The 144,179-nt window shown below is 37.7% G+C and overlaps 8 protein-coding genes across 24 annotated transcripts; 5 read left to right on the plus strand and 3 right to left on the minus strand.

The window, feature by feature from the left end:
* Positions 1-1,074: 1,074 nt before the first annotated feature.
* Positions 1,075-13,306, plus strand: LOC308693761 (sialic acid-binding Ig-like lectin 10; the record flags this gene model as incomplete). The annotated part of the gene is made up of 6 exons (XM_081370858.1): positions 1,075-1,129; positions 1,655-1,987; positions 2,090-2,380; positions 2,479-2,757; positions 13,079-13,138; positions 13,182-13,306. 6 exons carry the CDS (start codon positions 1,075-1,077, stop codon positions 13,304-13,306), a joined length of 1,143 nt encoding a protein of 380 aa, XP_081226984.1.
* An 856-nt stretch (positions 13,307-14,162) lies between these two features.
* On the minus strand, positions 14,163-36,255 carry mag (myelin associated glycoprotein). 2 transcript variants are annotated; one of them, XM_081369754.1, is made up of 12 exons: positions 36,217-36,255; positions 26,853-26,957; positions 25,360-25,507; positions 22,731-22,803; positions 22,152-22,520; positions 21,115-21,411; positions 20,754-21,011; positions 20,305-20,565; positions 19,602-19,910; positions 19,418-19,517; positions 17,795-17,897; positions 14,163-16,447 (listed from the first exon to the last, which is right to left on the minus strand). In XM_081369754.1, exons 4-12 carry the CDS (start codon positions 22,771-22,773, stop codon positions 16,286-16,288), a joined length of 1,902 nt encoding a protein of 633 aa, XP_081225880.1. In that variant the 5' UTR covers positions 22,774-22,803; positions 25,360-25,507; positions 26,853-26,957; positions 36,217-36,255; the 3' UTR covers positions 14,163-16,285. The 2 variants fall into 2 exon arrangements, with proteins under 2 accessions (XP_081225880.1, XP_081225881.1); XM_081369755.1 differs by lacking the exons at positions 17,795-17,897; positions 26,853-26,957; positions 36,217-36,255 and having other exon boundaries at positions 16,240-16,447; positions 25,360-25,500.
* A 245-nt stretch (positions 36,256-36,500) lies between these two features.
* On the minus strand, positions 36,501-63,430 carry lsr (lipolysis stimulated lipoprotein receptor). Of its 4 annotated transcripts, XM_081370998.1 has the most exons (12): positions 63,054-63,300; positions 52,049-52,375; positions 50,944-51,063; positions 50,242-50,298; positions 49,123-49,269; positions 47,111-47,308; positions 46,960-47,010; positions 46,412-46,540; positions 45,027-45,309; positions 44,494-44,950; positions 37,928-37,982; positions 36,501-36,873 (listed from the first exon to the last, which is right to left on the minus strand). In XM_081370998.1, exons 1-11 carry the CDS (start codon positions 63,091-63,093, stop codon positions 37,947-37,949), a joined length of 1,845 nt encoding a protein of 614 aa, XP_081227124.1. In that variant the 5' UTR covers positions 63,094-63,300; the 3' UTR covers positions 36,501-36,873; positions 37,928-37,946. The 4 variants fall into 4 exon arrangements, with proteins under 4 accessions (XP_081227124.1, XP_081227126.1, XP_081227123.1 ...); XM_081371000.1 differs by lacking the exon at positions 50,242-50,298 and having other exon boundaries at positions 63,054-63,430; XM_081370997.1 differs by lacking the exon at positions 36,501-36,873 and having other exon boundaries at positions 37,241-37,982.
* A 2,888-nt stretch (positions 63,431-66,318) lies between these two features.
* Positions 66,319-72,469, plus strand: tmem106ba (transmembrane protein 106Ba). The gene is made up of 8 exons (XM_081371001.1): positions 66,319-66,453; positions 67,171-67,363; positions 67,558-67,621; positions 67,995-68,154; positions 68,310-68,450; positions 68,945-68,994; positions 69,080-69,133; positions 70,670-72,469. The coding sequence occupies exons 2-8, from the start codon at positions 67,183-67,185 to the stop codon at positions 70,788-70,790; spliced, it is 771 nt and encodes a 256-aa protein (XP_081227127.1). The 5' UTR covers positions 66,319-66,453; positions 67,171-67,182; the 3' UTR covers positions 70,791-72,469.
* A 1,287-nt stretch (positions 72,470-73,756) lies between these two features.
* Positions 73,757-80,962, plus strand: seraf (Schwann cell-specific EGF-like repeat autocrine factor). Of its 2 annotated transcripts, XM_081371002.1 has the most exons (5): positions 73,757-74,037; positions 74,159-74,254; positions 74,389-74,493; positions 80,356-80,451; positions 80,628-80,962. In XM_081371002.1, exons 1-5 carry the CDS (start codon positions 73,809-73,811, stop codon positions 80,738-80,740), a joined length of 639 nt encoding a protein of 212 aa, XP_081227128.1. In that variant the 5' UTR covers positions 73,757-73,808; the 3' UTR covers positions 80,741-80,962. The 2 variants fall into 2 exon arrangements, with proteins under 2 accessions (XP_081227128.1, XP_081227129.1); XM_081371003.1 differs by lacking the exon at positions 74,389-74,493 and having other exon boundaries at positions 80,628-80,876.
* Positions 80,963-81,469: 507 nt separating this feature from the next.
* vwde (von Willebrand factor D and EGF domains) lies at positions 81,470-103,707 on the minus strand. 4 transcript variants are annotated; one of them, XM_081369966.1, is made up of 32 exons: positions 103,451-103,707; positions 102,699-102,889; positions 102,378-102,609; positions 102,142-102,207; positions 100,083-100,315; positions 99,916-100,005; positions 99,693-99,822; positions 99,057-99,280; positions 98,714-98,787; positions 97,799-98,075; positions 97,493-97,689; positions 95,171-96,048; positions 93,385-93,521; positions 93,151-93,297; positions 92,939-93,043; positions 90,755-90,869; positions 90,132-90,382; positions 89,164-89,383; positions 88,922-89,059; positions 87,703-87,795; positions 87,479-87,622; positions 87,003-87,347; positions 85,272-85,367; positions 85,048-85,143; positions 84,740-84,835; positions 84,567-84,662; positions 84,051-84,146; positions 83,848-83,943; positions 83,655-83,750; positions 83,056-83,151; positions 82,345-82,442; positions 81,470-82,224 (listed from the first exon to the last, which is right to left on the minus strand). In XM_081369966.1, the coding sequence occupies exons 1-32, from the start codon at positions 103,527-103,529 to the stop codon at positions 82,216-82,218; spliced, it is 5,241 nt and encodes a 1,746-aa protein (XP_081226092.1). In that variant the 5' UTR covers positions 103,530-103,707; the 3' UTR covers positions 81,470-82,215. The 4 variants fall into 4 exon arrangements, with proteins under 4 accessions (XP_081226092.1, XP_081226091.1, XP_081226090.1 ...); XM_081369965.1 differs by having other exon boundaries at positions 87,479-87,625; XM_081369964.1 differs by lacking the exon at positions 81,470-82,224 and having other exon boundaries at positions 82,233-82,442.
* A 3,383-nt stretch (positions 103,708-107,090) lies between these two features.
* cUnh7orf78 (chromosome Un C7orf78 homolog) lies at positions 107,091-108,257 on the plus strand (the record flags this gene model as incomplete). Its single annotated transcript, XM_081370806.1, has 4 exons — positions 107,091-107,516; positions 107,629-107,713; positions 107,952-108,085; positions 108,177-108,257. 4 exons carry the CDS (start codon positions 107,091-107,093, stop codon positions 108,255-108,257), a joined length of 726 nt encoding a protein of 241 aa, XP_081226932.1.
* Positions 108,258-108,610: 353 nt separating this feature from the next.
* On the plus strand, positions 108,611-122,280 carry arl4aa (ADP-ribosylation factor-like 4aa). Of its 9 annotated transcripts, none has more exons than XR_014030488.1 (7): positions 108,650-108,749; positions 111,767-111,920; positions 112,016-112,239; positions 115,546-115,616; positions 115,885-115,929; positions 116,047-116,194; positions 119,701-122,021. XR_014030488.1 is itself a non-coding variant. In XM_081370649.1 (2 exons), exon 2 carries the CDS (start codon positions 110,280-110,282, stop codon positions 110,886-110,888), a length of 609 nt encoding a protein of 202 aa, XP_081226775.1. In that variant the 5' UTR covers positions 108,611-108,749; positions 110,198-110,279; the 3' UTR covers positions 110,889-111,920. The 9 variants fall into 9 exon arrangements, 2 of the variants coding, with proteins under 2 accessions (XP_081226775.1, XP_081226776.1); XR_014030490.1 differs by having other exon boundaries at positions 115,589-115,616; positions 119,701-122,010; XR_014030492.1 differs by having other exon boundaries at positions 108,675-108,749; positions 111,767-111,800; positions 115,589-115,616; positions 119,701-122,010.
* The last annotated feature ends 21,899 nt before the right edge of the window (positions 122,281-144,179 follow it).

A 144,179-nucleotide genomic window follows, 5' to 3' on the forward strand; every position in this document is an offset into this window, starting at 1 on the left:
TTACAATTACACAGCAAAAGTTCAGTGACATTTTTATTTGTGCATGGTAGAAAGCAAATACTGATACTGACATAATGACATACAATAAATGTGGAAAATTGAACTGCACGATTCAGGGAGCAGGCTACACAGGGAACTCCGAGAAAACGCTATTTAAGCTTTCATCGACCCTCTCTGTCTCTGGTCCTGGGCTGTGCTCACTCACTGTGAAGTGTGAGAGAGGGAGTGGCCAGCGGCTAGAGCGGCAAAAGCCAGTGTGTGCTTCTTTTACCGATATATATTTAACGATATATTTTGCATTTCTAATCCAAACAATGTCAAATTTGGCACTGCACTTACTCATGCCCGTAGCAAGACACCTGTCAAGTTTGAAATCCAGCGGAATAACGGTTCAAGACATATGCGAATAACACACACACACACACACAGACAGAAAGATGTTCCCGTAATTTATAGATAGATATAATATACAGAAGTAAACAGTGTAGGTGACTTACAGATTCAGTTAACATCCACAAATGAATAAGCGCGACGATTCAGGGAGCAGGCAACAGATATTTCTGTAATTTATAGATAGAAATAAAAAAGATGATCCCAAGTTACTTGGTTCTAGTCTTAAAACATGAAGTGATGGTTTATATATATATATATATATATATATATATATATATATATATATATATATATATATATATATATATATATATATATATATATATATATATATAAAAATGGAATCCTCATAATTCATTATACAGAAATGAACAAATAATAAGGTATAAAAAATTATCAGTTTTTTAGAAAGTAATTTCATCATCATGGGAGGGGTATCAAGTACACACATCTCTGGTAATGATAAATCAGTCAGACCAAGTAAAAAGCACAAACAGATCTGAAGAAAAACTGCTGTCACATCAGCTCTTCAAATATTAGGTATGCGACCAACAGTTTTGAAAATAAAGGTGCTGTTGTTGTGTCTTTTTTGTAACTAATAATGTCAAATATGACTGTATTTTTATTATTGTACTTTAAACAGACATGATTTCCGTATTTCTCTCGTTATATTAGTCTGAGATGCTGCAAACATTGCTGTTCATCTTAACGGTCATTCAAATGACAGACTGTTTTGGTGAGTGTTAACTTGTGTATTGTAATTTCATCATGGTTTTATTACTCGATTTATAGAGAACAAGTATATTTTCTTATGACTTTTTAGTCATGAAAATATTTCAGATATTTAATGTTTTGACTATATTATTTTACACAGTTTTCTGAACTTGTCAAGTGTCTGAAAATCCCATCATCTGCTGCACTTCTATGACTTTTACAGATATTTATTTATGACTTGTTCTGTTTTTCCAGTTTATATAACTGTGTAATAAGTGAAAAACAAAATAATCAATTAATAATGTCAATAGTTTAAAAATTATGTTTGTCCCTTTGATATGAGCCACTGATTTTAATACCATGTTGTAAAAAAAAAAATGAAAATACACTTGAAAATATTAAATTTGATAAAACTACTAGCCTGGGTTTCCCCATACTGCCTTGCTCGCAGTGCGATTTTATCTCAAATGAGACTTGGTCTGACGTTAGCCAGGCTATAAAACTACAGTATTGCGAAAGTTTTTTTTATTTTGGTTTTTCATTTCAGACCCTGATGAACCGACTAACTTATCCATTAGCATAGAAGACAACTTCACTGGAGAGGCTGGTTTGTGCATCAATGCATTCTGTTTTTTCACTGTCCCTCAAAGTGTCCCAGAACCCATTAGAAGAACCTGGTTCAAAGGAGATCCACAAAACCCAACTGTTGAAGTTCCTTGTTTTAACATTATTAGACCATGGTATGGCACTGAGAGAGAGTGCAGCTTTATGCTAAAAAACTTGGTTCAGGGTGAATCTGATGGTGAATACAGATTGAAACTGGAATGGGAACAAGGGAAAGTGTATATCTTTCCTCAAACAGTAAAAATTACTGTAAAAGGTTGGTTGTGTGTTTGTATGCATGCAGTTTTAACACAGAAAGTTGCACACACATCCAGATTAATTTATAGCATTTCTGACTCCAGTAAATCATTGTTTTTAGAGCTCAACCAGAAACCAACAATAAACGTCCCACAACTCACAGCGGGAGAGAAGGCAGAGATATCCTGCAAAGTTCCAGGAGATTGCATGAATCCCTTAGTAGATATTGTTTGGACAGGGATTGAGCCTGATGAAATTAGACCTAGAGCTTCTGGAGTTATTGGCAGTGAAAAGCACTATTCAGTATTGACTTTTCATCCTGAGCCTGAACATCACAATACTAAGCTCACCTGCACAGTCATTTTTCAAAAAAGCATACAGACCGAAAGTACTGTGATCCTTAAAGTAAGACGTATGTATCATTTCACTTATAACACATCATAATTTCAAATTTTAAGTAAGGTGATGAATACCATTTTTTTTAATAAACTTGTTATAATTTTTCTTCAGATGCCCCTAAAATCCTGAATAGCTCCTGTAGTTTGGTGGAGGGTGATGAATTGATCTGCATGTGTGTCAGCAGTGGTGTGCCATTACCCCAGATACACTGGACGATTCTGGACGGTGAATATTACAGTTCTGCTACAGCAACGAACACCAGCAGCAGCATCACCGTCTCCATTGCTAGTTTCAGGAACCTCAAAGCTACCACTGAATGTGTCAGTAAGAATCTCATTGGTATGGCAGAAGTGGAAATCCAGGTGCACTATCATTCTGAGAAACCCAAAGGTAGGCAGGACAAAATCATGCGTTTTAAGCATTTGACAATTTCTGCCATAGTGACAAACATCTGTATGAATTAACTATCATTCTGAAGTTGGCTACTTGTATGAAATTTCCTTTATTCTTCTCTCATTTTTCTCATGTTTTAGCAAGTTGGAGTTTGTCCACCCCTTGGATATTTTTTACCCTTTCAGTTGTTGTAAATGTCATCTTCATTTCCTGTTTGACTGTCATCCTACGGTAAGAACTTTATAAACTCAAGAAAATTATGTTGGCTGGCCATTTAGTGTTAAATGTTTGTATTAGTCTCTAATGCCACACATTCTACCATTACCATTTTGACAGAAGGAGAGAAAAACATAAGGAACCAAATGATGACAACCATGTCTACATGACTTCAATGAAGAGAGAGGAATCTGTGTATGAGACTGTTAAAATGTCTTCAGAGAGATCTTAGTGGTTTGATAAATACATTACAGCATTTATACACCAAGTGGCTTTTCTTACACAGGATAAAATATTACAGTTAGCATGCATATTAGCATGTGCTAATGTCTTAAAACTCCAGATTTAATGGCATTTATTTGTGTCACTTATGCCAGCAAAATGCTTTTGGAAAAGCAGTTTCACAATCTGTGTCTCATTATCAGTGTTTTAGAAGAGTTTTTTAATCCTTATTTTAAGATATTTTGATAAATAAAAACTGTGATTGTTGTTAAATGTCTTTCATTTTCTTTCGATTGTTTCAATACAGCATAAAATTATCTTTAAGATAAAAAGTTTGATAAAACTCAAACTGTAAAAGTATTTTGGCTGATTCTCTCAGGTCTACTTTGAAATTTCCTCTTTGAATCTGTTTGTCAGTTCGCTTTTCGCAATGTTAGACAGTAATATTAAGATGTCCCATGATCTTAATCGAAAGGGTGCCTTTCAATATGTGAGATAAATGCAAATGTTAAGAACAAACCAATTTCATTTTTAGATCCTATTCATGTTTAAATACTTTCTCCAGTCTCATCATAATATGCAGAGCCAACGTTTTCAGCATAAAATTAAGAAAGCTTATTTTATTTCATTTTGACAATATTTTTTCTATTTTTTTTAATGCATGTTTTTGAAAATTTTAGTTTAAATTTTGAGCATGTTTAGGTTTTTCTATGTGTACTGAAGCATTCCTCGCATTCCATTCATTCCTATGGGGGTCAAATTGACCAGCGAGGGAAGGAGTTGTTACTTTTTTTAATTTCTACCACAAAACCTCAATTTTTTTTGTGTATTCGTGGTTCAAGTGCGACACAAGTCCTAGGGTCATGGACCCCTCCGATGAACACTACATTTTTAAAACATTTTCAAACTAAATTTCCAGGACAAAATGACCCGAGGCAAAGATGAGGGTTAAAGTTTATTGATCAGAAACACAGTTTATATACTCTCCTTGTTATGCATATTCATTTATTATAGAACAAAGACTTTCAATACTGATTGAATATACAAATTAGCATTCCTCTTACTTCATTTTATTATACATGTAGATTTCTTTTTACCTCTTTTTAAGGTATCAACTCAAATGTTAGATAAACAAGTGAAGATGAACACAACAATTCACTATTGTGCACACAGTATTCTACCATGAGTGTGATGAGGCCAGGCCAGGATACCTAACCAAATTCATCCATGGGCGTTATTTACTGGGCATAATCTGGGGGACCTTAGTGAATTTAGATATAGCTTTTTTAGCAAAATTATTTATTTGACTTGGTGTCTTCAAATACAAACACTTAAAGGGATACTTCAGGATTTAGCATTAAGCTTTGTATTAGTAGAAAACCTGTAGTATTTTCGAATTACCGTGCTTTCCACCCTCATATCCCCCTGAGACAAGAGATTTGTGTATTTTTTGTCTGGAAAAAATCCTCCGATGACGCAAAAATCATCGGAGGATTTTCTGGCCAGAGGCTAAAGACTACAGCCAGTAGAAGGAGCTGTTCCGCATGTGTTCAGCCCGCCCATAGAGGGTGGGATCTCACTCACAGAATGTACACAGTATCAGCCGTCTTTCTTTGGAAACTAAGCTAGCAGGCTCTTGTTCTGTGGAGAAAGCTGAATAGTAGGAGAAAGCTGAGTAAGTAGGGGTTACCATCCTCCTTTTCCCCGACTTGTCCGGCCGTCGAGATCGTTCAAAATGTCCGGGATTCAGCTTTTGCGTTCTGCGGTCGCCATTCATTGTTTACATGCACACCTCTTGTTTCAGTCTAACTGAATTCATTCCGATTGGTGAATCTGAATGTAGTGTTTACATGAACGCTAAACAAGTGATCGGTTGATGTGCGTTTTAACATTGCTAAGAAAATACCCGCTCCACCGTGAGAGATGCGAGACCCGGCGCGTCTCAGTAATGACGCCACCGGCCTCGCGCAGTTCTCCCGCGGCCGTCAGCCTCGTCCTGCTCGCCACAGTAAACATGATGAATGGCGACTGTAGAACGCAAAAGCCGAATCCCGGACATTTTGGGCGATCTCTAAATCCCTGGCAAACTCATCACGTAGGCTAGCCTTGTTGTTTGTTTTCAACTGCGCTCCCTTACCGGTAGGCGTGGCCTCCTAAGGCAGCGAAGCAAGTGCATTCTGGGAGTTGTTGTCTTTCATCCACATAAGCCAAAAATACATTTTCTGGGTTTTCTCAGTCTAGAAAGCTCCAAATTAAAAAAATTCTTCTACTTAAATGACCTATTTTAAATACACATTCATCTTCCCAGAGGTGAAGTATCCCTTTAATTTCTTATAGATATATACATATGTATGGTTAGACTGGTGCCTATCGAAAGAATGTAGATTTGTTAGCATTGTTAGTCTAACAAAATACAAAAGAACTGTGCAGGTTAATATTGCAAATCAACAAAATTTACAATAGTCTGTGTGATTATTGAATATGCAGTACCTGAACATGAAGAAAGAGATGGACGTCTCCTTGCTTATATCATCAGTCAGCCAAACATGTTTGACTATGTTAATCTCTCCACCCATTGCATTGGCATGGCATCTGTGATGGCATTTAAGGATCTAGGCATAAGAGTTTGACTCAGGGTGCAATTGTCTCTTTGTCTCTCATGGCAGCTTGCTTTCTTTATCATCTCTGCATTAACTCAAGTCTTTCTCCATGCCGGCCTCAGAAGTGTCAACTTCCACCTTTGTGGGTGAGCTGAAGGCACATCAACCAATGCCTCTTCTTTGCATCTCTCTCCCTCACCTGTTGCACGTTGAGGCAGCCATTCAAAAAGCCATCTGGTCTCATCTAGAAATTGAACACTCAGAGAACTGCATGAATCACTGCTCTGCATTTCAATCATCTCTTTGCAGAATGGAGGAAACAGCAGTAAACTACTCTTAATTTTCTGGGTATATTACAATGATAATCCTCACAAATACATCAGCATGACGTATGGTAAAATTCAGACTTCATTCATAATCTACTTCTATATTCACATATAGGGTTCAAAATAATCTAATGGATATCTTAGTCTTAGTTACTAAGATATCATGGTTCCTGTAAAATGTCTTTTATATGTCTGTTCAAAACTTCTGTTTAACCTATAGTCAACCAATCTTGTTAATCAGCACAATGCACAAGTTATTTTATTTACCAAAATATAGAACAGAGCAATATCTTTGTTGAAATGCAGTTCATATTTTACTTTCTATTTAATTATCTGTGAACTCTCACTCCTCAAGTTTGTGTACAGAAAATAAATCAAATCTCAAGAAATTCTGTTCAGCCAAATAATCTAAATACAATTGCACATGTCAGCGTGATTCATCGTCATATATCTAATCAACAGGGTTTTGCCCTAGTTTTGGCTTAGTTGGTGTCTGATGTCTGAACACAATGCTTTTAAAAACAGCAGCGCGCCTGATCTAATATGGCAGGGACAGAACAGAGCAGGAGTGGATTTGTTTCTTCACAATATTAAAATGAGGAAAATGGAGGAAAATAGTGGCAACAATTTCAATTGAATCCACATGCTCTGGATTGTGAAACTAGCACAACAGTTGTAACCCTATACAGTATGGGATGCACCCTTCAATAGTAATACTTAATAATTTCTTCAGTTTGACTGAGAAACACCACAATCCTGGAGGGACCTATATAACATCTTCACTATTTTCTTAGCCTATATTGGGGAAAACCACATGACAGACAGGTAGAAAAAATAATTTCAATTCACTCTAATCTGTTGTGGATCCCACTAATGACACCATAGATATGAAAAATCTAAAAAAAACATATCTCTGTTGTTCCGTCCGTGCTGCTTTAGATAATATTCAGGCAGGCCCAAATGGGAAGAATGAGACTCACAGACGTTGCATCAAAACTATATGCAAAAAATAGTACGCAAAGAGTAGTATGTCTGAATATAGGCCCTGTCCCAAATGGCACACCTCATATGCACTTTCGGTCATGTGGACTGCCTCGTGCGCGTGTCCGTTAAGTCCGTGAGACCGTAGGGTGTCCCGTTTGTCATTTTAGGCCTCAGAAGGTTGCTTGCGAGCGCCCCCTTTGCGGTCGATATGCGCCCTCGATGCGCACTTTTGCCGAGCCCGCGCAGCAGACTTCTTCCCAACAGTCAAAGCGGCATTACATCACGTAAGTGCGGACTCAGAGGAAGACCACGAGTGCTTAGGGTGCCATTTTGGACAGGGCCATAGTATTCAAAAAACAATAGAAGAAAGAGCAAAAGTACCACTTCCGGTGAGATTCTGAAGTGTGCGATTGACACTGTGAACATCCACCTGGAAATTGTGTACTGTATTCCACCCTTCAGTCCACATATTCTTCCAGTCACCCTCCTTTCGCTGCAAGTAAACGTTCCATTCAACCTCAGAAGTCAGGAGTTCCACCCTCTAACAATGCTATGTCTGTAACAATTCCCTCAAAGACATCATCCAAGTTTGAAACATTTACATCCACTGCCTCCAACAAGTTTGTTCCCATACCTCAACAGTTATTTGTTTGCATTAATATTGGAGCCTGGAAAGGAAAGGCCTTCGTAAATACGGGAGCAAGTTATACTCAGTCCCCATGACAACCTCCATCCCTGGACACTTCACAACAAAGTCTTTTCCATACGTGCTGTCATCCTCACCTCCAAATTCCTGGCATACTCTTTAGTCTTAGGTTTGGACTTCATTTTTTTTCCAGTGGACTGCAGATAAATGTAGCTGACAGGAAATATTAATTCAAGTCAACTCCCAATGAAGAGTATCCTTTCCCACTAGGACAAGCCAGTTGCAGTTGGAAAACCCCATCATATGAAAAAGAGACCACACATCAAAAGTTCAAACCAGACACTTTCTCTAGATACTGATCACTATGTACCGTGGATAACCAAACCTTGATAGCTGCTGCAGTATTGAAGGCACACTTAGCACTGATAGGAAAACAACAGTTATTGCACCTTCTATCATCCTATACAAAAGTTTGTCCTCACCAGGCCAGCTTGGAAGGACGACTGTTCTTCAGCATCGTCTCTACACCACTCATCCTGTACCCCATTAAACAAAGGAGAAAAACGTGTAACACCTGAAAAACAAGCTGTTGTCAGAGAACAGTTTAAAGAAATGTTGGAAAAGGGCATTGTGTAACCATCACATTCTGCCTGGGCATCACCTGTTGTGCTGGTCCCCAAAAAAGATGGGAGCTTAAGATTTTGCGTCTATTACCGTAAGGTTAATGCCATCACAGAGAGGGATGCATATTACCGAACATCACAGAAATCCTGGAGTCCCTCCCAGGTGCAGCCATATTCTCCACCATTGATTTAAATAGTGGTGACTGGCAGGTAATGATGGACCCAAAGAGCAAGTTGAAAACGGCCTTCATCACTTCCTCAGGTCTGTATGAGTTTAATGTTATGCCTTTTGGATTAAAGAAATATTCCTGCAACGTTCCAGAGGCTGATGGAGACTGTCTTGGGAGAGTTAAGAGGAAAGATGTGCTTCTTATATATTGACGATATCATTATATACTCAACCTCTCTTACTCAGCACTTCCATGATCTTCGAATCATCCTTTCCCATCTACAGTCAGCAGGGTTTATCATCAACCTGAAAAAGAGCAAATTCTGTCTTCATTAACCTTTCTTAGACATGTGGTGAGCCTTAAAAGTATTTCAGCAGATCCCAGGAAAGTGGAAGCTATCAGATTGTATCATGTGCCTAAGAATCTGAAGGAGGTTCAACATTGTTCCTCATTTGTCTCAAATTGCTGAACCCATCAATGCCCTGAAGAAAAAAGGACACAAGTTTGAGTAGACCTCACAGTGCCATCAAGCTTTCAATCAGTTAAAAGCCTGTCTGATTTCTCCACCCATCCTGGGTCATCTTAAACACCCATTTGTGGTATATACAGATGACAGTGACAGTGGTCAAGACTTGAACAAAGCTGAAACTAATTATTCCACCACTGAAAAAGAATGCCTTGGTGGTCTGGTCTTTAGAACGGTGGCAACACTATCTGGAACCGAAATTGTTCACCATTGTTACAGACGATTCAGCATTGCAGTGGGTGATTAATTTCCACCAGCACAACCAGCCGTCTAATCCGTTAGGCTCTTCTCCTACACAAATTTGATTTCGTCGTTGAAAAATTTTCTGTATTGAAAAAGACAAACTTAATGTTGCACCTAATGCCTTATCTTTGATGTATGTCAAACCGGAGTGTTGTGAAGGAGTGGATTCTGGAATCCACTGCTGCTTCAATGTATATCTAATGAGTGATCAGTGTATTAATCAATAATGTTGAATGACTTATGGCTTATGAGATTTTACTTTGTTATAGAAGTTACCAGTGTTATTACTGAAATGTTCTTTTCATGTATTCTCTAATGTCTGTATTTGATGCACATGCCAGGAATGCAGTAACAGTGCTTGCTCATTTAGCCCGGCTTCCAGAAAGAAAATATGGACTCGTTTTGTGTTTGAGAAAGGTCTTCAACATGTGTCAATACATACATCTGTTTTTCTAGGGTACCCTGACAACTAGGTCACATGGGTCATTGGAACCAATAGTTTAATTGACCATTTCTTAGCTAAAGTCTTTACTTTACTGTTAGATTAAAGTGTCCTCTCATTGAGAGAAAGAACATTATCTTGATGTTTTGAGAAGAGTTTCCTGTTTATTGTTAGAGCCTGGCCATATCCAACCTTGAAGAAGCTGTGTGTCTGTGTATGTGTTAGTATTCTTGGTTACAGGTTAAGGAACAAGTGGCATTATTGGAGATTGACTAACTTGTTTTCTTCAACATGTTGGCGCCCAGCAACCCAGAACCTGGAAGGTCACGACGGCACCTAAATTCAGATCCAAGTGTTAGCTGCATAATCGATGGAGATATGATTCAGTCTATCTCTTTTATCTATTTCTTAGCCAATCAGAATCATTCAACCTGAAGTAATGACGTAGCTTAGGGTGAAGGGTATAATAGCTGTGATCTTTGTAAGTTGTAACTGTAAGAGGGCGGCCTACAAACTCCTTGTGAGTCTTGAAGCTGACTTCTGCCTGATGAAACTGCAAACTATCATTGCCAGCAGCCATATCATCCTCTAGCCCAAGACTGGTTGCCCACTGAAGCTAAGCAGGGCTGAGCCTGGTTAGTACCTGGATGGGAGACCTCCTGAGAAAACTAGGTTGCTGCTGGAAGAGGTGTTAGTGAGGCCAGCAGGGGGTGCTCACCCTGTGGCCTGTGTGGGTCCTAACCATAGACTGTAAAAAAATATGGACGACTCCCCTTCGCTCTCTTCCATTGGTGAGAACTGAAGCCGCCAGAGTCCCGATATGGCGCTGACATCTTGGAACTTGAGTCTGCGCAGTAGCGATTTCGGGACCAGACCTGCGCAGTAGTGAGCAGGAAGTAAAGCCGCGAAATCAACGCTCCACCAGAGCTCCACCCTCACTCTCGCAGGGAAAGTGCATTCTGCACACTTTTTAAAAAAATTGATTGCAGTACGACAAGAGGTTTGTTAAAATAAAGTAAATACAATCTCCTCAGTCCTCCGAAGATCCCGAAAAAAATGTCCGTTGGTGCTTCAGTGACTACTTCGCTCGGAGAACCTGTCAATCACAGCTGTCAATCATGACGTTACACCACCGCATCACGTAACTAACTAAAAACCAACTTATTTTGGAAACAGATACTAGAACTTACATCAGCGTGATAAAAACGACAGCAAATGAAAGAAACCACCTTTGGAAAAAAGATATTTGAAGTGTAATTTAATTGTTTAGTTGGTCTCGCGTCCCGTTGAATAACATGGGGAGGCGGGGCTTATGACCTATACTAGGACCAGTCACCGGGGGGCGATCGAGACGTTTTGGCTTCACTTTTCAGGGCTTGTGCGGCACGCTTGGTCCTAACACCCCAATATAGTGATGGGGAGACTATACTGTCGAAGAGCACCGTCTTTCGGATGAGACGTTAAACAGAGGTCCTGACTCTCTGTGGTCGTTAAAAATCCCATGGCACTTCTCGTAAAGAGTTGGGGTGTAACCCCAGTGTCCTGGCCACATTCCCTCCAATGGCCCTTGCCAATCATGACCTCCTAATAATTCCATTGACCATTGGCTAATACTCTCTCTCACATTATCCAAGTGGATGCTGCACACTGGTGGTGGTTGAGGAAAGATCCCGACATGATTGTAAAGCGCTTTGGGTGTACAGTAGTACATATGAAAAGCTCTATATAAATTCCTCATTCATCTTCAGTAAAAATTGTCTTTAATTTATTATAATTCTGACTCTTGTCTTAAATTAACTGCACTTCTAACCCCTGGTCTTAATTAATCATATCTGGTCCTTGGGTCTTTAACTGTAAATCCCCTAACAGTTGCCTGTACTCAACCCGCAAGCATGATCTGTCTTTGCTACAGTGTGTTGCAACTGCTAGCTTGCCTGTTGGTCTATCTATCTGATCCTCAACAAACTGTTGTGTGCAGTGTGAATTTTGGTTTGGGGTTGATAAGTGGCTGTCAATCTCATTTCCTTTTTGTAAATTTTGTAGTGATGGGAAAATGAGGCTTTCTGGAGCGTTTGAGGCTTTCATCAAATTGTGCCGAAAAACGAAGCTTTTAACACAATTTATGTTAGGAAAGTATAGTGTTAAATCATTTAAATATATAATGCCTCCTAGATAATTATTTCCCTTTTTATGCATGAGGTGGGGTCGTGAAGCGCCAACTTTTTCAAATCAGCTGTTCCAGCCTTCCGATACTGCATGACGTTCGAAGCTTGAAACGTCATCAATCACGTGGTATTGTCATTTCGATACAAGCATCGGTACAGTGTGTGATACAATAGTGCTTTGAAAACTGTGTTGGAGCATCGGAGCCCAGGTATTTTGATAGGGAATTTAGTTTTTCTGTTAGGAGTTTGTTTGGTGTTTGTTTGTTGTTTTGGCTTTTGTTCACCCCTGAAGTTGTGCTTTCGCCTGTGGTTCTGTAAAAAAAAAAAAGTGTACAAAGCATCTTTGGTTGCCAATTCCAGTTTATGTTGCGGCCTCACCCTAGACGAGGTCGTTACATGCCATAGTGCCCATATGTCAAACATCTGTATGAATTCTGAAGTTGGCTTCTTATATGAAATTTCAATGAAGAAAGAGGAATCTGTGTATGAGACAGTTAAAATGTCTTCAGAGAGATCTTAGTAGTTTGATAAACACTTTATAGTTGAAATAAAGCTTTTTGTTCAGTTTATATATCAAGTGGCCCTTCTTACACATTAGCATAATGTGAAACAGCATGTATTTTAGCACGTGCTAATGTCCTAAAATCGCAAATTTAACATGTTTTAGGCTATGTCCTTTTTACTTCATGCCAGCAAAATGTTTTAGAAAAGATTTGTAATCTTTGTTAAGACTTTAATTTTAATTAAAAGTTGTGATTGTATTCAAAGGTCTTGTGTTTCAATACATTTCATGCCGTTAAAAACTGTGTTCGTTTAGTGTTTTACTGTTAAGGATAGACGGTGTAACGCAAGTATTGTGCAACAATAGACATCACCGCTGCTGAAACTGGAGACATATCAAGATCAAGAAAAACAGCACCAATCTGATCGCAATTAATACTGCTGTCACATCAGGTTTTATGAGCTTTTCAAATATTGGGTAAGTGATCATTGATTTCGACATCATTTTAACAGTTCTAGAAATCATTTTTTTGTCTATTTTCTTTGCTATGATGCTTTTCACTGATACATTTAAAGACAATGTAGAAGACAATTATTAAACTTAAGTCCACAGTCTGCCTGATCTCTTGCTTTGATTTTGTTTTTTCATTTCAGACCCTGATGAACCGACTAACTTCTCCATTAGCATAGAAGACAACTTCACTGGAGAGGCTGGTTTGTGCATCAATGCATTCTGTTTTTTCACTGTCCCTCAAAGTGTCCCAGAACCCATTAGAAGAACCTGGTTCAAAGGAGATCCACAAAACCCAACTGTTGAAGTTCCTTTTAGGGTCAGTTCTGCTGGACGCTTTCGTGGCGAGAGAGAGTGCAGCTTTATGCTGAAAAACTTGGTTCAGGGTGAATCTGATGGTGAATACAGATTGAAAGGAAATGGGAACAAGGTAAAGTGTATATCTTTCCTCAGACAGTAAAAAAATACTGTAAAAGATTGGTTGTGTGTTTGTATTTCTGCATTTTTAACAGAGAAAGTTGCACACACATCCAGATTAATTTATAGCATTTCTGACTCCAACCAACCAGAAACCAACTATAAACGTCCCACAACTCACAGCGGGAGAGAAGGCAGAGATATCCTGCAAAGTTCCAGGAGATTGCATGAATCCCTTAGCAGATATTGTTTGGACAGGGATTGAGCCTGATGAAATTAGACCTAGAGCTTCTGGAGTTTCTGGCAGTGAAAAGCACTATTCAGTATCCTGAGCCTGAACATCACTATACTAAGCTCACCTGCACAGTCACTTTCCAAAAAAACACACAGACCGAAATGGATTACTGTCGTGTTTGTTTTGCGTGGTTTTGGAAGCATCAACTTTCAGGGATCTATCCACTTGAACTGCATCCGAAATGGCATACTTCCCTACTATATAGTAGGTGAAAAACAGGATGTGACAGGAGTAGTATGTCTGAATTCACAGTACCCATAAAAGAGTAGACAAAAGGTACCCGGATGACCTACTTCTTCCGGTGAGATTCTTAAGTGTGCATATGATGAACACTTTACTATCCCATGAGGGATACACCGCCTTGGACTCACTGATGGATTATTTAAAAATAAAAATTCTTGATGCCAGCAAAATGCTTTCAGAAAAGGAGTTTCTCCAAGTATTGGCGAACATTCAAATAAAGCGAATAAGCCAGTTTGAATTTTTTTCACTTTTAAAGAAGATTGGCAACATTTGTGGCTGGAGACTTTTATTAAATAAAAAGAACGCAAGCAAAGAACATCATGTAAATTATTATTTAAATAACGATTGGAGATTTTCTGTTCTGCATTATTATGTCAATTAGGAAACAACATTACTTTGTTCATTATTATTGCCATCACACAGTCAGATACATACAAATATTCTTTACAACACTCAAAAGTGAAATGCGCCCCCAAATCTTTTTGCTTACAAATAAATATCTGCGTATATATCTTCAAACATGGACTGTCTGTTACTAATTGTATATGCACATATAATGTCAATTTGTTGTGTGTGATTTTCTGCAAAATATACACCATTGTTGCACAATGTATGTTCTTGTTGTGCAGTCAAAGCTTCACAACACAGAACTATATATCATGCAGAGTATTTACAGACATTGGTATCCTACCAAGGTGCATTGAATGCTTTATGAATGTAAGATGCAATTAATTTAACATCATAATGACTCATTAATATGTTAGTCAAAATGCATTTCAAGGGCTAATTGCATATACTGACCATTTAACAAACATCTATTGGACACAACCTTACCAGAGGATTACATGATAACATAAAACATTACATTTATTTCAAGCACCTTAGGTAAAGTGATACCTTCCTATATGTTCCAAATGGTGGTTATTTCTTATTCAGTTTCAAAGGATGAGCTTCAATCATCCATTATTAAATATGACTTTCTATTGGTATGAAATGTCAGCTTGACCCTGTTGGATTGCAGTGTGTACCGGGGCAGGGATGGCCATCAGGCATGATCATATACTACTTCCTACCAGATTGGCTGGATAATTAAAAGGGTGATTTTGCTCCTCAATTTATTTGGAACATATTTGAAATAAATATATATCTGAATAAAAGGGCACAAAGTAGTTGGGGCAAACAAAATCCAGCAACCATTCAATAAACCAGTTTTGAATTCAGTTACTGGCCTGTTTTCATTTACAAATACAAATAATTAAGATGCAGTACAAACTGAAATGAAAAAACAGTACAAATGTAAGCCAAAATTAAGGAATACTTCACCCAAATCTGAAAATTGTGGGACTTACTCACCCCCATTTTGTTCCAAATTCACTTCAAAGTATATAAAGAATCTTTATGCAGCTATTCCATACAATAGTTCAGCCATCACAAACTCCACAAATGGATGAAAAAACATCATAAAAGACTCAATTTTCCACATTTTATTTCACGTTGAGTCGTGAAAATGGCATCACATTCTTAAGTTTTGGCATAACTGATGTCAATAATGGCTTCAAAAGACTTGGAATATAGCAAACAATGGTACTTTTATTACGTTTTTTTGCCTTTTTAATGTTTGACAGATGTAGTTACTATGAACTGTTGTTGTATGGAAATAACTGAATGGAGATTCTTGCAATATGCAGTTGGAATGAAATGAGGGTGAGCGAATTTTCATTTTTTTGGCCGAATTATCCCTTTAACAATCACTTCTGGGTATGTGATAAAAGTATCAATGTACACATAGTCTGGCTATATTTGAGAGTATTAGTCTCTCTGGACAAACCCAGAGTTGGGGATAGTGCTTATTCTATATGTCGAGGCGCACAGAGCACCTCGTTCCCTGATGCTTTGACTTACAGCGGACACAGTGAAAAGGACCACTAGTGACTGAGTCTCTACCGAAACCATACCGATTCCCTTAAGCTTGCTTCAAACTTTGAGAAAGGCTCTACTGTAACTCTTGGGGAAAAGAACCTTCTTTTTGGAAAGTCTTGTCTTTTAAACCAAGAGAATCCTAAAACCTCTTATTTCTAATTGAGAGACAAATATCTGGTATGGTTACAAACAAGAATGGGTATAAATAACCAAAAACTAATAAATATGTAAAGAAACTCTATTGTATATTTTACAGGTAAGGGAAAGTGTCATTCCCAGAACCTCAGAGAGCTCAAAAACCTCGTACTCTCACAAAAATAATTGCACATTGTCCGCTAGCTGTTTAAGACCGTTTTCCCCTCAAAAGGCCACATTTAATATGGGTGAAATTGAAAATTTGTGGGGCATGGGGAATGATTGGGCCCTAGTGGCCACCGTGTCCCGTTTGGCCGAGGCATCAGGGAAGAATCGCGGTTCATTTGGCCTTAATTTCAGTATAGTCGCTGCCGTCACCATCAGCCCTCCTGAAGCCTCCCTCCCGGTGTCGTCCATGGAGAAACTCTAGAGCGGCGTAATTCAGCTCTTGCCTTTCCATGCCTGCCATTGGGCCCACAGATTGGTAATCACTGTCGTCTCCCTGTGAAGTAAAGTAGGAAAGATATTTAAGCCCAATTTTTTGGGGAAGAGCAGGAAAACGTTGGTAATGTCAAAATAAAAGTTCCCAACAAGACACTCAAAAGCACTGTTAGCAATTCGATGCTAAACATAATGAGTTAGCACAGCGCATGAACTATTAGCTTCCAGGCAGCAGTGTTAAAAACAGAAATAAATCAGAATTATTTATTGTCGGAATTTGATTTTTTTTTTTCTAAAAAAATATTCCATATTATGCTTTTATTGTTGTCTAGTGCCAGTTCATTTCACCTCCACCCATTTGTTTACATGCTCATCTTAAATTTCAGCCTTACCGTGCCTTCCTCTAGGATGGAGTTAAACTTTGAGCCCAGGAGCTCAGTCTTAAGCTATGTTAGGGGAAGAAAAAGAGACAGAGTGCAGAGAAGCAATGAAAGAGGAGAGAATTGAGGTCAGGAAATGCTCTAAGCATAGGCCACACTGGGACTCTCAGTTGTGACGCGCCATCCACACTTGGCTTTTGTAACAGTGGCTATATTCGGAATAGTATACTAGCATACTACCGTTTCTGCACAATGTATACTGTGCACAGTATGCCACTTTTTCTATACACTGACTATGCAGATGATCTACTATAGTTCATTTGCCAAAATATGCAACACTGTATCCCACAATGTAATGCCTTTCACTTGAACGTCCATTTCTAGCGTGATTATTAAACTGGAGGTAATTTCAGCCATCTCTTTCTTAATTCAATTTTTGATTGGACTTACAAAAGTTAAGACATTTTATACAAAATTGGATTACAAATGAAACTATTTATTTACAAGATGATATCTGCATGCATGCAACATAAGGTCATGTGACAATATGTGTTAGCATACGTCTGCTTGAAAAGTCTACTGTTCCATTTGCTATTTTTTTAATAGTAGTATCATGTGTATACTGTGTAGTAGTATTTAAGTAGTTTTCTAGCATACCGTTCTGAACATAGCAGATGATTTTGTCAGGTCTGTGTAACAGTATATAGCAAAACTGCACTTTACCCCTCTTCAAATCATTCTTTAAATACTTAGTACTGGGTATGTAGCAATCAGCAAAAATGAGTAATTATTTTTAATACGTAATTCCTGATTGTTTTAAATGTTAATGCTAAGTGTGGAAAGCTAATTACAACTAGAGAAGAGCCAGTATATAATATCATTTGCCACATGTATGCATGGAAAAGACTATAGAATGTTGATTATTTTATTGTATTTTTATTGTGTTCGCTTTAATTTCGTATTATCACTGTGTGTGCAAGTACTGTATATGCTGTGTAGGTGATTTATTTATCATTGTGATATCTCACCACTTTTTTCCTGAGACTCTGTTTGTCCTTCTTGACTGCGCTGTAGAACATTGAGGGATTCTCCACTTTAGATCCCACGTCCTGCCCAGGGTTACCATTCTCTCTGGGGGAGGGGGGGTGGAGTCAGAGAATCAGACTCTGTCTCACACTCAACCACACTGTAAACTAATTGGCTAGTGGCAACACTTTAAAAGGATAGTTGAGCCAAAAAACTAAACTTCTATCATAGTTTACTCAACCTCATGAAAAACCTGTATGACTTTCTTTCTTCAGTGGAACACAAACCAAGACATTTTGCACAATGTCTAAGCTGCTTTTTTCAATAAAATTGAAATGGATGGAGACTGGGGTTGAGCTTCATTAATGATATGCCACAATTGATGTCAGTGATCATCAGTCATTTCATGAGGTCACACTGTCCGGTGGTCACACAGAGCTCAGAATGTGGCCCGAACCCAGAGTACTCCCCCATATCCCTGGCTGGGAAAGGAACTAGCCGAGTCGGGGTGGCGGAGGGATGCAGAAAAGACTGTCGAGGAACAAAGACGAGTCAGCGATATATATAGGCCTCTGATCATAGGCCGTAGATCATTTGAACGTGCTCCTCCCGAATGTTTTCAATAAAACATGTGTCATGATTCCCCAGTGTCTTTGTTCATGAACTTTTATTTTGATATTAATTTGTCTCGTATAGCCTGTGTTCAGTTCCTGTGTGTTTAGTGCTTGTTTCCTTGGTTGCCATAGTTATTTTTTTGTTTCATTGATTAGTGTCTCACCTGTTCCTCATCATCCGGTGTATTTATACCCTCAGTTATTTTCTGTTCTTGGACTTGTGTTACTGTTTCATGCTGGTGTTTCTATGAATGGTTCCTGATATTTATAAAATGTGATTTCATAGTCAAGCCTTTTTGAATCTGGATTATCAAGGCAAGCCAGTACGTGACATTGCCTATAGGAAACTTGCAATATAATGCACAAAATCATATAGAACATTTTATGGAATATCTTGTTGTCACTTTCGGAAGTTGACAGATCTTTTCCATACAATGAAAAAGAATGAGGACTGTTTAGACACTCACACTTTTTTTTTCTTTTTTTTTTTGTTCCTCTGAAGAAAGAAAACCATACAGTGAGTTAAAGACAATTGTAATTTTTAGGTCAACTATTCCTTTAAGCCTGGGCATCCATTTTAACACAAGGGGATCATTGCAGCCCCTAAATAAAAATGGCATTTTGCCACAGTGTCAAGTTTGGGATCATTTCATTTTGATATCCAATAGGACATTTTATTTTTTCTTGCAAAAAGAGATAGGAGCAGGATGTTTGCTGCAGAGCTCAGCGGTTTTGAGGCTGAAAAGCAATGGCATGGGGCAATTGAGCCTGCAATAGTTTTGTTAGTCTGCAGTTTCATGCACAATGTGGCATGTTTACCATCTTACCAAGCAATCAAATTGGATAATCTGTGAGTGGGTTATGGCTTGAAAACCAAATGCCAAAAAAAACAAAACAAAACTGAACATGGATGACTAGGCTTGGGTGTTTTGATACCTACAAACCCCGGTCCCAACCCACAAACCCCACCAAAATGTTCTTCTCCAAGTCTTTCTTGTGAGGGATACTCACTTTTTATTGTTATGACCCACGTATCTCACAGCTGCGATGATGAAGGCGATGACCGCCACACCTCCGATAGTCCCCACTATGACGGCCATCATGTACTTTTCTGAAAGAGTGTGTAGAGTTAATTGATGATACCTCAAAATCACATTAATGATTGGACATGTGGTTTCAGTGAAAGTCTACTTACTCTCCTGCTGCAGTTCCAAGCGGATGGTCTCGGTGCCGTATATGTTGCTGATACTGCAGTGCACATGGACAGCGGTATCACCATTGTTTCCCCTTTCACCCTTGTCCTGGAGCTTGATGATGCCCGTGGACGTGTACCCATCTGAGTGCGTGTAGTAGTTGAAACGGTTGTTGGAGTTGTTGATGGTGATGTTGAGGTCAGGTAGGTGGAATTCGATCACAGGCTCAGGGTTTCCTGAGGCAATGCACACACACTGAACGCCCTCACGGACTATAGTGCACTTAGAGTCGTCAAGGAGGACAGGAGCAACTAGGAAAATTGAGAAGAAATTATCAAAAAACACATCTTTCAGTGTTGTATGACTCCAAGTTCGGTCTTGTCCGAACTGAAGTACGAGTCCAAGACCATAGTTTCAGTTTTCATTTGAATTCGGCCTGGATTCTGACTTGAATGATCTGGTCTCGACTAGTCATAGCAAATGCGGTCTTGGACTTGATATGGACTTGTCCAGACTCGAATACTACAACACTGACAACTATCCTTTACTTGCTCTAAGTTTATCTATGCTCATCTTGCCATCTTAAGGCTTGACCCAAGCTGAACGCAAACCAAAACCAACTTTATAAACTGTGCCTGAGCATATTTACAGTCTACTGGCTCAATGTCTTTACTTAAAACTGGTCAAACTTTAACAGTGACTTACATTCTACTGTAATGTTAAGTGAGCTGCTGGCCCGTCCGTGTTCGTTCTCGGCTAGACAGCGGTAGACTCCATCGGCCTGCGGTGTGATCTCGTGCAGCTCAAGCACAGACCCTTCCTCAGCTGTGATGGTGCCCACCAGCACCCCATCCTTCAGCCAGGTCAACGTGGGCATTGGATTACCCCTGCTGGTGCACTGTAGAGAAACTGAAGATCCCTCTAACGCTGTCAGAGATTCATTGATCCATGGCTCCCGTGGAGGAACTTCCAGTTTGAGAGAAAAGAAAGAAGAAAACCAGATTTCCTGATTAATGTTCGGATGGATAATGGAATGCTAGCATACGGCTTATACTGCCATATGACTTATCTGTATCTAAAATCACAATTGCTTACAGCAACTTTAAGAGATTTATTTTTCAAACCACAGGAGGAGTGCCTGAACTTTTACTTACAATTTACTGCCAGATACATGGATGTGTTCATGCTGCCGTAGCCATTGTCACCAACGCAGGTGTAGACACCTTCCTCCTCCGGGGTCAGGTTGTCCAGGTGCAGTGAAGAGTTTGAGGCGGTTTCCGACATCAGCTCTTTGTCTCCAAAATACCAAGTTATCGTGGGGACTGGATTACTGTCCACATCACAGTGCAGGACCACCGAGCTTCCCTCCATTACCTCTTGAGACACGTTCACCCACACGGTTCGAGGGGCGTCTACAGATTACAGGATAAATCGGAAGATATTGTCTGAGAAAATGATGCATCGGTTTTGATGAAAGTTAAGCAGCTAAACGTTAAATAAAATGGTGGAACTTACACTTGATGTCTAGAGAAATGAGGCGTTCATAGACGAAGGTGGTGTTTGGGTAGTGGACCCGGCAACCCAGCAGCTGGCCGTTGTGCATGGGTTTGGGTGTGAAGGTGAGGGTGCTGGACAGTACAGCAGTGTTGCTCTCCTCAACAGTGTCAGGGGTGAAAACAGGGTCGGGCAGGTAGTCCGTGTACATCCAGTGGATCTCTGGACTCATGTCTGGACAATTGTCTGGGACATAACAGGTCAAGTCCAGGCTTAAGTCACTAACAATCTCCTCTGGAACATCGATGTTGGGCTGATCTAGAGCAGGGAGAGACATACAAGTCAATATGAAATCAAAATAGACCTGTTTACTTGATACTTTAATCAAGCCAAATAATCATTTATGTATGGAATTAGCAAACCTGCATTTAGGTCTGGTTCCATTCTTCTATACAACACCCACTTTTAACAGTACAAAGTCTCGCCCTACATTTTTACTCATTAAATATGCTGTTTGATCCAGAAATACATCTTATTACAAAAGTAAAATTGGTTGTGGCTGAAAATGCTGTTTCATGTCGACTTCAAATGCTAGAACAACAATGTTTCAGTAACCACACTGAAAAAAACGTGTATCTTAGTGTAACTTTTCAGTAAAATATCTAAAAACCCTTCAAATGAATTTAATAAAATTAAGAAGCAAAAAGTGAAAAAGTCTTACAGTGTAGTAAGACAAAATACACTTATGTTCAATATACCATTTATGAAAACAAGAGATGTCAAAGTCGTCCAAAACAACATTGGACAAAAACATTTTTTCAGAAACATTTTTCAAAACATCCTCTTTGGAATTACATGAGGGTGTGTAAATGATCACAAATGTTAAACTTTTGGTTGAACAATTCCTTTAATCTTAATCTTATGCAGTGTTGCTTCTCAAGTAAATTTGCATTGTTTTAGGAAATTTGGGGATACTATTACTGGAAGACATAACCTTACATAAAAAGGAATAATTAAATAATGTTTTTTTTTCTTCATACTCTGGCTTGCATACTTACTCAACACCTGTAGATTTGTGAAGTCAGGAAAAGTGTAGATGTTCGCTCCGCCCAGGTCTGCACGGAAGTAATACCTCCCAGAAAGTTCCTCGCCGACGTTATTTAACAGCAGTGTGCAGTTTTTTTGTGTCAGGTCGCCCAGTAGCCTGCTCCGTCCCTTATAACTCTCGTGAACAATATCTGTGCGTGACTTATACACCACTGGGGGGAAAAGCTGGGGGTAGGGGTGGCCAAAATACCAGATCCCGTGGACCCCCCTGTAAGGCCTGATACCAGTGGGGTATGTGAATGAACAAGGTATAACCACACAGGAGTTTGTCATGGCTGAAATGTCTCTGGGCATCCACACATTCCACTGAGCACTAACATCTGTCCAGAGAAAGAGAGAAGAGTGCAAGAAATGTAGCTAAAATAATCTAATCTTTTAACACTAATAAAAAAGTATTATTGTATTATTATATCTTTTTTGGGGGGGATGTGATAGCATGTTTTTGGACATGCACCATAGTATCTTAACATTAACAGAACGTACCACAGTCATAGCATGTTTGATTCAGAACATTCAGAACGAGTTCTTACCTTTTAGAAAAAGCAGCAACAGCAGCAGCTCCAAGCCCTTCATGGTCTCAGTTTAAATCTGGACCATAAACCTCTGTTACAAAACCAGCACATGCATCAGCAAGACAAACAGACATCTACTAATACAACTGAGCTTGTAGCGCTCTCATTTTTGTAGTTTCACTCTAAAAAAAATATTCTGGAGAAAATATGCTGTTTAAATCACAAATTTAGGTTGTGTAAGAGTTTTATTTATTTATCTGTTTGGATTTTTATCATTCATAAAACAGAACAGATGGGGATAAAAGCGGTGAAGATTCAGGATGACAGAGCCTTCGCGTAAAAAAAATTATATAGAAAAATGTGTTGTCTGTATGTTTTATAGAACACAGTTCACAAGTTTAACTTGTTGTTTTGGCCATATTTCACCCCACAATCAAGAGGGGGGTAAAATAATTTTAGAGAAAATTTCATCCCATTTTTTTATTTTTTATTTTACTGTTATATGTCAGTTTATTTCTTTCTATATTAATTATTATAGTAATAACAATCGCCTTCAAGAATAATCAAAATATGTAGATACAAATATGCAGAATTAGCCTACATGGAATTTGAAGAATATGGAAAAATATGAAAAAGCAAAAAAGTAATGGTCCAACAACTAGGCTTTGTTTTCTTTATGCAAAATATAATATTTGTTTCCTTTCTTAAATTTATATAAGGGTGAAATGTGACCAGGGATTCGCCCTATAAAAAGGATAGGGCCTATATTCGGTAGGCTAGGCCTACATCTTTCTTCGAACAGTAGCCCATTAACCCATTAGTATCTAGCTCTGTCTTTTGTTACTTTCGATAAGAAACAAAGTCTCATGTCTCAAATTTTGTCAATTTTTTCACGAAATTCAAACAATAAATGATGTTTTGACGCTCTTTGATGTGGCGTGACAGATCACTATCAGTGTTGCCAACTTGGCAATTTTGTTGCTAGATGTAGCAACTTTTCAGACTACCCTAGCAACTTTTTATTCAAAAAGCACCTAGCAACAAATTTAGCAATTTTTTAAATTTATTTGGCAACTTTTAGCAACTTTTGGAAAGTGATTCTAATCCAAACAACACACGTACAAGCTAGCTAAATAGACAGAGCGGTCGCTGTGGAAATGTGGAAATCACTGTGAAAACCGGAAAACAAAAGACAACTAGCGCAGGGGCGGGGCTACAGGTCTTATAGCCAGGCACAGAGGCTGCGGGCGGCAGCAGTAACACGCATTTCACATTTTTGGCAAAATAATTTAAACACATTTCATGTTTCACTGGTTGATAAGAAAATAGACTACGTTAAATGTAATTGTAAAGTGTTTAACTGTACAATATCAATGTTGTATTTAAAAATGAAAAAATCTGATCATGAAAAAGTGTTGTTTGTATTACTTTTACAAATACTGTAGCCTATGTATGTATGTATGTATAGCTACATATATATATATATTTATTTTTTATTTTTTTACAAACAAATCTAAATTAGCATTTCAAATAATATCTACGTATTACATAATGGCGTAGTGTTGCGTCCCGATTACGTAATGACGTCATAGCACAACGTCAACACATTTTTAGCAACACATTGACCTGCCTTTAGCAACTTCCCCTGAAAATTAGTTGGCAACACTGATCACTATAGACGCCTCAGTTCAAGCGGCAGCGCGGTGAGTGAGTGAACGCGATCATCCCTTCCTGTTTAACACTACAGAATAAACATGAATGAACATCTGAAGGTATGTTGAAAGATACAGTAAAACTCACTGAAACGTATTATATCTAGTGTAATCGTGTTTCAACGGCGGAAAGACATAAGTAAAACAACTTGTAAACAACGTAACATTTACCTCAGGCAAGTCATTCAGTGTCCACAGCTTGTTGATCAGCAAGAGAAATGAACTCTTTTACTAAATAGATGCACTATATTAGCCTATATAGCCTTGATTATTTAATGTATATGTGTAATGTATGTTTTAATAAATCTGTCATGAAAAAGGTAATGACAGTCAATGAGTAAATTATTATATTTTAACAACGAATTGGAGTAGAAACATAATTTTATAAATAGATTAAGAAGTTGCAAAATCTGCCTTACATACAATTTACATGTTTGCATAAAATTTTTATGTGAGTATCATTAAAAAATAAATAGCAACTGAATTTAATAGTTATGGACTAAAAAATGGGCTCTGTTGTTAATTGCATTAAATTAATGTGTAAATAAGGGCTCCCTTTACTATTATTTTGCAGCGTATGCAGAGATTGAACATTTTAATTATAATTGAATTTATTTAAAGACAGAGACACAATTTGTTCAGTAAACTATTTTGTTTAGTTTTCTCCCTCCTTGCTGTACCGAACCGTGACTTCAAAACCGAGGTACATACCGAACTGTCATTTTTGTGTACCTTACACCCCTAATATATATATATGTGTGTGTGTGTGTGTGGATAGATAGATAGATAGATAGATAGATAGATAGATAGATAGATAGATAGATAGATAGAGCCTAGATACACATATATAAAATATTGCTTATTTCTATTTCGTTCACTTAGCCTATATGTAATAACTATTTGTGTTTGTTTTCAGGCAACCTTTCGGGCAATACCTTGAACTGCTGGCAGAGTGTGCTGAACCCGCGACCAACTTTAATTCCCCTCTCCAACGGTGTATCCTACTAGCCGCTGCTGTTCTTCCCTCACAAACAAGGGGGCGTTCTCTCACAGCACATCAACTCAGCTTCCCTTCTGATTTGTCTTAAAACAACAACAAAAAATGACATCAGTATCAAGAAGCAGCATTATCTCTGCTCTTAACCCACACAGACACACACTCTCACTCACGCACACCGTACAGGGCCCGCAGTGTGTGGGAGAGGAGAATTGCTCATTATGAGTGTACGACGTCAGCCCTTACGTGTTTGGCAGGCATACAGACATCACTGTTCATGATATGACACATCATCCATAGCACATTCATCCACGCTTACACAGCGTCACCCAGCTGCCCTTCTTAACTTTATTCACGCACACCACTTGCGTGTAGCGTTGTGTTTACACACGTGCGTACATCTCCTCAAGACTTTAGGGCAGATGGAGAGTACAGATGGTGGCTGATAAAAAGGATTGTTCTTGAAATCTCGAAGATTATTATGAACAGAAGATTCCCCTGATAGCTCACGAGTTTGACGCAGTTATTGAACGAATAAACTTTGCGAGAAGACAGAGGCTCTTAATATGTAAAAACAGTCAAGAATGTTGACAAATGCCCCAAATACAGCCTACATTTACAGTATATTCCTAGCAACTAGTTGCCATCCCTTCACAGTAATTTTTTCAGTAGTAGTTTATTTCAATTAATAGAATAATACAAATAAATACTTTTAAGTAAATATTTGATTAAACGATTAATAGCTGTGGGCTGCCACTTAATTCCAACCTGGCAAGACTTGTTCATGTGAAACATAAATAACCATGTCCCTACCGTGTTTTGGACCCCATTGACTTTCAGTGCATGGACAAAAACAGACGATTGAATATTCTTTAAAATGACTTATTTTGTGTTCCACAGAAGAAAGATAGACATACAGGTTTGGAATGACATGAGGGTGAGTAAATCATGATATAATTGTCATATTTTTGGAGTGAACTATCCCTTTAAGGCCTGGCTTTTAAAATTACATATTTTACAAAACTTATAAAAAAAAAAAATTTGTCTTATATAGCCTACCCAGAAATATTGTAAAAACAACAAAAACAGTATTTTATTGTAATGAATGTTGAATCTTGTCAATCCTGGCAATATTTTACTGAACATATTGTAACAATTGAAACCCTACAGAAATGTCTCATTAAACAAACATCCCTAGCAGCCTTTTTATTCTTGTTAATCATAACGAATAATTACAGTGACACCAGCTGTTCCAGAAAAACAGAACTAATTTATATGCCCATCACACAAGATCTAAGAGGCAGCAAACTGCTGTTGCTTGGAGCTGAAACCCCTGGTAGCACGCGTTAGAAAGCATGAAGCAATTCCCAAGCCAAACAAACAGACCATTCATACTCCACAAACAAGCCTTGCACCATCCAGGACACTTGCCTCATTCCAGATCCAGATTCCACTCTTGGGCTCTCCTGAAGGGGAAGAACTGGTCTCTCTGCTCCTGGTTCTGGTTCTTCAAAGTCCTCCTGCTCTTTGTCCTTCCTCAGAGGTGCAGGAATGGTGGGAATAGACAAAGAGGGAGGGCAATAGAGATAGACAGATAGGGGAGAGGAGAGGATAGAGACTTTTAGCTATAAGCTGGGCAAATGTGTGCCGTGGGCAGCCTTGAATATGCAGACATTTCCCTCAGTGCATTCTTCTTTTCTAGCCCACATCGTACATTCCTCTCCATGACATCTCTCCTTTCTACCCTGGTCAACCCCTCTTGTTCCAGCCTGTCTGGGTAACACTGTTCCTCGTGGTTTTCAAGTATACTTCTGCTAAGGGTCATGAGTTGGAGGACCCACTATATCCTGTAAATCTGCTGAAATTCATCTTTGATGCATGACTCACCTCATTAACTTAATCTGTGAAATATGTTTGCCTTGATTGTGGTTAATTTTAACTAAATATGAAATCATAATGGACCCTATTTCATTTTTAATGCGCATTCCTTGTCTTATTATGAATGATTCATCAGTGCATGTTATTCCAAAAAAAAAAACGTCTTTGGAATCTTTCATTAAAATGTAATGGCTTACTCTTCCTCTGAATCAACATCACTTACACACGTTGTTTTAGGAAACTTATATTTAGTTTTTTTTTTTTTTTTGAAAGAAATTTTTTTCTTTGAAAGAAATTAAAGTGACCAAACATTTTTCAATTTTTTTTCAAATAAATTGTTCTTTTGAACTTTCTATTTATCAAAGGATCCTGAACAAAATGTATCACAATTTCCACAAAAATATTAAGCAGTACTGTTTCCACCATTGATAATAATAATAATAAATGTTTTTTGAGCAGCAAATCAGCATATTAGAATGATTTCTGAAGAATCGTGTGACACTGAAAACTGGAGTAATGATGCTGAAAATTCAGCTTTGACATCACAGGAATAAATATCATTTTAAAATCTATTTCTAGTTGGTTTCTAGTTAGTTTCTAGGTGTTAAATTACAGGTCAAAGTTAAAGGAGCCCACCTCCGACTTCTCTATAGCATTCTGGACTCTATTTGTTGCATGGGATTCTTCAACAGTGGATGTCTGGGATTTTTTGGTCATAGAATTTGTTAGCTAAATTTTGTTTGTCAATACTGTAAATCAAAATACTATTTATGATGGACAGTTGCCATAGGGACTCCCATAGTTAATGGAAGGGGGTGTGTGGAATAAATACACAACAGGGAGCCTGTGTGAAATCAAGACGTACGACATGCCACAGCACCCCACACACATGCTATGACACGCGCACCGTAACGCACCACCTTCCCACCAACACACACAAATGAATAGTGTGGCACATGCCAGCACACTCACATCGCGATGTGTGCATTACATCATTAAAGCTGCTAAATGACCTTTCTATTTTTCTTCATCCTTCACTCAATGTAAAGTTTGTGTTTGAGTGTCTTTGTGTAAGCGAGTGAGCAATCCATCTAATAGTAAAGAGCAGTATTTATCCAAAAACAATGTGATACTGGAACCATGCTGTACTGTCTCGTACTTCTAAGTGGGTGTCGGAAACGGCTATCAGCCAGTGCAGCTTAGACAAAAAAGAAGGAAATCCTGTATTTTTCCTCATTCAGAATGACTATACACAACAATATTAATAATAATAATAATGTGTTCCTTGATAACCAATCACATTACAGCCTTGAAGTAATTGAATTTCGTTGTGCGACAGTCAATCGCTGTTTGAATGAAAAGTGCCGAAAACGGTATACCTGTCGCGCAATTATCCGTGACTTCCTAGCAAGCAATTTTGCGTTTAAAAGACGTCTAATAGGCGTCCAAACACAGACCTGACACGCCACATGTCTAACATGTGACTAAAACAAGGCAAAATTTGGGCTGTCAGTTCAAATTTAATAGACGTTTAACCATAGCCTAAGAACAGACTACAAGTTAACTGAGACTGAAACGACGGCTATTGTTTGCTGGGATCGCTTATAAAACAGATTTTTTTCGGTGTAAAAAGAGATAAATCTAAAACGAATGTTTACGAGCAAACATGTTGAAGATTAACCAATGGGGTGTCGATTTATTAAATGATAAGCCATTTTTCTCTCAAAAGCAGTTCAGCATAGTGAAGCCTCTCCTTCATTGACATCTATAAAAAAACAGCCTCTTGTCTCCTCCCCTGTGTACCGCACTGTTAGCAGGCTCCTAACCTTGGAGGCTTGTATATAATATACGGAGAAGAAATCCATCTCTGGAACAGTATTCAGTATTGCATTGTGTAATATGAACTGGAAGCTGACACCTAGTGGTGTGGATGTAGCACTGGGCAAAAGCAAATGTTTTTCTGATGCCAGAATGGGTCATTTTTATTATAAACACTTTTGTAATACTGGTTGAAACTCTCTTCACTTTTCTGTTAGCTTCAATCCGAATATGTTGTGCTAACAACATACCTCCACGCACCCGATCTTGCAGACATCACACGTCATCAAGGCTATACAGAGTTGTAGACAGACCTCAGTCACTGAACGCCACAGACAAAAAAAAAAACAGCAGCAGCCTTTTACAGTTCCTCCTGAACCAAAACAATTATGCTGCATTCACGCCACGTCGTAACCATAACTACGAGATGGCAACCCGTGACGTTCTACCCCGAGCTGTTCAGATGTATGCCTTTTTTATGTCAACACTATCAATACTGAAATGAATCTGCAGCAGTCTGTTGATGCAAGTAAGAGCTCTGTAAGTTGTTTACATTCATTATTATTGTAATGTTACGTGCTTTCTCGTCTTGTGACGCTTTGCAGACTCTGCTGTGTGTTCATGTGTTTTGAAGGAGGGCGTGACTTTGGAGACGCTGTGAAGGGAAGGTAGGATCTCATGCTTTCAAATCTAGCTTGCTAACCTCTCTGAAATTGCCTACCCTATAGCTTTAAATTATTCCACAACCAAAAGAGTCCAAAAACAGGGAGGTTACAGAAGTAAAGCAAATATTATTCAGCAGGTCATGTGATCTCAAAATGGCCGCCCCCATGAGGCAACCTACTCCACGTAAAATGAAACTACTGATTTGACTGGAGGCTTTATCAAATCATTTTAAACATTGGTAATGTGTAAACAGTTAATTGAGTGCAATTAATTTATGTTTAAATTAGGGAAAATTACTGACTGCACCTTGAAACATTGCTATGTTAGTGCACATCTTTCAATCGGTTCTGTATAAATGTGCACCTTATGCTATAGATCTCTTCAGAACAGGTCTGTTCACAGCATGCTTTGCTGTCCGCCTGTGACGCGCCCTGCGTCCATACGCCTGGGCACCCTCTAAATTTACCAGAGGAGCAGATGGTGGTAAAAAACACGACTGCTGGCCCTCCCACACTGTTTGCTGTATAAGCGACTAAGACTGAGAGTGTTTATGAATGTGCACTTAGTAGGGCATATTATCCGCAGCTTGTATAATTTTGGTAGGAGGGATTACAAATGGCTGTGACTCAAAATACACAGCATACAAAGATAAAACTATCAGCATCTTCAACATGGAGTAACAACTTTGGGGTGATTAATAAATCCCAAATGTTGGCAAATCTCAGAACAGAACTCACACAGCTTGTAAATTAGCAAGGCGATAATGGATAAGCGGCTAATGTGAGCAGCAATCCATCAATGAGTCAGACTGTAAAAATCGCTCAGATTCAAAATGATCTGATCCGGGCATGTGTAAAGTTTCATGAAGCAGCCCACCCACAACCGGGACCCACAAGAACGCTGCCAGGACCGGGGGATTCTAATTGTCAAAATGTCTAAAGTGTGAAACAATATCCTGTTGCGTTATTAAATTTCTCTGAATCAGTCAGAATTGCTTCAATCCACAGAATATACAAAAATGGGAAGATCCTCTATATTTTAAATTTACTAAAACTATACTATCCTAAACCTAAAAATGTTCTATAAATATATATATATATATACATATATATACACACACACACACACACACATTCTATTAACTAAGTTAATAGAAGAATATATTAAGATATTAAGATGTACTCTTGCACATATGATCATAACAATTATGCTTTCTAGGCTGAAATATTCCACAGCCTGCTACATTCATCATTCCATAGGGGCAGATGGCGATCTCAGTAGTCTACCTTCACTACATAGCAGCTTCCTGTCCACGTTTCAGACTGTGAAGACAGAGGCCCGGGTCCAATTTAGTAAAGCTAGGCCCGTCCCACCCTCTAGGGGGAGAATCCATGCGAATCCACTGAAGATACTCCTCATTTTTAAAACCGTTTTTGATTCCCTGTGCCAAATTACCCAGTACCCAGAAAATCTGTTGGGAACAACTGGATGATAGAGAGGATTTAAAACTATGGAATTGATTATTGAGCTATGAGGCATGAAACTATGCAACAGGCTTTACTCAGAACAATGCCTAATGGGAGCATCTTGAACTGCTTGGTGTTCCCATGATTTCATTATTTGGGGGTCATTGGCATCAAAAAGTTGACCAATAGCTTACTGATGGGCCTCTCCATAAAAATGCCCCATGTTGCAATGACCCTGTTAACAATAACCGCACGCAACACTAACCAAAATTCAGCTCTGCTAAAGTTATCAGCGCCAATGATTACAAACAAATGCTGCTGTTCTATAGCTTAAAAATGTTTATGAGTAATCCGGAACAGATCCAGCATCACGCCACTCTGCTGCTAACCTAAAGTGGGATGTGATGAAGCCCCACAATGTTGTTCCAGTGAGTGATTGAGGAGTTTGGCAGGAGTATGTTGGCACTGCATGACACATATCCATGCATGGCTGAACCACCATTCCCTTTCCCTTCTGTACCTGAACATCTCTCTCTCTCTTTAAATCCTTTTCTTTTTTATGTCATTCTCATGACAATGTCTTTGAAATATTCTCAGTCCAATTCATTTACTGACAACAACAGCATGAAAAACACATTTAGTTACTTAACTAACAACCAACAGCAGCAATGATCAGCCTCGATTTACTTCTCTAGTTTTCGTATGCATCCAATACACTCTTATAAACTTATCTGCGCAGCCAAACACATTTCAAATATATAAAGCCCTAATGTAACCCTTAATGTAATTAATCAATAAACATGGCATTAAAAATGACCTAATCCATATAAAATGCATTAAGACTCACCAGTCACAAGGTTCCAGACCTCCTCGGCTGGAATCAAGCATTAATCAGCAGAGAAAAACCGTAGCATGACAAACACTCACAATGACATGCACACATACGGATGGAGGCCTCTCTTGCCACCTTCTGTACCAGGCGGGGCGGGCAGGAGGAGGAGGTGGGCTCGTTTCTCTCCTCCTTTCAACTCCTCCGTTCTATATGAAAATGTCAGAGGCTCAGAGCAGGGAGCATTGTTCCATCCACTCAGGCCATTCATAAACAGACACCCACTCTACTCAACCCACAATGCACTGCACTGTTCCTCCCGGCCCAGAGCACATGGATGTGGCAGCGCTCAGAACTTAGGTCAATCCAACCAAGAATCAAGATGCCCCCGCACACTAGTATGCATCATTTACACTGGGTGACATGAGAGGAATGCAAGCATTTTCATTAGACAGCTGCATGGAGTGAGAGAACAGAAAAAATAAAACAAAAGAGAGAGAGCGAGAGAATATGCCCTTAAAAATAATAAAGGTTCTTCAGAGGTTATTTTGAAGCGCATTATGTTCAACAAAAAGCTCTATTCTTATCAAGAATCGTTTTTCGCTTTTCATTTAGCATGGACACAGAAAACCGATTTTACAACAAAGTTATAGAAGAACAAAGTTTTTCAGGTTCTTTATTTGCATCTGTTTCCATGAAGATTCTTTATAACATCCACACTCTTAAAATGAAAGATTCTTTAATGGCATCCATGGTTCCATGAAGAACACTGTAAAAAAGTATAAAAAGCTACTGCCTTAAATTTTTAAGTGCAATCAACTTGGATGTTTAAGTAATTCCAACTTAAATTACATTAACTTTAAAAAATGAACTGAATCTTGTATAACTTATAAAAAAAAGTTGAAAAATGCATAACTTATCAAACTTATTTTGATCAGTTAAAGAGACATGTTGTCATAACTTATTGATCATATTAACAGTGAGCCTTTAACATCCATGCAACCTTTCCATTGCACAAGGGGTGCTTCAGATCATTGTTCTCGATAAGAAGTGAAGAACCAACTTTAAAGAGTTCATTGGACGTTCTTGAGGTCATATTTTAAGCTATTCTAATTAACATATTGGCTAATAAGTTATTTAAAGCAACAGTGCATAGATGGTTTTCTAAAGAACTAGAAAATTAAAAGTTCTTTGTGGAATTTCAAAGATTTTTCAATGGAATCTGGCTTTACAAACTTCTTGGTTCTAACAGGAACCTTGATTTTTAAGAGTGTGTGGGGCACAAAGACGTCTCTATGCCAAAACACCAAAAATCTTGAAAAAAAGAAAAGAAATCTAACATAACAGAAACAAACACAACTGAGGTGCCACTAAGGGCTAACTAAAAGACATATAGACCTGTCTAGTTGTCATTTCCTAACAAAGTTATTAATTTAACCGCATTGTCTTGATGAAAACACACTGTTCCACTTATTCCAGTTACAACACTCCGCACCAGAGAAATAAGTCAATCAGCATAGACGTAAATGCTCCAGAGCCTCGACAAACACTACACGGACACACTCCTGCCCCTTGTGCTTCTGTACATAGTGCCTATTGTTTAGGCCGTCCCGGGGAGAGAACAGAACGGCCAGGCTGGAGCCTGACACCACACAACACAACACAGGGAAGTCGATGCGCACAGCTAATTGTCTAAAAAATCACAACAATCACCCATTGACTCTTCCCATTTCACTGCCTTTCTCTCATGGATGTTACAGTCATAATTAAGCACTAATGTATGGGAGGCTGTACTGTACTGTCAGTAGTCACGATTAACAGGCGATTTACTGCATAATCATTTTTAAATATAAGAAATAACATAAAAATATATATTTTATTATTAAATTAAGCAACATCCTCCTGCTAGAACCTCAACAGGGGGTTACTACTAATTTAATTAAAGAATATTACATTAAATGTAATATTAAATTAAGTCAAGCAGCTAAACATTTAATTATTTAATTAATTTATATAAAAAAATATAAATAAAATGGTTACATTAATATAGGCTATACGAGAGAGAGAGAGAGAGAGAGAGAGAGAGAGAGAGAGAGAGAATTATTTAGGCTATCTTAACCAGTGAAATGCATTATTATACTAATAAACATTTTTATATGGTAGATAGATATAGATATCTATTCATTATATACCTGTAACATTATTAATATTAATACGCATTAAAGCGTTGTAGATCCTTCCCACTGACCCTGCCTATACAACCACCGCCTCTCTCTTCTCAACAGGGTGCTCTTATACCCACATGAGTCAGGCTTTTCCCCATTACTGCTGCATCTATGATCATACTCCACTATACCAGTCACACACACACACACACCGGCCTACAGCAGGCCTCTGGTTCGAGCCATGAGGTCAGCGTGCCTGGAGGACTGAGCTCTTGCCCTGCTGTAGATATGGGGTGAGGGCGCTCAGCGCTTGGACAAAAAAGGATCCATTGTCCTCCTTTTGTCTTTGGGAAGACAGACAGTATAGATGGTTTGTGGCACAACGGAAAGGTATGAGGAGAACGGGACACGAGGAGTCATGGAACAGGGTGACTCTGATTAATAATTAATGACTCCTGTCTGAAACAGGGTCAGAATAACAGACCTAAAACCACTGTCCAGCAAAGACAAGGACGGCAGATAAAGATGAGTATTTTTTTTTACTCGGATCAACAGAGAAAAAACACAGCAGGAAATAATGACTATATATACTGTTGAGCAACAGCCAGATTGTCGTAATCTGCATATTTTCAACTGAGAAAAAAACAGTCCGTTGAGAAACCAAGACTGGTCTAAAATGAATAAAAATAGATGCATTTTGTAACATTATTCCATGTAATTATTCACAGTGCTCATTGTGGATAAGCGCAGTGACTCGAAACATATTTAAGCCACACTTAAAAAAAGGTGTCATTGCATGAGATAAAATATACCAAACCAAGTGTCACTTTTAGCCAAAAGGTAAGATTTTAGTGGATTTATGGGCCAAAAGCTGAAAAATGAAAGATGCATTCCAAAGCAGGAAGGCCTGTCCGAATCCAATGTTAGCTTCACTTCCTGTCTCCTGAGATACAAAGTCATTGTCTGATTGGGCAACAAGTCAGCTGCCTAAGTTTTTGGACGCAGCCATGAAGTCAGTTCTCCTCACGTTCACACAGGTGTCCCAACCAGCAGAGTAACCAGGTGTAGAGAATCACATCAATAATGAACACTAATGTTTGACCACCAAGAAGTGTCACAATAATTCCTTTTGAAAAGTAAGATCTTTAATTTGATCATTTAAAACCCTAACAAACTTATTTTTGTTAGATGTTTTTATTGAAAAGTGTGTATGTGCCATCTATCTTTAAAGTAAACGACATTTGGTAAGAAATACTACAACGAAAAGTCTGAGTTTAGCATCAAAATATGTTTTGGGACTACTTTAAAAATGACCAAAGAAGCAAATGCTGTTTAATAAAGTGTAAATTACTGAAGTGCACATACAAATACACTAACTAGAAACTGACAACCAGGCAGCTGGCACTGAATAATAGGTCATACAGTTAATATTGTGCACTTGGACAAGTGCAAATGCCAGATGACAGCACACTTCACATCTCCAAAAACTATAGGACATTCATCCACAGTGGGGTTTGATTCACTGGCACGTAACCAAGAGAGGAACTGGCCAACATAATAATCACTCTAGAGAAAAAAATCATTTTGTTAGGCACTGACTTGAGTTGTATGACCAAAAACAATGCATTTCACTGGTTAGGATGCATGATTATTTCTGCCTTGGCTATCTCTAGTGCCATATGTCTACAGTGCCATCACATTTGATGCTGTGTTATACTATACAGCAACAATAACCAAACAACTGAGAAGCTTAAAAAGTTAAATGATAAAGTAATAATAGGTGTTTATCACTCATTTATCTATACTTGCACACAATGTAAAATAAAAAAAAAGTCTGATAAATATTTATTCATAGAAAAAAAATTAGAAATAAAATCGAAATTTAATTTTCACTCAAAATAAACATTTCTTAACCTCACGTATGTGTCACCTGGCATATCATGCATGGTTGCTGGCTTATAAATCAGCCTTACCTTATCAGACGGTCTTCAGTGTAAACAGGCAGACAGAATGCCGATGAACTCGAGCGATTCCCGTCTCTTTTCCAATTGCATCTCAATCCCTCCCACCCTGCCTCTCTCTCTCTCTCTCTATCTGGTGGCATGTGCTACTGACACATGATTGTTATTGTGGTTTTACATTAGCACTCTGAATAGTAATGCTTTGATTTCACAAACAGAAAAACATCACTCCACCAAACCGAATCTCTACAAATGTTACTGCATTTAAAAAAAAAAAAGAGACTGGACACAAACATACCTCAAGTCCTTGTTGTTTTGTATTTCTCCATACATTTTCAACTGGATTTGATTAGTGTTACACTCAACTCTGCAATGTAATTGTTATAGAAAACCGTACATTACTCGGATTCATTTACCAGCTGTCTGAACTGTGGGGGTCACTTGGCCTTTTGCTGATGCTGTTTCTTCAGATAGAAAGAAGGTAGGTGAGAATTTCCTAAGGAATTGCTGCTTTAAGACACCAGATGGATGAAAGCATTGATGGCTACCTCTCTGCTGTGATCTTGGCAGGCCACCAACGGTGGATTTCAGAAAGTACATCTCACAGAGGCAGTTGTTGGTCCTTCTTCTCTATCTGGGTTAGAAAATATGCGTTGTTTTCTGATAAACCTACCAGGCAGAATACAATAACAGTAAAGGCACATAAAACCAAGCACTCTTTCATATGCATATATCAGCTTCTAGTCTAAGACAGCAATGTACAGGACCAATGACATCAGAACAAACTGCCCAAAACAGGAACTTTAACTTCACAGAAACATTTCTAACATGACATGTATATTTGAATTGCAGACGTACAAGTGAAATACCATGGCTCAATACTAATGCATGTTATTGTCACATGCAAATTAATTCTGTATTCCATTCCCTGCTATTATTGTACATGAATGGTAAACTGCCATCTAGTGGGCACAATTCAGAAACACCAAAGAATATAAAAAAGTATGTCACATTGATCCCTTACAAGACAACAAACCTAAATACAATAGAAAAGCTTTATTGAAAATAGACATTACAAGACTGTACAAAAATAGCTAAAAGACTGTATGACCAAATCTCAGATTAGAGTAAGTATTAAACATATGTATAAAATAAAATCACAACATTAAAAAAAACACACTCAGGGGAATTTCATTGAGGTTCTTGAATTTGTAAATGTGCATAAAAAATGAACAATACATTATATAAATCACCCACTTGCAGAAACCGCATGATGAATCTAACACAATAGAATTTCAGTCCATACAAATATCATTATGTTACATTAATTCAAAATCCATAGCTGAAAAACTAAAAGGCTCCTTTTTCCCGGACACAAATGAACATCTATTAAAAACACATTCAAATACAGAAATAGACATATTTGCACAGTAAAAATAACTGCTGATGCCGGGTGCCAGTTTTTGAGCATTTGCTGTTAGTAAAATGTTCATGGTAGGAACCAAATCATAAAAAAAAAAAATGCTAAGAATCTGCTATTTCATGTTCATAAACGAGCCTACATAACAGTGTAATAATCTAAACTATATGGCTATACAATTATTATCATTAAAAAAAAATCCCATAAAAATACAAAAAAAAATTCTCGCCAATCAACATAAAACTCAAACACACACACATAAGTATTGTGAAAGAGCAGAGGAAACACACACACACTATCCACCTGAGCGTTCACTGCCGCGTCACACCACCAGGCTCTCTCTGCTCACAGCTCCATTCTGGCCAAAGAAAACACAGCAAAACTTTGTATTAGTATTAAAACTATAACATGACTGAATATTAAAGCATTCATAGTGTCGTCTTCTTCTGAGTTTCACTTCACATTGATAAAGAAAAGCCAGAATTTAAAACGGAAAACATTTAGAAAAACAGAACATTTTTACAATGTTACAGCCAAAGGTGGAAGCTAACCACTGTAAAACCACTATGACCACCTAAAGCAAGCATGACCTTTTTTTTTTCTTCCAGGGTAGTCATTGACTGACTTGCTGAACTCTGTAGTCTGTACACAAACTAGTTAACCAAAATACAATTTTGTACATCAGCTGTAAATATCCTTCTCCGTTTTGCCTACTCGTTTATTTCTAGTATCACTGCTCCTCCCTGCTTTTTGAATATCTTATCATTCCATGCCAGGAATATGTCTATTCATTGCATATAGATTACTTCATATGAATAGTGCACAACAATGATTGCACTATACAATATATTTAAATTTAATTAGGTACCAACAAACCAGCATTATTTTAGTATTACTTATATACTACTATAGTATTTTTTTTCTATTTTGAATTAGCTTTAATTTTTTATATTTTTTCATTTTGGTATTAGTTTTAGTCTTTTTGTTATGTACTTTTTTTGTCATTTTTATATTTCTATTTAGCTTTAATCCATTTTTTATTTAAGTTTTAGTCATTTTAGTACTTCGGCTAGTCAAACATTTTTTAGAAAAAGTTTTTCATCTAATATTTATATTTTATTTTATTTCAAAACAATTTTAATATGTTTAGTTTTAGTTAACAATAACAGCATTGCAAGAAACTGGCATTTCAGCTGGTGCTGACCAGCTTGCTTGGTTTTAGCTGGATTTTCAAAAAGCTTTCAGTTTGGAATATCACTGTGAATAAAATAACCTTAAAAAATAGTAATTAAAGAAACAATACATAATTCATACGTTTTAAAGGCACAGTATGTAAGTTTCGCTGCTAGAGGTCGCTTATTCAAAACAATAACAAAGGCGTAGCTCGATGATGCCCGTAAATGAGCGTGGACTCATGGGAGATGTTGTCTTCACCTCTACAGCGATGCAAAGCAATCCGTCGGGACCAGGACAGAAATCATGTTCATGTATGAGCTAATGTATTAAAGTTTTATTAATGTTACTGTGGTATGAAGCAGGGATGAGAGCCTCGAGACCCATGGAGGAGCTCCGGAAGGATGTAAGGAATGACGGCAGTGAAGGGGGAGAGAGGACCAGGCCTGGGACATTTTTCGTTGTTATTTTCATTATGCTTATGCCGTAGTCAGATGTTGATTATGTCTATTACAATTATATCTTTCTTCCCTGAACTTGAACTTTGTTACAGTTACGTTTGTTCCCTTAAATTCACATTATTTTATCTCATTCTGATGAAACAGCCACGAGTGCTGAATTACTACTTATACAGGTCACTTTATTTGACAAATTAAAATTGTGGGGTAATGCAGAACTGTTTTACTTGGTCAAAACAATCCTACTAAAATATCATTAATAAAAGCTAGATTACTTGTGTTTCTAAATGGCATGTGGTTAATTTTAAAGGGCACCTATTATGACTCTTTTCACAAGATGTAAAATAAGTCTCTGATGTCCCCAGAGTGTGTATGTGAAGTTTTAGCTCAAAATACCCAACAGATCATTTTTTACAGCATGTTTAAATTGTAATTTTTTGGGGCTCAGAAAAGCGCACTGTTTTAGTGTGTGCCCTTTAAATGCAAATTAACTGCTGCTGCTGGCACAGGGGGCGGAGCCTCACAAGCTCGCGCTCAGAGCCAGGACAATCTCATCTGATAATATCAGAACAGAAACTCTCAGTTGCGGTGTTCATTTCGACTCGGAGTCGGACAATAATGTCCACAGAGCCAGATAATATATGCTGTATGGACATAGAACAGGTATAGTTTAGTTTAATTATGGTTATAACTTATTTGTCATCTCCTTTTATCCACTAATACAAGCCTGCTGTATGGGATCAAATTCCCGCCAAATATATAGCGGTCACGTATAAAAAAATAATAAGCGTGAATCAAAAATTTAAAAACACATGTAAAAATATATTGCACAAACTGAAAAAAATAATGCAAAATGATCAGAATAGCAAACAACGTGGTCACGGATCAAAATATAATAAGCGTGAATAAAGAAATAACAAGCATGAATAAAAACTTTAAACACATTAAAAGTTATTTTGCACAAAACTTAAACTTATGGTCATGCTTTGTTAAAAAGTATGGTTTTATTACTGTGTACTTTGTGCTTTCTTGCATTTTCTGCTCATATTTTACTCTTTTGTACGCTTGTGATGTTTTTCTCTTCGCTCTTCTTTCTATGTTCTGCGCTTGCTCTTCCAAATGTTGCAGTTCGAGTTTCATGTAAATTAGGGCGGGCTTAAGCGTCACCATTGGTCCACTAGTTCTAGATTGACAGATACTCCTCTAGCCAATCAATCGAAGAGGGGAGTTGACGTCACACTAATGCGACTCGTGGTACAAGCTGTTTATGTTTGTACAATTTCTTCAATCCCATTATAATATACTAAAATGTTATTTTCTAATACTTTTATATACTGTTCAATTTCTTATTTGTGCTTTGATATGTGCATTTATTAAATTAATTATTTTCGCTTGGCATACCAGCGTGATTACGTCACCGCACACTTCAGTGGGTGGTGCGCGCCCGTGAAGCACTTCATTCTGAGTAAATATAACAACAAAGAAGCACTGCTGCACTCTCTTTTGTTTCATTTTTCTTTAATCATTATACTCTTTTTCAGGAGTGCTACACTTACAAGGGAAGACGGCAGTTCAATTTAACTTTACAAAGACTTTCAAGCAGTAAAGCTATCTGAACTCTGGACATAAATAATTAAATTCATTTTTTTTTTAGATACATGAGAATGTTAATGTGCACACAGGTAATTGGTGTTAAACAATATTACTTGGCTCATGATGCCAATATGTTAAGGCTGCTGTTAGCGAAACATCCTGCAATTATGAAACACTACAATTCGTCGCAAAAACTAAGTTAAAAACGGCCATTGTCTGAAGACTTTAGGACTTTGACCTTTCGCCGCTACGCATTGCCTACCTTTTTTTTATTAACCTCGCCAAATTTGACAAGATTATTGAAAATGATTGTGTTACAGAGAAGATATAGAGAAACCAGTTGAATTTAATACAGTGATTTATTACAAACTTACTGTGTTTACTTACATAGCTACATAATTGCATATTACTTTAGAATTAATGTTTTAAATATAGCTTAAAATTTGAATACAGTAACATCTCCATCAGCGATAGGTAACGCTGTTTCTAGAGTGCCGCTGTCCTGCAGAGTTTAGCGTCAACTCCGATTAAAAACCTCACCTGTCTTAAATATCCTAAAGACGATGATTAGCTGGTTCAGGTGTGTTTGATTAGGGTTGAAGGAGCTAAACTCTGCACCCAGGAGTCAGGACCGACATTACACATCCTTGTTATTGATTAAATATGATTTTAAATATGAAAGTAAAACGGCCAGTAGGTGGTGGTGGCTGCTTGGAGAAGATCGACGTTCGCGGTGCCAGGTCCAGTGCATTAGAGGTGAATGATGGATCATCAGACAGGCATAACTGTAACAGGTCGTTGTTAGGATGACGAATTTAACTATACCATATTGCCAGGTATACGTATACCGGCAACAGTTTGAGTTGCAGGCACACATGCAGTTTAAAGGTGTCCTGTTGATGGTCGTCTTCCCCTGTATATCAAGTAAGCATCAGTAGCCACGAGTCGCATTGGTGTGACGTCAACTCCCCTCTTCGATTGATTGGCTAGAGGAGTATCTGTCAATCTAGAACTAGTGGACCAATGGTGACGCTTAAGCCCGCCCTAATTTACATGAAACTCGAACTGCAACATTTGGAAGAGCAAGCGCAGAACATAGAAAGAAGAGCGAAGAGAAAAACATCACAAGCGTACAAAAGAGTAAAATATGAGCAGAAAATGCAAGAAAGCACAAAGTACACAGTAATAAAACCATACTTTTTAACAAAGCATGACCATAAGTTTAAGTTTTGTGCAAAATAACTTTTAATGTGTTTAAAGTTTTTATTCATGCTTGTTATTTCTTTATTCACGCTTATTATATTTTGATCCGTGACCACGTTGTTTGCTATTCTGATCATTTTGCATTCTTTTTTTCAGTTTGTGCAATATATTTTTACATGTGTTTTTAAATTTTTGATTTACGCTTATTATTTTTTTATACGCGACCGCTATATATTTGGCGGGAATTTGATCCCATACTGCTGTAGCAAAACCCGTCCGAATGATGACCAAAATATACTGACGAGTTCAGTGAAGTTTATTGTACATCACACAAAAGATGAGCGTTAGTTTTACTCCAGAGAATCTCTATAAGAGCTGAATAAACATAGTATAAGAAGTGCGCATTAAAGTCTTATCCATAAACTCTCTCTCTGTCTCTCCCTTTCATTATCAACAACATACACAGCGAAGTACACAAAACACTCGTTAGAACTAACAGTAAACAAATATACACACCTTTTCAGTGGGTGCTAAATAAACTGGTAAACCTTATATCCGTAAAATGAGACAGAGACGCATTCGCATTTTCATAAGGGCTGGGTACCATTTTTATTTTTATTTTTTCGCTTTCGCGCAGGTCATGTTTTGAAAGATGTCCTGTAGCTTACTAATGTAAATAAATAAAAATGTATTCAAAAACCTGCTTTGTTTTCAGCAGGGCTGCGGAGCGGCTGTGAGTTGACTCCACACGGTTCTCATGTGCGTTAAAAAGCTTTATGTGGTTTAATGTACCTAAACAATGATTACCAAATTCCCCTCTCATGTTGCTCCTCATAACCACTTAAAATGGTAAAAAAAATCGAACCCAGAGTCCAATTATTATGGACGTTAACTGATATTAAGCGTTTCTGCTTCACATTTTCAGCAGGGCTGCGGAGCGGCTGTGAGTTGACTCCACACGGTTCTCATGTGCGTTAAAAAGCTTTATGTGGTTTAATGTACCTAAACAATGATTACCAAATTCCCCTCTCATGTTGCTCCTCATAACCACTTAAAATGGTAAAAAAAATCGAACCCAGAGTCCAATTATTATGGACGTTAACTGATATTAAGCGTTTCTGCTTCACATTTTCAGCAGGGCTGCGGAGCGGCTGTGAGTTGACTCCACACGGTTCTCATGTGCGTTAAAAAGCTGACTCCACACGGTTCTCATGTGCGTTAAAAAGCTTTACGTTGTTTAATGTACCTAAACAACGATTACCAAATTTCCCTCTCATATTGCTCCTCATAACCACTTAAAATGGTCAAAAAAATCGAACCCAGAGTCCAATTATTATGGACGTTAACTGATATTAAGCGTTTCTGCTTCACATTTTCAGCAGGGCTGCGGAGCGGCTGTGAGTTGACTCCACGCGGTTCTCATGGGCGTGAAAAAGCTTTACGTGGTTTAATGTACCTAAACAACCATCACCAAATTTCTCTCTCATATTGCTCCTCATGTTTATGAAATGTTATGATATATGTGTGATATATATGTGTTTTTTAGCTCTTTTGTTTGAAATGGAAAAAATCTAGCTGCTATATCTAAAAAAAAAAAAAAGAAAAAAAAAAGGTTCGACTATCAGTCGACTACGGCAAAATCTAACGAATCAGATTCGACTATGAAAATCCTTAGTCGAAAACAGCCCTACTCCGTTCGATCGGGCACAGATCAGTATCTGCCTATAATTACATTCTATGACTCGATCGGGAGTCACTAAAATAGGCAGATCTCACCAAACGATTGCAAATTGATGACGTCAGACTTCAGCGCCACAGTCATGTCATCACCAGTGTGGAGTTATAGCACGGTCTCAAGAAACAATGTGTTTTTATGCTATGCGATATGTGAGACAGATCTGAATCTGAGTGCAGTCAGCACTTATCTTACTGGGCTTGCCTTGAACGGTCAAATACACACACTTATGTGTCAAAATGTTTCTTTGTAAACAGTCGTTTGTCTTAAGTGAACGTGTATTTAGCATTGTCCACTTGTAATCTGATAGAACAAAACGCATCTTAATACCAGGTGTAATCAGGACCTAACTGTTTTGAGCAATATAACAAGAATTAGTTTTCTGTCAATAAAGGTATCCAAACAGTTGCTCACCTGTCTAATAAAAAACAATATAATAAAGCATATTTGGTGTTTCCATGGTTTTTACAGAAATAGGACCAGAAATCGAGGATAACGTGTGGATACGACGTCATTGATACATGATGCAATGACACAGGCCATTACACTGGTTAAAATTGCGAATTTCTCTTGATTTAAACATTGTTGGAAACATTTGGGATAATGCAAGTACACAATTGAACAAAATATATAACACTGTCCTAGTGATTTTTGGATATTTTAATGCAAAAATCTTTATTTTTTTTTAATCTATCTTACTATCTTACCTTTTTTAAGTTGCTCTTTTTGGATGATGGCAAACTGTCACTGTCCTCAGTGTAGGGAGGGGGAGGAGGTGGGAAGTTGCTGTGATTGCCACGGCGATCAGGGTTTCCAGAGGGCGGGGCGAGCGGCAGAGGGGGCGGTCCTCCGTGTGGCCCCCTGAAGCGGTCAGACCGATCGCTCTCGCTGTCGAGCCTCTCGCGACTGCGGCCTCTCTGCTGTTCGCCTAACTTCTTCTTTTCCATGGCCTCCTTCAGGAAGCTGTCATCGTACGCGTCCCGGCCTCCGCGGCCACGATCTCGCTCCAGATCCATCAGGTCATCACGACTACGGCTGCGGCGGCCCTGGAAACCGACCCCACGGAACGAGTCTCCACGACGAGGACGATTGTCAGGAGAGTAATCACGACGTCGACGGTCATCGGCGTATCCTCGTCCGCTGCTGCTCCACTCGTCATCCGAACTAGACAGAGTAAAGTCATGTTTTAAGAAGGACTGAACGCATTCATTTACCACGATTGAACAATTAATTCACTAACCCTCTTCTGTCGCCCCTGGCCCCACCATCTCGACGAGTGGGTGGATAGTCATCTCGGTAATTGCGGCCAATATCGTCTAAGTATTCCATGGAGCGGGCGCGTCCTCGATTCTCAGCTCCCTGCCTGTGCTCGTCCCGTCGGATGTGCTGAGACACGCTGCTGATGGTACTCATATTCTCGTCCACATCATCGTACACCGTGGTAAGCTGAGGTGGTCTGGCCCGACCACGATTTCGAGAGTCTGGACCGTCGTGAAGTGAGCTCACCTCGCTCATACCATCCACTGGAGGACAGGTGAGAAAAGCAGAACAAGACCAAAATGTTTTAATAAATAAAACGATTACAAATAAATCATCCCACAACCTTGGAAAAAATGGAGAATCTACAGGAAACAAAGTTGAAACAAATGTGTTTCCTTTAGATTGCCTGTGAACTTTCACACACACAAGTAGGACATGTTTGTGAATCCCTAACCCTGTAAAAAATTGGTTGATTTGAATGTTGTTCATGGACCATCAGAGGATCTTGATCCAGGAACATGTCCTACTTCATTTTAAAGCGGCTATATGCAAGAATTCCCATGTATTAACCCTTTTTTATTGCCATGTGTCAACAGCTTGTAAAGAAACTTTAAAAAAAGAGACTTTCCCCGACTTTCTAGATTGTCTTTGAAAGCCTGTAATCTGATTTTTTTAAGGTTGTTGTTAGGAAAATAAAATTGATGTGACATTTACGCACGTTCCTGAGAGCCTCTCTTCCGTTCTGTAACACATGAAATGAATGCTTATACAATGTTCTGGATGATGCTTAAAGAGCCATTCTGTACTGTAATGTCAATGTGTCATGCAAAGAAAAGAGATTAACAAACTATAGTCTCACATAGCCAGATCTGTATAGACTATACAGGATCAAAGGTACTTTATAATCAAACTATCATAACAGTGTCATTTTAATCACCTCATCTGCCAACATGATGCCGGTTAATTGCAGAGCTTGTGCAAACATATCCACGTCACTGCGATCCGATGCTTTCTTAACTGCTGTTTCTCATCGCTGTCAGTTTTGTTGAGCATTTATTTAGTTATTGAAAGAAGTGCGCAGCAGATATTTACATATTCTAAACGTCGCTCTCAGAAGCGTTGACGACGTCTGGATATTTATTCACAGTATATTACTACAAAAGTATTTCCTAAAACTTCTTTTTACTTCTAAGCAAAGAACGAAAATTAATACTAATCAAATTTGTGTTCACTTTCAGTCTCTTGTACAGCCACCGGTGTTGCTAATAACAAGGGTTTCTGAACTCTACATATAGCCCCTCTAAGCATCACTTTGTTATAACCCAACCCTCAAAGTGAAAGATAGTGCCCATCTCCAGAACTCACGACGACTGTATTTGCCTGGAGTGTTCCCCGGGCGACTGGGGTCAAGGTTGGCCAGTTCTCGCTCCATATAGTAAAGCACCCGTGTTGGGTTTCCATCTTGGTCGGCCTGAACACGGTATCCACTACGGTCTGAAAAACGATACCAACATTAGATTTAAATCAACCAACATTTAGGTTTAAAATCACTTAAAAATAAAGATCAGGGGTGCCCAATCCTATTCCTGGAGATCTACCTTTCTGCAAAGTTCAGCTCTAAACCCTGATCAAACACAAGTGAACCAGCTAATTAAGATCTACAGGAGCACTTCATAACTACAGACAGTTGTGTTGGAGCAGGGCTAGATCTGAACTCTGCAGTAAGGTAAGTCTCCAGGAAAGGGATTGGGCACCCCTGATTTAGATGGATTAATAAATGAGTAGGAAAAAATACTAGATAATAAATATATCGCAAATTAATTACATATGCTCTGCAAAGTATTTTAATAAAAAAAAAGAATATTATATAAAACATAAGTCCAAAACTGATGTAGTAAAGATCTATCGCATACTTCCTCCACCATCGTGGTCTTGCAGCAACGGCACTTGAGATCCTTGGCCAACTGTAGTGGGAAGAACAAATGATCAATTAATTAGATTTATTAATGTAAGAAACTCTTTTGTTAGACTGCAGTTTTTAGGGCAATGAGAAGACGAGCTGACCTGAGCTGGCTCCGTCGTAGTCTCTGCCGTAGCCATTGGAGGGAGGACCAGCGACGCCCATCGGCATAGGGAGCATGGGTAGGCCATGTGCAGCTCCGCCAACTCCATAAGCTGGCTGTCCGTACATGCTTGGGGCATAGAGGGTGGGTGCGTACTGACTGGGGACACCAGACTTAGCCATTTTACCAGCCTCGTATACTGCAAACATTTTTAATTTAGTGCAAGTCATTATTTAGAACAAAAATGCAATAAAATGTGTGTTAAGGTTTAGAGGCTTTTCTCTGCAAATATTCATGCATGCACATTTTTACAATTGTGTAACAGGCTCAGGCTCTGTTGCCATGGTTTTTCGTATTGAGTGTACTACTACTACACACCACCAGAGGCGCTAGGGTACTCTAGTAAAGGGTATATACCCAGGTGGGTAGTAGAGCAAGTTAGATTTGTTGGACAGAGGAAGCATGGCTTACTGCTGTGTTACCAAGCGGCAACCTCCCTGTCTCTCTCTCTTGAAACCAACACGGAAGTGAATTTAACGGCAATTCATCGACTGGCCGCTTGAGGCTGGATGAAGTGAGTCAAATCTGTATCTCCCCATGTTAAAATACCCAACTTTACAGCAGAAAAAAAAACACGTTTACAGCCTGGTGAAAAAAGTGGCTTTGGTCTATATAGCTTATTTTTCCCTTCATGACAACTGTGAGGGGGGTGAATTTTTTATAACTCATCCGTTTACATTATAATAAGCCTTAAAGTTCTGCATAATTAAGAGTGTCTGCTTTTGAGTGACAGGTGGATTCCTGCTGCTGTGGTCATTAGTCATCATTAGCCGTTTGTCTGCTGTTTGTTAGCCGTCACGTTACCTCAGCTAATTGTCTGACTGTAAAAATAAATAAATTCGGGAGTGACGCGCTACCAAGATGGCGACGGTTGGCCACGCCCACTTTAGGCTTCAAAAACGGTCTTCAGAAACCTACGGGTGACGTCACGGACACTACGTCCATATTTTTTTACAGTCTATGTGTGTTACCACAAACCACTTTGAGTCCTGATTGGGAAACTTTGGTTTTAAGCTCAATCAATGCATTTTCTTTTCTTTCATTTATTCCACGTATTTTCTGGTGTGGTTTTTGTATTGGTTTATAATCATTGCACATATAACTTTTTCTGTGTTATTTAAGATTGTTAGTTGACTGGCTTCACTGCTAATGTTAAGTTTATGTCTTCTGTTGTAGAAGGACTCTTTATTGCTACTCACATTTATATGGCTTCTATTCATTGCTTCGAGATCAAAAGAGGATTTTCAATCATGAATTGTGTCTTTATTTCACCCTGTGGATCTCTTGGATCTCTGGCACAAGGATTGTAAACATGTAGCTTGGCTTTTTAGGATTACCTGCAAGTTGGATTTATTTATTTTTGATTGGAATTATTCTATGCCCAAGACCAGCATCTCCATCTTCACCAGACTGTCATTCGCACCCATGGACTATATATAAGGCTTTCAGGTTCATTTCAATTCATGTACTGTTGTTACACCGACTCCATATCAGGCTGTTTTTTCCCCGCTTATGTTTCAAGGACTGTGGGTATTTTAAGCCAAGCCTGCCTACATCTGTGCAGTCTTTCTTTCTTGTATGCTCATTGTTTGTTTTGTTGTCAGTATCCATTGTTGGTTTATTATAGTTTTTGTTTGTCTGTTTATTTAAAATAGCCTGACAGTTTCATGTGATTTATGCCTGGTTTTGTTTATGTCTATGTAAAAAGAAGTTGGTGGTTCCCTTCCTAAAAATCAGACTTAAAGCAGTCTTAAACTTAAAGTGGTTGAGGCAGTTATAATTGATCTGATTAATTCATCAGCATATCAAATTAATTAATTAGATTATTTATTTTCAATCTACTTGACAGCACTAATGAAAAAAACAATTCACACAAAGGGGAATTTTGAACACTTTTCTTTAACACATTTTCCACTAAAAGTGGAAGTGGAAGTGAAGGAGGTGTGGACTCACAGGCGCGGGGACAGCAGCAGCGCTCCGGGCAGCAGGGGCATCTGACGTAACAGCAGCAGGTGTGAGGGCAACACTGACACCAGCAGATACCGATCAGGAGCAAAAACAACAAGAAGCCCAGGACCACCAACACCACTAACAACCAGTCTGGAGAACAACAAGAGAGACAAATCGCTTGCTTCAGATGCCAAACAGAGGACTCAGGGAATTAAACAGAAAAGACTGAAGAGATATCAGTGTAAAAGCAATATTGGTTTCATTTCCATTTCGTGAGAAGACTGCTCAGAAGACATCAAATTGGGATATATATAGTTTACACACTTATATTTTGGCATGTCATGAGATGTTTTTATCTTCGTGTGTGCACATTTCTGTCAGTTCTTGCTGCTGGCAAGCAAAAAAAAAAAAAAGAGAAGTATTTGACGCACATAAAGAAGAACCAGCCGGACAGGTTTTGCCTCACAATACTCTGCCAGGGCTTGATTCCAGCATGCACCATAACAACATCCTACATGCACAGACACAACATGACTCATGTGCAGACGCAGATCTTAGAAACTATTCCACAATCTGCCAGAGAAAACCACCAAATTACAGAAGCTTATGCAAATCTAAGGCAGTAGTAATGTACAGTCAGTCATCTAACTGTAAATTACCCCACTTATTCCATAGCTACTTACCAAATAAATAAACTAATGGATGTCTAATATTGTTTTACTGAAAATGGTTTATTATGTGAGAAGAAATAGGTTGTGAAGGGATAAGACAGAATGTATTCAAAGTCTTATGAAAGTATTCAAAAGACGCTTAATAATTAATTAGTAATTGACCTAAGTAAGAGTAGACAAATAAAAACAAGGCTGTGGATTAATTTAACATGTTGTACTATCGTAAAATCTCATTTTCAATGTTTCAGAGACTGGACACCATTCAAGGACACATTGAACACACAGTCCCTCAAAATCTTGTTTATGCATCAAATTCTACTCCAAGATCTATAGTTTTAGTCTATAGTTTCTAGCCTAAGGCTGCAGTGAATGAGACCTGGCTGTGGCTGGTGAAGGATTCAAGTACAGCACCAAACTTAACCAGACCTCTAGAGAGAAGCACTTATTCTACCTTCCATGATCAGTAAATCAATGCCAGGCAGCAGGTCTGTAGTATTTGACTTTCTCTCTGTGAAAGAAAGACAAAGCCATAATTACTGAAAAAGGCCTTTCGGCATTGGCCCAAGTAGAAAATAAATAGCCTTTAAGTTAATAGAATTACTACTACTGTTATTAGTCTAATTATTAATATTAGTATTTATCAATATATAATTGTTTTCTATAACATTAAAGAAATGCTCTTGAATCCTTCACAAGCAAATCGTGACCTTCCAGGTGGAAATTAATGAAAAGGTAACAATTTAGCTCAGGGTCCAATTCTCACTATTAACTAGGCGCTTATTAACATGCATATTACTAGGATATTGGCTGTTTATTAGTACTTATAAAGCACATATTAATGCCTTATTCGGCATATACCTGATACCTAAATTTAACAACTACTTTACTAACTATTGGACCCTAATCTAAACTTTGACCATTGAAAATAATCATTTTTAATAATAAAAATACAAACAAATAGTAAATGAAAAAACACAAAAAACTTCCAAGATACCATCTAACACAGCCCTAATTCCTCGCATGCACAAAAACAAAACACAGTTTGAACAAACGAACAAGTGTGCAATGCATGCGTTTAAAATCACACATGTAAAATCACACATGTTTGGGTGTATATCAGTCTGAGATTGTTTGTCAGAAGGTAAACGCTTACCAAGCACAATGAGCTCTGAAAAACACTCGCCATTCCCTGAAAGGTCCTGGGCTGAGCCGACTGTACAAACATACACACCGCTGTCTCCCCAAGCAGTCTGAGCAAAGTTAAGATCTGCTCCTATATATAAATACATGAAAAAAAGAGTAAGAATAGGTTTCAGAGGTGCTTAAATCATGTCATAAATAATAAACAATACATATATATTACAGAAATACCACGCTTGTGTACACGTATACATTAAAATGCTCTGATGTGTTTGCATCCAAACAATGAGAAACAGACAACACAGCAAACATAAAGCACAATGGAGATATCAGAGAAGGATGACTGAAGTAAATATATATTTAATTAACAGAATATTAAACAAATTAAATATTCACGGCACACTATAGCTATATAAGGGAAACATGCAGAGTGGATTAAGCGCAACGGCACAGATGCGCAAGCTTGTCGATTGTATCCCTTTTTCACATGTCACTGGAAAGTTTGGTGTGTGGTCAGATATGGCAAATTGGTAACAGCAAAGAAAGTAAAATAATATTACACCATTAACTGAAGTTGCATGCTCTTGATTGCTGATCTTGATCAGCACACATGCGTCATTTGGATGAAAACTAAATCGTATGTGCAAGTATACATTATTACAGGGAGGCGGTACAGTTAATCACATGACATTTTCAAGACGTTTTCTGAGTGCAAACATCCCAGAAATAAGCCTCTCAGAAAGCACAAGAATAGCCTATTAAATTAAGTCCGCTTGCACTTGAATGGACAAATTCACACATAATTATGTTGAAATGCCCATATAGGAAAGTATCCTTGTGAAACATAGTAGGTTAAATGTTACAGTGACAGCAGCCTAATATTCCTGATAAAAAATCCTTAGCATTGATCCCTGCGGAAGCAACTCTAAATATTCACTATGCTATTAAATTAGAGAAAATATGATAGAGCAATAATATTAACAGAGAAATTAACAATAGCTCTTCAAAAACATTTTAACAGGCATTATTAGCATGAAGATAATGAAGGAAATATCTATTTGCTAAGCCAACTAATTTGATTCATATTCTTTTGGTTTCTCTGCCCAAAGATGACTTACTATCGGTGATGCTGATCTGACGGCCCTGGTACTCTTTCGCAAGTGTGACCGCTGTTTGTTTCGAAGCCACTATGCGAACGGTCCTGGCACTGTCTGCACACTCTATGTTGGGGTTGTAGTTTGGGTTGGACTGAGCGATGGCATTGTCAGCACTGCTGGGGTTTAGAGCAGCTTGGATCGGGTCTCTGCAGTAGGACTTGTACTTCCAGGAGATCAGTGGAGGGGATGGATCTGTAGTAGTGTAATCACAGCGGAGTGTGACCGGCTGGAATAATATGACCACATAGCGTGGCTTATTGCAGATCACATTGATGGCTGTGGTGAAGCCTGTGGGAGAAGAGACACATTTTTTAATATACAGTAACAGTATCCACAAATAGATGAAACAGGGAGGTTTAAGACATTCCCATGAACTTGGATTGGAATTAAGAATAAAATAGAAATCAAATACCATCCAAAATAAAAAAGGAAAGGATTGAAAGGCCTTTAGGCAATAACAAAGACTCAAGCTATTTCAAAAGGCAGTACAGTACAGAGCCTGTCTTATGAGAAGCCTTCAGACAGAGACTTTCTGTAAAAAAATATCATTCTTAAAAAACAAAAGGAAACAACAGATTATAACAATCCAGGTAAACCACATAAAATTGACTGTGAATGTGTCAATGAAGATGCAAAACTCATCTTTAATCTGTTCAAATAATAGAGTGACTTTTCTTAGGCTTAGATTTATTAAAAATGTTTTGAATTTTGCACAGGAAGCAAAGGGTCCTCTTGAAAATTATCTTTCAGTCACTTAAAGCAGGGGTGACCAAACTCTGTCCTGGAGGGCCACTGTCCTGCAGAGTTTAGCTCCAACTTAATTAAAACACCTACTGGAATATATAGCCTAGTATGCTTAGTAAGGCCTTGATTAGCTGGTTCAGGTGTTTAATTGGGGTTGGAGCTAAACTCTTGCAGGACAGTGGCCCTCCAAAAATTAACAGGTTTAATTTAGGCTTGTACAAGCATTCATCAACTCACACATCAGTTATGGTAAATGGAAACTCAAGCATGTTCACCTGATGTGCGAGAACCAATGAGGCTCATTCTTTTGTGTTACGGAGAGCGTTTGAGTTTCCGCAAGATCCAATGAGGTTCATTCTCGTGTTACGGAGAACGCTTGAGCTTCAGCAAGAACCAATGAGGTGCATTCTCGTGTTACGCAGCACGTTTGAGCTTCAGCAAGATCCAATGAGGTTCATTCTCGTGTTACGCAGCACGTTTGAGCTTCAGCAAGAACCAATGAGGTTCATTCTCGTGTTACACAGCACGTTTGAGCTTCAGCAAGAACCAATGAGGTTCATCCTTGTGTGTAACGCCGGTTTCATACTGCATGCATTAGCAGAGCGAAAGCAGCGCAGGAGCAGTGCGTATGGTGAGCAGGAGCAGGACACGCGCGTTTTGCTTTCACACTGGCAGCGTTTGTCACGCGCGGCTGAACCGCGGGTTGTGTACAGACAGAGTAGGCTACTCTATAATGGATAAGTTGGCATTGCTTTATTTCGTTTTCAAATATATTTAAGAGAAAATACTTGTCAAGAAGCTTATTTGATTAATAATTTCATTTATATAACTTTTGGTTCATCTTTGTTTTTATTGTTCTGGCAACAAGTTTGTTTTTGGACATTTGTTTTCTTTTTAAATTGCTGTTGGTCATGTTGGCGACTGTTTAAAACAATAGATATCATCAATGCACTTTTTGGGTAAAACTGCGGTGTATTTTGGCCATGATCAATGCATTGTCACTTTAATTCAGTGTAAGCGGCGCGGCAAAAATAGACCAGGCGCCGAAACTATCGCGGCACTGCTGTTCCTGCTCTGCTCCTGCTACGTGCTGCCGCGGCGCCTCTGCGTGCGGTGTGAATGCTCTAATCTGTTAACATGGGCGCCGAAAAAAATACGCGCTGCTTACGCTCCGCTCACGCTCCGCTCACGCGTGCAGTGTGAAACCAGCGTTACGCAGCTTTCGTGTTACGCAGCATATTTGAGTTTCCGCAAGAACCAATGAGGTTCATTCTCATGTTACGGAGAACGCTTGAGCTTCAGCAAGAACCAATGAGGTTCATTCTCGTGTAACGGAGAACGTTTGAGCTTCAGCAAGAACCAATGAGGTTCATTCGTGTTACGGAGAACGTTTGAGCTTCAGCAAGAACCAATGAGGTTCATTCTCATGTTTCGCAGCACATTTGAGCTTCTGCAAGAACCAATGAGGTTAATTCTCGTGTTATGCAGCACGTTTGAGCTTCAGCAAGAACCAATGAGGTTAATTCTTGTGTTACGCAGCACATTTGAGCTTCAGCAAGAACCAATGAGGTTAATTCTCGTGTTTCACAGCACGTTTGAGCTTCAGCAAGAACCAATGAGGTTAATTCTCGTGTTACGCAGCACGTTTGAGCTTCAGCAAGAACCAATGAGGTTAATTCTCGTGTAACGCAGAACATTTGAGCTTCAGCAAGAACCAATGAGGTTCATTCTCGTGTTACGGAGAATGTTTGAGCTTCAGCAAGAACCAATGAGGTTCATTCTCGTGTTGCACAGCATGTTTGAGCTTCAGCAAGAGCCAATGAGGTTCATTCTCGTGTTACGCAGCACGTTTGAGCTTCAGCAAGAACCAGAGGTTAATTCTCGTGTTACGCAGCACGTTTGAGCTTCAGCAAGAACCAATGAGGTTAATTCTCGTGTTACGGAGAACGTTTGAGCTTCAGCAAGAACCAATGAGGTTCATTCTTGTGTTACGCAGCACGTTTGAGCTTCAGCAAGAACCAATGAGGTTCATTCTCGTGTTACGGAGAACGTTTGAGCTTCAGCAAGAACCAATGAGGTTCATTCTCGTGTTACGGAGAACGTTTGAGCTTCAGCAAGAACCAATGAGGTTCATTCTCGTGTTGCACAGCATGTTTGAGCTTCAGCAAGAGCCAATGAGGTTCATTCTCGTGTTACGCAGCACGTTTGAGCTTCAGCAAGAACCAATGAGGTTTATTCTCGTGTTACGGAGAACGTTTGAGCTTCAGCAAGAACCAATGAGGTTCATTCTCGTGTTACACAGCATGTTTGAGCTTCAGCAAGAACCAATGAGATTCATTCGTGTTACGGAGAACGTTTGAGCTTCAGCAAGAACCAATGAGGTTCATTCTCGTGTTTCGCAGCACATTTGAGCTTCTGCAAGAACCAATGAGGTTAATTCTCGTGTTACGCAGCATGTTTGAGCTTCAGCAAGAACCAATGAGGTTAATTCTCGTGTTACGCAGCACGTTTGAGCTTCAGCAAGAACCAATGAGGTTAATTCTCGTGTTACGGAGAACGTTTGAGCTTCAGCAAGAACCAATGAGGTTCATTCTCGTGTTACGGAGAACGTTTGAGCTTCAGCAAGAACCAATGAGGTTCATTCTCGTGTTGCACAGCATGTTTGAGCTTCAGCAAGAACCAATGAGGTTCATTCTCGTGTTGCACAGCATGTTTGAGCTTCAGCAAGAGCCAATGAGGTTCATTCTCGTGTTACGCAGCACGTTTGAGCTTCAGCAAGAACCAATGAGATTCATTCGTGTTACGGAGAACGTTTGAGCTTCAGCAAGAACCAATGAGGTTCATTCTCGTGTTACGCAGCCCGTTTGAGCTTCAGCAAGAACCAATGAGGTTCATTCTCGTGTTACGCAGCATGTTTGAGCTTCAGCAAGAACCAATGAGGTTCATTATTGTGTGTTACGCAGCTTTCGTGTTACGCAGCATGTTTGAGTTTCCGCAAGAACCAGTGAGGTTCATTCTTGTGTTACAGAAAACGTTTGAGCTTCAGCAAGAACCAATGAGGTTAATTCTCGTGTTACGCAGCACGTTTGAGCTTCAGCAAGAACCAATGATGTTCATTCTCTTGTTGCACAGCACGTTTGAGCTTCAGCAAGAACCAATGAGGTTCATTCTCGTGTTACGCAGCACGTTTGAGCTTCAGCAAGAACCAATGAGGTTCATTCTTGTGTTACGCAGCACGTTTGAGCTTCAGCAAGAACCAATGAGGTTCATTCTCGTGTTACGCAGCACGTTTGTGCTTCAGCAAGTACCAATGAGGTTCATTCTCGTGTTACGCAGCACGTTTGAGCTTCAGCAAGAACCAATGAGGTTCATTCTCGTGTTACGCAGCACGTTTGAGCTTCAGCAAGAACCAATGAGGTTCATTCTTGTGTGTTACGCAGCTTTTGTGTTACGCAGCATGTTTGAGTTTCCGCAAGAACCAAAGAGGTTCATTCTTGTGTTACGGAAAACGTTTGAGCTTCAGCAAGAACCAATGAGGTTCATTCTCGTGTTGCACAGCATGTTTGAGCTTCAGCAAGAGCCAATGAGGTTCATTCTCGTGTTACGCAGCACGTTTGAGCTTCAGCAAGAACCAATGAGGTTAATTCTCGTGTTACGGAGAACGTTTGAGCTTCAGCAAGAACCAATGAGGTTAATTCTCGTGTTACGGAGAACGTTTGAGCTTCTGCAAGAACCAATGAGGTTAATTCTCATGTTACGCAGCATGTTTGAGCTTCAGCAAGAACCAATGAGGTTAATTCTCGTGTTACGGAGAACGTTTGAGCTTCAGCAAGAACCAATGAGGTTCGTTCTTGTGTTACGCAGCACGTTTGAGCTTCAGCAAGAACCAATAAGGTTCATTATCGTGTTACGGAGAACGTTTGAGCTTCAGCAAGAACCAATGAGGTTCATTCTCGTGTTGCACAGCATGTTTGAGCTTCAGCAAGAGCCAATGAGGTTCATTCTCGTGTTACGCAGCACGTTTGAGCTTCAGCAAGAACCAATGAGGTTTATTCTCATGTTACGGAGAACGTTTGAGCTTCAGCAAGAACCACTGAGGTTCATTCTCGTGTTACACAGCATGTTTGCGCTTCAGCAAGAACCAATGAGATTCATTCGTGTTACGGAGAACGTTTGAGCTTCAGCAAGAACCAATGAGGTTCATTCTCGTGTTACGCAGCATGTTTGAGCTTCAGAAAGAACCAATGAGGTTCATTATTGTGTGTTACGCAGCTTTCGTGTTACGCAGCATGTTTGAGTTTCAGCAAGAACCAGTGAGGTTCATTCTTGTGTTACAGAAAACGTTTGAGCTTCAGCAAGAACCAATGAGGTTAATTCTCGTGTTACGCAGCACGTTTGAGCTTCAGCAAGAACCAATGAGGTTCATTCTCGTGTTACGCAGCACGTTTGAGCTTCAGCAAGAACCAATGAGGTTCATTCTCGTGTTACGCAGCACGTTTGAGCTTCATCAAGAACCAATGAGGTTCATTCTCGTGTTACGCAGCACGTTTGAGCTTCAGCAAGAACCAATGAGGTTTATTCTCGTGTTACGCAGCATGTTTGAGCTTCAGCAAGAACCAATGAGGTTCATTATTGTGTGTTACGCAGCTTTCGTGTTACGCAGCATGTTTGAGCTTCAGCAAGAACCAATGAGGTTCATTATTGTGTGTTACGCAGCTTTCGTGTTACGCAGCATGTTTGAGTTTCCGCAAGAACCAGTGAGGTTCATTCTTGTGTTACAGAAAACGTTTGAGCTTCAGCAAGAACCAATGAGGTTAATTCTCGTGTTACGCAGCACGTTTGAGCTTCAGCAAGAACCAATGATGTTCATTCTCTTGTTGCACAGCACGTTTGAGCTTCAGCAAGAACCAATGAGGTTCATTCTCGTGTTACGCAGCACGTTTGAGCTTCAGCAAGAACCAATGAGGTTAATTCTCGTGTTTCGCAGCACGTTTGAGCTTCAGCAAGAACCAATGAGGTTAATTCTCGTGTTACGCAGCACGTTTGAGCTTCAGCAAGAACCAATGAGGTTAATTCTCGTGTTACGGAGAACGTTTGAGCTTCAGCAAGAACCAATGAGGTTCATTCTGGTGTTACGCAGCACGTTTGAGCTTCAGCAAGAACCAATGAGGTTCATTCTCGTGTTACGGAGAACGTTTGAGCTTCAGCAAGAACCAATGAGGTTCATTCTCGTGTTACGGAGAACGTTTGAGCTTCAGCAAGAACCAATGAGGTTCATTCTCGTGTTGCACAGCATGTTTGAGCTTCAGCAAGAACCAATGAGGTTCATTCTCGTGTTACGCAGCACGTTTGAGCTTCAGCAAGAACCAGAGGTTAATTCTCGTGTTACGCAGCACGTTTGAGCTTCAGCAAGAACCAATGAGGTTAATTCTCGTGTTACGGAGAACGTTTGAGCTTCAGCAAGAACCAATGAGGTTTATTCTTGTGTTACGCAGCACGTTTGAGCTTCAGCAAGAACCAATGAGGTTCATTCTCGTGTTACGGAGAACGTTTGAGCTTCAGCAAGAACCAATGAGGTTCATTCTCGTGTTACGGAGAACGTTTGAGCTTCAGCAAGAACCAATGAGGTTCATTCTCGTGTTGCACAGCATGTTTGAGCTTCAGCAAGAGCCAATGAGGTTCATTCTCGTGTTACGCAGCACGGTTGAGCTTCAGCAAGAACCAATGAGGTTTATTCTCGTGTTACGGAGAACGTTTGAGCTTCAGCAAGAACCAATGAGGTTCATTCTCGTGTTACGCAGCACGTTTGAGCTTCAGCAAGAACCAATGAGGTTAATTCTCGTGTTACGCAGCACGATTGAGCTTCAGCAAGAACCAATGAGGTTCATTCTCGTGTTACACAGCATGTTTGAGCTTCAGCAAGAACCAATAAGGTTCATTCTCGTGTTACAGAGAAACGTTTGAGCTTCAGCAAGAACCAATGAGGTTCATTCTCGTGTTACACAGCATGTTTGAGCTTCAGCAAGAACCAATGAGGTTCATTCTCGTGTTACAGAGAAACGTTTGAGCTTCAGCAAGAACCAATGAGGTTCATTCTTGTGTGTTACGCAGCTTTCGTGTTACGCAGCATGTTTGAGTTTCCGCAAGAGGTTTGCAAGTTAACCTCTTGCGAGTGAAGCAAGTTAATTTGAGGTTCTGTTTATGTTTGCTGATCAATGTGTATGTGAATAAAAGCCTAGATTAAATAACTCTGTTCATCATATAAAGCGATTGAGTCTCTTCAGAAAATTTGGACTAAATCACTCTATTCATATGGATTCGTTTTACAATGTCAGTTATGTAGCTGTCAATGGAGGGGCAGAAAGATTTCAGATTTCATCAAAAAATATCTTCATTTGTGTTCTGAAGATGAACAAAAGTCTTACGGGTTGGAACAACATGAGGGTGGAGTAATTAATGACAGAATTTCATTTTTGGTAAACTATCCAATCATTTTTCTTACCATAATATTAGCAGTGTTTTAAGGGCACCTATTATGCCCCTTTTTACAAGATGTTATATTGGTCTTGGGTGTCCCCAGAATGTATTTGTGAAGTTTCAGCACAAAATACCCCACAGTTAATTTATTATAACCATTTGAAAATGTCATTTTTGGGGCCTGTTTTAAAAAGAGCTGTTTTGGTGTGTACCACCTTAAATGTAAATGAGCTGCATAATCCCCGCCCTGCTGGACCCAGATGATGAAGAGAGTCCGGCACAGAATAAACACGAATGAGAATGGACCAGGGCGTCTCGGAATGTTTTTTTAATACATTTATGTACTTATAGAGTTTTAATCGCGTCCCCTTTGCAATTATGGATGTGCAACACACATACACAGACACAATTTTTTGAAACTACACACACGCTTATGTGGCAAATGTGAGAAGATGGCTAACGTTACAGAACCAGAAAACAAATGCTGCAGGGAGATAGACGTTTATATACTGTCTATGGAGATAGAGGTATTCATTTATTTACATTTGTAATTGCTGCAAAAAATAATGTACGTGACATAAAACTGTCTGACGTTGTTTGTTGAGACATCCTATGACGACGACAATAAATAGCTTTAGACGCATTTGTTGTTGAACTGGCTGACATCGATTGAAATGACTATTTGCTCATAAATCATAAAATACACTTACTTCTTCTGGAGGTGACGTTGGATCGCGAACAGTAGGCAACGATCCACACTTGAGGATTAACTTTGACCCTCGTTCACTAAACAGTCAGTCAGAAAATGATTCACGCAAACATAAACGTATTTAGGAAGTTTAAGTGGCGCCTTTTCTTCATAAATAAAATCCATCCACTGCGTTTTCAGTGGCTCTGATGTCAGTGAAGACTACTATATCCATTCTTACATCCCACAACAGAACACCTGACGTTACACTTCTTGAGACATTACCGGCTGTCGTTGAAACAATGGAGGATGGTGTACACTAGGGCTGGGTTTCGATTCAAATTTCAAGAATTGATTCGATTCCGATTCTCAAGATCTTGAATCGATTATCATTATTCGATTCGATTCGATCCGATTCGATCCGATCTTCGAGATTTAGATAATGGTTTTTGAAAAAAGCATTTTTTTCCAGCTGTTACCTGAATTACAGGACTGTAGTTATGCAACATATTGATACTATTATTATAGACATTCAACTGCAAATTAATGGAGTATTGGTGGTTGTAAAGAACAATCCCCCCTTCCAGAGTGTTGATACAACTGCTTTCACAAACTTGCACTGGTGTAGACGACCGAGGACGCAGAGGTATATCAGCAGCAGTAGACCGATTATTTAGACGCGAACCTGATGTATTATTAAAAATGACATTAAGAATTTTCCAAAAAGCTGCTACAGTTCAGATGCAAATGCACCTTTATTTTTTATTTTAATGATCAACATTTAGAACACATTTGTTCTAAGCCAGTGCAAATGTAAACAGATTATTGGTTACTGGCTTCACAGTAAACAGACAACATTACACAGTAGAGATGTGCGGATGGGCTAACGTTATTACTTCAACCGCATCACAAAACTCATCCGTCCGCACCAACGTTTTTGACCAATTTTCAAAACCGCACCCGCCCACCATCCACTTAATGTATGCATTTTTTTTTTTATTTGATTGGTTAATCGCCCGCCACCCATCCGAATTTAATTAAAATATAATTTGTCGTCACGTCATCCGCCCGATCCACGGTTTATCCGCGGAGTCCGCGGCTGTAACCGCCAACCGCGCATCTCTACACAGAATGTAAATAAAATTTGAACTTACAAAACCTTTAGAAAACCTTTGCTTTTGTCAAGCTCGTTCTCTGCATTGCTTCTGAACCCGAAATGGTGCCAGATCGCAGCTTTGAGCGTTTCTGGAGTTTTCAAAGTAACCGCTTGCTTAACGTTACGTTACTGACGTTGTTTTAATGTCCTTCCACCTCGCGCGCATGCGTGAATTCAATGACGCGGCAAGTTAAAGTTCACGGGGAAAATCGATCCTCTGAGTTACGGATCGATCTTTAGAAATTAATATGAAAATCGATTCAGAATCGGTGAATCGATTTTTTCAACACAGCCCTAGTGTACACCAGGGATAGGCAACATCGGTCCTGGAGGGCCATTGTCCTGCAGAATTTAGCTTCAGCCCTGATAAAAACTCACCTGCCTGTATCCATCCAGTAATCCTGATAACGTTGATTACCTTGTTCAGGTGTGTTTAATTAGGGTTGGAGCTAAACTCTGCAGGACAGTGGCCCTCCAGGACCGGAGTTGCCTATCCCTGGTGTACACAGATCACCGAGGGCGGGGTCTATGCCAAAACCAGACTGTCAATCAAACCGCGTCGGCGGGTGGGGCTTAGCGCAATTCTACGTCACAGTGAGAGCAATCTTAGAACAGGGCGTTCTGAGACAGTGCTTGTGATTTATTGAGATAGTAAAAAAACTACTGGGTGGATTTTTATCATTCTAGGGTGGTTTTGCTCACACACTGCCAACACACATTTATGTTCAAACACCATGTAAAAGTGAATTTTGCATAATAGGTGCCCTTTAAATCAGAGCATTATTCTAGTCAAATTCAGAAGATAGCCAAGGTTTATTGTAACATGTATTAGCCCTGACCTTGCAACCAATGTTCAAAGCAATGGTCAAAGTATTTTTTAAATGTATATGGGTTACATTTAGTTATAGTTACAAAAGTACAAACAACATCTGATTATTCTTATAATTTTGTCAGGAACCTTTTGAATAAACTGTATTTTTATTGGTGGCTTCCTTAAAACACTTTTGAGGAAAATATATATCTTGTCACACTTGATTAAGGTAATTATTGCACTGCACTACTTCCTACACACAATAAACAAACAATGTGACATTGATTCCATGCTTCATTATTATGCATATTCTTGCTGTTAGTCCTCTGATAGTTCTAAAATAAAGAAAACCCCTAACATACAGCTCAAAGAACAATAGCCTTTCACAAAAGCTATAATTAAACAGTATTTTCATGCACAACTGTTTAATGATACCTTAGTTAAAAACGATGACAGATGCCATTTACTACAAAAAGACTCCAAAAGGCCATTTTAAACAATGTTTGGGATTACTAAAGAAGGGTAAACAAACTTTTTGCATAGGTGACATCACATAATGACACCAGGCTGTGGGTTAGATATGGTTTACAAAGATTATCAGAGGATGTGACTCATGTGTCTGACCGAAACTATTTCAGTGTGAAGGGGACATGGTCACCTCCTCCCATACAATCTACATTACTCATTCCCTAAACAACAAACACTTAAGAAAATACAAATAAGACAAAGTGAAACCATTGCACAATAACTACCTGAGGTCTATTTCAAAATGGATGTACATTTGTACTGGGCTAATATCTGATATTTAAATCGATTTCCATTAGTAAGATAGTAATTATCTGATTTAAAGTTGGGAAGGACAAATAAATATGCAATGATTATTATAGCATTTGGTCAAATCAAAACAAGTAACTACGAATTGGTCCATATGACCTTCATGAGATCTAGTGTTCTAATAAACTCAACATAATCTATGATATTTATTAAGTGATATTTTGATATTTTCCAACTCAAATCTACAAAAAAGTGAAAACAGTAAAACATAAACGGTCACATCTGAGCTTTGGTGAAGAAGAAATAACGCACTTACCTGTAAACAAGAAGAGGGTAAAGATTATACCCTGCCACATATTATCTCAAGATCTTTTAATACACACCCAACATTAAATTCCCCAAAAGTAGGTAAAGAAAGACCGAGTAGGCCTATGTGTCGTTAAAGCAGCAGTATTTGTCTCAGACAGGTGCGTCCTCCATTTCCTCGTACAGCGACAAGCGAGGTATGAAAGTGTAACCCGAAACTCAGGTGAGATCGGCGGGCCACTGCCAACACAATACGCGTACAGTCATAGGGGCCCAAAAGAGAATAATAGTTTGCCTGTTAAAAAATAAGGGCTCTTATACATTTATTTTGCTTCTTAAACAATCGGACACCATATTGAAGAAGAGTATTTCGTGACTGCAGATCCGGTTTGACGAGATTAACCCAAAACGTTTAATAATACAACGCCCTGTAATCCACCTTTGATGAGAGAAATGGTTTAGTCCACTCGTCCACTGGCAATCTATGAAGGCCGAGTTAATGATCGCGCGGAAGGTTTTGGTTAACCTCGAAGGGGGAAAAACACGTCAATGGGCAACACACTGCTACAAGTTGTGACACTTTTACTAAAGTCATTATTTCTCAGTGTTGGTTTATTATTGAAAGTCAGTTACATATTATATATATATATATAATATATATATATATATATATATATATATATATATATATATATATATATATATATATATATATATATATATCACTGTAAAAAATTATCGTAATTTTAACGGTAAAAGACTGTAAAAATGCTACAGTGAAAAACTGTTAATTGGTTAACAGAAAGTTTCCGTACTATATACGTTAAATAACTGTGATAGATCTAACGGTACATTTAATGTAATTTTACTGTAACATACCGTTAAATGTACAGTTTTTGAAAGTGAAAAAACAACTCATTGTATAATTTACTGTGAAAAACCGTAAATTGACATTCCCACAATTCCCTGTGACACTTCACATTTGATGTATTTTTGTTGAAATAACTATGTTTGTTTCTTCATAGTTTTCTTCGTTTTTTCTAATCAGTTATGTACATTAGGGGTTTATGTTACATTTAATGTTGTTAAATTAATGTTTATTGCGTTTTTAAAATTTCATGTGTTACCATGATGGTGTTTAATGTTTGTGTGAATGACACTGTGCAGCTTCTATATATATTAGTATTAATATTCTTGTAGAAGAACTAATTGTGTTGAGCTTTGATTGAACATGTGATTCTCATTACTGCTGTGATTGGTGGTTATCCGTGTACAAAACAGATATTAATACTTCAATAGGACGGTAAATTAACATTATATCATATTACTGAAATCCAATGGTAAATATACATTTTTTTCCGTAAAAACAACGGGAAGAAATTACCATTTTTTTACAGTATTTTTCCGTTTTTTAACAGAAATTTTCTGGCGCCCCTGCTGCCAGAAAATTGCCGTTTTTTTACGCTTTTTTTTTTTTACAGTGTGTACATATATATATATATATATATATATATATATATATATATATATATATATATATATATATATACATATAAACTTCCTTATTTGTGTCAGTTTCATGTCAATACTTGGGTATTGTCATAAGTGTATGATTGTCAAAACATTTTAGTAACTAAACTGAATTTTATTAGGTTAAGTGACAACATGTTACAATGTTTACATTTCTGGTAAGCTACGTTTTTTTTCAGAAATTTTTTAAATTTTTTTTCAAATATCACGATTTCAATTAAATTGAAATTCTTGTGATTTGATTTAGCCTTATTGACTCATTTGGATAAATATTAGGTACACAAGATAGGCGTTAATTTTTTTCAAGAAAAAAAAATTTCACCAAATGCTGTAAACATACAGAGAGCCCTATCAGCTGGTAGTATTATTTAAGGTTAAAAATAACTCAAATTAAATATAACGCTTTTTTTATTATAATAGCAACTTTAGTAAAAGTAAAATAAAATATGTCAAGTAAAAATATAATAAATATGTAATATAGGCCTAGTGCACATATTTAGCAAAATAGGCTAGCCTAGGCCTACTATCTTTTTTTCTAGCCAACTAACGTGCTATAGCGCATTTTATGGTCATTAATGGCTTTCCTGACATGTTTTGTGACATAATTGTTCTCCCGCTGTTTTATTGACCCCTTTCCGCGGATGAAAAATTGATTGACTGATTGATCGATATCATGTAGGCCTATGAGGTATATACATTTCGGTAAGTTGTACTGTATCTTTCAACAGTGCTCGTGTTTATTTACTATTAGCTGGTAGAGATGATCGGTTCACGTGCTGCTAGGGATCTCTCACGTCACATTTACAAAACGGTATTTATTGTTTGAATTTCGTAATGAAAAATTTACAGAATCTGAGAGCTGAGATTTTTTTTATATATCATAAGAAACCTGCTCTGTAGTCTGTCGGTATCCGTGTCCTCTTTGCTTCGCGATTTTTGTGCGTGAGAAAATGGATGTGTGGCGTGAGAGCGTGTGAAAAGTGTGGATTATTGGTTTATTATTGAAAGTCATTTACATATTATATATATATTTGTAAATTACATAATATTATAAATGTAGGCCAAAATTTCAACTTCATTATTTGTGTCAGTTTCATGTCACTATTTTGTTCATTAGGTTGTCTGGTGATATCTTTGCAGAGCTTAAAACGAAACCAATTTGAGAAGTGTTAACCACAGGCCTACTTGGTGGTTGGACACTTTTTTTCCTATTCTGATTGCACAAACAACTCACCAAAGTAATAAAAACGGACGCATCGCATCTTTCTTGTGCAACCATTCTTCCATTGCACTCTCCCATCACTCTGTCAATTATTATACTTGTACGAGAAAATTAAATAAAAAGAAAAATGCACACGCCTACATTCATGCAATGGGCGAGTGATATCATTAGTATTTGTTTATTTTGTTTATTATTAATTTACTTTAACATTCAATTTATGCAATTTAAGATGCAATGCTTTCATTTTTACTTCTATATCATGCAATATCTACAATAGTAGGGTTCATGAGCACATCTGGATTCAAATGTGGTTTTAGACTAAATAAAGGCAATGAGACCCAAAGCAAAACATCGCACATGTACACAGTACAATCGGCCTTGAAATCTGCTGTGCAACTATCAACAGAGAGGCGTGGCTTAGAGAGTGTCAGTCCGACAAATCCCACCTTATATAATATGATTGGCTTATAACAGTGTCGCACGTAACTATCGTCCAATCACGCGAAGTTTACAATGCAGCGTCATGTCAATGAATAAACCAAGAGGCGGGGCTTGTTGAAACACGGCTTGGGGAGAAAAACAACACAGTCAAGACAGAGTAACGACATTGTAGCAACTGTAATTTTATACAAACAGAAGGCAGGACCCTTCAAAAAAGGTAAACCTTAATTCATATCCTATCCACTATATTTTAATATCGTACCTTGAAATAGGAGTTATTTTGAATGGTGCTTGATCAGTTTTTAGGCCCAATTGCTCTTACATCACTCTAAAAACCATGTTCGTCGCGTGCGTGACAGTGTGTTAATAATGCTCTTTAAATGCATCGCACTTTTTGCATTCTTAAATTTGTTAATGCAGTTAATGCACGTTATGTAAGGGATAATGTATAGACAGACGGTCGTTATAGCGAATAACAACCCCGACAGGCTGAACAGGACCCGACGCGAAGCGGAGGCAACGGTCTGTTATACTTCGCAGCGGTCTGTTATCAAGAAATAACAGCGAGCCATGTAATAATGTTACATTGCATCAGTATCAAGAACACGAGAACGTCGGCCGTAGAGTACATTGTGTTCTCATATCAGCTGTGTTATCATTTGCATATCATCACACATTAAGCATGTTTATCAAATGTTTGTCAGGAACTGAAAATATATTGTTTAGTTGAGGAAAGCCAGAATATTTTGATTGCATAATGTATATCTTATACAGAATGTCGTTATAAAACTGCCTGGAGCTGCATACTTTAAGTCACGTGGAAAATATGTGCTTAAGTTCACCAAACCATGAAGATCTATACTTGGATGATCTTTCATGACTTGCATTGTAAAGCACTAAATATCACAGATGATTTCTTTTCTCTTTTTTTAAGGCAAGCCCAACCATGGGGAAGTCTCTGTTTTCCTTGCCAAAGCAAAAAGAGGACCAGGAGAGCCTGACTGAAGACTCGAAGTCGCACACTGAGGACAATAAAGACGATGTGTCACAGTTTCCATATGTTGAATTCACAGGCAGAGACAGTGTTACCTGTCCTACTTGTCAAGGGACAGGGAGAATACCGAGAGGTAAGAACAGATCCGTCTGTCATCCACCCTTCCATCCATACATCCATCTACACAGTACTTTGTATCCCAAAGATGTAATATGCAAATCTAAATGTTTAACATTATTAAACTGTTCTCTAATGAAAGGGGCATCAATAAATTGTATAAATCATTATTGTAATCATGTGTACTTCCTATCCTGGATATTCTCACAGACCAAGAAAACCAGCTAGTTGCTTTGATACCATACAGCGACCAGAGGCTGAAGCCAAGACGAACGTAAGTTTGTTTAAATATCTATTTCACATAAACATTGGGGTCACAATTTAGTTTAGGGTCCAATTCTCACTATTAACTAACCATCAACTATGACTTTTGCCTCAAGAAATTCCTAATTACTGCTTATTAATAGTAAGGTAGTTTGTTCAGTTTAAGTATGGGGTAGGATTAAGGGATGTAGAATATGGTTGTGCAGAAAAAAGCATTAATATGTGTTTTATAAGTACTAATAGTCAATATCCTAGTAATATGCATGTTAGTAAGCACCTAGTTAATAGTGAGAATTGGATCCTAAACCAAAGACCCTAAACCCAACATTGTGTATGTATATAATATAAAAAATGACCGACTGTGTATTCTTGCACTGTTCCAGGACATTGTACGTGTCTGTATCCGTCTTTCTGTGTCTGCTGCTTTCTGGTCTGGCTGTGTTCTTCCTGTTCCCTCGGACTATTGACGTCTCTTATGTTGGGGTGAAGTCAGCCTATGTCACTTATGACCAAGACCAGCGGATAATATACCTAAATATCACGGTAATATCTATAGCACCCCCTTTTAATTTGTATTTCAGGATTGTTAACCAAATATTACCTGTTTCATTTATGATACTATTCTTTCTGTAATGGAGGGATTGGACTTGATAATTGGACATGTGTAATTTTAAATAACAGTATTTTGTTTTTCTCAGAATACCCTTAACATCACCAACAATAATTACTACCCAATACATGTGGCCAACATCACAGCCCAGGTGCAATTCTACAAGACTGTCATTGGAAAGTCTGTCGTCAGTAATGTCACCACCATCAGCCCCCTGGATATGCGACAGGTGTGTGGTCATTTATTTAGATCAGTGGTATAAAACAACCTTTTTAGGTTTGTTATATTCTGTGTGTGTGTGTGTGTGTGTTGATCTATGAAACTATATTAATTATTTAACTATTTATTAATATCAAATTGTTATACTTCCGCAAACATTACTTGACTAATAATTTTATATGAATATTTAAATAATTAATATTTTTCATGTATTATTAACACACATAAACTGCTGTTCAAATGTTAGGGATCGGTATGATTTTTTAATGCTCACCATGGCTGCATTTATTTGATTAAATTTGATTATACAGCCTAAATATGTATTCATAGTGAGGAAAATCACATGGGAGTAAAGCCAAACATTAAGATAACAGAAAGAAAATGACCTGTATCCTGCCAATAAAGCAGTTTTATTTAGTCACATGACTTTGCAATCTTAGTTTCTCTTCATGTGTGTAATTACTTAGATAACACCTGTTGTCAATGTCATTGTCTCATTTTTAGGTTGATTACACCGTCCCCACTATCATAGCCAATGAGATGAACTACATATTGTAAGTATTTGCCAGTCTCGCCAGACATTTTATCTTACAGTGTTCTAAAATGCGTATTGTGATGATTGCGTATCTGTTTTTACAGTGACTACTGTACCATGCAGTCAATTAAAGTGCATAACATTGTTGTCATGATGCAGTAAGTATTCTTTTAGTGAATCGGTGTGCTTAAACAGTTAATGTAAATGAACATAAAAAAAGTATTTCAATAGATAAATATTCAGTAAAATGTTACTGTATTCAGTTTTTTCATAGTTATATTTAGTATTTTGTGTTTATTTTAATTTCCAAGTTTAGTAAAGAATGGTAGATCTTTATTAGATAATATAATAATCAAAAGTGCAGTAAGTGATTTCTGAGAACCGCTGTTGAAAGTGGATCGGACCGAGCAACACAACACGCTTGTAGCAAATTAGCGGTGGGGGCGTGTCCACTCATGATGGGGGAGGAGAGAGTGAGCCAATCAGCAGTAGGGGGTGTGTCCACTCATGATGGGGGAGGAGAGAGTGAGACACTCAGCCAGTAGGAGGTGTGTCCACTCATGATGGGGGAGGAGAGAGTGAGCCAATCAGCAGTAGGGGGTGTGTCCACTCATGATGGGGGAGGAGAGAGTGAGACACTCAGCAGTAGGGGGTGTGTCCACTCATGATGGGGGAGGAGAGAGTGAGCCAATCAGCAGTAGGGGGTGTGTCCACTCATGATGGGGGAGGAGAGAGTGAGCCAATCAGCAGTAGGGTGTGTGTCCACTCATGATGGGGGAGGAGAGAGTGAGACACTCAGCAGTAGGGGGTGTGTCCACTCATGATGGGGGAGGAGAGAGTGAGCCAATCAGCAGTAGGGGGTGTGTCCACTCATGATGGGGGAGGAGAGAGTGAGCCAATCAGCAGTAGGGGGTGTGTCCACTCATGATGGGGGAGGAGAGAGTGAGCCAATCAGCAGTAGGGGGTGTGTCCACTCATGATGGGGGAGGAGAGAGTGAGCCAATCAGCAGTAGGGGGTGTGTCCACTCATGATGGGGGAGGAGAGAGTGAGCCAATCAGCAGTAGGGTGTGTGTCCACTCATGATGGGGGAGGAGAGAGTGAGACACTCAGCAGTAGGGGGTGTGTCCACTCATGATGGGGGAGGAGAGAGTGAGCCAATCAGCAGTAGGGGGTGTGTCCACTCATGATGGGGGAGGAGAGAGTGAGCCAATCAGCAGTAGGGGGTGTGTCCACTCATGATGGGGGAGGAGAGAGTGAGACACTCAGCAGTAGGAGGTGTGTCCACTCATGATGGGGGAGGAGAGAGTGAGACACTCAGCAGTAAGGGGTGTGTCCACTCATGATGGGGGAGGAGAGAGTGAGCCAATCAGCAGTAGGGGGTGTGTCCACTCATGATGGGGGAGGAGAGAGTGAGACACTCAGCAGTAGGGGGTGTGTCCACTGATGATTGGGGAGGAGATGATTGATGATTGGGGCAGGCAATGAATGGAGGGTGTGTGACTCTTTGGGTTGATTTCAAATATAAGCAGTGTTTCTCAGAAATTGCTTACTGCACCTTTAACCAAAAAATGGTAAAAGACATTTGCGGGGTTGGTTTACACACATTTTAAACAGCAAGAGCAAAATATAATTCCTTAATTGCCTTAAACGCCTATGTTCTCCACTTCAACTAACAAAGAAAATGTCTCTCCAGAACGACTGTAACCACTGTGTACTTTGGCCATGCTGAGCAGGTGTCTCAGGAAAAGTACCTGTACGTGGACTGCGGCTCAAACACCACCTCTTCACGCGGACGCATGAGTGTGATACAGTGACGCCCCTACGTATGACCAACAATTTTTAATGTTCTCATGTGGTGATAAAAAAATGGCTTGTCCTGAGTGTTACGAATGTCTGAAAATGAAGTCTGTACTGTAGGGTGGCAACATCAGGATTGATCAGAGAGTTATAGTCAGAGAGCTGATATCCTTTCTACCACATCATTACTGATTCTTTAGCATTGCTCTGGAGGTTTTGCTTGGATAGACAGAAGCACTTTAGTATATTTTTGGAAAAGGAATGACAGCAGCAGAAAATTCTACATAGATCTGCAAACACTTAAACCACTTCGACTTTACTCCGTTATTCTTTTGGTGTGTTTATTTTGTCTTTTTAAACATTGAGTCATGCTCGTATCATTCTGTTATTTAGCTCTTTGTTGAGCAGGTATTCGGTATATTTTTTTTGAGGGAGTTACTAACGTATATCAACAAAACCATTAACAGATGGTTTCATTTTTGATGGAATGTTACTTGCCTGAAACCACACTCCGACTTCAGTTTATGGGAATTTTATATAACTCCATATTGTGGATTTTTCAACCTCTTACTGCAAAGAGTTTTTATTTTATTTCCAGAATTATGTTCAAAGGGAATGTTTAGAACGAATGTCTAAACTACTTTTGAAATTATGAAAATTTAATTAAATAAAAAACAAAGTGGGCTATTCTGAGGCAAGTACAACACTGACCATGAATCAGGCGTCAATAAAATATAATGTAAATTTACCTCAGCAGGAAGCTGTGGAATATATTAGTTAAGAAAAAAAAAGGGAATAGAAAAAAGGAAGGAAGGTATTTGATTCTGTATTAAGAAATGGACTTCTGTTAATTGATGCATTTTTGTTGTCATATTTGACTAAATTCAACCTTTTTTTTATTGGTGTTGGTGTGTAGATAATAGATAATGTTTCTCATTCACTTTAACCTTTTGGCTAATTGTGTTTTGTTGGAATGGCACTTTTTCATCAATATTTGAATGATATTTAATTTCAATGTTGGAAGGATTTATCAGTAAATTGAATTTCTTTGATGAAATTTGTGTTCATGTATATTTTGTCTTAAAATATTTTGTGGGCATTTCAGCACTCTCCCAAGTAAAATATTACAATATCATATTTTTTTCTAGTGTTCATGTTATGGTGAATTAAATAAGTACGGACTGGGGTAGCCTGAAATAACACCTTATTAAATAACTATTTTTTTTATTAAACTGGTTCTCTTATGCTTTTAGTCAAAATCCATTAATAAGTGTTCATTCATTTTGTGGAGAAAAGTGGTGTGACTGTCACAATACTCCACAAGATGGCGCTTGCAAGATGCGGTACATCATTACAGGAATAGACCAGGAAGGAATAGACGCGAGTGAGGTAACGTTAACACCATCAAATGTGGGGTTAAAATAAGGGTTTAAGTTTAGTAATGATAACATAGCTTTTAGTTTTGTAACCACTTACATTTGGGCGTTATAAATAACTGGCATGGAAGAAGTCTATTTGGGAACGGTGTCTTTCCATAAAGCTGAAATGTTCAGGCACAAATGGTACCCGTATGCATTTGTGTTCTCAATGTGCTGTGCGTAAGGTAGCCTAATATATGCCGTGTTTCCACTTTCTTCTGAAGAAAGAAGGATTCTGCACATCTGTTGATGCCATTAAAGTTCCTGCTCACTTCCTCTCATGTCTCAGAACAGCAGATCCCTCTGGTCCCACTTTAATGGGCCTCTGAAACAAAGACCATGTAATGTTTCTGCATGCCTTTACCATTCTGAACCACCTATTTCAGAAAGATTGAGATAGAGTTACTATATAACTCCTTCCCTTACATAACAATAACTGTTAAGTTTGACATCTATGGCATGCTGGAGTCAGGCTTGCCAACAAAGCAATTAACAATTTCACATAAAAACTACAAATAACCACTGATCAAAAATCTACCTATTACCTATCTACTCTTTTTAGTTCATACATACATGTCATTCAGAGAGGGAAACACTTTAGCCGTGGTCTGAAATCTCAGTTGGAATTTCATTGAGGAGGAGGGAAATTCTCAAGACATCTGCAGAATCCATTTCCTCACATTTCCTGGGGTCAGCGAAGTGAATATGAGACAAATTTCTTTTAAACGACAGTAACATAAACAAGACACAGTTTGGACTTCATATAAGACTGCATATACTCACAATAGCTTCTGCTCTACTGCAACAGATTCAATTGTAATGTGTCGTCGTTTTCTTCTTAACTCTTGTAGAGATTTTTGATTCTACTGGCCCCAAAACATATCTGGGCACACTTAAAGATGTACTCTATTTTATACATACGTTCCCATTCAAAAGTTTGGGGTGAGTAAGATTATAATATTTCACAATGCTACTGTTTTTACTGTAATTACAAATAATGAAATTAATTTGTGATCATAATTGACTTCTTTGGAAAACATTACAAAATCTGATATATATATATATATATATATATATATATATATATATATATATATATATATATATATATATATACACGCATACCGGTATTAAATTATTCCTAACCAAATGGTGTCAGTGTTATTTTAATGGATGTATGAAGGTCCCATCACAGTAACTAGGAACATTTTCCAATAACTTCAATATATCTGTCATTTTTAAATTAAAACAACCATATTTTTTTGTGAAATATGTCACTTGAAGAGTGATTATAAGAGATTATAAGAGTGTCTTTCTTTGAAATAAGTGCCGCTTGGTCTCAAATGACCTTTTGGGGCCACTTGTTGATAGACTTTCAGGTACAAACCTCACAAAGGACTGCTATAAACCACAGACAACCACACACACTCCTCTAAACACACACTCTGAGCTTGTCTGTCTCTCAATCCTGTCTCACACATTCCTCAGTTAGTACTTTTCCAGCTGTGGTTCCCTGCCGTACCAAGTCTGTCCTGTAGGTGATTTACAGTGTAGTATTCTGTTCAAACACGTTCACCAGCACTCTCAGTCTTTCTGGTTCCTTGTAAGAGTGTGGATATGAAAATGGCAGTGCTTTGCTGTATGTCCGTGCAGCTCTTGCTGGTGGCACTTGCCGCTCTGGCTGGCGTCTGTCTGGGACGGTCCGACGGGCCCCGTGGGGTGGCTCTTCCTTTTGTCTTTGACCCCAAAGCAGTGTGCGACCCTCCTTGCAAACATGCCGGGATTTGCATCCGAAACAACACCTGCTTCTGCTCAAGAGGATACGAGGGAGAAACCTGCCAATATGGTGATGTTTCAAGTTACTTGCTATGAAGTGGATTTTAGTGGAATGTGTTTGTGTGAGTGTCAAACTTGTCCTTTATATATTTAAGGGGCCACTACTCACATGATTTGCATGTCGATTTCAGCAACCTGTTATCCAAAGTGTAAAAATGGTGGAGTGTGCCTTCGACCTGGAAAATGCAGATGCCCCTCAGGATTTGGAGGAAAATACTGTCACAAAGGTATCAGTGATTTAGCTTACATTATGTTTTTAAATGTTGCTTGCAAGTTGAACACTAAAAAATGAACAAACAAAGTCAAAAATGAGTCCAACAGCACAGAAAATTCACAGTCGGTGTGTGTGTTTATTTGTCAGTGGTGTGTGAAAGTGGCTGCTGGAACGGTGGTGAATGTATTGCTGTGAATGGAGAAGCAAAATGCATTTGTCCCTCCAGCTGGACCGGCTCCAGATGCCAAGACGGTTTGTTGATCCCATTTTGTTTTACTTATATTTCACAAATCCATAATGACAGTATATTTCATATAAATTAAGCATTATATATATATATATATATATATATATATATATATATATATATATATATATATGTATTATTAATAACATTATATATAACTTTAATATATTTGATGTGGCAAATTTTCATATACAGAAGAATTATCATAAATATCAATTGGTTCTTATATTTTAAAATGTGAAACACACCAAGATTAAAAACTTGCCAAATGTTAACAAAATGTCAAATGTTTTCATCTGTTTAACAGCATTAACTTACAATATTGTCAAACACTAATTCTTTTAGTCACTCGTGTCTTGTCTCCACTAGATTACATGGGACATTCTACCAGAAACGTACATTTTCTATCCCAAAAAAAAAAAAAAAAAAGTATTAATAACCTTCAACTTTAACACTGACTTTAACAAAGGAGATAGTGAATAATTGTAAATTATTGAAATCCCACCTCGGCAGATAATAATTTTTGAATTATAAGCATTTTAATATGCAGTTACTCTTTAATATGTCAGGCTCCGTCACAGACATGGCTGATAATGTAAGTGTGTTAAAGAATATGCTCTCTTCTGCACAAATATCATCATTTTAATGAGGATCTGTCCCTTATTGAAGGAAACATATAATTCATTAAAAAAAGCACAGCTATCAGGCTGATTTTGCTTGTTTTGTGGGCTCTTAGATAAAGAATGACCATCAGGTTCACATAATGTTGTTGAATAAGGGGCTTTTGGGGTAAAGTTTGGTACCAACGCATTATTGTAAATATATAATCCAGTCTTTACTATCACTATATACCCATTTCAATAATTGTTATAATCAAAATAGCCATTTTTGGACTAAAATATACTTTGTGACAGGACTGACCGTGGTGTGACAGGGTTGACAATGTTGTGACAGGACTGACATTTTTTTCCATCAAGCATTACGAATTACATTAAAATGACCAGATTTTCTCTGAAAAACTAAAAAAACTAAATGTTTATAATTTGTAGTAATATACTAAAAATCTGTATTTAAATAGTGGATAAGTCTTTATTAATAAAATTAATCAAACACAATTAACAATGGGAAAAGATAGTCTCGATTTTAAAGAGTAAACAGTATTTTAATTCTCTAATAGGCCTATTATGAGCCACTTTAAACCTGTGTAGGCTACAAGTAAAATTCATTAATATATCCTATATATGTTATCATATATCTTTACCCAGATTCCTTATTGAATCACTAACTTAAGAGCTGTATAATAGAAGAAACAATACACACAGCACACTTGTCTTTGGTGTTACTGTATTAATTAATATTGTTGTACAAAACCATTTTTTAACAGTTGAATCTTTTTTATTTAAAAATTGAATAATGATGAACAAGTAGCAACACATAAAGCACATTTTTAAACGAGTTCAAGATATATTCTTTAAATCATTAACTATTAAATCCTTACAGGTAATACTAAACTGATTCAGTTATGTAAGCTTTTAAAAAAACACATAAATTGATGTATTTCATGGATCAGCATTTCAACGGCCCGCCACCGTCTTTGCCTCTCCACTGCACTAACTGGTGCCATTGGAATCTGTTTGAATTTCATTGATTACTCATTATTATGCAAATATACAGTTATAAACATTTGTTCTTTTTTTTATAAACAAAACACAACTTAAAATGCAGCTCATCTTTGTCGCAGACAAAAGAGAGATTTGTATCTATCATTTATGAGTGTTTGCAGCATCAAAATTAAATTGAATCTGAATTGAAATTAGGCGTTTATTCAAAATAAATAAATAAACAAATGTTAGCAGAAGTCAACATATTCATCTGCAATGAAACAAGAAGATTACCTGTGGTATTCACTACAAACAAGCAATCTATCAGGCCCCGTCACAGAATGTCAGGCCCTGTCACAGTGAAATGTGACAGAGCCTGACGTGACAGGGCCTGACAGTCAGCCATTTTAACAGCTATGACTCAGCTATTTAGCATGCTAGCATAAAAACTGACAACATTTCAGAGAGTATTTACACAAAAGATTTAATTTGTTCCAAATCTAAACCTATTGACATACATTTTCTGGGACATTATTGCGTGACAGGAACTGACGTAGTAGCTCGACCTCAGGTAAAAACATGCAGAAAGGCTTAAAATTACAAAATTCAAGGACAGAACTTACCTCTGGTTGGTGTCAGTGTGTGATGAGAGGCAAATGAGGTCACTTCCTGTGATTTGGGACCTTAAAGACATATCATACACTTTTCTTGGAATCTTTTATGCAAGTGTGACAGGGCATGACAGAAACCCGGGGACACTTCTAAAAAATCAATTTATTTATTATTAATTCATTTTACTGAAGATTTTAATCGAATAATACAAATTATAACATCTTAAATGTGCTATGGTATTGTTTTTTCTATGAATTTCAAATGTATAATTATTATTTATATGATGTATAGAATTGAGATTTGACCTGGGACAGTACATTTTAGGGGTTCTTAATTTTAAAAACTGTTTTTTAAACAAAAATAAAAAACAATTTAATCAAATACATAACATATTCTGTTGTAAAACCCTCTAAATTAATTCACAGTATTACAGTTTTGGGAAATATGTGGATTACACCAGTTTTATAAAAGAATAGTAGTGCCAGGACAGCAAATGTACGTTTCTGGTAGAATGTCCCACATATTGTCAACCACAATGCTTTTCTCTCACGCTAATACCCCAGACAGCAACATACTGTCGGCCCAGATCCGGGCCACATCTGGTACATGTAGATTCCACGCATACCAGATGTGGGCCGGATCTGGGCCGACACTATGTTGCTAAAATCATTTGGTTAATCAAGGTGGGGACATTTGACCGCTAACCAATGCAATTAAGGATTTTGCGTTAGTTCCACCCATTGCCAAAGCAATTAGCGCCGGCAATTCTGCTTATAGTTATAGTAAGATTAGATGCCATACGGAGTTTTACACAGATGAAAACGAGGCTGTGAGGGATAGACTTAGACTGCGTCCGAAATCACACTCTTTTGAGTAGGTACTTATTTCGAATTAGGGGTGTCCATGGTTAACCGATTAACCGATTAACCGTTAAAAATTGCGTAACCGAGTGAAACATTTTGCTCGGTTAAGTGGCGTCAATGGCGTGCATTTAATTTAGTTGTAATACATTTTTGCACCACCAGAGACCGCTAGACCATTTTTCTAATATGAAGTGGGCAAAGAAAGCGCGCGTCCGAGAGTGAAGGCTGTGCGCGAGCCAGAAACAAACATAGTATCCGCGCCACTAATCGCAGCACAATAATAATCTGTCTGCAGAGCCGCAGAGCCACAGCTTTACCCCAGCAGTTTTACCCCGCGCATGCGCAGTTTCATCACAACAGTTTTACCCGCAGAGTCCGTTTACCGTTACATTAACCCATACAATTTGTAATATGCATTTCCTAAACATGTACTTGCTAATCAAACACTTTATATGAACAAACTACTAATCTATAAAACACAATCGGTCTTCCGACCTTTTACTATTGTGTTGATATGCGCGAGGGAGAGAGAGCAATACAGCGCTCGTGGTGTTTGAAGGCGGTGAGAGTGCGCGCGCGCTGCCGGGGCTCTCTCTCTGCTTGTTCTTATGCACCCTGTCCACTGATCTAAATAATTAGTTAATACAACGACTTATTTGTTCCCTCGTTTTAATAAATCGTGTACACGTTGAACTAATTCCCTCCCTCATTTTGATTTAACGAATTACAAACGTGGCCAAAAACAGTTTGATACTATTAATTAGAGAATGCTAAAGACCTATTTTTTGTGAATTGGTGAATATTCAGGTGAATTATTTCGTGGCCACGAATTAATAATAATTATTAAACTGTTTTTCTTACCTGTGAAGATAGCTCTTCAGTGAAGGCCGACTATTCTCGTTTTTTAGTTTTTTATTCCTTTTTTATTTTTTATTTTATTTTTTATTGGTGAATATTCAGGTGAATTTTTTCGTGGCCACGAATTAATAATACCTCAGGACGTTTTACAAGACCCTTCTCGATCGCAGCGGCAACGAGCACTTTGATCCCTTGATTTAAAAAACAAACATTTCAGCGCTAGATCGCCTAAAAAAAATGAAATGCTCTGCTAGTTAACTGGAGATGTTTTGTTTATTTGTATTGGTATTCGTGCCGCGAGATGTTTCAAAAGTGGTGGGGACAATATTGACCTTAGAAAATAGTGGTGGGGACATGTCCCACCCGCAAATTACGCCCATCTCGGGGTTGCGGCGCGCACACTATGGTTAACCGAGTATTAACCGCTAAGCGCCTCGGTTAACGGTTAATGAAAAAATTGAAAACGTGCAGCCCTATTTCGAATAAGGAATTACTTTGCAACCGCTATAAAAGGTATGTTCTATGAACGTGTGTAGTTTGAATGTAATCTGGATGTACTACATTCGCCATGTTGTTATTATCATGTGACTTACCAGTGTCAGTTGCATCACTTCACTGCCATTCATAATCCTCTCTTATGGCCTCATTGGATAGTAAAGTGTTCATCATATGCACACTTCAGAATCTCTAGGTCATCAGGGTACTTTTTGCCTGCTCTTTTATGAGTACTGTGAATTGGGAGATACTTATGTTACATACTGTTTTTTTGCCTACTATATACAGTAGTAAGGAAGTAAGTGATTTCGGATGAAGCCTTAAAGTCTTTACGGAGTGCTGCAACCCGAAAGACTACTTCGCCAGTGGTTCCCTCGAGATTTTCCTATGGGGTTTTATAAACGAGGGTTTTCAATTTATGAGTAAAATAAAGTCTGTGGTAAACATAACTTAACGATACTTGAATTTTTTCCTCTACAATGTAAATTACCCCAAACATTCTTCTCTAAACAGCTTCAAAATTTGCGTTTTCAGTACGGGTGAGTGTGATTTCCGCTGTATAGTAAAGTTATGTTTACCACAGATCTTATTTTACACATAAATTGAAAAACGCTGTTATAAAAACCCAAAGTAAAATCTCGAGGGAATCACTGGCGAATTAATCTTCGGGGTTCTGATGCCACGACTGCAGCACTGTATCAAGGTTCTGGATGACGCAACTTTAAAACTGTTTTATGGAGTCTACTTAAAGTTTTTTTTTCTGGAAAGATGTTTCATCTGCTGAACAATCAGTAGGGCCTATGTTGTTAAACAACTGTACTAACCGTTGAACGCATTGCAATTCTCTCCCTCACAGCCTCGTTTTCAGTCCAGTCGAAAATTAAATATGGCGCCATCCTGATCTATTGTTAAGTAAATGTAAAACTATTAAAAATGAATAGTTAATATTTAATCGAATCTTTATATTTTAATTTATTTAAAATGGAAAACTTAACGTAACAATTTTTTTACATAACAAAATTTTTAAATGTTGTCTTGGCAACTAAAAATAGCTACAACTAAAACTGAAATAAAAATAAATGATAGCCTAGCTGAATAGAAATATTAAAAAAATTAAGACAAAAGCATATAACATTACAAAGACTAAAAATTAAAAGGTAATTCAAAATGATTAAAAAATACTATAAAAGTATATAAATAATAATAAAACATCACTGTTTTATTCTAACTGATATAACATTTCCTTTTAATGTTATGTAAATGATCTGTCTAAGGCTAAGCCACATAAAATACACTCGTAAACCCATATGTGTGTTTTGTTTAAAGTTATTTTTCGTGAATTAATCATGATTTACATGTACATCCTCTTGGGTTGTTGTGCCTAGATGTGTGTGCAGTATCTGGGACACATGTTGATCATTTATCTCTGTTTCCGTAGCGATCTGTCCGCAGGGATGCAGGAATGGGGGCAGCTGTGTGGCTCCTGGAATCTGCAGCTGTCCAGACGGATGGATAGGCGGAGCCTGCCACACAGGTGGGTGACGACACCCAGATCTACAGGCTCTTATATGCATAAGCAAGACTCTTCAACTGCTCTAGAATTAGATTTTTGTCGTGCAGTTACTATATGCTGTTGTATGTGTGTAAATCCACAAGTTTACTCAAAATTGACAAAATGAAGCCTGTGATATCTCCTCCGTCTGTCTGCAGCTGTGTGTAAAAAGCGGTGTATGAACGGGGGGAAGTGTGTGTCTCCGAACACCTGTCGCTGTCGAGCTCCGTTCTCAGGCCCGCAGTGTGAAGAGAGGAAGAAGCTCTACTGATGTCAGAACAGTCTGACCTCCGACCCCATCGCTCCCTCAAATTGGTGCTAAAGTTACTTGTTTGTTTGTTGTAGCCAAACTGAACATGTGTAAAGTGTGATGTTTTCTCTATTTTAACATTGTACATTAATTACATTATGACTTTTGTATTATTAAGTAGTGCGTTTAACTGTTGAATTTCCTTTAGCGTACAGTGCAACTTATTAAATAAAGTTAAAATCTAAATTGTGTGTGTGCAACTTGTTTTAAAGGGTTAGTTCACCCAAAAATGAAAATTCTGTCAGTAATTACTCACCCTCATGTTGTTCCAACACCGTAAGACTTTCGTTCATCTTCGGAACACAAATTAAGATATTTTTGATGAAATCTGAGAGCTGGATCACTCCTCCTGCAGGCTTATGGACACTATAACTTGCTGGCACAGAAAATGTATTAAAGACATCGTTAATATTGTCCAAGTGACTCCAGTGGCTCAATCTTACGTTTATAAAGCGACGAGAATACTTTTTGTGCGCAAAAACAAACAAAAATAACGACTTTATTCCACTATTCATTTAATTCTCTCTCTGTGCCTCGAGTTAGTTTACGTAGTGTTTTTGCGTAGCGCGTCTGTGTTGCACATCAACACGTAGGCTCACTATTGGGCGACTCTGGTCATGTGTGATACGTGGTGACGTGCAACACAGATGCGCTGCGCAAAAACACTACGTGAAAAGACTTGAGGCACAGAGAGAAGGAAATGAAAAGTGGAATAAAGTCGTTATTTTTGTTTGTTTTTGCGCACAAAAAGTATTCTCGTCGCTTTATAAACTTAAGATTGAGCCACTGCAGTCACTTGGACAATATTAACGATGTCTTTAATACATTTTCTGGGCCAGCAAGTTATAGTGTCCATAAGCCTGTGGAGGAGTGATCCAGCACTCAGATTTCATCAGAAATATCTTAATTTGTGTTCCGAAGATGAACGAAAGTCTTACGGGGTTGGAACAACATGAGGGTGAGTAATTACTGACAGAATTTTCATTTTTGGGTGAACTAACCCTTTAAGGTTTTAAAGATCAGAAATATGATTCATTCCCGTTTTTGTTGTTGACGGCTTGTTTTTATTGAGAAATGACACTAAGATGTATTTGCATGATTTCAAATGTACTGTTTTTTTCTTTAAAAGCAATTTACTTAAAAAAATAACAGGAAAATAGTTTATCAACACTATAAAATGTACACACATTGCAAAAATCAAATGAAAATAGTAATTGTCAGAGCTGTGTAAGAGATGTAAAACAACACCCACACAAACATATAACACTCCTGAAATACTATAGTATCAGACGATAAGAGTCTACTAAATGTATTTTATTTATACAGTAAGTTTACCTCACTTTTAAGGCACTGATGCTTACAAACACCAACACACTCACACACACCATTTACTTTTTACAGAGCGATAGAAAGTTGTCTTCAATGTCACATCTTCATCACCTAGTCTGTGAATACAAAGTTTACAATCAGTTAATCTTTTGGCCATAAATGACGTCAAAAATATTTCTACAAAGATAATTTTAAAGATGAAATCAATGATGGTAATGCGTTTGTGAAATGCTTACTTTAGTACCACAGGAAGGTCCGGTGTAACCTTGTCGACAGTGGCAGAAATTTGGGAAAACGCATCTCCCCCCATTGAGGCACGTTTGTTTACAGATCGCTGTTAGGGAAGAAATTAAATAAACAAAATTAAAATAAAAAGAAATATATAAATATATTTTTAATTACTATATATATACATTATATATATATGATATGTGTGTGTGTGTGTTTTCATGCCTGAATGTTTATGCCTGAACATAATTTTTCACATATTTTACAGGGTTGCAGCACCTCTCTTCACAGTCTGTCAGTAACACTGTTTATAAAAGCCTTCTGAAAAGCTCTGATTGGCCGCTCTGATTGGACCAGTGAGTTGTGATTGGTCAACCGCTTCGAGCGTGTTTTAGGAATGTCACATCCCTAACCATAACTTCGAGTTTCAACACACTATTAACGCAACTCAACCAGGATTCGGCCCTTTTATTTAGCGTATGCCTTGGGTGAGAATTATTTAAATGAGGAATATTGTGACGTAAACATTCCCGGAAGAAAACTCAAGATTACAATCGAGGCGTTTCAGGGCGTTCAGAAACAGTGCGCACTGATATATAGAGTGGACTTTGTGCTTTGTAACTTTGCAGACCATTTTCATGCTCATACAGCAACATTACACACTAAAAAGTTAATGTAAAAAAGCATAATAGGAGCATTTAGGATTCATCAGGACTTACGTGTTTGGCACTGCAGACCCTCCCATCCAGCTGGACAGTGGCAGGTGTTCGGCCCCACACACTCACCACCGTTTTTACATTTCTGTAAACATGCCGCTAACACATACAGACAAGACTGTGTGTTATGTTGCATGTATTTGATATTTCAAGACAATATATAAAGTTTGTTCAAAAGTTTGGGGTCAGTAAGATTTTCTTTTAAAGAAATTGATACTTTAATTCAGCAAGGATGCATTCAACTGATCAAAAGTGACAGTAAAGCCATTTATAATGTTACAAAAGATTTCTATTTCAAAAAATCTGAAAAAGTTCCACAAACTATTAAGCAGTTTTGATAATACTGATAATAATAAATGTAACATGAGCATCAAATCATCATATAGAATGATTTCTGAAGGATCACGTGACTGAAGACTGGAGTAATGATGCTGAAAATTCAGCTTAGCCATCGATGAATACTTTTCATTTGAATATATGTTAAAATAGAAAAGTTATTTTACATTGTACAATAACATTTCACAACATTACTGTTGTTTTTACTGTATTTTGATCAAATAAATGCAGCCTTGGTGACCTTAAGGATGTTGCAAATCTCTTACGGATGTTGCAAATCCCTCCTCTCCATCCAGACGGACAGGAACAGGTGTTTGGACCGACACACTTTCCGTTGTTCATGCACATGGGGTCACACACACCTAAACACAGAGCATTTAGTCCAAACATATAATAAGCTAGAATTCATGCTGGATATAGACACAAATCACAACAAAAATGACACCATTGAACACTTACTTTTCTGGCATCTCTTCCCAGTGTATCCTTCAGGACAGGAGCACACGTTGTTTCTCATGCACTGGCCTCTGTTTTTACACGGAGGATTGCACAGAGCTACAAAGAACGACACACAGCTTTATTAATTATCAATAACTCAGGCCATTTATTAATTGTGCAGAACTGTTTTCATGAAATAAGCATTCGCTATGAAACGGTTGTACCTATCTGGCACTGTGAACCATAGAAGCCACTGGGACAAGCACAGATGTTCGGTTTACTACAAGTCCCTCCATTTAAACACACAGGTTTACAGTCGGCTGAGAATGAAAACAGTTAGGAAATTTATTATAATCACGTTTATTAAATATATTTCTGATCAATATTTAAAGTCACCATGAAATCAAAATGGACAGTTCTTATTTTGTATGGAGTATTGCACTATTTATTATAAATTGTTTCTTTCCTTTAAATTCATGTGCCATCGTAATCTTTAATCAAAATAACTTCTCTTGCAATGACATCTCTTCTCTGATGATGTATTTACTGGGGTGAGTGCGGGACAACCTGTCACTCACATGAGATCGACCTATAGCAAACCTCAATGCTCCAATCAATTCCTAATAAACAAAATCAAGTCCTACCCTACATTTTTTCTTGTTCGAGAAGCCGTTTCACTTGGATATGTGTCACAATAGGGAAGAAAAGACTATGCTGACTTTAAGGATGAAACAGCGCACCTGAATTACACGTTGGTCCGTACCACCCAGGTTTACACTTACAGACATCAGGCGACACACACTCTCCACCATTTTCACAATGTCTGTTACACACCACTGAAAAAAATAAAGGCTCACAATCATTATGAACTAATTTTTTCATATTTAGAAATCGTTCGTAAATGTCTGCTCACTAGTTTCACATCTTGGTCCCACGTAGCCATATGGACAAGTGCAGTAATTTCTGGACAAACATCGGCCACCATGTTGACAAGGCGGATCGCAGCTGGCTGAGAGGCAAGATAAAAACATGCACATTATATTTTTACATAAAGTTACATAAAAATTACATTACATAAAGTTCACATAATATGTAAATATATTTAAAAAATTACATAATATATGAAACCCTCACATTATCTGGAGTCATATGGCAAAAAGTGACTTTTAGAATGAATTTGTAAAAGTAAGAATAGAGTAAGACACTAAAGATGGAGTTTACCTTCCCCACAGGTGGGGCCGCTGTACCCTGCAGGACATTCACACACATTGGGCTTCACACACTTCCCTTTGTTCTTGCAGTCTGGTCGGCAAACAGCTGACAGGATAAGATATATCAAGTGTGAGTTTGAAATAAATCATAGACATATCAGAATTAAAATGAGTAATTTTAATAAATAAAAAAATGTATTTCAAGCTAAAAGAATATCATAGGCTGTGACTGACCAATGTGACAGTTGTATCCAGTGTAACCCTCTTTACAGGTACAAGTGTTAGGCTGTGAGCACTCCATATTCTGACCACAGGGGTGACGACACAGAGCTGTACACACACACACACACACACACACACACACACACACACACACACACACACACACACACACACACACAGGCGATGCTTAAATCACGTTAAAACAATCAGTTCGGTAATCATTATAACAATATTTGAATGTAAACCTCATAAATAAATGTCTCGGCTAGACAGACAGACAGACAGACAGATAGATAGATAGATAGATAGATAGATAGATAGATAGATAGATAGATAGATAGATAGATAGATAGATAGATAGATAGATAGATAGATAGATAGATAGATAGATAGATAGATAGATAGATAGATAGATATTAGACAGACAGACAGACAGACAGACAGACAGACAGACAGATAGATAGATAGATAGATAGATAGATAGATAGATAGATAGATAGATAGATAGATAGATAAATAGATAGATATTAGACAGACAGACAGACAGACAGATAGACAGACAGATAGACAGACAGACAGACAGACAGACAGACAGACAGACAGACAGATAGATAGATAGATAGATATTAGACAGACAGACAGACAGACAAATAGACAGATAGACAGACAGACAGACAGACAGACAGATAGACAGATAGATATTAGACAGACAGACAGACAGATAGATAGATAGATAGATAGATAGATAGATAGATAGATAGATAGATAGATAGATAGATAGATAGATATTAGACAGACAGACAGACAGACAGACAGACAGATAGATAGATAGATAAATAGATAGATATTAGACAGACAGACAGACAGACAGACAGACAGACAGATAGACAGACAGACAGACAGACAGACAGACAGACAGACAGATAGATAGATAGATAGATATTAGACAGACAGACAGACAGACAGACAGACAAATAGACAGATAGACAGACAGACAGACAGACAGACAGATAGATAGATATTAGACAGACAGACAGACAAATAGACAGATAGACAGACAGACAGACAGACAGATAGATATTAGACAGACAGACAGACAGACAGATAGATAGATAGATATTAGAGAGACAGACAGACAGACAGACAGACAGACAGACAGACAAATAGACAGACAGACAGATAGATAGATAGATATTAGAGAGACAGACAGACAGACAGATAGATATTAGACAGACAGACAGACAAATAGACAGACAGACAGACAGACAGACAGATAGATAGATATTAGACAGACAGACAGACAGACATACATATAGATAGATAGATAGATAGATAGATAGATAGATAGATAGATAGATAGATAGATAGATAGATAGATAGATAGATAGATAGATAGATAGATAGATAGATAGATAGATAGATAGATATTAGACAGACAGACAGACAGACAGACAGATAGACAGATAGACAGATAGATAGATAGATAGATAGATAGATAGATAGATAGATAGATAGATAGATAGATAGATAGATAGATAGATAGATAGATAGATAGATTTGTTTGACAGACTGACCTGTAAGCATGCACCTTCTGTTGTACTGGATTTAATTGACCCTTTTTTTATTATTATTGTTATTATTTTGGTGTGAAATATGACCCAGAAATTTTGTGCTTTTTTCACAAGCGTCAACTACTATAAGATGACTATAACTATGCTTCATTTATCAGGATAAACTGCTCACGTTTGCAGGCAATTCCGTTTCCTCTATATCCGTGTGGACAGCTTCCACATCTGAAGGAGCCAGAGGATGTGGCTTCACACGGTACTCCAGAAAAACAGGGGGAGTCCGCACATGTTCGGTTGTCCTCAGGGTTAAATTCCTCTTCATCCAGCTGCTCTCTGGTTGAGCTGCCTTTTGCTTTCGTGTTGGTCCAGTCTAGGGTGCGTGTGGTGGTCTTCCTATCAACAGATGAGGTCCACTTGTTGCTAGGAGGAGATCTTTCAGCTCCAATAGAAGGTTCAGCTGACTTCCTAGTGGAAGAAGTGACATCAGAGAGTTTGTCACCCTCCCTCAATAGTATCTGTCCTGCAAAATAGTAAGGGTTAGAAGGTCGAGCCTGAAAAAGAATCTACAAAAACACAAAAGCTATTTATTCTGGCTTCTCTGTAATAATGTTTCTTGTAATGATAATGTTCGTATAAGGAAAAGCAACTGACTGTTTGCTGTCCTTGACGTGCATGTTTGTCCATTGCCGTTGAGTCCAGAGGGACACGGGCCACATATGTAACCAGCAGACGTGTATGTGCTCTCAAAGCACTGGACTCCAGGATAACAGGGCCGACTGGCACACGGGCTCTGCCCTTCTGAGGGTACGTACATATTTACAGTCAACTGATACATATTAGAGGTGAAAAACAGTGTAGTTATTTATTATTCCTACCTAGAACAAGCTTGGGTTTGAAGGAGCTGAGGTTAATCTCACTTTTTGAGGTCATTTTATGACTGCTTTCATCAATTTTATCCACTGTCTTTTCTATATAAAAACCCAAAAAACAACAACAACAAAACAAGTAAACAAGTAAATAAAACATTGAAATTGTTAACATTGAAATGAGATCAAGTTTTTTGTCAAAATGGACCCCCCCCCCTTAATAATGAATTAATTAGTCATTATTTTGACTTATGTCATAATTATATTTTTATATAAGTTTGACTTTTTGTCATAACTATTACTTTCTATCTCATATCACTTCAATTTAATTTCTCCTTTCTTTATAATTTCAACTTTTGTGTCATAATTAAGATTTCTTAATATAAATTTCGACTTTTTATGTGATAATTATGACATCTCAATTTCTACTCTTTGACAATTGACTTGTAATTGTCATTATATCAAATCTTTATATTGACTTTTTATATCCAAATTTTGACTTTTTATGTAAGAATTATTTTGTCATAATTTCGACTTTTGTCATAATTATGTATTTTCATCTCATAATTTCTATTCAATTTCTTTTTGTCATAAGTGTTTTTTGTCAATCTCAAATTATCTCACAATTATGACTTAGTTTCTAATAATGTTTTTTTTTCATAATTATGACTTTCTCTGTCATAACCAAAGCATGACTTTTCTTTCTTAAACGGCAGAAATGGGTTTTCATCACTGATCTGTATAGAATGACTGTCATTCTATATAGATCAGTGGTTTCCATAGTACCGATCCTTTTGAATCAGTAAACTCATGGGTATAAACTCATCAGACTCAATTATTAAACTCACAGACCACGGTAATGTTTCAAATCTAATTTACATGGTAAAAAAAATCCTAGACAGCCTCGAGATTAACATGCAAAGCATAACATTTCATTGTGAACACAGGCCTAGACTACTAGTCTTGGGTGTAATATCAGGTTAACAATACTTTCAGCAGTTACAAAATGGATGGTGCTTGAGAAAGGGTTAAAGTCAAGTAAAGTCAAAATTGACACAATTTACTTGTATTGAGTCTATTTACTTAAACACTTATTAAAGCCACACTAGGTAGGAATTCCGTTTTTGTCAAACAACGACCCCTCGAAAAACAGTTTTCTGCATTATTTCCTCAAAACCTCTTACTATTTGATCATAAACCTAAAAGTAAGTATGATATATGGGCGTACGGATGCAGGTCGTCCCATCTCCAGTGAGGTATTCAGGACAGGGTCCACACACAAACGAGCCCATCATATTTCTGCAGGAGACGCCTGGGTAACATGGAGCTGATAAACATTCATCAATGTCCTCATCGCAGATTACACCTGTAGAACACAGCAGAAGAAGGCTCAACAAATAACAACTACACCAATATTATAACAGATCCACTTCTACATGAATAGATTGTTTCTACAATAAGTGAACTGACCTGTGAAGCCCACTGGACAGTGGCAGGTAAAGGAGTTCAGTCCATCCACACATGTGCCCGAGAGGCATGGGTTTGACCTGCAGGCATCGACATCGACTTCACACCTGTACCCCTCCAGTCCAGCAGGACAAACACACAGGTATTCACCAGATCCCGGGGGGAAGTTAATGTTGGTCACACAGGAAGCTTCATTCTGGCATTCACATGGGTGAACTGACACCTGGGAAATATAAAATTAAACCATATATTACGTTTATGTAACACACACTATCGTTCTAAAGTTTTGGGTCGGCAAAATGTTTTAATGTTTTTGAACGAAGTCTCTTATACTCATTAAGGCTGCATTTACCACATATCTATTACATTTAAAGTAAAAACAGTAATGTTGTGAAATATTACTACAATTTAAAATAACTGCTTTCTATTTGAATATGTTTCACAATGAAATGTATTCCTGTGATCAAAGCTGTATCAGCATCATTACTCCAGTCTTCAGTGTCACATGATCCTTCAGAAATCATTCTAATATGCTGATCTGCTTCTCAAGAAACATTTCTTATTATTATCTATGGTGAAATCAGTTGTGCTCATATTTTTGTGGAAACTGTGGTAAATCTTTTGTCAGGATTCTTAAAAGTTCAAGTATTTGAAATAGAAAACCTTTGTGACATGAATGTCTTTACTGTCAGTTTTGATCAATATATATTTGCTGAATAAAAGTATTAATTTCATATATTGTCATGTATATAATAATTATTATTTAATTATTTATTGGCAATATATTATGAAACTATTACACTGATCTAATGATCCAGAAATGTTTTTGGTAGCCATTTGGCACCCCCCTGTGGACAACAATGGAGACACACAGTTGTACTTCAGCAGTCTACAACATTCAGAAAGATCTGTAAGACTTTTTGCGAATTTTTGTAGCCGCAACATTTTACCAGATGCTTTCTAGAGCTCACCTCCACTGCTGCACGTGTCTCAGCATTGCAGTCATCAGTTACAGCCAGTTCAAAGGTCACTGGTGTTGTGGACAGAGCTTTCCAGATGAGCAGTCCAGCTGGAGAGAGAACAGCGTCTCTGGGCCCTGACATAAGCGTGAGGAGAACTGCAGAGCCCTCTGGATCAGTGGCTGAGAACTGATAGACCAAATTCTCTCCGTAGAATGTCTTCAGACTGAGCTGACCCGCGTGAAACACCGGTGGCTCATTTTCTATGGACACACACAGAACATCAGAACGAGGACTGTGTCACGAGAACATCAGTCAACATTATGTACATTGGAAAATACATATAATAACATATAACATATGACAAAACTGTATTTTCATAATTTATTGTGAGTTTATATGCATAGTGTGATATACAACTGTTGCAGGAGAGTGAAAAAAACATTTTCAACTATAAAACAGCTTTTTTTTTAAGAAAAGAAAAGAAAATCAAACAGTACTAAGCAAACATGCACCTTTATGGAAAAATGTGACCGAACAAGTCTCTGAGTCATCAAGGAAGTCATTACAATAGTAGAACTAGTAAGGACTCCAGCTTTAGGAAATATAGGAAATAAAGACCGAAATGAACATACTCTCAGCAATGGACCAGCCGTATTTGGAAAGATCCGGTCTGCATGTCAGACACGGGCTGCTCAGGCTGTGATCGCCCTCCTCATAACACAGTCCATCAATGTTACATGTCCTGTCCTGAGGGGATATTCAGGGATAACTTTTAAAACTTTACATTAATCAAACAAAGCAATCTGTAATTATATCATTGGGTTTTTGTGGTCGTTTAAATAAAACTTTTGCATGCTGTAGCAAGCAGGGTGGGTCTGAGAGCAAAGCCGGTGATGCAAGTGTTAATGAGCCGGTCTCGAATCCCACAGAGGAGCTCCGGAAGGATAAAAGGAGGAGTGATGACAGTGGAAGACAAGATAGGACCAGGCCTGGACTTCACGTTGTTGTTTTGCTTTAGCTTATGCGACAGTCGTCCACGAGGGGCTGCCACTTTACTTTTGTTGTTTATTAGGGGCCGAGCACCGATGGTGTGAGGACCCTATCGGAATTACTCCGTTTATGTTTATATTAATATTAAAGTTATGTTGAACGTTTGTCGGTTTCCGCCTCCTCCTTCCCTGAGTCTTAAACATTGTTACACATGCACTGCAAAAAATGCTTTTCTTACTTAGTATTTTTGTCTTGTTTCCAGTCCAAATATCTAAAAAGTCTTAAATCAAGATGCATTTACTAGATGAGTAAAATGACATACGATATTATGTCCTTTTTTCCGGGGGAATTAATCAAAATTAAGTGAGTTGATCCTTAAAAAAACTAAATTATCTGCCAATGGGGTAAGAAAAATAATCTTTAGCAAGATTATTTTTCTTACTCCATTGGCAGATAACTTAGATTGTTTTAAGCCAAAAATCACTAAATTTTTTTATTATTTCCCAGGAAACAAGACTTAATATCTTACACTGAACAAAATTATAAACGCAACACTTTTGTTTTTGCCCCCATTTTTCATGAGCTGAACTCAAAGATCTAAGACTTCTTCTGTGTACACAAAAGGCCTATTTCTCTCAAATATTGTTCACTGCGGTTGTGAGGCTGGTTGGATCGATGTACTTCCAAATTCTCTGAAACGCCTTTGGAGACGGCTTATGGTAGAGAAATGGACATTCAATTCACAGGCAACAGCTCTGGTGGACATTCCTGCAGTCAGCATGCCAATTGCAGGCTCCCTCTAAACTTGCAACATCTGTGGCATTGTGCTGTGTGATAAAACTGCACATTTTAGAGTGGCCTTTTATTGTGGCCAGCCTAAGGCACACCTGTGCAATAATCATGCTGTCTAATCAGCATCTTGATATGCCACACCTGTGGGGTGGATGGATTATCTCGGCAAAGGAGAAGTGCTCACTAACACAGATTTAGACAGATTTGTGAACAATATTTGAGAGAAATAGGCCTTTTGTGTACATAGAAAAAGTCTTAGATCTTTGAGTTCAGCTCATGAAAAATGGGGGCAAAAACAAAAGTGTTGCGTTTATAATTTTGTTCAGTGTATGTCATTTTACTACTTTAGTAAATTCACCTTGATTTAAGAAATGTTTGATATTTGGACCGGACACAAGACAAAAATACTAAGTAAGAAAAGCATTATTTGCAGTGTGCTTATCACAAACATTTCTTGCTGGGTTTATCCGTAGAGTGTGAGAGAGCCCCAGTTTTAGAGAACTGAACAGTGCTAGCTTTGTTCGACTAATTTTGACCTGAAATTATTTGTTGTACATAATTACAAGGCTGAATGTGAAATTGTTTCCTGTATTTAAAAAGGCAAAGTACACGTAATGATAAATGATGAACAGTGTATGTAAACATTTCAAGATAAAACGTCCACTGAATCTGGGTCAACTGATCAGAAAAAGGTTTAAAGAAACACCATTTAAACAAATTACTAACAGATCATGGTGGAGCATGTTTTTCTTTTCTTCTTGTGAAATGGTTTACAGTGATGTACAGTACCATTAAATATTTGAGGTTGGAAAGATATTTTAATGTTTTTGAAAGAAGTCTCATGCTCACGCAGGGTACATTTATTTAATTAAGAAAAGTAAATAAATAAAAAAAAAGTAATATTATGAAATATTATTGAAGTTTAAAATAACTGTTTTCAGTTTTAATATATGTTAAAATGTAATATATTCCATTTTCATAATTTCAACTGCAGCTTTATTTGAGAATTTTATATGAGAATGGATAGCACAGACCTTTAGGGCGCAGATAACCGAGGTGCTGACTGTACAAATCTGACATGTGCCGTCAAAAAGAGTCAGTATCTTTGCATTGCTGAAGCTATGTCCATCATTAGACACCTAGAAGACAGATAAACAAACAAATAAATTACATTTTCAATACGTTTTTAAATACACATTAGTTTTACATTTATAGCTCAATACACAGCATTGAGTGACAAACTGACTTTGATTTGCCAGCGCAAGACTGGCTGGTGTGCATTGGTGGAGGATTGTGGGTCGTCCACAGGGAGCTGGCACTCTAATGAGGACGAACTCTGGAAGGAGGCGGGCACCAACTGAGCATCATCCAAAGACCATTCACCATTTACTATCTATGTAGACAGAACAGTATGTATTCAGGTTAATAATAATTTACCTTCATGCTCAATTGAATGCTTGACTGGCAAATTTGCTGTCACCTTTTCCTTCACAACTTCACACTTGAGCTTGTAGGACTTTTTAAAGCCTTGACCAAGAACCCTAACAGAGGAACAATCGCCATAATGGACATCACACAGTCCTCCGTTCTCCAGTTCTGTGATCTCTGGAGTCTCATCTGCATCAGGAAAACACATTAACTGGCTAAAAACAAATGAAATGCACATCAAAGTCTTCTAGATCAACCTACATTTTCATTTACTCATATACAAATACTTAGCAATGATTTTATAAAATAAATATTTGTAAAATCCCATTCTAGGCCACGTAGAGATAATCATTTAGAATTTTTTTGTTTATTTTCTCCACTTGAGACCACTTTTACTCTTTATAATGAGTGATTGATGCATAACATATCCATGAATTTAAAACAAAATCATGATATCAGGCAATAATTTATATGAATGTATAAAGAGAAGTGTATATTTTAGGGGATGTAGCTAGTCAAAAAAAGAATTTTTGAACATTTTTGACTTCCCTAGTATATTCCCTAAATATCATGTGATATTTAAATACATAATAATCGTTAAATGAAATAAACCTGAGATAAAATAAAATGTAAATATTAGATGAAAAACACAAAAAAACTAACAAAAAAACCCTGAAATAAGATAAATTAAAGCTAAATAAAAATGAAAAAAGCACATAACAAGATTACTAAAACTTAAACTAAAATGAGAATTAAATGAAAATATAAAAATAAAAGCACTAATACTCAAAATACTAATAAATACTATAATAGTATATGAATAATACTAAAACAAAAAGTACAAATGTTCCATGCAGCCTCTTAAACCCTGGATTCATTATACTTATTGAAACAAAAAGCTGTGTAAACTAATTTTCGCTAGAGTATAGCATGTCCCAATGCAGAACATGTGAACTTATATTTCAGTTATGTAAAGTACCCATATACAGACTAGGGCTTGCATAGACTAGTCGAGTAGTCGATAGATCGACTACTTCAACCAGTAGTCGACGCTGTCGGAAACAATCGACTACTCGAGCGTCCATTAGCCTAAACATAAATGAATTAAAAATGGCGAACGCCACCAACAGACACCACGCGTCAGATGTGTGGAAGAACTGCATCAAGGATGACAAAAATATTGTAATTTGGCCAACTCTGCAAGAGGCCGTTCACATATTGCTTCTAAAAACGTGTGGAAAGCGCGCGCGGCCGTGCCGCTGTCTCCTACAAGCGCTTGCGCTCCCGTGGCGTCTGTCGTTGCTATGCAACCAAACTGCGCTCTACATGATGACGAAGAAGTATCATTCAGCAAAGGATTAATTTATTTCTAGCCCTTGCATTAGCTTTACTACTAGATATATTTCTGGAGATGAGAAGGAAAAACCCGACTGGACAAACTAGCGCACCACGTCCGTTGCTTTCATTATGAGCGCGCTCGCCGCGCGCCTACATTTGAAATAACGACCTTGAGCGCGGAAAAGACGCGATATGTGAACGGCCCCTAGAAGCAGACGTCTGAAATGAAAGGCAAGAACGGCTATTTATTTGGCTTTAGACTGTTACATGAAAATTAAAAAATGAAATGTCATAATTATAACGTTTTGAGAGTTTACTTATGTAATTGTTGCATTAGGCTATGAATTAATAAATGTTTATTGATAAGATCTAGCTATTTCATGTCTTTTCATATACAGTAGCATAAACGACGAGTAGTCGAGTAACTCGAGTATTGTTTTGATAAGAAATCGACTAGTAGAAATCAGTAGTCGTGCAACCCCTAATACAGACACACCCACCAGACACCTGGCTGCAATCATAAGAGCCAAATCCAGGGAAGCACGAGCAGCCCCACTCTGTGCACTGTCCATTCCCGCTACACAGGCTCGGGCACCTGAGGGAAGCCAGAACATCCTGGTTCTCCTTCCTCCTGCCAACGTCCTCTACCACCATCCTCTCACACTCATTCTCCAGAAGGGGCACGGTGGCTCCTTTCCAGGCCTGATCGTCTTTTAGTTGTTGGTCTATAACACACATTTCCAATGCCTGCTCCAGCATCTCGCCCAGGAGACGCCCACAACCCAACCCCACCGTGGAGTTCCTTAGGGTTCCCTCGCAGAGCCGCCGGACCTCGGATTCCGTCAGGCCTGACTCAGTAGGCCAGGATGGTACCAGCGGTTCAGGGGAATTCGATGAAGAATGGTCCTCTGGGAAATTATATGTTGACTCCTCCCGTTGTAATCCGGAGTTGTAATATCCACCTTGACGTCTGCTTCGGCTTGTGACACGTCTCTGAGTTTGGGATCTCTGCGGGTTTAGGACACGTCTTTGACTCTGGGATCTTTGGGGATTCATAACGCGTCTCTGAATTTGGGATCTCTGAGCATTTGTTCTGCTTCCCTGAGCTGGACGGTGTTGTGTGGGCCTGCCGGGAGGGGTGGACGTCTCTCTATGAAGTGGGAAAGACCTGATGTACTCAACTGTTACATCCAAAGTAGGGATGATGGAGGGAGATTGGACGCGGGTAGAGGAAGAACACCTGGAGGAAATGGTAGACTGGGGCGATGCTCCGCTGGTTGACTGGTGTTTCTCTTGTTGACAATGGCAGTATTCACGGAGACTGGAGTTGCTTTCATAGATGGGGATCTTGTCAAAAAAGCTGTTTCTGGGAGCCAACCTGGTTTTAAGGGAACATAATAATCCATATTAAGGACGGATGCACAGCAAATAAGCACCATATCAGTTATTTTTTTATTTATTGATAGATACTGGATATACACTACTGTTCAAAGGTATGGGGTCAGTCACCATAAACTTTTATTTAGCAAGGGCGCATTAAATTGATCAAAAGTGACAGTGAAGACCTTTGCATTTTTTCAAAAGATTTCGATTTTAAAGGAGAACTTGGTAACTTTTTTAACTTAATAAAACTGTCTAGAAATCATTTGGAGGGTTAAACAACCTGTTCTGGTGATATTGGTGACTTTCCCCACTCCCCCCAGCGTTCCCAGGCGGAAAACCAACCTTGCAACTTGAGGACTACCGTCCCGGCAAAATAGAAATTGGAAGTCTCGTGAGAAACGAGAACGAGCGCGAAACACGGATCGCTTTACGGCAATTCAACATAAACACACACGCATGTATGATGTATTACCAGATTACCCACCTCGGTAGACATAGCTCCACATGATACAGTTGGCTTGCTCCGATCAAAACAAACGCACATGAGCAGCGGTAGAGAGGGGGAGGAGGCCGCCGCAAGTGAGTTTTTTACGACCGTGTTGTGACATATACGCCCCCCCACAGCTGTAGGGGGAGCTCGTGGGGAAAACATGCGACAACAAAAGGGAAAATCAGCGAAGAAGTGACTAGAGTTCGCTAGAGTTGCCGAGTTCTCCTTTAAATAAATGTTCTTTCTATTCATTAAATAATTCTGAAAAAAATTAACATGGTTTCTACAAAAAAAAAAAAATTACGAAATTCTACAAAAATATTACCTTTTTTCAACATTGATTATTGATAATAAATGTTTCTTGAGCACCAAATCATCATATTAGAATGGTTTCTAAAGGATCATGTGACACAAGACTGAAGAAATGGCCTTCACCATCACAGGAATACATTACATTTTACAATATATTAACAAAGAAAACAGTTATTTGGAATTGTAATAATATTTCAAAATAAATGCCTCGGTGAGCATGAAATATTTTTATCATCAGTGTTTATTTTGACAGATAATGTATATTTAATTGTATACACTAATTTCCTCACTTTTTACATTTACATATTTTCTGATATTCAACTCACTTAGTGTTCTTTTTTTTAAACTAACAATTTAACAGAAATACTATTGTGAGGCCTAAATTCACTTGTAGCATTTAAAACTACTGATTTTATTTTTAACTGCACAAAATAACAGACTTTTCAGCTTATCAGTCAGCCATAACATCACACTTATTGTTATCGCCCATAATTTTGATACTGGTGCATCCATAAACAAAACCTAAGGCAAGCATCAATAAAACTACTGCTCAAGCTTACAGTTATGTATTTGAATAAACCCCAAACCCATTCATTACACTTTGAATGTTGATCTAATTCAACAGGGTGAGTCTCACCTCCACGCATTGATAAAAGAGCTGCTGTCCTCCACAGTCTCTCCACCCTCTTTGTGGTAGTCATTCATTAGTTGTCCATCAAAGGTTCCACACAGGCCTTCAGTGTGGCCTTGATCAGAGCCCGGGGCCCTTACAGTCAGACTCATTCCCCAGTCAGCCACGTCCGCACGCACAAATGCCCCAGACAAAAACATAATCTGGATAAAAAGAAGCTTATTTATCATTTTTTATGGACTAAACTGTAGGTATAATAACTTATAAAAAATAATCAAAGATGCATACTAATATACACCCAATATCACTCACAGTGACTTTGCGGCCCTGGTAGGACTCAGTAACACGAATGCCACTCTTTACCAGATCTCCGTTCTTCACAGAGAGACGTGGCTTTGTCTCTCCCGCTAGCCCGTTACACATGTCATAAGTGACCACATTACTACCATCCCTGGCTGCAAAGCCACAGACACACGAGGTGGGATGGGCGGTCGTGCCGGCACATTCCCACTGTCGCACATGTACCTCAAACAGCCGAGCGGTGCTCCTGTACAGTACAAAGGTGCCTATCTGGTAGTTATCATACCTCCTGTGAACAAACAAGCAATGTTAAATTCAATTCTCACTGCATTTGCATTTATAAATTCATTCGGTGATTCTACACCAAAAAGTGTTTTTAAAAGAGGATCTATTGTGCCCTTTTGTTTTTTACTAAATACCTTTTCATGCTTGAAAGTAAAAAAAAAAAACATTATTTTTCACATATTTTACAGAGTTGCAGCACCTCTCTTCACAGTCTGTCAGTAACACTGTTTATAAAAGCCCCTCCTTCTGAAAAGCTCAATGTGCTCTGATTGGCAGCTCTGATTGGACCAGTGAGTTGTGATTGGTCAACCGCTTCGAGCGTGTTTTGTAAATGTCACATCCCTTACCATGCCTTGGGCGGGAATTATTTAAATGAGGAATATTGTGACATAAACGTTTCCGGAAGAAAACTCAAGATTACAATCGTGGCGTTTCAGGGAGTTCAGAAACAGTGCGCACTGATATATAGAGAACAACTCCCTTTGTAGTGGACTTAGTGCTTTTTACCTTTGCAGATCTTTTTCATGCTCAAACTGCAACATTACACACTAAAGAAAGTTGAAAATGTAAAAACATATAATAGGTCCTCTAGAATACATCAACTTTTATTATTGGACTATAGTTTGAGTGTAGAGTTTTTACCTGCCATCAAATGTGATGATGTGAGGGTCCGTAAAAGTGTAACAGTGAGCAGATGGAACGTCCTTCACAAGAATCTGAGAGGAACATACATATATACATGTATACATATGAATACATATATTATATAGTATTATTTATTCATAAATATGGTTTACCTAGTTTTCTAAAGATGCATTTACACATTTTCTTGCCAGATGGTTTTTGGCATAAACAACAAGGCATTTGATCATATGCATACTAAATATGGATATGCTTACATAGTGCCAGGACAATTACATGTATATATATTCCTAAACTATTTATAATACATAACATATTGCATATATAATCAAATAAGGCCCACCTGCACACTTTGGGGAGTGTACCCATTCCACAGGAAGTTGGTGCTACTGATTATGGGTTTTATGTGTATTTCTGTGCTTCTGTCTCCATCCTTCCATATATCAGTCACTGCGCTGTAGTGCACAGATGCTTGGCTACAGAATCCATTATGACAAGGGGTTTGAAACAGCTCGACCTCACAGGAGGACAGGACTAAATCAACACCCAGGTCCTTCTCACCTGCCACTGGAGACAAATCTTTTTAGTACAATTTTCAGTTATAGGTGACATGGTGGAGCTGCTTCTTACAGTTAAGAGAGACATATTTTCTGAAGTAAAAACATAATTTGTAGATTTTCAGAGTATGAGGGAAAATTCCGACACATTAATATTTAGGGTAAAATATTACAAGTTTGAGTTAAAGGGGGAATCACATAAAAGTCTCCCCCAAAAACATATATTCACATTATTGTATTAAAGCAAACAAAATAATAATTTATTCAAATTAATATATATTTAAAGCAGTAAACAAATACTATTGTAGTATATGAATAATATTTGCATTTACAGTAATGAGAATAGGATTCTGGGTGACACAATGCAATAAATATTTAATACAACATATGACATAACTTAAGACTGCAATTTTTGACTCCACCTTGGCTACTAGTTGTAAGATGCAAAGGCAAAGTGTATCTCTCTGAGGAACATGGTAAAGGTACAGTGCTCTCCACTGTTAGTTTATACTCTCTCCCATCTTCTGAAATAGACACAGCTTGTGGTTTCATCTGGAAAATATGCATACAAATATAATAAGTCTCTCAGAAAACAACTCTTTACTGCAATAAACTGTATGTCACTGGACGAGAATTGAGACTTACTTGGATCCCTGCATAAAACTCTTCACTCTCCACAGGAAGGCTTTGTATATTGGGAGACTCCAGAAAAAAACTAGTGCAACTGCAATGGATCTGAGACATAGATATATAGGTTAAGATTCATAAATATGAATTTGAATTCATGCGAATACTGATTATAAAGTGGCTACCCTGTCTCCCAGTCGCAGGTTGATCCCATCCAGCTCGATGAGAGCAAAAGTCTCTATTGTAGTGTCTTTCCTGAGCTCTTCTCTGTTGCCCTCGGGCAATAGTCGCCACCATGTCACTACATATCCCAGAGAGCTGTTCCCACTACTGTCATCAAACGTACACTTCAGGTACACACTGCTGTCGTAGAGCTCAGCAACTATCAGTGGTACTGCAGAAGAGGGAGGCTGGAGTTCTGAGGGATAAATTACAAATAATATATGCTTCAAACCATATACTTAGAATATCTAAATATATATTTGTTTTTATAAATATTTGAAGAACATTAAAGTCATTAAAACTTGAGGGTAACAGATAATTTGTAATATCTAATGATTGGCTGACCCTGCTGTATGCCCATAGCTGTTTATAAAACCAAAATGTTTTCTAGAATATGAAACAGAGGAGTTTAGCCATCACCACAGTGAATTTGGAGAATATTAAAGCCATTTTGTGTGAAACAGAGGGGGGTAACAGATTTCAGCGACCTCTAAAGCTGCCCAGTCACTTGGTGACTGGTTTGTGTCTGTAGTTGATCAAATCATATCATGCCGGATGAAGGACACTTCTAAAGTAAGTGTGTTGAAGGATTCCACTAGAAATAAAAGTAAGAGCGAGCCTCTGTTGGGATGCCTAAGACCAGAGGTCGGGAACCTATGGCTCGCGAGCCACATCTGGCTCTTTGGCAAAAATCATGTGGCTCGCGATGTCTCTAACCCTTTACCAACAAACCATCGATGAAAAACAATTAAAACACATCAACAGAGATCGGCTCTCTGCAGAAAAAGCAACCAATTACAATTCCCTTGTTGTAGTACAGCCTACTGAAGTTAATGAAAAGTTTATGATAATAATAATATTAAAGTTGTACCGGCAAAAGTGCGTGTTCAGTGCTGTTCGCGAGTGTCACGAGTCACCACAGCAATCAACTAACCGCTTACGTTTCTGTGGTAACCTACAGCTCCTGCACTGGGATTCAAGCTGGCGAAAACCATTCTAGAACAGCAGCAAAAATGTAAAAGTAGACTTTATAAACTTTAATATAACATTTTATTGAAACGGGTGCTTTGCTGCGCATAGAGACATTTCACCCGCTGGTAGGCTACTTTCACTTTTGCCGCAGAGACCCTTTATGTCCTATAAATGTGTCGTATTTTTGATAATCCGCGCAGATTTCAGTTGACGATTCTGTTTAAAGTTATTAAAAACAAAACATGAATGAATGAGAAAGAAAAGAACAGGATGTGCTTTATATTGAAAAGAAATATTAAAAGCGCGATAAGTCGCGAAAGAGAACTGACAGGATACTGTGCGCGCGCTCCGAGCGCAACACGGACAAGCAGCCTTTGTCTTCGGTTGCGCGCCTAAACGGCCAAATAAACACAGAAATATATCAAAATGCTAAGTCGAGTATTCACGTAAACACAGCAGATAGTACTGTGTGCATTCATTCTCTCTCACACGCACACAAAATGGTATATGCTCATCACTTGGTACTCAACCTCACAGTGAAAGCCCTGCAGAATTAATTCCATATTCCAACTTATTTATTGTTTGCTGAATATTTGTTAATAATATTAATAATTAAATAATATTAATAATAATTACTACGGTTGAATTTTTTATTGAAAAAAGCACGTCTTTAATATTAACTTTAATAATATATATATAGGCAATTTTTTTTCCTACTGTGGCTCTTTTGGAAAAATGCATTATCCAAAAATGAAAAAATGGCTCTTTGGTCAAGAGAAGGATCACTTGTATTCAGCTGCCAAGGCGACGCTCCATGCCACAGTCGAAACACAAAAACAACACAAATACATGAACTTCTGCTAGATTCATCTGGGGAACCTTTCAGATAATATGCAGCAGTTCATTTTACTGTATTACACAAGCTCTGGAAAAACATTTGGTGAAAAAAAGAGTGATTAAAAAATGAATGGGTTTAATTTATTTTGTTTAGATTATTTCGTTTTGAAGATGCAGTTTTACAATATTGGTGGACAGGTATGGACTACTCACCACTGCAGGTTCCATCACTATTCCTTTGTGTCCCGTCACAGCTGGTTTGATTGGATTCTGACATCTCTGCGAATATAATAAAATGTAGTGATGAGGACTGAAAATGATTGTCTTATTCTTGTTTGACAATATGTCTATGTCTTATTTTTCACAGCCTTTGGGATGCATGATGCAGAACCAATGGATAGTCATACTAACATTTCAAATAGGCCTTCTACTCAGGTTCGTTGACTTGCCTTCAGCGCAATATCCCATGCATCCTTGCGTTGGTTGGAGCAAATACACATAAAAGTCCCCGCAATTGCGTACGGTGACAGGCAGGCGAAAAAGACAGCAGTCTTTACTGTCGCTTCCGGGGAACTGCCAGGTAGCGCAGGCTGTCATCTGCTTCACCTCTAGAGCCCGTGGGAGAGTCTCTCCATCCGCCAGGGAGAGCCACACTGGGGCTTGTGTTCCACACTGATTTACCTGTAGGGATTACCGTCATATAGAAACATAACATAAAGGAGCCATTGTTCAGCAGGCTGGACCGATTACAGAGATGCACTGTACTGTACCTCCACACATTTGGTGGGCATACGGGCCGGCTTATCGAGGATCTGGAACTGATACCATCCGGGAGAGAGTGAATGATCACAAATGAGCTCCTGCAGGGCAGCCTGGAGCAGCTGCTGTGAGCTGAACCTGGTGCTTCGGTATGGGCTCTGAAGAACGGTGTAACCCCCACGACTGCATTCAGGGGGCTCCACTGTAATAATACACACAAACACATACTTTTGCTCAAAAACATACAACATAGACAAGTTATTAATTAAATAAATTAAAGATTTTAAATGTAAAAAATGTAATTACTATTTAATTGATAGTAATATCATTGATAGTAGGCTATAGTGGTAGAAACTACAGTGCAAGTCACGTCAGGTCATGTGATGTCAACAAGGCGCCCTTGGGAATTCGACCCGCTTCATATCAGCATATAAATAACAGCTTTTTTCTATTGTCTTCATCTCGTTGGAATTTACATCTTTTTATTCCCATTTCTCAAAATTGCTGTTAACTTCATTAAGAGTAAAACTTTAATTTAAAGAAAAATAGGCCGAGGGCATTTTTTGTGTATGATCATACATGATACGGGGTAATTTTAATTTTATACAACTATTAATAATGAATTTAATAATATTAAATAATGATAAACTGCAAAAAATAAATAAACAAAGCAACCAAAATTGTTGTCCAAACGTGCTCTTACGTAACCATAAGAAATAAATGTAGCATTAGTCCAAGGTAGAATGATAATCGATTCACTTACCTTTTTGACAACTGACAGTGTTGTTTAAAATAATAAATATAATAGCTAGGCAATACTCCACAAAGACGTTTAAATGCATTTCCGTCTCTAATGCTCTTTAGAAAACATTTAAGAGCGTCTCCAAACCAATAACGCAATCCAGGATAATATCCCGACCGATAAGTCCCGAAATGAAAGCTGGCAAAGAAATATCTGCTGTGTCTTTGAGGAGAACAGCGAGTGTTTCATGGGCTGCTGTCCAGACCACACACACCTCCTCCCGCTGGAGCATCTCGAGCTGACTGTCCCATTCTCCAGTGCAGCTCGTTTAATATTACACACATCCTCTACATATTTTAACCCCATCTTTTCAGTTAAATCTACCAATACAAAGGACATGTCACGATTGTGCATTGAAATGACCACGATGAATGTCTTTATTCACATTTGTAAACAACGTCCCACAGTGGTGGCGTCATTTCCATTGAGTCAACCACCAACGATTTGTTCCCTCTCAAAAGTTAGTGTTCTTATTTACCAAGGAAGTGTACTTGTCAGTAAGGAGAAGTATGCTTGGAATGAAATTAGATATGTGAGAAAAATAAAGAAAAATCAATGAAAGTATTAGTAGCCTACTTGATATTTATTCACCACGCATATTTAAATAGTGGCTACATTCTTCATTTTCAATCAAGCAGTCATTTTATAAAAATCGCAACGAGACTTATGAAATTAGTAGCATGACAAATGAGTTTGAGCCATTTATAAAAAAAATCAAATAGATAGCACAAGTAGGCTACTTCTCAGAGACGTCTAGGCATTTATGCACTTTTTTAGAGTGTAAATTTGCTCATCTGCAATACGTCTCCAGGACGTTTCCTGTTAGATGTCATATAGACATTTAGAAGATGTCTTTAAGATGTTTAAAATTTAGAATGTAACTGCTTTTTCTAAGACGTTTATCAGATGTTTTTACACAGCATGCTTTCCAGATTAACATATCTTTGGCAGATATCTTACAGACGTACCTGTACTATCTGGGATAATTTTCACCACACAATGCGAAACATAATGCTAGACATAGTGCAAATGTTTGTGACTTTTGTTTGTTGTTAGAAAACTAGTTAATGTGAAAATTATTCTTCTCTGTCCACTGCTGGGCTGCATATATCAACATGACGATAATCAGCCAAAGTTCTGCTCTGAGAAAGTTAAACACGGTCTGTTGTGGGATGCCTGCGAGACTTGTGAAGGAATCGCATAACCAGAGGCCATCTGTTAAACTGTTTTTATCAAGGGCGTGCCACTCCTTCTCAAAGAAGATGTGAATAACATTCGCGGGATGAAGATTGAGCACTGGTATAACACCATCTGTTTCTCTAGGAGGGGTGTTGACACTCTGTATGAAATAATTAAATTCTTCATCCACACTGTATATTTTTACTGAATGATACTCATTAGGCAGAACAAAACCACAACATATTCCCAGTGTTTTTACTTTGATTTAGATAAAAGGGGTTAATGCAGCGTAACAGCTGTCACACCTAATGAGAAAAGCAGATTGTTAAACAATCAAAAGACTTTTCCATGACCCAAAGGTGTGATTAGCAATCAAAATAACACAAAGTCTAAAAGCTGCAAATGTATAAAATTGAACTAAAGTGTTGGTAACATGAAAGTAGATGCTTTAAAGAGATTATTTTACTCACTTTCAAGTTATTCTAAACCTGTATGCTGCTATTTTTTATTCTGGAAAATAAAAGGAGAATCTTTGAAGAATCTTTACACAATCCTTTATATGCTGATCATACTCCAAAATTGCATATAATTGTCTTATGGTATCGGAATATGTGAAATATAGTATATGAGCTGTATGGACTTTAAGGATACTTGCATGCTCCATTTTTTAGCAGAAGAGTGAGATTCTTAAAAAAAATACAAATGTAAAGATTCTTTTGTAAGTTTTCCTTTTTGAGTGAACTATTCCTTAAAGAAAAAAAATGAATAGTCCATCTGATCACCTGTCAAATGATGATTTGTACTTCTTTATGTGACAGAACTAAAAGGAGTGTGAATGATAGATTTGTCTGAACTTTTACAAGAGGTCACATGCCCCACATGCTCTTAAGCTAAGATGCTCATTTCCATTGTTTAACAGGTTCTTGCTGCATCTCAAGAGAAGCAGCTGTTTATAAAGGGTTGACCAACCTATAGCTGTCCTACCAGCTGGACATATGACTTGTTCTATGTGCAATAGACAGTTTGTGTTAGGAGCTTCTGCTCTTAAAAAACATAACCCTTGTAAAACCCAGCTGTGCCCTTTGACCAACTGATTCAAGCTCTGTATACCTTTTTTCTTCTGGCCTGAAACGTTCATGTAAAGTTCATATGGAGTAGAAATTATAATCAAGGTCAAGTCAATACCCTTCCACTCTAATGGCACGGTTTACGGAAGGCTTTTAAGCATTAAATCTTTTAGAATCCTTTTTCTTGTGGTTGGTCTGTTAATAAAATTTTATATGCACTTATGTATTTACAATATCTTAGCGTCCTCTGTTTTCTTCATCAGTTACCCATCAACCTCTCCTCTATCTTCAAATGAGTTGACTGCTACCCTCTGCTGGTTTTGGTTTGAAAGTACAATTTGAACTTTTGATTCAACTTACTGCAAAACACAAAAGCAACGTCCAAAACATTTAACACCAATGAAATTGGAGTAATTTAGGTCAAAAAGCCCAAATGAACATGAAAGAGATCAAATATGAACATTTGCTATTTATTGCAATTGCTAAAAAAAATTAAAAGAATAAATATAAACATAAAAAAGTTCCACCATATACACATTATTATTGAATTAATTATTATTTATGACTTAATTCATAACTGAAGATATAACTCATAGCAATAATATGTTTCACAAAGTCTATCATACTCAAAGTGGCTTTAACTATAGTTTGATGGTTGCTAAGGCGTTTCTTTGTTTCCTCAACAATGTCCCCTCTGTGCTCTGTCCACATGCAGTCTCTGAATGAGAACTTGAAACTCTTGCTGCCTGGCAACCACTTTTTGTTGTATCCAATGCTACATGCTGAGCTGGCTTAATTTTTTGATCAAGCACAGCAATTCGAACTCTTCACTGTCTGCTTAGTCATGGCTGAATGACAGCCACTCTGCTGTAAGTTGACCTTGATTTTAAGAATTATTTCCTTTAAAATGTCAGGTTGATAGAAATAGTTCTTGCTCCTATGTATGAATATGTATTTATCTGTCTGTCTGTCTGTCTGTCTGTCTGTCTGTCTGTCTGTCTGTCCATCTATCTATCTGTTCGTCCATCCATCATTCACGCATTCATTTATTTACTTTTGCATTTATTTATGCATTTATTTAGTTAAACTTAGTTTTGTTTTTACATTATTTAATGTCTTATTAACATTATTATTATTATTACAGTAACAAAGATTTTAGCTTTTTATAATTACATTTCTATCACCCAAGTCATTATCTTGCTCCTGGTTTTGCATATACTGGCATTTATCTGATAAGATTCAATGAAATTCATGAAATTGTTGGTGCACTGAAAAGAGTAACCGTTTTATTCATTATAAAGTACATGTTTGGCCTCAGATCATTGCTCTGAACATAAGGATGTGGCTGATTCACAATGAATCTTCCTGAGCCTTTGGATACTACCACGTCTGTTGACCTCAGAGGAAAGCTGCTCTTTTCTGTGAGTCAAAACTTGATCTCAAGCCGGAGTTGTGGACTCGTCCCGCCACACCCAGTTCCCCTTGATCCATGGAACATGAAAGCTCCTGACTTCACCCCAAAACTCTACAGGTCTGTGGGCTTGCCACGGATCAAGAGCAAAAACATTCACCTGGTTAAATCAAATGATAGTGTGGAACAAAAATCTTTCGTTTTAGAAAAGATTAAGGATGGTACTTCAATATTATCTCGACACAAAGAACAATCATTTATCACATTCTACAAACCACCAGACTCACTAGAGACAAAACTGCTGTTTGTGAGAGCAGGGACGAATCCTGTCGGGCCTTACAAAGATCCAAAACCTCACAACTTCAGACCTGTAAGTTTTCTTTACAGTAAAAAGATGATTGCCACCATTAACTGCACTGCACTGTATCAACACTAGATGACAGTCTTTATAATACATCTAAACACTCCTTATCCGATTGCAGTGTGCTGAGGGAATGCCAGACATGGTGACTTCTACAGAAAAGGATCCAGACTGCTTGTTCTTAAAGTCTCAATGCCTAAAAGCAGGTGTATTATTTTCATTAAGACATCATGACTGAACAGAGAGAAATATGAATGTTTTTTTTCCAACACTGAACACTGGGTTGGTATAAACTGTGTTGCATATTATTGCCCTTGTGTTTATACAAGCAATCTTGCACTTATGTAATAAAAACCACTGTATAGAACAAAGGTCTTTGAAATCCCCCAGTAACCCAACATGCATTACTGATAAGCATTGCATTTTATTTCAATGTCTCAACAGTCACTGGCAGCCATCCTGACCTGAACCCTTCTCACAGAGACAAACTGGACACTTTCAAACCGGCAGAGCTTAAATGGGACCCAAGGCTCATACTACCAAAGATGCCATGGCCTCCAAAATCTGCATCTTATACAGTGAGCATGTAGAAAACACCCATACCTTCTACCAATTAGCCTAACAGATTTATGAACTTTTTTTGGAAACATTTTACTCTCTGTGTTACAGAGATATCGACGCAGAAGAGGTGTATATAGTGCCTTAATGGACCGAATTGAAGAAAAGTTGACCAACTCCTGGAGGAAATGAATCTGTTTCAAGAGAAAGAAAGAAGGTTGCTGTTTTGTATTCACTCACGTTAATGATGTTTATTACACACTTTCTGTTTCTTTTTTTCCCCCTTTTTTTGATAAACTACAAAAAAAATGTATATTGCAAATGTACATTCATTATAACAAAATAAATGTAAGCACTGCATTAATATAAATAAAGATAAAATGTTACAAACGAGATGTTAATCTAATTTTGTTTTAATATTATTAAATGTCTTAATATAAGTTTTTATAGTATTATTAGAAAATTAAACTATAAACACTTAATAGTTGCAGCTTTCTCATTTTTCTCTTTGTATTCATTATGGGCGCATGACCTCCGTTTGCGTTGACCAATCATTTTAAAGGTAAACAAATGAGCTGCTGCGTGTGCGCGTGAGTGCAAGCGCGCGTTGAGTCAGTCAGTCAGCAGCACGCAGAGCAGAGCTAACTACTAGGGCTTTAATCAATGAAGTATGAAGTCTGAACGGTAAGTTGAATGGGCGACTGTGAGTTTAGTTTTAAAACTTTTAACTAAAGACAATGGATACAGACTCATCTTTATTTTCTATAAAAGCTCATTTTGTTAGCGCGTCATGATTAATTCATTATTGCTGCTACTGGCCCCAGGCGCGAGCTGCGGTTCATGCGCTTTAAACATCCACACATTTTCTCCAAAGCTGCTGTCACTTCGATTGAGGTAATATTTGCAGAATATACGGATGTAGTCACTGTTTAGGATGGATAAATACGACGTCTGCGTGGGCTTTAGTTGCATTGAGAAAAGTTTCGACTCGACAGGTGGAGTGACTGACTTCCAGAGAAACTAGTACGTGCTCAGCAGAGCTCTCTTATCGCGCTCTTATTCATTGTTGCACCACCCTATTTATCAGTTTCTAGGAAACAATATTGCGTCATGAGTTAATTACATTGCGTACTGAGTTTACAACACACCCATGTTCATATTAATATAATTTTTACATTAATGAAATGCTCCTTCTCGAAATTTGTACAATGTATGAAATGTGCGAGATTTTTGTCGTAATGCAGTATTGATATGTATTTTTATATAGACTTTGAGTTTATGATACTGTACTATCCTAAATGTTCTGTAAATATATAAATATAACATTTAATGTACAAATTTAGGCACTGCTTTTAACCTTTTCTGTCAGATAATGTGGGACAGAAGTCAATGAAAAGTGAATTGCATTTCTACCAAAAGCCATGTCATAGTAGCCTAAAGGAATAGTTCACCCAGAAATAAAAAAATTGTCATCACTTACTCACCCTCAGATAGTTCCAACCCTGTATGAGTTTCTTTCTTCTGTTGAACAAAAAGAAGATATTTTGAAGAATGTTGGTAACCAGTCAGTTGACGGCATCCATTGACTTAATAGGATTTGTTTTTCCTACTATGAAAGTCAATGGCTACCGTCAACTGTGACCAACATTCTTCAAAATATCTTCTTTTTTGTTCAATAGAAGAAACTCATACAGGTTTGGAACTATTTGAGGGTGAGTAAGTAATAACTATCCCTTTAAGGTGGTCACAGTGGTGTTTGAAACATAAATACTGGTTATTTAGTTGCGTAAAGCGGTTTACCAGCACTAACCAGCTTGAGCAAGGTCTACCATGTTAGTTTAACCCTTACCAGCTGGTAGTCCAGTCTTAATTTAGATCTGTTTGGACCAACTACGTTGAAACCATTGTTTGATATGGTCTATGAAGGCTCATAACAGTATAATGATTTAGGATCATGCATCAGAATATTTTTTTCTTAAGTAACCCACTGTACCTGAAAGTCTCACTTTGTTTGACATGTGAAGATAAAGTGGGACAGTATTTAAAACAGAACCACACAAATAATTGTCATTATCCAAATTGTATTCAATCACCATTTAAAAACCACCATGTGCCTATGTATGACCTTTTAGGCACGCATTGGATGTGCAACTGGGATTTTGGACCTATGGAACATCCTCCTAAACTCCTGTTGTTCTCACACTCCTGAGGGAAATGGGGAACGGAATATCAGAGCAACCCAACTTTCTTTCCAGTCTTCCGTTCTGTAATTCTCTTCACATCTCTATTCTGGGTCTGGACTCAGCTGGCAAAACAACAGTGCTGTACCGTCTGCAGTTCAATGAGTTTGTCAACACCGTCCCCACCAAAGGTTTCAATGCAGAGAAAGTCCGATTAGCCGTCGGGGACTCACGGACAGTGACGTTTCACTTTTGGGACGTCGGCGGCCACGAGAAACTGCGCCCTCTCTGGAAGTCCTATACACGATGCGCGGATGGCATCATGTTTGTTGTGGACTCTCTGGACTCGGAGAGGATGGAAGAGGCTAAGACGGAGCTTTACAAAATCGCCCGCTCCTCTGAGAATCAAGGAGTGCCTGTGCTGATTATTGCAAACAAGCAGGACTTGAGACAGGCTCTGTCACCGTCCCAGATAGAGACCATGCTGACGCTCAAAGAACTGGGACCCTCTACGCCATGGCACCTGCAGCCCACCTGCGCCATCATTGGTGATGGTCTCCAGGAAGGACTCGAAAAACTTCATGACATGATCCTAAAACGAAGAAAGATGCTCAAACAGCAAAAACAGAAAAATAGACCATAAATGTATTATATAAATGGGTGGGAAAAGAACAATAGTTGTGAACTGAGTGACATTTTTATGTGCCCAGAGTTGGTCAAAACCAACATGCACTTTAGTTGTTTACTTTCTTGTTGTTTACTTCTGGTTGTTTACTATCACTTAGAAACAAACTTAATATAAAGTTTTTTTTAATTATCACACTGAAGGATGATTCAAGTTGTTGGGTTTTATTTAGAATGTATATTTGCAATAAAAGGGCTTTCTATGTTTATTCTAAATTGTCACATGTTGTAATACTTGCACACACTGAGACTTTAACGTCTGCCAAGTCATTTTAGGTTCAGGTCATTTTTCCTTGTACTATCATGGTAGAGGAATAGCTTGCCTAACAATGAAAAATCTGTCATTTACTCATGTTCATGTTTTTTTTTTTTACTGAATAATGACTTCAATTTCAGACTGTTCCTCACACAAAGCTATTGCATTGCACAATATATCTGTACCATATAAATTAACCGCCGAGATAGTTATTTGCTCTTTTCCTTAATTCTTTTACATTATATTACTATTATATTATGCTCACTTCAAAGTTAATCTTTATAAACACTAATAATTTAATAACACCGTCAAATATAATCTTCAACAAATCTCAAAATTAATATCCACTTTTGATAATGTGATGTCTAAATTGATTTTATTTTATTTATTATTTATACAATGGTAAAGAATTTCAATATTGACCATTTATTGGTTTTGGCTCCTAAGTATGGACCAGAATTTTAATATTGGTGCATTACTTATTTTATGGCTTTAGAAAACTTATAATGAACAGCAGTTATATGGAGAGCTTTTATAATTGCATGGTCTTTCATAATTTCTCCTTTTGTGTTTCATGGCAGAAAGAAAGTCATTCAGGTTTGGAACGACATGATGGTGAGTAAATGTCAGAATTGGTATTTTTAAGTGAACTATCCCTTTAACTCATCCCTTTAAAAAGCATGAGTACTTGGAGCCTTGCACCACCGCATTCTTCTTTGGTTCAGTAACATTAAGGTGAGAGTGGAATGCATTGTGCATTAAAAGACCTTGGGCCGCTCTGTTATCAGATTAGAAATGACCCTTTATCTGTGATGCATCCCCCTTTGCAGGCATCAGAAATAGCCCAACTGGATGGGGATTTACAGGATTTGCCTGCTGTGTGTCACATGCGTCCCTAAATTCCAGTCCTGCCTCATAAATCCAGAGCGACTGGGACTCTTCCCCCCATTCCATTGATGTCAGTAATGCCGAGCTGGGATGGTGACAGACTGGAAAAAAATCTGCAGTGCAGTTTTCTTTCCCATACTTTCGCTAGACTGATACTGAACTGCAGGTCAGTATCACGCTGTTAGTGGCCCCAAAACACTTTTGTACACTTCAACCAAACTTAGATAAAATATCAAACCAAATGACATCTGCACATCGATATTTACAGGCTCTCGGAACCAACTTTATATTTTTTTTATAGTTAGGTAAGGTAAATTTTACACAGGGGTAGTTATACTAACAACATTTGACAACCACAAAGTGTCCAAATACACATTTTGAACAGTAGGCTATAGTTTAAAATGTAAAAAAATGTAATTTGTGTTTGTTCGCTCGTAAATGCCAGTGGATTTATTTTGTATCTAATGCAATGACATTGATACATTTTTATACTTTGTTATCTAGCCCTTGTGCAGACCTATTTTTCTGCAAACTTTTCTGTAGAGGGGGTAAAAAAAAAAGAGTAGATTACCATGTGACTGCTTATAAAAGAATAGAGTGTAACAGAGAAAGAGGGAGTCTTTTTTGTTATAATGGTGCTTTTCTAGAAATACAAAATGCTTGTTGCTTTTAAACAATTGTAGGGGACTTTCACTTGTCAAAGCAGTTTTAGACATTGTTTCGAGGAAAACTGTGCGCTTGTGTTCAGTTATCTCAGAAACCCTGCAGTGCAGTCTATGAGATTTTGTGGGAAAGCGAGAGGTGTAGCGACCTGGCTCTCCACGCAGGCCCCCCTTCACTCCCCCGTCTGTATCTGATGACAGTGTGTTGGCAGGCTGCTTTTGTTCAGCTCTGCTCTCATCTCATTCCAGCTTGAAGGATGAGCTCGGGGTAGATGGGGGGTCTAGTAGCTGTTTTCCCTGTCCTTTTGTCTGAAAAATAATTCTCAGTGGGTTCAAAAGGGTGCTGCGCTCTTATTTGAGCAAGTGTTCGTTCTGACAAACATCATGAGATTAAAAGACTTTATGAGCTAAATAAGTAATGTTTTGGTCTTTTAGAGCTAAGTAAACATCATGTTCTGTAATCGCGAGTGTCTGGTTTATATCAGTGTGCTGCCACAGATAATGTGATCACCACAAAGATCGTAATCTTGTTTAGCGTGGTAAATACTGATTGCATTTAATCCTTATGGCTTTAGTTGTCACAAGGTCTGTATTCATCCTGATGCTTGTTAGTCTAGCCATGTTTGATCCAGTCTCAGCAATAAATTACTGAATTGAGAACTAGCTGGTGCTTGTCTTAAAGAAACATTAGTATATGCGTTCCCACGGTCATGGAAACCTGGATTTTTTTTTTTTTTTTAAATAGCGATTTTCAGACCTGTGAAAATTGGTAAAATCAGAATAAACATCTTGTTAATTTCAACTGTAATAGGGTTTTCAAGCTACTGTATATGTGACCCTGGACCACAAAACCAGTCACATGGGTCAATTTTTTGAAATTGAGATTTATACATAATCTGAAAGCTGAATAAATAAGCTTCCCATGGACGTATGGTTTGTTATGATAGGACAATATTTGGCCGAGATACAACTATTTGAATATTTGAAATCTGAGGGTGCAAAAAAATTACAACATTGAGAAAATCGCTTTTAAATTTGTCCGTTTATGTTCACGATTGTGCTGCATTCACTCACAAAAAGAAATGTTTTATATATGTACGGTAGGAAATTTACTAAATATCTTGATGGAACATGATCCTAATGATTTTTGGCATAAAAGAAAAATCGATAATTTTGACCCATACAATGTATTGTTGGCTATTGCCACAAATATACCTGTGCAACCTATGACTGGTTTTGTGATCCAGGGTCACATATTATTGCTTTTTTTTTTTACAATTCAAAAGTTGAATAAATGAATTCAGTGTTCTTCAGTAAATAATACCTTTATCTATCATATGGCTTCAGAAGAGAAGAGAACTTATAACAACTTATGAAAAAGATACGGCATAAACATTTCAAGTCCAATCTCTTCATGTCCATCTCGCTCAGTAAGTGTGTACTGTGATTTAGAGTATTTCCATTGTCACAATGGAAGCTTTTTCTGTACAATACTAGTTTACATAGTGCTGCATTTGTCTTTGTGCAGAAAGTGTTTCTAAATCATAATAATAGATGATTATTGTGAGTTATTTAATCTGTTCTGCCAGGTAATTGCTGAAAAGAATTTAACTGAGTAATTAAAGCTGTAATATGAGGAAAGTGTTACACTATAGTGCATGTCAGGGAAAGAGCTAAGCAAAAAGAACCTCATGTGACTAAAAGAACAACTCCGTCAAGTCAGACTAGTTTCGCTCTTCAGAGGAATGTGCTTTTTTTTTTTTTTGTAGTGCGAGTTCCCCCACCCTATTCCTCCTTGCTGTTTATGTAGAATGCTTTGCTAAAGTTAGTTTAGCTGATAAGTGACAGTCTCTTACAATGCAATTTTTGAACCTTTAGTTCAGGGGAAGTCAGGAAGTTTAGTTTAAAAAAAAGCGAGTTATCAGATAAATGACTTCAGGACTTTTGCCATGGAAAACAGATGTGCATATAGCCTTTTTTCCCAACAATGTGGCAATTTTAAAAGTACAGTTGAACTAAGAAGTGGATATTTTTTCTGTTGACTGTTAACGACTCAATAGACAGGTCTCTACAGATCGCAGCAATACCAAGTATTTACCAATATTGCAAAAGAAATTCAACTTTAAGAGTGAGTCAGCATGCATGTAGACACATGCTGAAACATACACAATCAGCTTTCCAGACAACAAAATCATTTTTCACACAACGTGGTGTTAAAAAAAGGTCTACAGGTACAGTATGCATTGCATCAAAGGGTTTTGGATGCCTGTATATTTTTTTCACCCGAGATCACAATCAAAGGAATGTCATGAATGAGATTATATCCCATGTTTACTCATTTTCTTTGTGGAACACCAGGTGAATTCAAAATGAGAATAATATATATATATATATATATATATATATATATATATATATATATATATATATATATATATATATATATATATATATATATATATATATATATATATATATATATACAGATAAAAATACAGTAAAAACAGTAATACTGTGAAACATTATTATAAGGTAAAATAACTGTTTTTAGTTTTAATATATGTTAAAATGTAATTTATTCCTGTGATCAAAGCTGTGTTTTCAGCATCATTACTCCAGTCTTCAGTGTCACATGATCCTTCAGAAATCATTCTGATATGATGCTTTTGCTGCTCAAGAAACATTTATTATTATGTATGTTTAAAATAGCCTGCTGCTTAATATTGTTGTGTAAACCACGATAAAAAAAAATTCTGTGAGTTTTGGAGTTTCACAGTTTTCCCTTTCACTTTCATTTTATGGAAATATAGAAAAAGAGCAGATTTTCTTCAGAAATTCATCTTTTGTGTTTAGCTGAAGAGAAGCAGTTTGGAATGACGTGGTTGAGTATGAATTTTCTTTTTTGAGTAAATAATGTAGCTTTATCATACAATTTTAATACCTGTATTGAATCATAACACAGGTCTTGTCTGCTTAGAGTTTGTACTACTTAACATGTCTTCATAAGCTACAGGAACTCCTATAGTCAATGTATAGGCTAATGTATCTTTGTTTGTTATACTATTGTTAAAGTGTGTCATGTTTACCTTCTAACTAGACCACTCTGTTGGAGAACACTAATGTTTTCTCTGTCACTTTCTAAACCGCAGCTGTTTGCAGGTCTTTTCCAGACTGCTGTTCTCGCCTCTGGAGCTGTGAGTTACTTGAGCTTGTTCGCCTGTGAAAGCAAAATCCAAGAGTCCTTAGGGGGACGCATGACGTGGGCACTGTTGTGATTTTCTATGTGTTGTGGTAAAACTATTTTTCCACAGGGTACAGGTGCTTCCTTCTGAGGAAATCAGAGGTGTCCCGACCAACAGTGTTATCAGCAACTCTCTCAGTGAAGAATAAACAGCGATCACATGGGTAACGGGAATCTTGCTCTGTCGGATACACAGTTCCCCTAAACGCCGTTCTAAGGTCAGTTCACCTTACCTGGATTCAAAGCTTCAATATCACATCAGAATATTAAATTGCATCAGCACTTTGTGGCAAGTTATCTAAAACTGCCTAGTTACAGGGAGGAAATCCTGTTCTTTGCAATTTGGTCACATGGGCTGTGTAAATAAAGATTCCATGCATATCACTTGCAAATTATCTATCTTGTAAATAATCATTGACTGCATGACTTCCAGTTCTCATTCTCATTTGGTCTCTTGATAACACTAAAGGAAGTAAATTTTTTAGCTTCATATGTCTCATGAGAATGGTTTTGCTTATCAAGGGCATATATGTGACTAAGAATATTAGATTAGTTAGGCAGTAATTCTCTTTCATCAATTAATATTCAATAAAAAATAATATTTCACTTGATACAACACATCTAAATTGATTTATTTTCCTTTAGTAAAGATTGATTGTATGATCTTGATTAAAATGTATTATTAATAATAGAATATATTGCTTTTATATTCTATAGTGATTTATTGTCACTGCACATTTAATGTACAACAAAATTTGTTGCGCAGCTCCTAAATTTAATAATTGACACACACATACCATACCCACAAACATATATAGTTCAGTATAACGCTACACCCCAATATATGTATGTATGTATGTATGTATATATATATATATACACACACACACACACAGTTGTAATAAAATAATACTAATAAATTTAAATATTTAATAAATTTTACTAATGAAAGAAATTGCTTATATAATCAGGTTTTCTCTTTAGTTTTCTTTAATTAGGAGAGTTTCTCACTACAGAATATTTTAATTGTCATGTCCTGTGTTTGCACAGTCTTAGAATAAAAGATTCTGTTAAACCTTAAAGGGTTCTGCAAGACAGTGCTTCATATAGGGTTCTATATATTTCCATCATTGAATCCTTTTATGGATATAGTTTTAATTCATTTTTAATTTAAATGCAATATTATTAATTAAACAGCTTGTAAACACTTAATTTCTAGATTTTTTTTTTTTTTAATAACCTATTAAAAATGAAAGTGAAAGTTTTTGGCATAAAGGGTTCTTTAAAATTGTGACAAGAACCCCATTGAACCTTTTTTTCCCCCTAAGAGTGTAAGTTGCTTTGGATAAAATAATTTGCTAAATGAATTAATGTAAATATAAAGTTTTAATATAAAGTTTTTAAAATCTATATTGAAAGTAGTTTGCACCCCATGTGGGTACAAATGCAAATTTTCTAGTCTAACACTCTCACTGTATGCAGTGTGAGACACGTGAACATCAAAATAACAGTGACCACAAACATCTAGTCATAACACAATTTTTAAAGCTATTTTCTAAATGACAAACAAAAAGGGGGAAAACATCCCTATCAGTCAAGCTTTGTGTAATGGCTCTGATCCTCCGTTTCTGCAACATCCTGCCATGTTAACAGGTCTTCATTACCAGTGACTCATTTCCTTTGAGGATGTTACACGTGGTGAACATGACTTGATTAGCGCCGCACACATGCACACACTCGCACACTCTGATACAATTAAGGGAAAGAGACTTCTGACATGATGTTCTGTCAGATGCCCCACAGTGCCTGCAGTTTACTTTCCCCTTACTGGAGAGGATGCAGCTGCTAATGTAAAAAATAAAAGGGAAACAGTTCATTCCAGTTTAACATTAAGTTCATCTCGACTCAAAATATTCAAAAAGAATGTAGTTTAGGATTATTTTAAAAATGCTTTAATGCAAATTCAGCTTTTTATGTGTGTAAGGCCATATTGTTTCAACAGATCCAAGAATCCTGAAATTTATACTATATGCTTTTATCCAAGCAGGTTACAAATGAGAAACTCTGTAAGCTATTTATCATTACAGCCAACAATATTTGCGGTGCACAATGTCAAGTTTCATGTGCACAAACTAGATGCACTAGAGTTTCGATAGGAAGTGCCTTTATACCTACCACATTTCTTGTTTTATCAAAATAAATGTATATGTCTGTCCACATATCTACATAAGTTAAACATTTAGTATAACTTGGGCAGATTTAAGTAATCCTTTACTTTACAATAAGGCTGTTAATCAACACTTAAAAGAAGAATAAAAAAATGTCAAATGACATTGCAGGTCTTGTTTTCTGGAAAATTTATCAAAATTGATAAAAATGTCTGCCAGTGGGGTAAGAAAAATAAATACATTTTCCCTTTAAATTAAGTTTATTTTTCTTACCCATTGGCAGATTTTTCTTTTAAGCATAGTCACACACACACACACAAAAATTAACTAATTTAGCTTAAGTAAATGTATCTTGATTTAAGAATGTTTAGATATTTGTTTTGGATAACAAGACAAAAATACTGAGGAAGAAAATGATTTTTAATCACGCTTAATTCTCACTATTAACTAAATATTAACTATGACTTTTGCCTCAAACTCCTAATTACTGCTTATTAATATTAGTAAGGTAGTTGTTAAAGGAACCCCAGAGTTAGATAAGTCCATTCATACCGTTCTTATCTCCGTGCGTGCCGTAACTCTGTCTGACGCACCCACCGCTAGCCTAGCTTAGCACAAAGACTGGAGGTAAACGGCTCCAGCTAGCATACTGCTCCCAACAAGTGACAAAATAACGCCAACATTTTCCTATTTACATGTTGTGATTTGTATAGTCACAGCGTGTACAAATAACAAGGTCACATGAGACACAGCCATCTTCTAACCGTATACATACTGGGAACTATATTCACAGAAGGCGAAGCACTGCTACTGGGTGCGTCAGACAGTTACGGCACGCACGGAGATGAGAAGGGTATGTATGGACTTATCTAACTCTAGGGGATACGGTGAATAAGCTAAAGTCCCAAAAAGTCAGCGTGTTCCTTTAGTTTAGGTATTGGGTAGGATTAAGGGATGTAGAATATGCAGAATGGCATTAATATGTGCTTTAAGTACTAATAAATAGCCATGAACTAAACATTTATTATTGGTTAATGTTTTATTTTTTTTACATAATCTAATGCATTTTTAACATTTGAAGTTGTATAGATTAATATTAATTGCATTATAAAACATGAACACTGACCAATGGTATATTTATAAATAAAAATTAACGAATGCTATAAAATTAGTTTATTATTAGTTCACAATGCTTAGTGCATCATCAAAATGTTAACATATGTATATGTATATATATGTATAAAAAGTACAGAAAAATATATGTTCATGTGACAACGATTAGGTCTGTTTTTCTCATATCAGTAAGCACATAACTCCTAAGCAGCTTATGTATCATATGGCATAACTTTGTGACACAAAGAATTCCATATATTTTCTGAAGTGGGATCTTTTCCGCTTAAACTTTACCACAGAATGCAATGGAATGTTTGTTATTCATGTCACTAGCTGCATATTGACATGTAGCTAGTTTTATTTTATAGATGACGTGGCATTAAAAAGTTCTCTAGCAATGCAAAAGATTTACTGTACAATTAAATATGTTATTTTTCCTGCAGAATGACAGTGTCAAGCCTGATTGTGGAGCACCTTACCAGGAGCCAGACATAACCAACCACATTTCCTCAGCTCTGATAAAGACCCCCTGGAGACCCGAGTCTCCTGTTTACAGTGAGCAGTTTTGGTGTAATAAATGTTGATTTTGTTCAGGACATAATTAGTGCTGTGCGCTTTGAAACCATGAGCGTGGGCAAACATGTTCACCAGTCTCAACAGTGCGCTGTGACGTCCTCCAGGGATTAAAGTTACTGCAGAGTCCCTACAGCACAGCAATTATGCTATATGCTAATAATAATTACATCTCTCTGCTTCTTTTGCCTCTTAATTTGGCTGATTAGACTGTCAGCATCATTGCTGCTTTACAGCTAAACCCACAGTCACAGCCACTTCACAGAGAAGAGGATTTTGTCTTTTAACTTTTGTTTTTCAAAAGACTCTTTTCTATAAAACACACTGTACTCTTGAGATAGTGTTTTTGTCTGTCATTAGTCTTGCTTTCAGGACCATTTTAGATTACATTTAATTGTTATTCTCGTGTGAATAAGATTAAGATAACTTTTTAATTGAATCTAATATACACCAAAGACTATAGGTATTCACATGTTGTGATAAAAGATAACAGTTCTTTTAACGGACACAGTTCATTCCAGTTTAACATTAAGTTGTAATCTCAAAATATTCAATGTATATTGATGTATATATCGATGTATATGAATGTAGTTTAACCTTGTTTTAAAAGTGTTAACGAAATTCGCTTTTTATGTAAGACCTTATATAATGTTTCAGCATTTCAGAATCCTGACATTTACACAATGCGTTTAATTGTTGGTTTGACTTAAAGGTACAATATGAATTTTGTATCAAAATATCCAAAAACCTCTTGCACAGTGTTATAATTTTTTTCAATTGTGTACTTCCATTATCCTAAATGTTTCCGAGAATTTGTAAATTCAGAGAAGTTCACAATTTCAAAAAGTGCCCATCCCTGTTCACTTGTCGCCTGTCAATGACGTAATATCCACGTTATCCCTGGTTTCCAGTTCTACTGCCATAGTAACCATGGCGACATGTGGACTGGACAACTGCGTAACGTCTAGCGGCACGCTGTTGTTGTTTCGTTCAAACATTATGGACCATGGCAAGCAGACTTTGGGACAAAAGGAGAACTAAAACGAGGATCAATATCAGCGTGCCGTTTTCGAGATGCCGAGAGCTCCACGTCCGCGAATAACTTGGACTTGACAGAGGCGCTGCTCTTGCATGTACTTTATTAGACAGGTGAGCTAATGTACATAAAACAAATCAACTTTATATAGCTCAACATGATGAAATGCTAGAATATGATCAGTATGTTATTCTAATGTTGATCTAGCTTACTGCTAATATAGCAAACAAACTAGCACATAGAATAACATAACTTTTAACACACTCAAATGCTGTTTAGTGTGATAGTGTAACGGTGCTGATCCACTTTTGCGACACAACTGTCGCGACGCCTCCCCACATTGGTACGTTGATGGGCGTTTACCGCTATGGGCGTGGTTTTGACCGAGCGGGAAATGTAGCGTATCCGAACAGAAGACCTGCAAGAGACTTCCCACCGTCTCCATATGCTCTACTTCTATTGGATAGACGCGTCACGTTTAACGGAATTCATTTGCATAAAGATGAGCATAACTGTAAGACCAAGTGAAACAGCGCTACGTTACCTCACAAGTTTAATTCGTGAAATAAACTGACCGGTAGAATGAAATGTCCTTATACCTTTATCGCACGTGGTGCTGATATCTTTCTCTAATTAGCAATCGCGACCTGCTTCATACCACAGTCATGTTAAAAAACATGAATGTTTTCACTCATCCATAAACATTATTAGATCCATCAGCATGACAGCAAGTCCCATCATTCCAGTTATCACTGTCATCAACCTATGCCTTTGTTATTGTAAGAGGTTAGCGACCCCTAGCGGCGAAAATGTTTTACATATTGTAGCTTTAAAGTAAGTAGCCTGGTTGCCTTGAAATTAGTTAGTTAAAATGTAAAAAATGTAGTTAATACAATGGAGATGGGTTTAATCAAAAGAAGCTTAAAATATTATGTTAACTGATTCTGAAACAAATAAATGATCTAAGTTGATTGGACAAAAGAAAAATTGTGATAACAAATCAGTATATTTTACAGTATTTGCAGTGCACAATGACAAGTTTCACGTGTAAGCTATACACAAATGAGTACTTTTTTAAGTAGGAGTTTTAATAGGCATGCCTTTATACCAACCACACTTTTTGTTTTATTAAAATAAATCTGTTTATCTTGTCTCCATTAAGACTTTTTATCTGCCATGGTCTTGCATTCGTGGGACTATTCCCAATGTATTTAATTGTTATTCTCCTGTAACATGTTATAAATAAGAGAATTGAATCTAATAATCACATATATGTGATATTAGACAGTATCCACAACACAAATATATGTTGCTGTAGAAAGCTGCATTGCCATCTAATGGTGATAAGTTGTCATTGCTTTCTTCAAATTGCTGTAAACTTACTTATTTACTGCATTAAAATCCTTTACAGATGAAACTGCAGGTGGAAGAAAAAACACATACTACTATTTATTTTTTTAAATGATAGGTTTAAAAATGAAAAAAGAGACCTCAAAGAAAGACGACTGTTAGATTGAGATAATTTTTTAGAACTTTTCGAAATGTAGAACTTCAGAATATTGTCACGTTCAACAGCAAAAAATGCACAAAGTATGAAGCAGATTTTTTAAATGGAAAGTGTGTTTGTAAAAGACCTATTGTTTGGGAGTAAAAACATAAAAAAAAAAAAAAACTCCAAATGATGCCGTCTTCACCTCCTCAAGATCATCAAGATGAATACAGGCAAATCCGTGTGTGTGTGTGTGTGTGTGTGTGTGTGTGTGTGTGTACAGTACATATAAAAAAAGTCATACAAAAGGTTCCCAAGGATTTGCCCATATTCATCTTGATTCAACAAGCTTTTCCAGGTTCTCCTCCTGAAAATCAACATGCAGCAGCACTACGTTTAACAACATGGATGGTGTTACCGTGGTGTTGTGCTATAATTACTTTGTGCCAAATACAATTGCTTTCAAGCCAATGAGCTCAACTTTAGTCTCATGAAACCACAGTTTTCTTCCAAATGGTTTCACTTTTGCCACATGGCTTCAGCTGCTTTCTTTTAGCTCTCTAAAGAAGCCTGTATTTTTTTTTCTTCTCCCCCACAGCGTCTCCAACTTTCTCTTTCAACTGCTGTTTTAGTTTTGAGACTGTTATATTTACTGTGCAGTCATAAATTGAGCATGGCTGAATCTTGAAATGAACACCCAGTGTACCTTGTTAGCATCTTTAGTGTGACTTCCCCTGATAATTGATTTCCTCACCCAATTTAGGTTGCCAAAATACAGCGGGATGAATACTTGCCAATTAAGCCACTTTTATTTATTTTTATTTTTTTTCCTCCAATTTAAATGTGGTTTGATTTGTTTGCATCACTGGAGATTGACTTGAACAGTGCATTGACATAATAAACTGTGACCAGCTTAACTTATTAAATAATAATAACAGTATATTCCTCATCATTTTTGATATTGTGTTCTCCACATTTATTAAAAAATGTAGAAATTAATTTATATATATTTTTTAATTCCCGCTGCAGATGTATTGCATACAAAGAGCAAAAATACATTTGAAAGCTGCAAGTATCAATCTCTCAACACAAAACTTCCTCAAATCAGATGGTAAAATAAATTAGCTTAAGCAATTATTTAATTAAATTCTTTAAGTAATTCTTTAATTAAAATTAAATAAGCAATAGTTTTTTTCCTTTTTTGTTTAATTCTGAGTAGGCTATATAGGTTGCTGTTCATAAAGAACTAGCCTACTAATTATGTCACTATCAAACTGTCCAGATGCAAAAAACAACAACAACATCTTAAGTTATTAAAACCCTTAGTTATAATACCCTTATAGGGGTTTTCATAACTTAAAATAAAAGGGTTTGTTGCAACTGTGCGCTGAACATTATTATTAAGGACTTGTTCATACATCTTTTATTTTTATTTTTATATCAAACAGAGAAATAATGCCAAAAATAATATGATAATATTATTTGAGTATAGTTGCATGTACCAGGCAGGAAATATTTATGGTTATACGTCTTCACGATTTCATTCTCTAGATGGCGCCATTGTGTCTCGTATATAAAAGAAGCGTCACGGCAACTGACAAGAAATGATAGTCAAATTGTAGTCCATCATCATAATCTATACTCGAGCAAAAAGTATATATATAAATATAGCTAAGAGCATGCTTGATTTGATGCTTATTATTGAAAGAAAATGCGTTTTGATATAATTTGTTCATTCGTTATGGCCGATACCAAATCTGAATAGTGACCAAAAACTTTTACATTAATTGCAGGACCACATGTCATGAGATAACTTTGCAAATAATCTCAGCCTGTAATTTGTTTTCCACTCTCACTCTTTCTGTCTGGCTCTACACAAATAACACTTCGCAGCTTGCAGCGCGCGCACTCTCACGCTCCGCACAAACAACAACACTTGTTCGGGCGCGCGGCGCGGCAGAGCCTGCTTAATATGCACGCTCACAGCCGCACGCTAGGCCATCGCTTTCTGCCAGCCTTGTGATTAATTAACATCCAGTTCGTAACCCCCCAAATTAGCGCCGGAGCACACGGGCTAATGAGCTCACTGTGATCCTGTAGGTTACAATAACTCCATCAGAACAAGCACAGGCACTGCGCGCTCACCGGACTGGAGCTCCTCATGCTGTAGTTGTACGCAAAAGTTGGTAGGCTAGCCTACTTGATAATTAAATAGGCCAGAGTCAGACCAAGGCTAGGCTACTTGTCACACTTTTGCTTTGGTTTATTTTTTTAAGTCAATTACTGTATAAGTTCTAAAATGCTATTAAACATTTCCATCATTGTTGGCCAGGGAAAAAAAAGACTCATTAAAGGGGTGGTTCACCTAAAAATCAAAAATGTCATCACTTATACTCACCCTCAAGTTGTTCCAAACCTGAATGAGTTTCTTTCTTCTGTTGAACACAAAAGAAGATATTTTTAAGAATGTTGGTCACCAGACAGTTGATGGCACCTATCGACTTCTAGGCTCACCAGGCCGTTTTTTTTTTGGTAACACTTTATTTTACAATGTCCTTGTTACACATGTTATATGTACTTACCATAGTAACGGTAAATTACGCATAATTACATTAAACTAACCCTCAACCAAATCCTAATCCTACTCAATCCCTTTAGTAAGTACATGTAGTTAATGAATATTACACAGTAGAATATTACACAGTGTAATATATAATTACACTGTAACAATGACACCTTAAAATAAAGTGTAACCTTTTTTTCCTACTATGGAAGTCAATGGGTGCCGTCAACTGTTTGATTACCAACATTCTTTAAAACATCTTCTTTTGAGAAGAGAGAAACTCATGCATGTTTGGAACAATTTGAGGGTGAGAAAGGGTGAACTATCCCTTTAAAAACAAAAAACAATGACCTGTCAACAATAGTGGGGCATGTTGTCACACTGTATGGGGTAGGTTATTAAATTGTAGGCTATATGAAATGGATTTTAGACCTTTATTCTATGGTTTTTATAAATATTTTCTTAAAATTAAAGCAAAAAATGGAAGTGTATCACAAAAATTTCAAGCTATTGTTTCTGTGCAAACTGTAATTAATGATTTGTCATTTCTTTTGAACATGCGCTCACGTGTCCATATTATCCCCCGGGACGCCATTAATCCGCCCCACGTCCGTCGGCCATTTTCATTGGGTGAGGGAGGGGGGGTATTCAAGTTTTTAGTTCACTCTTTAAAACGTGAAATGCCATATTTATAAGCCCGTATTTATAAACACATTTGCATAGATCAAGATGAAAAAGTTGTTTGAATTGGGGGGCCATTTGCATTTGGCGAAGCATATGGCAGAGCTGCGGAAGCCACGGGCCATGCCTTCATTAAGCCAGCTCCATTTCATCAGAGCGGAGCGCTCCCCACCACGCTCCCCCGCCGAGCCGCCTTCTGTCCCCGAAGGTTCCACTGACAGGGGACAATATGTCCCCAAGGTGAAACGCACCCCGGTCCCAATGATTATTTAATCTGACTCACGCACCGCTCCTTAAGGGAAAGGGACAGAAAGGGACAAAGTGGCGCTTTTTTTTAACTTGTCGGATGGAAGTGCTGATCTACAGGTGAGGCGAGTGACACGTGTTGGCTGAGGATAACAGGGTGTTTAGTTTGGCTACGAGTGCGTGCCGAAGGAGTCGTGTGAGTAGGCAAGAGCACGTTTATGGCACGGGCCTCCTTTGCTCTTGCTGTGGCTCAGAGATAGACAGAAGTACACAAGCACATTGTTCACAGCATGGCACATTGGATTGCAAACAAATTCACTGAATTCTGTTCTTTACATAGGCTACTGTAATTTTAGGCCTGAAGGGCAAATACGTTCTTTATTGGCATGTATGGTTCCTTGAAGAACCTTTAACATCCTTTGAACCTTTCCTGCACAGAAAGTTCTTTTAAAGTTAAAATTGTTCTTTATGTTATTAAAATATTCTTTACACTAAGAAAAAAAAAAAAAAAACGGTTCTTTTAATAACGCATCACTGACCGTTTCTTTGGGGGAACAAAAATGGTTATTCTATGGCATCACTGAAATCTCCCTGGACAGAGCTTTCCATTAGCATTCCCATGTTTTGCCTTGTAGTCTTAATCATAAAAATGTTAATTGTTGTCTTTTAAATGCAGTCATTATTTGCTTATGTCACATATTACCAAAGCAAAAATGGTCAAATTAAACATTTCCTGGCTACTGAGTTTTTAGTTAGCCTTCGGTAAGAAAGCTAACAGCTTAGCATTTTGGCTTAGCAATGCTATCTGGTTAAGATTAGTTGGAACACGATATCGCAGCAATATTAATACTTTTTAAGGCAGGAAGGATCTTTTTTCCTGCTCTAAAACCACAGGAAAATGCTGATTGGATGATGGAACAGTAGGCTAACCTGTGTGTACAAACCCAAACAGCTTCTTATGTTTGGATGCTGAGCTCTAATAAAGGAGCCTCTTCAGGTAGGTTAAGGTAAAAAGGATTTGTTAAATCTTAACACATTTTTCGAGTGACTATTTTAACACGTTTTGTGTTATCTTGTGTTAAATGTGTAAAAAAAAACGCAACAGTGTCCAACCGACTCCCAACACTTTGCTGCTTGCGTCCCTTAGTGAGCCGTTATTCTTCTCAGGAGCAACTTGTAAGTTCCCTCGTGCTTCAACTTATCATCGGTGGATATCTTTGATGCGTGGAGGTAAGAAACATGTCTGTATTTGGCAATAGAGGCTTTCAAAATGCCTTTTGTGATCACTTGTAGACAGTCGAGTGGCATTTTATACATAAACTCGGTAGGTTAGCCGGTTAGTGTCGAATGGCGGTTTGCCAACCAGCACGATTTCGGTGGTGTGAACTTATATTAACAAGCTTCATGGTTTCATTTTTTTTTTCGATTTATTGTTAGTGGAAACGCTTCTAATTAATCAATGACACGTTATAGTCATGCCGCGATTCGCGTGATTTCTTTCGTTGAAAATGAACAGCTCACGGTTGCCAGTTGCCACGTATTGTGTAACGTTAAAATGCCCTAAGAAGTTAACATTATCTCGGACACTTAAGTTTTTCTTGGCTTTCTAGGAAACATTGGCTTGCTGTATTTCGTTGTGTATAAATAACAAATGTGTCTTTATTTGCCCTATTGCAGCTTTGAATGGAAGGTTAGATATGAGAGAGGCTTGATCTCACCGACCCTCACCATCACTTGTAGGCCTATGCTGAACTCAAGCAAATATGTAAATAAAAATTATTAGTTGCAACTAATACACCTATACACTATGTACTTATGCACTGTGTACTCAACTGTGTAGTTTATGCATTTTATTGTGTGATTTTGGCTGCGTCCGAAAGCTTAAAAATGCTGTCTTCGGAGGATGCATTACAAGGAAGGTAGAAAGGACATCAAGGCACGTCCGAATCCAATGTTAGCTTCACTTCCTGTCTCCTTAGAGACCTTCATCTGATTGACTTTTAAAGGCAGCATAGATGTATCCTTCACTGCCTTTGATATCCCACAATCCTGTGCTTTCCATTCTGTGAGAGTTGAGCTAAAAAGAAAGATGGTGTCTGAAAGTTGTGGTTGGTGGTCAGTTTGAGTGAAAATGTACGTTTTCGACCAACATTTTCCACTTCTGATGTCGATTATAGTGAGAAATTACTATTAGAGTAATTAAAATTTCACTATCACCAAAGCTCGCTCTATTTTTGTGTGGATAATTAAACCGTTACTCTGCTTCAGAAGTCTTTCCGTAATAATTTTCGTGAGGTTCCTTTGTGGACAAAAATTCTGCCTGCAAACTCATTGCCTACAAGGCAGTGAGGCAACAGGTCAGCTGCCTAAGTTTTCGGACACAGCCATTCTCGTTCAACATTGGAGTCTGATGCCCCTCCCCCTCTGCTACATAATTTAAGATGACAGTGAGTGACATGAAGTATCCAACATTCCACAGATGTTTTTTTCCGGTTAATTAAGTGCATCATCCCGGTATTTAAAGTGTACTTTTTCTATTTGGATATGTCATTGTAAAAACACTTCTTGTAATATTCTTACTACAAAGCTCGTTGAATAGTGCATTAAGTATGCAAATTGGGATGCACATATTTAAGATGCTGTCAAATACCCCTTTTTTATTTATTTAAAGTACAAACTTGATTAACCGTTAACTCTTCAGGAACTTTTCACTCAAGCCATAATGGTAATTACTATATTTTATGTGACATTTTTTTGAATGTTGACTATTTTTGAACATTGACTATTTTTTTATGTAAATGTAGCAGTTTTAATTCTATATTAACTTCATGTGAGTTTGTGTTTTTAGTGCATACAAGTTTTGCTCGATTGGATCAAAAATAACATAAATTGTGTAACTATAACACATTAGTCTGTAAAAGATTACAACACACTGTGTTAAGAGGAATAACACATTGGTTGAGTTAAAAGTAACCAAAATGTGTTGTCCTTATCTAGACACCAAGGTGTGTTAAGAAACAACACAGGAGGTTGTGTTGTTTTCAACACATCATTTTTAAAGCTACACTGTGTAGGATTTACTCCCATCTAGCGGTGAAATTGTACATGACCAACTGAATATTACTTTCTAGCCCCTCCCATGCAGAGGGTGTTTTAACTCCTACGGTGGCCGTTTTATTTCAAATCTGCCGGCAGCCGCGAGTAATCTCCCCCTCGCATTCGTCACGGTGCCACTGAGTGTAAAAACGCGAAAGGTGAAGCTTGAATTTCCAGGTATGTCCCTCTTTGTCTAATGTATTTTCAAAATGGATGCGCAACATGGCTTCCGCCATTCGAGCGACTCGCTCGTATGTATTCTAAATGGCAGATTATACACTTACGAGAATACTTAATTAGTTGGTTGAAGTGATTACTCATTAATGAGAACGTATAATTTTGAAAGAACAAAGTGTTTTTTGCTAAAAATCCACTTAAAATATTACACAGTGTAGCTTTAAGAATGTAGCCTTGTATAGCCATGTCATGTGTTATTCTCATTGCTAATTCACAAGAAGAGCCATAAATAGACTCTTCTCTCTACTGGTTTTGATGCCGGCAGATTTCTTGGTTTGCTGAACTAATTGCATTTTCTGTGTTTCTAAATTTAGGCCCAGGTGTCTGTTATAGCATATGGTCCAGATATATCTACATATGACCACCTGTGGGTAAAAAACAAACAAACAAAAAAACAGACGCAAATGTTGTTAATACAGTTTCCATATGGACAAGACCACCTATCACCTGTTTTTATCATGAGAGCGACAATTCAATTAGGAGAAAAGTGTGTGAAAAGTGTTTTGGCCTTCCTGCATGGTTGAAACCAATTAGTGTATATGATAGTAAGAAGTTGAGCTATGATAGATGGATAGAGAGATAGAGAGAGAGATAGATATTAGTGTTTTGTATATTTCATCATATTTAATAAAATCATTTTTGCAGACCAAAAAAAGAACACTGTATTTCTCAGAACCTGTGTTGATTTTTTTTTGTTGGTAAATTGCTCTTCCTGTCATTCCAATTAAATTTCCTGTGAGGTGTGGCCAGTCTGTGGGTGTGGCTAATTCAGTTCAAATTCACACTCATTCATTTTAAGAACTGAATTGCTGCTCTCATATGTTATGAAGTCTGATTCATTTTAGAGAATTTTTTTTTTACATTTCATGTGAATTTAATTAAATAATTGATTGTCTGATTAATTAAATTCCATCTGATTTGACTGTTTTATTTGTCGTATTTGGAAAATTAGGCTGACAGCATCACACAAATATGAATTCATTCTTGCAAAACCCTCTTGTGCCAGAAAGATATTGTCTGAATAAATAGCTTAAGTGTAGTTAACTTTAGTTAACCTCTAGCGTTAACTACTCACAAGGGTAGCTTGACTTAGTTAAATTACTTGAGCTTGTTGTAGTTAGTTTAAAAGTAGTCCAACAATTCTCAGAAATGATGTTTTAAAAATAAGGCCTGTCAAATGTCGACTGAAACTTTTCATGGAGAGTTTTCCTTCTGACGGCATGATAAATGAATGAATACACATGAGATGGCGTCAGCAGCCCCCGTTGTCGCCAGAGCCCTGGAGAAACAGACTTTATAAACACTGGGCTTCTCCGTTAAATACACATCCAATTCAAAATACTAGTTTAATTAATCTGCCACTATGATAATGAATCCAGTTGAACCAATAACTAGACTTTTGCTCGTTATTCAGGGCGGCAGTGGCGGCGAGTAACCTAATATTTTCTTGTCGCTTAACTGAAGTTTAGATCCGAGGGCTTGCGGTATAGCTGCTTTATTAAGCCACGATTCTACATATTTCAGCTGGGAAAAAGCATCCAGTCCCTTTAATAAGTAATGATCGCCGAAGATCAGAGGAACCGTACAGTAGAGCAAAACAAGTTAAGCGCGAGTTTTGATAATGATGCTTAATAATTCAAAGTGTGTAATTATCCCTTTATGGGGAAGCACAACAGCGGCGGGATGCTGAAGGCACATTGGCAATTAGTGCAAGATCGAGGTCAACAGATCAGACCTGGACGTTAAGGGTGAGGGGGTGACCATTTAAGAACAACACGTTTGAATCTTGTTCTGTAAAATGTACAGTTTTTTTTATTCTTTTTAGCCACAAAATGTGTTCATTCTCTCAACCAACTATGAAGTGCATCTTGGGATGCCATTTAAACTGCATGTAGGGAGTTCAGAAGTATGCTGGATTTGGGTTGGACTTTATTTTATTTATTGCTGCTTAAATCTTCCAATGAATTGCTGTTAAAGATTACATTTTTAATTTTTTACAGTTTTTATTATTATATCTAAAAGTATGAGATGTAACATTAGTGGAGATGATACCTCTTAATGGAGAGAGAGTACTGTTACCCAATTTTGGTATATGTTACCACATATGTTACCCATTCGCTATATGTTTAGCTGCTTTATTTTGTCTGACCTTGAGCTCAAGGTTATTTTCTTGTTTGTTTGGTCTTGAAGCTTATTTTGAATTTGACCCAGGCCTCTTGTTTTTACATTTTAAAATTGTGAGAATTTCTTCTTCTTTTGTTTATTAATTTGTCAGGTTTATTATTTGTTGCGTCTTCATGGAGTGACAGTACGGTTACCTACTTTTGGCTGTGAGAAATCATTTGAAATCTCTTTTGTAATGGAATGTGTTTGTAAAGTAATTCTAGGTTTCGCCTCAAGCTCAGGGTCCTCTCCTTTCCGTTGTTTTTTTTTTTTTTTTGGTGTGTACCACTCTTGACTTTGCCCAGACCTCTTGTTTCCCACATTTTGGTGTTGCCAAAGGTCTTGAATTTGCAACTCAAATAATTGGGATTAATCGTCTCGCTAATCACTGTATTTGTTCTCCCTCCATTTGTGTTTCACAATAGGTGGGGTGGAGAAAGAGAAAAAACAGCTGAAAAGAATCAGTTCTCCTATTAAATCACTATCTTTCAACAAGCAGCTCTCTCTATTCACGCGAGAGGGCATTCAACGAGGGCTGCTTGGCACTCATTGTTTGGTTAAATGAGTAATCATAACATCAATGAGCCGCTGAAATGCGACGCAGAGCGCATTGACAACCTTTGTGCCCCCGTGAGGAGGGGGAGCTAATTTGATCACCGCGATCTGGGCTTCTTTCAGCCACACGCCACCACAGCCAACAGCTGGAAGGGGGTCCGTGCCCCGAACGCAGCCAAAAAGATGCTACAGAAGAACCATGATCAAACCTCTATTGAAAGAATGTGAGATGCGCCTCAATAGCCCCAGCTTTTACAGGACGCCACTTTCAAAAGCTGTTTGTGGGCTTCAGGCCAGTATCAAGCACCGTTTCTTGCTAGTGTCATGAAGAATTGTCTCACAATCGGTTGTTCAGCCCTGTGAGCCCTAATTGCCAGATGGTGGATATTTATCTCCCCCTTCTTCTCTTGAAAGTTGCATTAATTGCAGGGCTGCCCGGGGGCTGAGTCGCACTGATCAGAGTGATAGGAGCCGCCGTGACCCTGATTAAACCCCTCCACCCGCATCCAAACACCCCCCTCCTTGCCCCGGTGCAAGGCCTTCCCTGCAAAGGTGGCTGTGACGTTCTGAGGGGGTTGGTGCGACCGCCTCACCCAGTCATTTGCCTATCAAGCCACCTGGGCATTGACACTTCGGAGGGGGTTGGGAGCGCGCGGTTGCGAATACGGACGAGCATGGGGGTGAATGACTCCGGTTGATCGGCTCGGGGAGGGTTTTAGCCCCCTAACGGCTGCACCCTCTTTCCGAGCCTAGGCTCGTTTACATATCTCCCAGAGATGTAATTGAATTAAATGAAGCTTCTGGAGGGCAGCTGTGGCAGCTGCTGTTTGTGGCATGTCAAAAGGCCCGGCACTTTAAGAGCACTTACATATGCTCCAAATTAGCAGGTCAGATAGGCGCACGCTCTCGATGACAGGGGCAATGCTGCCAGCGCAACAAGGGGCCCTGCAGCTGTGGGCAATTCAGCCTGATGGGTCTTTATCACGGGTGCATTATCAGTGTGTGTGTGTGTGTGTGTGTGTTTGTTAAAGGGTGAACCGCATGCGAGTGTGCTGCAGGTCACTGATAGTACGGAGCACTAACTGTCCCACTGGAGGCTAATTATTTGTGTGGACCCTGGGTCAGCGAGCGATTTGAATTTGATATGACAACATTTATTAGGTGCTAACTGCTGTTTGGATAACTGACACTGTGCATTGTCATTTTTTCGTAATTCACCTTAGTGGCTCCATAGATATGTAAGTTTGTTTCCGCCACAGAATAAAAAAAATTAAAAAGGTAATTGGGACTTTTTATCTCACAATTCTGACTTTTCTGACTTTATAACACACTATTGCGATTTTATATCTCGTAATTCTGACTTTTTAACTGCCGATTTTTTTCCGGAATTGCGATTCCGCAATTGTGAGTTATTGTTGAGTTGTGGGTCTTTTTCCCCTTTGAATTGGACTTTAGAACTTGCATTTGTCTGAGAAAAGAAGTCAGAATTGCGAGATATAAACTGTACTGTAAAATATAAAGACAATTGTGGAAAGCAAAATCCTTAAAGTACACCAACAGCAGCAAAAGTTTGGACACACTTACTCATGCTTTATTATTACTGCTATTCTTTATTTCTTATTATTTATTATTACTAATATTATTGTCATCAAAACAAGTGGAAGTATGGAAATTTTGTATTGACACTTATTTTTTTGAAGTTTTTTAAATGCTGCCATCTTTGTTTATAGATTTCACCTCGTGTTTTCATGTTTATTCTATTGGATTTTAAGGATTTCAAATGTATGCTGGAACTTTTTGTTATTATTAATTATTTAAAAAATATATATTTCTTAATGTCTTGAAACGGTATTGTTTCAGGTCAGCTGATTTTGGATTCTGGTTGCCTGCTTTTCTTTGACTCTTATTTCATTTTATACATTTTATATTTGTCTTCAAAACAAATTTTTATTAAGTATTTAAGCATAGGCATAAAGTTTTTAAGTTCATGAGAAATAAAAAATATTTCAGGTGTGTCCAAACTTTTGACTGGTTGTGCACATACTCCACATTAATAGACTCAAGGAAAGATCATTTCATGACTTCAGTTTCATTTCACGATTCAGTCATCTTTCACTGATATTGGCTGAATCTGTATTTAAACCCCTGTAATCCACAGGGAAAATATTTACACGTTGTGTAATTTGTGGAAAAAGTGTTAAATCATTTCCATACTTGTGTCAATACTTCATGTAATGAATATAATCGTATATTTGTCACACAGAGGTATCACTTTGCATGCCGACAAGAACTTGCTTTGCTTTGGTTTCCTGGGAGATGCTGTGATATTTGAATAATACTTGTCATAGACTAATCAGCTGTCGTGAACAATTACCTAATGACTTGTCAATCAAAAGCTGTCAGTCAGTCAAGCTTGCAATTATGCTATTTTTATTCTGAACTGGCTGATGTTTATGAGAAATGCAGTCTTATGTAATTGCCGTGAGAGTTACCCGAGAGGAGTTCTGTCTAATTAGCCACCAGTGTGATTGAGAACCGACTGACTCCTGAACTCCTAGGATAATTGAAATAACAGGATCAATTTATACCATATTTATACTGTATAGGACACCACTTTTAATAATACCTTGATATTATAATGTAGCCTAGTTCTGTTAATGTGTTACACTGTAAAGCAAAGTGTTACCAAAACAGTTATGCCATTGTGACTCAGCAGTCTAGTATTTGTGAGATTAATTATAAAATCTTTAAAGGAATAGTTTAATCAAAAACAACAATTGTCGTCATTTATGTAATTGCAAACCTATGGAAGCTTGTTTCCACCACAGAATAAAAAATAAAAAAATAAAATAATTAAAATAGGAATTGCGAGTTTATATCTAGCAATTCTGTCTTAATTTTGCACATTTCTGGGTTTATATATCACAATTCTGACTTTATTTCTAAACTTGGAGTTGCGAGAAAAAAAATTCTTCAGAATTTTGAGATATAAGCTCCCAATTGCAAGAATAAAAAAGTCCCAGTTACCTGGCAGAAACTAGCCTCCATACAAACATTACTTATCAAATAAGATGTTTAGCAAAGTGTTTGAGCTGCTCTTTTCCATGCAATGAAAGCGAAGAGCACCAGGACTGTCAAAAAGCAAAAAAAGTTTTTACGAAGCCATATGAAATGAAAGCTTTGAGTAAAATATTTGAGAAATTCAAGTCATTATTCACTGAAAATCCTTAAATCCATTCATTCTTCAGTAGGGAAAAGAGCAGCTTGGACTTTCTGCTATAAACATGAGGGCGAATAAATGATTCATTTGAATTTTTGTCCGAACTATACCTTCAACGTCACGTCATTGTAAATATTCTTATTGTTGTGGTACGTTTCCCTGGTCTCGATCGTCTATGTTTAAATGCGCTGGTCGTCATAGTTTAAGTGTGGAGGCCCGGCGTCTTTATCGAGGCTCTTTATCGGTTCCAATTAGATGTTGCGCAAAGCACAAAGTCTGTGACTCAGCTGTTTGTGCGGCGCGTTATAAAAGAATGGCAGCAGAGCGGCAGCAAACAGCGCCGTTAAAAATGCATGAGGTGCTACCCAGCGCTGCTCTCGCTGCGTCGAATAGAGCTATCACGGCTGCCTGTTAGTTCCAGAACCCCCAGGTAGAAATGGTAATGATACTACTTAACACCGCTGCACATATGGAGGGAAAATGGAAATGCCAACAGCACCTCAACTATAAAGAAAATCAAATTGAAATATTAATCCGCTGATTAATATAACATTATGAGAGCCCATTCTCTTTGTTGTTTAACAACAAAGGATTGCAAAATAAGCAACTGCCTGAGAGGTAAGGGGTTTAAAAGAGTCCCACTGAGGTGTTAGGATCCCTTTCAAACATCATTACCACACATAATGTATTCACTTCCACAGTGCTGAGGTTTTGATATTGATGTTTACTCATTTATTTTTTAATTAATGTTCTTTGTTAATGAATTCTTTGATGAGAGGCATTTTGTAAATCATTATCCTAAGAAGAAGATGAAGAAAAAAAAACGTTCTCGATTTTGCCCATTAAACTTGAAAACGCAAGGTGTAAGGGGAAAAAGTTGAGCGTTGAGTTGTGGGTCATTATTTCAAGTTTTTCTTTTTAGGGACATTAATTTTTGTCTATTGTGAGTGTATCTTCATGTTACCCTGGGAGTTCAGTTGAGACATTATACAGCCCATTGCAAACAACGTGCTTAATTAGACAAACTCTGAACTTCAGCGCTGAACCTTCGGCGAAGTTTGAGGGTTCCCCTCATCGACGTGGATCATTTTAGGGCACCTCATAGAATGTATTGTCAAAATGGAAGATGAAAATGTGAAGTCCCACAAACACTAGATTGACATACATCTCTATCACACCTTAAGCACTTAAAAAACGAAAAGGCTAAACAAAGACTATGGCTGAATCTGAAATCGCCCCCCTATACCCTCAATTAGGGCATTATTTGATGTCCGCAAGGTGTCTGAAACCATAGTGGACGTTATCAATCACTGCAATGTACAACAGCTGTATGAATTCGCTCACTCGTTTTCATTCACTCCTTCAACTGTATTAGTGGACTAGCGTAGGGAATTGATTGAGGGTTTAGGGGGCAATTACGGTTTCAGCCTATGTTCTGTTGGCATAGTTGGGCCAGTAGGTCAGTCTTGCTCTGCTGATTGTTTTTTTTTTTTTATACATTTTTATTTTTTTGTCAATTTTTTTCCCCCCACATATTGCCTATCTAGAACCAGACATGACCAGAGAACCAGAACCGCTCATAACCCCGGGCTCGGGTTGGCCCGTCAGAGCCTAAGTCGATTTTGGGTGACCAGTGGAGCAGGTACCCAAAATGATATATTTTAATTAAATGTAAAATTTCTTCTAAAATTCTTGTAATAATGGTTTCAAGACTGTCGTGAGTCATATTTTTATAATTTATAATTCATTAAAACCTTATCAGTGCAGGCTAGATACCATTATCTTTACCAGTCAGGTCAGGAATATGTCACAGAAAGCTAAACATTTACGGTTATGTACAAACTGATATATGCATTAGTTTTTGAATTAAACGTATTCACAGTTCAATATTTAACAGGAAACTGCATGAGATTGAAAAAAAGTACAACTTTTTACAATAAAAACTTGTCCATTTGAGTGGCATTTTCCATAGGCTGAGTGCATTTTGACACAGTATTGCGTTCTTTAGCTTGTTATAAACACTTTTTCAAAAGTATGAAAACCATTCCAATTGACTATCAGTTAATTTACATGTATGTTCAAAATCATTAGATGATTGCTACTTAAATGCTGCATAAAAAATGACGCAATCTGAATAATGACTGTGGCCTTTAAATTCATTCAGAGATGCTCCAGAATAGTTTTCAGCTTCAAAACCCTCAAAAGTTCTGTAGGCAGCACTCAAGATTCAGTCAAAATGTGGCCTTTTGCCATCCCCTATTCAGCTTTGGCTTTAGGAGAAAACATGCATTTTAGTCTTTGAGACAAAGGAATGTTTTTTTTTTTTTGCTTTACCCCACGAATGACTGATTGTGTTTGCAGTACCCCACATACACCACAGTGCTATTTTTCTTTCTATCTTTCAAGCCAGTCTAAATGAAGCCAAACTATACAGCCTTAAAGGCACATTCATCACAGTGCGCCTGCGAGCTCAGTGCAGATGTAATGCAAGTAACTGATTGCTCTCTCTTTCTCATAGGCAAAAAAAAAAAAAAAAATCTCGACTAGAATTAGGGCTTTTCATCGGCAAATATATTTCACTTGTGATTAATTGCAACACTCAAATCCCGATCATTTTTACACAAGAGAGAGCATTTCGGCTTTGTAAAATTGATATAAAGAAAATGCAAATCGTTGGTGTTCTTGGCACCAAACATATGCTGCCACGATGCCAACAAGCCTGCCCCTGACGATCCCAGCTGGAAGCTTGCAATACATGCTTTTGGCAAAAGACTTTTTTCCACCCCGTTTTGCAAATGATCGGCAATTAATATGCCAAGCATCCAGAGCTTATTCTGCACCTGTTTACATGCAAGTTTAAACTTTGTGAAATGCATTACACCATATACTGAAGGATCAAATGCCTTAGATTTCTATCTATTTGTCCAAATTGGGATTTCTATAGCTTGGATATGGAAACAAAACGTTACATAATTTATTTATTTTTAAATAAATCAACTTGCATGCCTAGTGGCATCTTAGAAACTTTTTTAATCGGGACCAGTACAGATCCGAGCACCTGTGAGCGAGCTTTTAAAATTATTTACATATTTCCAGTCAGCCATTTTAGGAAGTTAAAACTGTGGTCAATGCAAATAAAAATTTGAGGGTTAAAGAAAATATTCAAATGACACGCTTGCATTTTTACAACTGGAAATCGTCCAAATGCGTTGAGCAATTCCCAGCTCACGGTTCAAAATCCAGCATTATTTCTCTCTGTCTCCGTAACATGAGTGCTTTCTTTACATTTGAAATATGCACTTATATAGACATGAAACATTCGTGAAATATTCCGGTCACACTTATGAAGATGTTATGCTGTAAGATGCTACTATAAGATGTGCAGGCTAAAAGCTCAGTCTAGACGAGGGACGAGTGGGCTGTGTTAATCTTCCTCTCTCTCTCTCTCTCTTTCTCTCCTCTCACAGATCTTCCTCACTGCACAACTTATGATGGATAGGAGGCCTTAATGAGCTTCTTACAAGCAATTAAATAATCAGGGAGCCCTGCTGTTTGCCGATGAGGCTTTAGAGAGCGCTGACAAACGGTGGGCCATCAGCGCTCCAATCAACAGGACACGGCGCTCAGTGCTGTCACCAATGCTATTTTAAACAATGACTCTCTGCACTGCCGAGAAGACACTCATAGGAATTATGTTTGCAGGAGTGGGAAAGTTTTGCTTTTGTATCTTTCTTGGCCATACAGATGCACTGTAACAGTTTGGTATATCTGGTAGATGGATATGAAATGAATAGTTCACCCCAAAATGAAAATCGCCAGTATTTACTCACACTCATGTCTTTCCATACCTGTATGCTGTTTTATTCATGGACACACAGTAATGGAATCTTTCCGCAGATCATTTCAGCAACAGTTGGTGACCATGAGATTTGAGAAAGGAAGAGTGTCTGTGTTTAATTTCAGCCTGTTTCTAACAAAGCTTTCATATATAGCTTCAAAAGATTTGAATGCACGGCATGATTTCTATTGGCTTCTATCATTCTGTTTTTTTTTTTTGTTTTTTTTTTGGGAGCTTGACAGCAAAGTTGCAACAAACTTTTTTCACTCACACACACACAGACACACACACACACACACACACACACACACACACACACACACACACACACACACACACACACACACACACACACACACAAATCTCCTTTTGATTTCCATGACAAAAATAACAATGGAATGACAATTTTGAATGACATGAAAGTGATTAAATAATGACAATGTATCGTTTTTTTATTTTTTTTTAAGAAATGGATCCATTAAGTTGATCAAAAGTGACAGTAAAGACATTCATAATGTTACAAATTTATAACATCTAATATTTACTTTGACCTTTCTATCAAAGAATCCTGAATTAAAGAATGTATCATGGTTTCCACAAAAATATTCAGCAGCACAACTGCTTCCAAAATTGATAATAATAAGAAATGTTTTTTGAGCAGCAAATCTGCATATTAGAATTAATTCTGAAGGATCACGTGACACTGAAGACTGGAGTAATGATATTGCATAATATTATTGTTTTTACTTAAAATAGATGCAGCCTTCATGAGTCTGAGAATTAAAAAAAAAAAAAAAAAAATGCACTGACCCTATATGAAGTTTTCAGATCTGTAACTCCATTTTTAACTGCTATTCTGAAAAAGGCCAGATGTCTTCAAGTTTTCATTCTTCCATTAATTTTTTTTTAAATTAACATTCTGTAATTAGTTTAAAACTTTAGTTTTTATCGCCCCAAATTTAGTATTGAAACCAGTTACCTCTTGCTTTCCCAGTTTACAAATCTATTATTCAGTCTAATTGAGCATACAGCTGACACATGCACAGACAGTCTTGGTGATAAAGTACACTTCCAAAGATGGGTTATCACCTTGTTATGCCTCATAAAGTGCTGTAACATCTTCTTTATAATTAGCTTTATTTGGTGAAGTTGCAATAGTATAAATCCTGCTGTGACAGGAAGAAAAAACAAAACAGCAAGTGCATTTAATTACATGTTCAAAACAGGGGGGCTTATGGCTATGATGACATGCCCAGTATGTGTATGGAGTTCTCAGCTTCTTATTTCTCACCCATAGGAGATGGAGACGGGGTCGCCTGGGTGCCACAACACCTCTGCCACAGCGGTGACTTCCTCTTGTAGAAGTGCACTTGTTCACTCCCGTGGAAGGGTAAGAAACTGGAGAATGCCACAGCGAGCACATGCCGCAAAAAGTAAATATGTTGCCTATTAATAGGTTGGTGGACGGGTAGAACCTGGAGCAGAACCGCGAGGCGCTGGGGGAGAGTGCCAGGAGTGCGACTCGCTCCGGTGTTGTGTGTGTGTGTGTGTGTGTGTGTGTGAGTGGAGAGAAAACCGCTGAGGGAGCAGATTCTTAGCACATTGCTGGCACAGGACACACTCACATATGCGCACACTCGTTTGCATACACGCACGCATTGAGGCATTGCAATCAAAAAGATCAGTTACATACAGTGGCCCTAAAATGATTTTGTTTAAAAACCCACTTAAAAATGCATACATTTATATTGTATTGTATTATATAACAAAAATAACAAATCAAGTAGCATTTATTTCTGAAAAAAAAAAGTGTCAGAATACACTGTATCAGAGTTGTTACAGTTTTGAATTTTAAATTTGAATTTCATTTTTGTTTCATTTTCATGTTCACATTATTTATGTTAGTTTTAGTTCAGTTAAAAATTTCCTGTATACTCAGTTTTTATTTTAGTTGTAGTGTTCTAAACTAAAGGAGACTGCATTTTTATGTTCAAAAAAAGAATGAAAAAAATACTTTATGCTATATAACAGATTTGTAAAAAAGAAAAGCTGGTTAAAATACACATAAAAAGTTGCCAAAATATAAAAAAAAATTAGGTCATGAAAATGCATTTTAGCATTTTTCTTAGTTAGTTTTCTGGGCAATTAAATAAAATATATATATATATTTACCAATTTGGATAATAATAAAAAAAAAATTGTTTGTGTTTTCGGCTTTTACATTTTGTTTTTTAATTTATTTTTTTCTCAAGTCATTTTAGTTTTAGTTAACTAAACATGCCTGTGTGTCTGAATGGATACCAGTAGCATGCATATGCAATAATAATGAAATCTCAGGGCCGCACAGAAACATTTTGGCACAAATATCACTCCCATGAACAAACACACGAGCAAAGAGAAACAGATCAGTTGGGGACACAACCATGAAATTTGCTCCTAAATAAAATAATTAGCTAGAATAAAAGCACTTATCATGTAGAAAATCACTGTTAATCAGAGCGTTAGTGTAAACTTTGATGTTTACTTGGCCATATTGTCATAACAAAGTGCTGGCCAGTTCATTTCAGCATGCTTCCATATGGCCGGCTGCCACTTGGAGAGCTACATGCGCTCACCCAGAGATACACACACGCTCGCGCAAACACGCTTAATCAGCGTTTTAGCATTTCTCAACCATCTAGTTAAACATAGACTTGCACAACCCCAACTATAGCTTTTCTGGGCCATACGTTTTTTAGCAGATTATGATATATGAGCACATTTTACTACAGAGCCCTGGAGAAATATTGAGACACAACAGCCTGGCTACATGCTTCTCTGGTTCCATGCAAATTGCACAAGCTAATTATGATCTAATAACTGGCAGACTGTCCAGCATTATTACAGGAAGAGGAGGTTAAATTAATAGCTTATCATCTGCCCTAAGAATCAGTCATTTGTTTTTAACGATCATAATTCTGACATTAAATCTTCATTACCTGTCAAGATCTTAAGGGAGGTCTGTCAATTTGCTGCTTCAATGAGAATTAAAGCAAGTATTGCTCAAGCTAGTGTCTGTTTTTCAAACAAGACTAACTTCGTTACTCGGGGCCACATCGTGGAGGCTGCGCCCGAGACATCTGAATTCTTCAGTCTAGAGAGGATACGTACCTGGTCCCCTTGAAATGAGTGTGCAATTTGGGAATTAAATGCTTTCAGGATGTAGTTTTATAGCTACTGGCTACATAGAAGAAATGCTAAGTGTGGTTGTTACGTCCTCATTAATATTAGCATACAACATTTGTGTTTAGCATATTCAAGTGGACTTTAATTTCCACGGAGAGTGCTGTGAGACAAATCTAGTGGCCCAAAGAGGAGTTTTCTGGGTTTTTTTTGTTTGTTTTTGGTGGGTTATTACCCCAAAAAAGGTTGGAGGTCTTTTGAAAGTGCTACGAGTGGCAGATGAATAGACTATTTTCTGCTATTAACATTTCTAAATTATTTTGCTAAATGCTAATAATAAAATGCAACCAAACATATCATTGCAGTTGCTGCCGGGCAAAAAAAAAAGTATTTTTTATTGTTGATGTCAAAAGCTGTGCGCCTATGCTATTTTGAAACAAAGTTACTTTTAACTTGCTAATGTGACTAATACTGCTACAATATTTAGCCCAGTGTTTGATCTATGTGTGAAGGAAGGCCTATATACGGTCGGATTTACAGTATGGAGATTTTTCGCAGGCATTTCAAATTCAAATTTCAATAGGAATTCAGGATTTTGCAAAGCTAGTCAGATGAATTTGCCATGTTGATGAACCAACAGAAAGCTGCTTGGTTTGAACGTAACTTTTTGCGAGCTTTGCGTCATACCTCGCTTTGTTTGAAATGAACTTTTTCATTCACCAGCCAATTTGGCTACTAAATGTTTAAGTTACCGGCCATTCAGAACGTCTACTAGCCAAAACAAAATGATCAGAAATAAACCGAGTATCAATGTCACAGCTTAGATTTAAATCTGATTCTGAATCATTGTATTGCTTTCAGCTTGACGACAGTCAATCACTGTTTGCAAAAACCATTCAAATAAGATAAAAAAACAGAGAATGATTTCTCTTATAATTGCTTTGAGTTTACCTGCTCGTAGCCATAAAGGCCACTTTTTGCCCAAAAGTCTTGGACATTCAGCATTTATGAGAACGAGAAAAAGTGGCCTCTTAATTGTCTCCTAGGGCTCCAGCAGAGCACACCAGACAGGAAACACTGTCTCGGACGTCTCGATAGACGCAGAGTGGTGCCAACGCTATGCGTATGTTCATGGAAACAAGGTGTTCAAAGAGGTGGCGCTGCACAGCGTTTCTCTCAGTGTGAGACCCTCTTTACACTTTGTTTTGCTAATGTTTGAGCCTCTTTTTAAGGGAAGGGCTTTGATAGCGATGTCATGCAAAGTGATTGAACATAATTTATGAATCATAGCACGGCAAATTGGCTAGTGTGTTGATATGCGTTATCCCCCACGGTGGATTTTCACTGCATTTGGCAGGGTTGGCGGGTGTTAATTTCAAATCCTGTCGCTTCACTATTTACAATAGACAATATACTTTTTTTATTTTGCTAATAATGTGACCACACCTATAGGCTAAAAATCACACTTTTGCATTTTGCTTTTTTTTAGTCTATATCATGTTCAGGGCCATGGTCATTATAATAAAAATAATAATAATAATTTAAGGACTTTTTTGTTTACTTTTGTATGATAAACATGTTTGGTACTGTGTTTGTTCTATAAAAATCTATGAAATTATTTGGTAAGATGGCATTTTGTAGTTACGTTCGACGCATCCCGGAGGAATTGCAATCAAAAACAAATTTCTTTTTTTTTTTTTTCTGAGAAAAATCTGGACTGTAAATGTGAAACAGCAACCAGCATCTTCTCAGGCTGAAATGTGGAGGATTTGGCTTGAGCTCCAGAACTGATGAAACCACAGGAGACACAACAGCTTTAAGGAAGTGAGGCAGATCTTTCTGTGCAGCATTCTGTTTGTTGTGGGTTGAGTTTTCGCAAACAGCTTCAGGCTAAAGATCGCTTAAGGACAAGTACGCTAGGTGTAGAGAGAGAAACAAAGATAAAGAGTCTCAGCTCAGCGCCTGTCATTTAGAAAACAATATCGTGGCCTAACACCACGTTTACTGGCGGCTGAGGGACAGCGTGACTGAGGAAAAATGGTCAAATAAATCTAAATCAATCA

Source organism: Scardinius erythrophthalmus (genome assembly GCF_964197995.2).
Source record: "Scardinius erythrophthalmus genome assembly, chromosome: 7".
NCBI lineage: Eukaryota > Metazoa > Chordata > Actinopteri > Cypriniformes > Leuciscidae > Scardinius > Scardinius erythrophthalmus.

Excerpts from the sequence above, each read along its gene's own strand:
- mag (XM_081369754.1), bottom strand. The coding sequence starts at position 22,773 with ATGAAGGGCTTGGAGCTGCTGCTGTTGCTGCTTTTTCTAAAAG. Across the intron at positions 21,412-22,151 it reads CACAAATCTACAGGTGTTGA|ATCAGCCCAACATCGATGTT; the intron begins GTAAGTATGCAA and ends TCCCTGCTCTAG. Across the intron at positions 19,911-20,304 it reads ACTTAACATTACAGTAGAAT|TTGCTCCTGTCCTCCTTGAC; the intron begins GTAAGTCACTGT and ends CAATTTTCCTAG.
- lsr (XM_081370998.1), bottom strand. The coding sequence starts at position 63,093 with ATGTGGCAGGGTATAATCTTTACCCTCTTCTTGTTTACAG. Across the intron at positions 51,064-52,048 it reads TCAGATCAGCATCACCGATA|GAGCAGATCTTAACTTTGCT; the intron begins GTAAGTCATCTT and ends ATTTATATATAG. Across the intron at positions 44,951-45,026 it reads GCCAGGGGCGACAGAAGAGG|TTCGGATGACGAGTGGAGCA; the intron begins GTTAGTGAATTA and ends TACTCTGTCTAG.
- tmem106ba (XM_081371001.1), top strand. The coding sequence starts at position 67,183 with ATGGGGAAGTCTCTGTTTTCCTTGCCAAAGCAAAAAGAGGACCAGGAG. Across the intron at positions 67,364-67,557 it reads GACAGGGAGAATACCGAGAG|ACCAAGAAAACCAGCTAGTT; the intron begins GTAAGAACAGAT and ends ATATTCTCACAG. Across the intron at positions 68,451-68,944 it reads GCCCCCTGGATATGCGACAG|GTTGATTACACCGTCCCCAC; the intron begins GTGTGTGGTCAT and ends TCTCATTTTTAG.
- seraf (XM_081371002.1), top strand. The coding sequence starts at position 73,809 with ATGAAAATGGCAGTGCTTTGCTGTATGTCCGTGCAGCTCTTGCTGGTG. Across the intron at positions 74,038-74,158 it reads GGGAGAAACCTGCCAATATG|CAACCTGTTATCCAAAGTGT; the intron begins GTGATGTTTCAA and ends TGTCGATTTCAG. Across the intron at positions 74,255-74,388 it reads AGGAAAATACTGTCACAAAG|TGGTGTGTGAAAGTGGCTGC; the intron begins GTATCAGTGATT and ends TTTATTTGTCAG.
- vwde (XM_081369963.1), bottom strand. The coding sequence starts at position 103,529 with ATGCATTTAAACGTCTTTGTGGAGTATTGCCTAGCTATTATATTTATT. Across the intron at positions 99,281-99,692 it reads TCTTACAACTAGTAGCCAAG|TGGCAGGTGAGAAGGACCTG; the intron begins GTGGAGTCAAAA and ends ATTTGTCTCCAG. Across the intron at positions 90,383-90,754 it reads CGGCTGGTCCATTGCTGAGA|AAAATGAGCCACCGGTGTTT; the intron begins GTATGTTCATTT and ends GTGTGTCCATAG.
- arl4aa (XM_081370649.1), top strand. The coding sequence starts at position 110,280 with ATGGGGAACGGAATATCAGAGCAACCCAACTTTCTTTCCAGTCTTCCG.